This window comes from Corythoichthys intestinalis, chromosome 7 (genome assembly GCF_030265065.1).
Source record: "Corythoichthys intestinalis isolate RoL2023-P3 chromosome 7, ASM3026506v1, whole genome shotgun sequence".
NCBI lineage: Eukaryota > Metazoa > Chordata > Actinopteri > Syngnathiformes > Syngnathidae > Corythoichthys > Corythoichthys intestinalis.
The window spans coordinates 43803560-43944818 of record NC_080401.1 but is presented as its reverse complement, the minus strand read 5'-3'; positions in this window follow the sequence as shown (position 1 = coordinate 43944818).

The following is a 141259-nucleotide window of genomic DNA, read 5'->3' as shown; positions in this document are numbered from 1 at the left end:
TTTTAGCATATTTTGGCTCTGCCGAGAGTACTGACATGTTTTTGGAAGGTGTCCAGGTGTTCCTAGGCCCAAAAGTGTTTTTTGAACGTTTTTGAAATTTTGAAAAAATGCGTAAGCACCCCCCCTTACGAAAAAGTCAAAAATGGACTTTTCTTAAAATTCAACTTTTTTAGCATATTTGGGCTCTGCCGAGAGTCCTGACATGTTTTTGGAAGGTTTCCAGGCGCTCCATGTTCCAAAAAAGTTTTTTGACCGTTTTTGAAATTTTGAAAAAATGCGTAAGCACCCCCCCTTACGAAAAAGTCAAAAATGGACTTTTCTCAAAAGTCAACTTTTTTGGCATATTTGGGCTCTGCCGAGAGTCCTGACATGTTTTTGGAACGTTTCCGGGCACTCTTTATTCCAAAAGTGTTTTTTGACCGTTTTTGAAATTTTGAAAAAATGCGTAAGCACCCCCCCTTACGAAAAAGTCAAAAATTGACTTTTCTCAAAAGTCCACTTTTTTAGCATATTTGGGCTCTGCCGAGAGTCCTGACATGTTTTTGGAACGTTTCCGGGCACTCTTTATTCCAAAAGTGTTTTTTGACCGTTTTTGAAATTTTGAAAAAATGCGTAAGCACCCCCCCTTACGAAAAAGTCAAAAATTGACTTTTCTTAAAAGTCAACTTTTTTAGCATATTTGGGCTCTGCCGAGAGTCCTGACTTGTTTTTGGAACGTTTCCAGGCGCTCCATGTTCCAAAAGTGTTTTTTGACCGTTTTTGAAATTTTGAAAAAATGCGTAAGCACCCCCCCTTACGAAAAAGTCAAAAATGGACTTTTCTCAAAAGTCAACTTTTTTAGCATATTTGGGCTCTTCCGAGAGTCCTGACATGTTTTTGGAACGTTCCCAGGCACTCTTTATTCCAAAAGTGTTTTTTGACCGTTTTTGAAATTTTGAAAAAATGCGTAAGCACCCCCCTTACGAAAAAGTCAAAAATTGAGTTTTCTCAAAAGTCAACTTGTTTAGCATATTTGGGCTCTGCCGAGAGTCCTGACATGTTTTTGGAAGGTTTCCAGGTGTTCCGAGGCCCAAAAGTGTTTTTTGACCGTTTTTGAAATTTTGAAAAAATGCATAAGCATCCCCCCTTACGAAACGTCAAAAATGGACTTTTCTCAAAAGTCAACTTTTTGGGCATGTTTGGGCTCTGCAGAGAGTCCTGACATGTTTTTGGAACGTTTCCAGGCGCTCCTTGTTCCCAAAGTGTTTTTTGACCGTTTTTAAAATTTTGAAAAAATGCGTAAGCACCCCCCCTTACGAAAAAGTCAAAAATTGACTTTTCTTAAAAGTCAACTTTTTTAGCATATTTGGGCTCTGCCGAGAGTCCTGACATGTTTTTGGAAGGTTTCCAGGTGTTCCGAGGCCCAAAAGTGTTTTTTGACCGTTTTTGAAATTTTGAAAAAATGCGTAAGCACCCCCCCCTTACGAAAAAGTCCAAAATTGACTTTTCTCAAAAGTCAACTTTTTTAGCATATTTGGGCTCTTCCGAGAGTCCTGACATGTTTTTGGAACATTTCCAGGCGTTCCTAGTACTAAAAGTGTTTTTTGACCGTTTTTGAAATTTTGAAAAAATGCCTAAGCACCCCCCCCTTACGAAAAAGTCAAAAATTGACTTTTCTTAAAAGTCAACTTTTTTAGCATATTTGGGCTCTGCCGAGAGTCCTGACATGTTTTTGGAACGTTTCCGGGCACTCTTTATTCCAAAAGTGTTTTTTGACCGTTTTTGAAATTTTGAGAAAATGCGTAAGCACCCCCCCTTACGAAAAAGTCAAAAATTGACTTTTCTCAAAAGTCCACTTTTTTAGCATATTTGGGCTCTTCCGAGAGTCCTGACATGTTTTTGGAACGTTTCCAGGCGTTCCTAGGCTCAAAAGTGTTTTTTGACCGTTTTTGAAATTTTGAAAAAATGCGTAAGAACCCCCCCTTACGAAAAAGTCAAAAATGGACTTTTCTCAAAAGTCAACTTTTTTAGCATATTTTGGCTCTGCCGAGAGTACTGACATGTTTTTGGAAGGTTTCCAGGTGTTCCTAGGCCCAAAAGTGTTTTTTGAACGTTTTTGAAATTTTGAAAAAATGCGTAAGCACCCCCCCTTACGAAAAAGTCAAAAATGGACTTTTCTTAAAATTCAACTTTTTTAGCATATTTGGGCTCTGCCGAGAGTCCTGACATGTTTTTGGAAGGTTTCCAGGCGCTCCATGTTCCAAAAAAGTTTTTTGACCGTTTTTGAAATTTTGAAAAAATGCGTAAGCACCCCCCCTTACGAAAAAGTCAAAAATGGACTTTTCTCAAAAGTCAACTTTTTTGGCATATTTGGGCTCTGCCGAGAGTCCTGACATGTTTTTGGAACGTTTCCGGGCACTCTTTATTCCAAAAGTGTTTTTTGAACGTTTTTGAAATTTTGAAAAAATGCGTAAGCACCCCCCCTTACGAAAAAGTCAAAAATGGACTTTTCTCAAAATTCAACTTTTTTAGCATATTTGGGCTCTGCTGAGAGTCCTGACATGTTTTTGGAACGTTTCCAGGTGTTCCGAGGCCCAAAAGTGTTTTTCGACCATTTTTGAAATTTTGAAAAAATGCGTAAGCACCCCCCCTTACGAAAAAGTCAAAAATTGACTTTTCTCAAAAGTCCACTTTTTTAGCATATTTGTACTCTGCCGAGAGTCCTGACATGTTTTTGGAACGTTTCCGGGCACTCTTTATTCCAAAAGTGTTTTTTGACCGTTTTTGAAATTTTGAAAAAATGCGTAAGCACCCCCCCTTACGAAAAAGTCAAAAATTGACTTTTCTCAAAAGTCCACTTTTTTAGCATATTTGTACTCTGCCGAGAGTCCTGACATGTTTTTGGAACGTTTCCGGGCACTCTTTATTCCAAAAGTGTTTTTTGACCGTTTTTGAAATTTTGAAAAAATGCGTAAGCACCCCCCCTTACGAAAAAGTCAAAAATTGACTTTTCTCAAAAGTCCACTTTTTTAGCATATTTGTACTCTGCCGAGAGTCCTGACATGTTTTTGGAACGTTTCCGGGCACTCTTTATTCCAAAAGTGTTTTTTGACCGTTTTTGAAATTTTGAAAAAATGCGTAAGCACCCCCCCTTACGAAAAAGTCAAAAATGGACTTTTCACAAAAGTCAACTTTTTTGGCATATTTGGGCTCTGCCAAGAGTCCTGACATGTTTTTGGAACGTTTCCAGACGCACCATGTTCCAAAAGTGTTTTTTGACCGTTTTTGAAATTTTGAAAAAATGCGTAAGCACCCCCCCTTACCAAAAAGTCAAAAATTGACTTTTCTAAAAAGTCAACTTTTTTAGCATATTTGGGCTCTGCCGAGAGTCCTGACATGTTTTTGGAAGGTTTCCAGGTGTTCCTAGGCCCAAAAGTGTTTTTTGACCGTTTTTGAAATTTTGAAAAAATGCGTAAGCACCCCCCCTTACGAAAAAGTCAAAAATTGACTTTTCTCAAAAGTCCACTTTTTTAGCATATTTGTACTCTGCCGAGAGTCCTGACATGTTTTTGGAACGTTTCCGGGCACTCTTTATTCCAAAAGTGTTTTTTGACCGTTTTTGAAATTTTGAAAAAATGCGTAAGCACCCCCCCTTACGAAAAAGTCAAAAATTGACTTTTCTCAAAAGTCCACTTTTTTAGCATATTTGTACTCTGCCGAGAGTCCTGACATGTTTTTGGAACGTTTCCGGGCACTCTTTATTCCAAAAGTGTTTTTTGACCGTTTTTGAAATTTTGAAAAAATGCGTAAGCACCCCCCCTTACGAAAAAGTCAAAAATGGACTTTTCACAAAAGTCAACTTTTTTGGCATATTTGGGCTCTGCCAAGAGTCCTGACATGTTTTTGGAACGTTTCCAGACGCACCATGTTCCAAAAGTGTTTTTTGACCGTTTTTGAAATTTTGAAAAAATGCGTAAGCACCCCCCCTTACCAAAAAGTCAAAAATTGACTTTTCTCAAAAGTCAACTTTTTTAGCATATTTGGGCTCTGCCGAGAGTCCTGACATGTTTTTGGAACGTTTCCAGGCGTTCCTAGGCTCAAAAGTGTTTTTTGACCGTTTTTGAAATTTTGAAAAAATGCGTAAGAACCCCCCCTTACGAAAAAGTCAAAAATGGACTTTTCTCAAAAGTCAACTTTTTTAGCATATTTTGGCTCTGCCGAGAGTACTGACATGTTTTTGGAAGGTTTCCAGGTGTTCCTAGGCCCAAAAGTGTTTTTTGAACGTTTTTGAAATTTTGAAAAAATGCGTAAGCACCCCCCCTTACGAAAAAGTCAAAAATGGACTTTTCTTAAAATTCAACTTTTTTAGCATATTTGGGCTCTGCCGAGAGTCCTGACATGTTTTTGGAAGGTTTCCAGGCGCTCCATGTTCCAAAAAAGTTTTTTGACCGTTTTTGAAATTTTGAAAAAATGCGTAAGCACCCCCCCTTACGAAAAAGTCAAAAATGGACTTTTCTCAAAAGTCAACTTTTTTGGCATATTTGGGCTCTGCCGAGAGTCCTGACATGTTTTTGGAACGTTTCCGGGCACTCTTTATTCCAAAAGTGTTTTTTGAACGTTTTTGAAATTTTGAAAAAATGCGTAAGCACCCCCCCTTACGAAAAAGTCAAAAATGGACTTTTCTCAAAATTCAACTTTTTTAGCATATTTGGGCTCTGCTGAGAGTCCTGACATGTTTTTGGAACGTTTCCAGGTGTTCCGAGGCCCAAAAGTGTTTTTCGACCATTTTTGAAATTTTGAAAAAATGCGTAAGCACCCCCCCTTACGAAAAAGTCAAAAATTGACTTTTCTCAAAAGTCCACTTTTTTAGCATATTTGTACTCTGCCGAGAGTCCTGACATGTTTTTGGAACGTTTCCGGGCACTCTTTATTCCAAAAGTGTTTTTTGACCGTTTTTGAAATTTTGAAAAAATGCGTAAGCACCCCCCCTTACGAAAAAGTCAAAAATTGACTTTTCTCAAAAGTCCACTTTTTTAGCATATTTGTACTCTGCCGAGAGTCCTGACATGTTTTTGGAACGTTTCCGGGCACTCTTTATTCCAAAAGTGTTTTTTGACCGTTTTTGAAATTTTGAAAAAATGCGTAAGCACCCCCCCTTACGAAAAAGTCAAAAATTGACTTTTCTCAAAAGTCCACTTTTTTAGCATATTTGTACTCTGCCGAGAGTCCTGACATGTTTTTGGAACGTTTCCGGGCACTCTTTATTCCAAAAGTGTTTTTTGACCGTTTTTGAAATTTTGAAAAAATGCGTAAGCACCCCCCCTTACGAAAAAGTCAAAAATTGACTTTTCTTAAAAGTCAACTTTTTTAGCATATTTGGGCTCTGCCGAGAGTCCTGACTTGTTTTTGGAACGTTTCCAGGCGCTCCATGTTCCAAAAGTGTTTTTTGACCGTTTTTGAAATTTTGAAAAAATGCGTAAGCACCCCCCCTTACGAAAAAGTCAAAAATAGACTTTTCTCAAAAGTCCACTTTTTTAGCATATTTGGGCTCTTCCGAGAGTCCTGACATGTTTTTGGAACGTTTCCAGGCGTTCCTAGGTTCAAAAGTGTTTTTTGACCGTTTTTGAAATTTTGAAAAAATGCGTAAGCACCCCCCCTTACGAAAAAGTCAAAAATGGACTTTTCTCAAAAGTCAACTTTTTTGGCATATTTGGGCTCTGCCGAGAGTCCTGACATGTTTTTGGAACGTTCCCAGGCACTCTTTATTCCAAAAGTGTTTTTTGACCGTTTTTGAAATTTTGAAAAAATGCGTAAGCACCCCCCTTACAAAAAGTCAAAAATTGAGTTTTCTCAAAAGTCAACTTGTTTAGCATATTTGGGCTCTGCCGAGAGTCCTGACATGTTTTTGGAACGTTTCCAGGCACTCCATGTTCCAAAAGTGTTTTTCGACCATTTTTGAAATTTTGAAAAAATGCCTAAGCCTATGCCTTACGAAAAAGTCAAAAATGGACTTTTCTCAAAAGTCAACTTTTTTGGCATATTTGGGCTCTGCTGAGAGTCTTGACATGTTTTTGGAACGTTTCCAGGCGTTCCTAGAACCAAAAGTGTTTTTTGACCGTTTTTGAAATTTTGAAAAAATGCGTAAGCACCCCCTCCCTTACGAAAAAGTCAAAAATGGACTTTTCTCAAAAGTCAACTTTTTTAGCATATTTGGGCTCTGCTGAGAGTCCTGACATGTCTTTGGAAGGTTTCCAGGTGTTCCGAGGCCCAAAAGTGTTTTTCGACCATTTTTGAAATTTTGAAAAAATGCCTAAGCACCCCCCCTTACGAAAAAGTCAAAAATGGACTTTTCTCAAAAGTCAACTTTTTTAGCATATTTGGGCTCTGCCGAGAGTCCTGACATGTTTTTGGAAGGTTTCCAGGTGTTCCGAGGCCCAAAAGTGTTTTTTGACCGTTTTTGAAATTTTAAAAAAATGCGTAAGCATCCCCCCCTTACGAAAAGTCAAAAATGGACTTTTCTGAAAAGTCAACTTTTTGGGCATGTTTGGGCTCTGCAGAGAGTCCTGACATGTTTTTGAAACGTTTCCAGGCGCTCCTTGTTCCCAAAGTGTTTTTTGACCGTTTTTAAAATTTTGAAAAAATGCGTAAGCACCCCCCCTTACGAAAAAGTCAAAAATTGACTTTTCTTAAAAGTCAACTTTTTTAGCATATTTGGGCTCTGCCGAGAGTCCTGACATGTTTTTGGAAGGTTTCCAGGTGTTCCGAGGCCCAAAAGTGTTTTTTGACCGTTTTTGAAATTTTGAAAAAATGCGTAAGCACCCCCCCCTTACGAAAAAGTCCAAAATTGACTTTTCTCAAAAGTCAACTTTTTTAGCATATTTGGGCTCTTCCGAGAGTCCTGACATGTTTTTGGAACATTTCCAGGCGTTCCTAGTACTAAAAGTGTTTTTTGACCGTTTTTGAAATTTTGAAAAAATGCCTAAGCACCCCCCCCTTACGAAAAAGTCAAAAATTGACTTTTCTTAAAAGTCAACTTTTTTAGCATATTTGGGCTCTGCCGAGAGTCCTGACATGTTTTTGGAACGTTTCCGGGCACTCTTTATTCCAAAAGTGTTTTTTGAACGTTTTTGAAATTTTGAGAAAATGCGTAAGCACCCCCCCTTACGAAAAAGTCAAAAATGGACTTTTCTCAAAAGTCAACTTTTTTGGCATATTTGGGCTCTGCTGAGAGTCTTGACATGTTTTTGGAACGTTTCCAGGCGTTCCTAGAACCAAAAGTGTTTTTTGACCGTTTTTGAAATTTTGAAAAAATGCGTAAGCACCCCCTCCCTTACGAAAAAGTCAAAAATGGACTTTTCTCAAAAGTCAACTTTTTTAGCATATTTGGGCTCTGCTGAGAGTCCTGACATGTCTTTGGAAGGTTTCCAGGTGTTCCGAGGCCCAAAAGTGTTTTTCGACCATTTTTGAAATTTTGAAAAAATGCCTAAGCACCCCCCCTTACGAAAAAGTCAAAAATGGACTTTTCTCAAAAGTCAACTTTTTTAGCATATTTGGGCTCTGCCGAGAGTCCTGACATGTTTTTGGAAGGTTTCCAGGTGTTCCGAGGCCCAAAAGTGTTTTTTGACCGTTTTTGAAATTTTAAAAAAATGCGTAAGCATCCCCCCCTTACGAAAAGTCAAAAATGGACTTTTCTGAAAAGTCAACTTTTTGGGCATGTTTGGGCTCTGCAGAGAGTCCTGACATGTTTTTGAAACGTTTCCAGGCGCTCCTTGTTCCCAAAGTGTTTTTTGACCGTTTTTAAAATTTTGAAAAAATGCGTAAGCACCCCCCCTTACGAAAAAGTCAAAAATTGACTTTTCTTAAAAGTCAACTTTTTTAGCATATTTGGGCTCTGCCGAGAGTCCTGACATGTTTTTGGAAGGTTTCCAGGTGTTCCGAGGCCCAAAAGTGTTTTTTGACCGTTTTTGAAATTTTGAAAAAATGCGTAAGCACCCCCCCCTTACGAAAAAGTCCAAAATTGACTTTTCTCAAAAGTCAACTTTTTTAGCATATTTGGGCTCTTCCGAGAGTCCTGACATGTTTTTGGAACATTTCCAGGCGTTCCTAGTACTAAAAGTGTTTTTTGACCGTTTTTGAAATTTTGAAAAAATGCCTAAGCACCCCCCCCTTACGAAAAAGTCAAAAATTGACTTTTCTTAAAAGTCAACTTTTTTAGCATATTTGGGCTCTGCCGAGAGTCCTGACATGTTTTTGGAACGTTTCCGGGCACTCTTTATTCCAAAAGTGTTTTTTGAACGTTTTTGAAATTTTGAGAAAATGCGTAAGCACCCCCCCTTACGAAAAAGTCAAAAATTGACTTTTCTCAAAAGTCCACTTTTTTAGCATATTTGGGCTCTTCCGAGAGTCCTGACATGTTTTTGGAACGTTTCCAGGCGTTCCTAGGCTCAAAAGTGTTTTTTGACCGTTTTTGAAATTTTGAAAAAATGCGTAAGAACCCCCCCTTACGAAAAAGTCAAAAATGGACTTTTCTCAAAAGTCAACTTTTTTAGCATATTTTGGCTCTGCCGAGAGTACTGACATGTTTTTGGAAGGTTTCCAGGTGTTCCTAGGCCCAAAAGTGTTTTTTGAACGTTTTTGAAATTTTGAAAAAATGCGTAAGCACCCCCCCTTACGAAAAAGTCAAAAATGGACTTTTCTTAAAATTCAACTTTTTTAGCATATTTGGGCTCTGCCGAGAGTCCTGACATGTTTTTGGAAGGTTTCCAGGCGCTCCATGTTCCAAAAAAGTTTTTTGACCGTTTTTGAAATTTTGAAAAAATGCGTAAGCACCCCCCCTTACGAAAAAGTCAAAAATGGACTTTTCTCAAAAGTCAACTTTTTTGGCATATTTGGGCTCTGCCGAGAGTCCTGACATGTTTTTGGAACGTTTCCGGGCACTCTTTATTCCAAAAGTGTTTTTTGAACGTTTTTGAAATTTTGAAAAAATGCGTAAGCACCCCCCCTTACGAAAAAGTCAAAAATGGACTTTTCTCAAAATTCAACTTTTTTAGCATATTTGGGCTCTGCTGAGAGTCCTGACATGTTTTTGGAACGTTTCCAGGTGTTCCGAGGCCCAAAAGTGTTTTTCGACCATTTTTGAAATTTTGAAAAAATGCGTAAGCACCCCCCCTTACGAAAAAGTCAAAAATTGACTTTTCTCAAAAGTCCACTTTTTTAGCATATTTGTACTCTGCCGAGAGTCCTGACATGTTTTTGGAACGTTTCCGGGCACTCTTTATTCCAAAAGTGTTTTTTGACCGTTTTTGAAATTTTGAAAAAATGCGTAAGCACCCCCCCTTACGAAAAAGTCAAAAATTGACTTTTCTCAAAAGTCCACTTTTTTAGCATATTTGTACTCTGCCGAGAGTCCTGACATGTTTTTGGAACGTTTCCGGGCACTCTTTATTCCAAAAGTGTTTTTTGACCGTTTTTGAAATTTTGAAAAAATGCGTAAGCACCCCCCCCTTACGAAAAAGTCAAAAATGGACTTTTCACAAAAGTCAACTTTTTTGGCATATTTGGGCTCTGCCAAGAGTCCTGACATGTTTTTGGAACGTTTCCAGACGCACCATGTTCCAAAAGTGTTTTTTGACCGTTTTTGAAATTTTGAAAAAATGCGTAAGCACCCCCCCTTACCAAAAAGTCAAAAATTGACTTTTCTAAAAAGTCAACTTTTTTAGCATATTTGGGCTCTGCCGAGAGTCCTGACATGTTTTTGGAAGGTTTCCAGGTGTTCCTAGGCCCAAAAGTGTTTTTTGACCGTTTTTGAAATTTTGAAAAAATGCGTAAGCACCCCCCCTTACGAAAAAGTCAAAAATTGACTTTTCTCAAAAGTCCACTTTTTTAGCATATTTGTACTCTGCCGAGAGTCCTGACATGTTTTTGGAACGTTTCCGGGCACTCTTTATTCCAAAAGTGTTTTTTGACCGTTTTTGAAATTTTGAAAAAATGCGTAAGCACCCCCCCTTACGAAAAAGTCAAAAATTGACTTTTCTCAAAAGTCCACTTTTTTAGCATATTTGTACTCTGCCGAGAGTCCTGACATGTTTTTGGAACGTTTCCGGGCACTCTTTATTCCAAAAGTGTTTTTTGACCGTTTTTGAAATTTTGAAAAAATGCGTAAGCACCCCCCCTTACGAAAAAGTCAAAAATTGACTTTTCTCAAAAGTCCACTTTTTTAGCATATTTGTACTCTGCCGAGAGTCCTGACATGTTTTTGGAACGTTTCCGGGCACTCTTTATTCCAAAAGTGTTTTTTGACCGTTTTTGAAATTTTGAAAAAATGCGTAAGCACCCCCCCTTACGAAAAAGTCAAAAATGGACTTTTCACAAAAGTCAACTTTTTTGGCATATTTGGGCTCTGCCAAGAGTCCTGACATGTTTTTGGAACGTTTCCAGACGCACCATGTTCCAAAAGTGTTTTTTGACCGTTTTTGAAATTTTGAAAAAATGCGTAAGCACCCCCCCTTACCAAAAAGTCAAAAATTGACTTTTCTCAAAAGTCAACTTTTTTAGCATATTTGGGCTCTGCCGAGAGTCCTGACATGTTTTTGGAAGGTTTCCAGGTGTTCCTAGGCCCAAAAGTGTTTTTTGACCGTTTTTGAAATTTTGAAAAAATGCGTAAGCACCCCCCCTTACGAAAAAGTCAAAAATTGACTTTTCTCAAAAGTCCACTTTTTTAGCATATTTGGGCTCTTCCGAGAGTCCTGACATGTTTTTGGAACGTTTCCAGGCGTTCCTAGGCTCAAAAGTGTTTTTTGACCGTTTTTGAAATTTTGAAAAAATGCGTAAGAACCCCCCCTTACGAAAAAGTCAAAAATGGACTTTTCTCAAAAGTCAACTTTTTTGGCATATTTGGGCTCTGCCGAGAGTCCTGACATGTTTTTGGAACGTTTCCGGGCACTCTTTATTCCAAAAGTGTTTTTTGAACGTTTTTGAAATTTTGAAAAAATGCGTAAGCACGCCCCCTTACGAAAAAGTCAAAAATTGACTTTTCTCAAAAGTCCACTTTTTTGCATATTTGGGCTCTGCTGAGAGTCTTGACATGTTTTTGGAACGTTTCCAGGCGTTCCTTGTTCCAAAAGTGTTTTTTGACCGTTTTTGAAATTTTGAAAAAATGCGTAAGCACCCCCCCTTACGAAAAAGTCAAAAATTGACTTTTCTCAAAAGTCAACTTTTTTAGCATATTTGGGCTCTGCCGAGAGTCCTGACATGTTTTTGGAAGGTTTCCAGGTGTTCCTAGGCCCAAAAGTGTTTTTTGACCGTTTTTGAAATTTTGAAAAAATGCGTAAGCACCCCCCCTTACGAAAAAGTCAAAAATTGACTTTTCTCAAAAGTCCACTTTTTTAGCATATTTGGGCTCTGCCGAGAGTCCTGACATGTTTTTGGAACGTTTCCAGGTGTTCCGAGGCCCAAAAGTGTTTTTCGACCATTTTTGAAATTTTGAAAAAACGCCTTAGCACCCCCCCTTACGAAAAAGTCAAAAATGGACTTTTCTTAAAATTCAACTTTTTTAGCATATTTGGGCTCTGCCGAGAGTCCTGACATGTTTTTGGAAGGTTTCCAGGCGCTCCATGTTCCAAAAGTGTTTTTTGACCGTTTTTGAAATTTTGAAAAAATGCGTAAGCACCCCCCCTTACGAAAAAGTCAAAAATTGACTTTTCTCAAAAGTCCACTTTTTTAGCATATTTGTACTCTGCCGAGAGTCCTGACATGTTTTTGGAACGTTTCCGGGCACTCTTTATTCCAAAAGTGTTTTTTGACCGTTTTTGAAATTTTGAAAAAATGCGTAAGCACCCCCCCTTACGAAAAAGTCAAAAATTGACTTTTCTCAAAAGTCAACTTTCTTAGCATATTTGGGCTCTGCCGAGAGTCCTGACATGTTTTTGGAAGGTTTCCAGGTGTTCCTAGGCCCAAAAGTGTTTTTTGACCGTTTTTGAAATTTTGAAAAAATGCGTAAGCACCCCCCCTTACGAAAAAGTCAAAAATTGACTTTTCTCAAAAGTCCACTTTTTTAGCATATTTGGGCTCTTCCGAGAGTCCTGACATGTTTTTGGAACGTTTCCAGGCGTTCCTAGGCTCAAAAGTGTTTTTTGACCGTTTTTGAAATTTTGAAAAAATGCGTAAGCACCCCCCCTTACGAAAAAGTCAAAAATGGACTTTTCTCAAAAGTCAACTTTTTTGGCATATTTGGGCTCTGCCGAGAGTCCTGATATGTTTTTGGAACGTTTCCGGGCACTCTTTATTCCAAAAGTGTTTTTTGAACGTTTTTGAAATTTTGAGAAAATGCGTAAGCACCCCCCCTTACGAAAAAGTCAAAAATTGACTTTTCTCAAAATTCAACTTTTTTAGCATATTTGGGCTCTGCTGAGAGTCCTGACATGTTTTTGGAACGTTTCCAGGTGTTCCGAGGCCCAAAAGTGTTTTTCGACCATTTTTGAAATTTTGAAAAAACGCCTAAGCACCCCCCCTTACGAAAAAGTCAAAAATGGACTTTTCTCAAAAGTCAACTTTTTTAGCATATTTGGGCTCTGCCGAGAGTCCTGACATGTTTTTGGAAGGTTTCCAGGTGTTCCTAGGCCCAAAAGTGTTTTTTGACCGTTTTTGAAATTTTGAAAAAATGCGTAAGAACCCCCCCTTACGAAAAAGTCAAAAATGGACTTTTCTCAAAAGTCCACTTTTTTAGCATATTTGTACTCTGCCGAGAGTCCTGACATGTTTTTGGAACGTTTCCGGGCACTCTTTATTCCAAAAGTGTTTTTTGACCGTTTTTGAAATTTTGAAAAAATGCGTAAGCACCCCCCCTTACGAAAAAGTCAAAAATGGACTTTTCACAAAAGTCAACTTTTTTGGCATATTTGGGCTCTGCCAAGAGTCCTGACATGTTTTTGGAACGTTTCCAGACGCACCATGTTCCAAAAGTGTTTTTTGACCGTTTTTGAAATTTTGAAAAAATGCGTAAGCACCCCCCCTTACCAAAAAGTCAAAAATTGACTTTTCTCAAAAGTCAACTTTTTTAGCATATTTGGGCTCTGCCGAGAGTCCTGACATGTTTTTGGAAGGTTTCCAGATGTTCCTAGGCCCAAAAGTGTTTTTTGACCGTTTTTGAAATTTTGAAAAAATGCGTAAGCACCCCCCCTTACGAAAAAGTCAAAAATTGACTTTTCTCAAAAGTCCACTTTTTTAGCATATTTGGGCTCTTCCGAGAGTCCTGACATGTTTTTGGAACGTTTCCAGGCGTTCCTAGGCTCAAAAGTGTTTTTTGACCGTTTTTGAAATTTTGAAAAAATGCGTAAGCACCCCCCCTTACGAAAAAGTCAAAAATGGACTTTTCTCAAAAGTCAACTTTTTTGGCATATTTGGGCTCTGCCGAGAGTCCTGATATGTTTTTGGAACGTTTCCGGGCACTCTTTATTCCAAAAGTGTTTTTTGAACGTTTTTGAAATTTTGAGAAAATGCGTAAGCACGCCCCCTTACGAAAAAGTCAAAAATTGACTTTTCTCAAAAGTCCACTTTTTTAGCATATTTGTACTCTGCCGAGAGTCCTGACATGTTTTTGGAACGTTTCCGGGCACTCTTTATTCCAAAAGTGTTTTTTGACCGTTTTTGAAATTTTGAAAAAATGCGTAAGCACCCCCCCTTACGAAAAAGTCAAAAATTGACTTTTCTCAAAAGTCCACTTTTTTAGCATATTTGTACTCTGCCGAGAGTCCTGACATGTTTTTGGAACGTTTCCGGGCACTCTTTATTCCAAAAGTGTTTTTTGACCGTTTTTGAAATTTTGAAAAAATGCGTAAGCACCCCCCCTTACGAAAAAGTAAAAAATTGACTTTTCTCAAAAGTCCACTTTTTTAGCATATTTGTACTCTGCCGAGAGTCCTGACATGTTTTTGGAACGTTTCCGGGCACTCTTTATTCCAAAAGTGTTTTTTGACCGTTTTTGAAATTTTGAAAAAATGCGTAAGCACCCCCCCTTACGAAAAAGTCAAAAATTGACTTTTCTCAAAAGTCAACTTTTTTAGCATATTTGGGCTCTGCCGAGAGTCCTGACATGTTTTTGGAAGGTTTCCAGGTGTTCCTAGGCCCAAAAGTGTTTTTTGACCGTTTTTGAAATTTTGAAAAAATGCGTGAGCACCCCCCCTTACGAAAAAGTCAAAAATGGACTTTTCACAAAAGTCAACTTTTTTGGCATATTTGGGCTCTGCCAAGAGTCCTGACATGTTTTTGGAACGTTTCCAGACGCACCATGTTCCAAAAGTGTTTTTTGACCGTTTTTGAAATTTTGAAAAAATGCGTAAGCACCCCCCCTTACCAAAAAGTCAAAAATTGACTTTTCTCAAAAGTCCACTTTTTTAGCATATTTGGGCTCTTCCGAGAGTCCTGACATGTTTTTGGAACGTTTCCAGGCGTTCCTAGGCTCAAAAGTGTTTTTTGACCGTTTTTGAAATTTTGAAAAAATGCGTAAGCACCCCCCCTTACGAAAAAGTCAAAAATGGACTTTTCTCTAAAGTCAACTTTTTTGGCATATTTGGGCTCTGCCGAGAGTCCTGACATGTTTTTGGAACGTTTCCGGGCACTCTTTATTCCAAAAGTGTTTTTTGAACGTTTTTGAAATTTTGAAAAAATGCGTAAGCACCCCCCCTTACGAAAAAGTCAAAAATTGACTTTTCTCAAAAGTCCACTTTTTTGCATATTTGGGCTCTGCTGAGAGTCCTGACATGTTTTTGGAACGTTTCCAGGCGTTCCTCGGCTCAAAAGTGTTTTTTGACCGTTTTTGAAATTTTGAAAAAATGCGTAAGCACCCCCCCTTACCAAAAAGTCAAAAATTGACTTTTCTCAAAAGTCAACTTTTTTAGCATATTTGGGCTCTGCCGAGAGTCCTGACATGTTTTTGGAAGGTTTCCAGGTGTTCCTAGGCCCAAAAGTGTTTTTTGACCGTTTTTGAAATTTTGAAAAAATGCGTAAGCACCCCCCCTTACGAAAAAGTCAAAAATTGACTTTTCTCAAAAGTCCACTTTTTTAGCATATTTGGGCTCTTCCGAGAGTCCTGACATGTTTTTGGAACGTTTCCAGGCGTTCCTAGGCTCAAAAGTGTTTTTTGACCGTTTTTGAAATTTTGAAAAAATGCGTAAGCACCCCCCCTTACGAAAAAGTCAAAAATGGACTTTTCTCAAAAGTCAACTTTTTTGGCATATTTGGGCTCTGCCGAGAGTCCTGATATGTTTTTGGAACGTTTCCGGGCACTCTTTATTCCAAAAGTGTTTTTTGAACGTTTTTGAAATTTTGAGAAAATGCGTAAGCACGCCCCCTTACGAAAAAGTCAAAAATTGACTTTTCTCAAAAGTCCACTTTTTTAGCATATTTGTACTCTGCCGAGAGTCCTGACATGTTTTTGGAACGTTTCCGGGCACTCTTTATTCCAAAAGTGTTTTTTGACCGTTTTTGAAATTTTGAAAAAATGCGTAAGCACCCCCCCTTACGAAAAAGTCAAAAATTGACTTTTCTCAAAAGTCCACTTTTTTAGCATATTTGTACTCTGCCGAGAGTCCTGACATGTTTTTGGAACGTTTCCGGGCACTCTTTATTCCAAAAGTGTTTTTTGACCGTTTTTGAAATTTTGAAAAAATGCGTAAGCACCCCCCCTTACGAAAAAGTCAAAAATTGACTTTTCTCAAAAGTCCACTTTTTTAGCATATTTGTACTCTGCCGAGAGTCCTGACATGTTTTTGGAACGTTTCCGGGCACTCTTTATTCCAAAAGTGTTTTTTGACCGTTTTTGAAATTTTGAAAAAATGCGTAAGCACCCCCCTTACGAAAAAGTCAAAAATTGACTTTTCTCAAAAGTCAACTTTTTTAGCATATTTGGGCTCTGCCGAGAGTCCTGACATGTTTTTGGAAGGTTTCCAGGTGTTCCTAGGCCCAAAAGTGTTTTTTGACCGTTTTTGAAATTTTGAAAAAATGCGTGAGCACCCCCCCTTACGAAAAAGTCAAAAATGGACTTTTCACAAAAGTCAACTTTTTTGGCATATTTGGGCTCTGCCAAGAGTCCTGACATGTTTTTGGAACGTTTCCAGACGCACCATGTTCCAAAAGTGTTTTTTGACCGTTTTTGAAATTTTGAAAAAATGCGTAAGCACCCCCCCTTACCAAAAAGTCAAAAATTGACTTTTCTCAAAAGTCCACTTTTTTAGCATATTTGGGCTCTTCCGAGAGTCCTGACATGTTTTTGGAACGTTTCCAGGCGTTCCTAGGCTCAAAAGTGTTTTTTGACCGTTTTTGAAATTTTGAAAAAATGCGTAAGCACCCCCCCTTACGAAAAAGTCAAAAATGGACTTTTCTCAAAAGTCAACTTTTTTGGCATATTTGGGCTCTGCCGAGAGTCCTGACATGTTTTTGGAATGTTTCCGGGCACTCTTTATTCCAAAAGTGTTTTTTGAACGTTTTTGAAATTTTGAAAAAATGCGTAAGCACCCCCCCTTACGAAAAAGTCAAAAATTGACTTTTCTCAAAAGTCCACTTTTTTGCATATTTGGGCTCTGCTGAGAGTCCTGACATGTTTTTGGAACGTTTCCAGGCGTTCCTCGGCTCAAAAGTGTTTTTTGACCGTTTTTGAAATTTTGAAAAAATGCGTAAGCACCCCCCCTTACGAAAAAGTCAAAAATGGACTTTTCTCAAAAGTCAACTTTTTTGGCATATTTGGGCTCTGCCGAGAGTCCTGACATGTTTTTGGAACGTTTCCGGGCACTCTTTATTCCAAAAGTGTTTTTTGAACGTTTTTGAAATTTTGAAAAAATGCGTAAGCACCCCCCCTTACGAAAAAGTCAAAAATGGACTTTTCTCAAAATTCAACTTTTTTAGCATATTTGGGCTCTGCTGAGAGTCCTGACATGTTTTTGGAACGTTTCCAGGTGTTCCGAGGCCCAAAAGTGTTTTTCGACCATTTTTGAAATTTTGAAAAAATGCGTAAGCACCCCCCCTTACGAAAAAGTCAAAAATTGACTTTTCTCAAAAGTCCACTTTTTTAGCATATTTGTACTCTGCCGAGAGTCCTGACATGTTTTTGGAACGTTTCCGGGCACTCTTTATTCCAAAAGTGTTTTTTGAACGTTTTTGAAATTTTGAAAAAATGCGTAAGCACCCCCCCTTACGAAAAAGTCAAAAATGGACTTTTCTCAAAATTCAACTTTTTTAGCATATTTGGGCTCTGCTGAGAGTCCTGACATGTTTTTGGAACGTTTCCAGGTGTTCCGAGGCCCAAAAGTGTTTTTCGACCATTTTTGAAATTTTGAAAAAATGCGTAAGCACCCCCCCTTACGAAAAAGTCAAAAATTGACTTTTCTCAAAAGTCCACTTTTTTAGCATATTTGTACTCTGCCGAGAGTCCTGACATGTTTTTGGAACGTTTCCGGGCACTCTTTATTCCAAAAGTGTTTTTTGACCGTTTTTGAAATTTTGAAAAAATGCGTAAGCACCCCCCCTTACGAAAAAGTCAAAAATTGACTTTTCTCAAAAGTCCACTTTTTTAGCATATTTGTACTCTGCCGAAAGTCCTGACATGTTTTTGGAACGTTTCCGGGCACTCTTTATTACAAAAGTGTTTTTTGACCGTTTTTGAAATTTTGAAAAAATGCGTAAGCACCCCCCCTTACGAAAAAGTCAAAAATTGACATTTCTCAAAAGTCAACTTTTTTAGCATATTTGGGCTCTGCCGAGAGTCCTGACATGTTTTTGGAAGGTTTCCAGGTGTTCCTAGGCCCAAAAGTGTTTTTTGACCGTTTTTGAAATTTTGAAAAAATGCGTGAGCACCCCCCCTTACGAAAAAGTCAAAAATGGACTTTTCACAAAAGTCCACTTTTTTGGCATATTTGGGCTCTGCCAAGAGTCCTGACATGTTTTTGGAACGTTTCCAGACGCACCATGTTCCAAAAGTGTTTTTTGACCGTTTTTGAAATTTTGAAAAAATGCGTAAGCACCCCCCCTTACGAAAAAGTCAAAAATTGACTTTTCTCAAAAGTCCACTTTTTTGCATATTTGGGCTCTGCTGAGAGTCCTGACATGTTTTTGGAACGTTTCCGGGCACTCTTTATTCCAAAAGTGTTTTTTGACCGTTTTTGAAATTTTGAAAAAATGCGTAAGAACCCCCTTACGAAAAAGTCAAAAATTGACTTTTCTCAAAAGTCCACTTTTTTAGCATATTTGTACTCTGCCGAAAGTCCTGACATGTTTTTGGAACGTTTCCGGGCATTCTTTATTCCAAAAGTGTTTTTTGACCGTTTTTGAAATTTTGAAAAAATGCGTAAGCACCCCCCCTTACGAAAAAGTCAAAAATTGACTTTTCTCAAAAGTCAACTTTTTTAGCATATTTGGGCTCTTCCGAGAGTCCTGACATGTTTTTGGAACGTTTCCAGGCGTTCCTAGGCTCAAAAGTGTTTTTTGACCGTTTTTGAAATTTTGAAAAAATGCGTAAGCACCCCCCCTTACGAAAAAGTCAAAAATGGACTTTTCTCAAAAGTCAACTTTTTTGGCATATTTGGGCTCTGCCGAGAGTCCTGACATGTTTCTGGAACGTTTCCGGGCACTCTTTATTCCAAAAGTGTTTTTTGAACGTTTTTGAAATTTTGAAAAAATGCGTAAGCACCCCCCCTTACGAAAAAGTCAAAAATTGACTTTTCTCAAAAGTCCACTTTTTTGCATATTTGGGCTCTGCTGAGAGTCCTGACATGTTTTTGGAACGTTTCCGGGCACTCTTTATTCCAAAAGTGTTTTTTGACCGTTTTTGAAATTTTGAAAAAATGCGTAAGCACCCCCCCTTACGAAAAAGTCAAAAATGGACTTTTCTCAAAAGTCAACTTTTTTGGCATATTTGGGCTCTGCCGAGAGTCCTGACATGTTTTTGGAACGTTTCCGGGCACTCTTTATTCCAAAAGTGTTTTTTGAACGTTTTTGAAATTTTGAAAAAATGTGTAAGCACCCCCCCTTACGAAAAAGTCAAAAATGGACTTTTCTCAAAATTCAACTTTTTTAGCATATTTGGGCTCTGCTGAGAGTCCTGACATGTTTTTGGAACGTTTCCAGGTGTTCCGAGGCCCAAAAGTGTTTTTCGACCATTTTTGAAATTTTGAAAAAATGCGTAAGCACCCCCCCTTACGAAAAAGTCAAAAATTGACTTTTCTCAAAAGTCCACTTTTTTAGCATATTTGTACTCTGCCGAGAGTCCTGACATGTTTTTGGAACGTTTCCGGGCACTCTTTATTCCAAAAGTGTTTTTTGAACGTTTTTGAAATTTTGAAAAAATGCGTAAGCACCCCCCCTTACGAAAAAGTCAAAAATGGACTTTTCTCAAAATTCAACTTTTTTAGCATATTTGGGCTCTGCTGAGAGTCCTGACATGTTTTTGGAACGTTTCCAGGTGTTCCGAGGCCCAAAAGTGTTTTTCGACCATTTTTGAAATTTTGAAAAAATGCGTAAGCACCCCCCCTTACGAAAAAGTCAAAAATTGACTTTTCTCAAAAGTCCACTTTTTTAGCATATTTGTACTCTGCCGAGAGTCCTGACATGTTTTTGGAACGTTTCCGGGCACTCTTTATTCCAAAAGTGTTTTTTGACCGTTTTTGAAATTTTGAAAAAATGCGTAAGCACCCCCCCTTACGAAAAAGTCAAAAATTGACTTTTCTCAAAAGTCCACTTTTTTAGCATATTTGTACTCTGCCGAAAGTCCTGACATGTTTTTGGAACGTTTCCGGGCACTCTTTATTACAAAAGTGTTTTTTGACCGTTTTTGAAATTTTGAAAAAATGCGTAAGCACCCCCCCTTACGAAAAAGTCAAAAATTGACTTTTCTCAAAAGTCAACTTTTTTAGCATATTTGGGCTCTGCCGAGAGTCCTGACATGTTTTTGGAAGGTTTCCAGGTGTTCCTAGGCCCAAAAGTGTTTTTTGACCGTTTTTGAAATTTTGAAAAAATGCGTGAGCACCCCCCCTTACGAAAAAGTCAAAAATGGACTTTTCACAAAAGTCCACTTTTTTGGCATATTTGGGCTCTGCCAAGAGTCCTGACATGTTTTTGGAACGTTTCCAGACGCACCATGTTCCAAAAGTGTTTTTTGACCGTTTTTGAAATTTTGAAAAAATGCGTAAGCACCCCCCCTTACGAAAAAGTCAAAAATTGACTTTTCTCAAAAGTCCACTTTTTTGCATATTTGGGCTCTGCTGAGAGTCCTGACATGTTTTTGGAACGTTTCCGGGCACTCTTTATTCCAAAAGTGTTTTTTGACCGTTTTTGAAATTTTGAAAAAATGCGTAAGAACCCCCTTACGAAAAAGTCAAAAATTGACTTTTCTCAAAAGTCCACTTTTTTAGCATATTTGTACTCTGCCGAAAGTCCTGACATGTTTTTGGAACGTTTCCGGGCACTCTTTATTCCAAAAGTGTTTTTTGACCGTTTTTGAAATTTTGAAAAAATGCGTAAGCACCCCCCCTTACGAAAAAGTCAAAAATTGACTTTTCTCAAAAGTCAACTTTTTTAGCATATTTGGGCTCTTCCGAGAGTCCTGACATGTTTTTGGAACGTTTCCAGGCGTTCCTAGGCTCAAAAGTGTTTTTTGACCGTTTTTGAAATTTTGAAAAAATGCGTAAGCACCCCCCCTTACGAAAAAGTCAAAAATGGACTTTTCTCAAAAGTCAAATTTTTTGGCATATTTGGGCTCTGCCGAGAGTCCTGACATGTTTCTGGAACGTTTCCGGGCACTCTTTATTCCAAAAGTGTTTTTTGAACGTTTTTGAAATTTTGAAAAAATGCGTAAGCACCCCCCCTTACGAAAAAGTCAAAAATTGACTTTTCTCAAAAGTCCACTTTTTTGCATATTTGGGCTCTGCTGAGAGTCCTGACATGTTTTTGGAACGTTTCCGGGCACTCTTTATTCCAAAAGTGTTTTTTGACCGTTTTTGAAATTTTGAAAAAATGCGTAAGCACCCCCCCTTACGAAAAAGTCAAAAATTGACTTTTCTCAAAAGTCAACTTTTTTAGCATATTTGGGCTCTTCCGAGAGTCCTGACATGTTTTTGGAACGTTTCCAGGCGTTCCTAGGCTCAAAAGTGTTTTTTGACCGTTTTTGAAATTTTGAAAAAATGCGTAAGCACCCCCCCTTACGAAAAAGTCAAAAATGGACTTTTCTCAAAAGTCAAAATTTTTGGCATATTTGGGCTCTGCCGAGAGTCCTGACATGTTTCTGGAACGTTTCCGGGCACTCTTTATTCCAAAAGTGTTTTTTGAACGTTTTTGAAATTTTGAAAAAATGCGTAAGCACCCCCCCTTACGAAAAAGTCAAAAATTGACTTTTCTCAAAAGTCCACTTTTTTGCATATTTGGGCTCTGCTGAGAGTCCTGACATGTTTTTGGAACGTTTCCGGGCACTCTTTATTCCAAAAGTGTTTTTTGACCGTTTTTGAAATTTTGAAAAAATGCGTAAGCACCCCCCCTTACGAAAAAGTCAAAAATGGACTTTTCTCAAAAGTCAACTTTTTTGGCATATTTGGGCTCTGCCGAGAGTCCTGACATGTTTTTGGAACGTTTCCGGGCACTCTTTATTCCAAAAGTGTTTTTTGAACGTTTTTGAAATTTTGAAAAAATGCGTAAGCACCCCCCCTTACGAAAAAGTCAAAAATGGACTTTTCTCAAAATTCAACTTTTTTAGCATATTTGGGCTCTGCTGAGAGTCCTGACATGTTTTTGGAACGTTTCCAGGTGTTCCGAGGCCCAAAAGTGTTTTTCGACCATTTTTGAAATTTTGAAAAAATGCGTAAGCACCCCCCCTTACGAAAAAGTCAAAAATTGACTTTTCTCAAAAGTCCACTTTTTTAGCATATTTGTACTCTGCCGAGAGTCCTGACATGTTTTTGGAACGTTTCCGGGCACTCTTTATTCCAAAAGTGTTTTTTGAACGTTTTTGAAATTTTGAAAAAATGCGTAAGCACCCCCCCTTACGAAAAAGTCAAAAATGGACTTTTCTCAAAATTCAACTTTTTTAGCATATTTGGGCTCTGCTGAGAGTCCTGACATGTTTTTGGAACGTTTCCAGGTGTTCCGAGGCCCAAAAGTGTTTTTCGACCATTTTTGAAATTTTGAAAAAATGCGTAAGCACCCCCCCTTACGAAAAAGTCAAAAATGGACTTTTCTCAAAAGTCCACTTTTTTAGCATATTTGTACTCTGCCGAGAGTCCTGACATGTTTTTGGAACGTTTCCGGGCACTCTTTATTCCAAAAGTGTTTTTTGACCGTTTTTGAAATTTTGAAAAAATGCGTAAGCACCCCCCCTTACGAAAAAGTCAAAAATTGACTTTTCTCAAAAGTCCACTTTTTTAGCATATTTGTACTCTGCCGAAAGTCCTGACATGTTTTTGGAACGTTTCCGGGCACTCTTTATTACAAAAGTGTTTTTTGACCGTTTTTGAAATTTTGAAAAAATGCGTAAGCACCCCCCCTTACGAAAAAGTCAAAAATTGACTTTTCTCAAAAGTCAACTTTTTTAGCATATTTGGGCTCTGCCGAGAGTCCTGACATGTTTTTGGAAGGTTTCCAGGTGTTCCTAGGCCCAAAAGTGTTTTTTGACCGTTTTTGAAATTTTGAAAAAATGCGTGAGCACCCCCCCTTACGAAAAAGTCAAAAATGGACTTTTCACAAAAGTCCACTTTTTTGGCATATTTGGGCTCTGCCAAGAGTCCTGACATGTTTTTGGAACGTTTCCAGACGCACCATGTTCCAAAAGTGTTTTTTGACCGTTTTTGAAATTTTGAAAAAATGCGTAAGCACCCCCCCTTACGAAAAAGTCAAAAATTGACTTTTCTCAAAAGTCCACTTTTTTGCATATTTGGGCTCTGCTGAGAGTCCTGACATGTTTTTGGAACGTTTCCGGGCACTCTTTATTCCAAAAGTGTTTTTTGACCGTTTTTGAAATTTTGAAAAAATGCGTAAGAACCCCCTTACGAAAAAGTCAAAAATTGACTTTTCTCAAAAGTCCACTTTTTTAGCATATTTGTACTCTGCCGAAAGTCCTGACATGTTTTTGGAACGTTTCCGGGCACTCTTTATTCCAAAAGTGTTTTTTGACCGTTTTTGAAATTTTGAAAAAATGCGTAAGCACCCCCCCTTACGAAAAAGTCAAAAATTGACTTTTCTCAAAAGTCAACTTTTTTAGCATATTTGGGCTCTTCCGAGAGTCCTGACATGTTTTTGGAACGTTTCCAGGCGTTCCTAGGCTCAAAAGTGTTTTTTGACCGTTTTTGAAATTTTGAAAAAATGCGTAAGCACCCCCCCTTACGAAAAAGTCAAAAATGGACTTTTCTCAAAAGTCAAATTTTTTGGCATATTTGGGCTCTGCCGAGAGTCCTGACATGTTTCTGGAACGTTTCCGGGCACTCTTTATTCCAAAAGTGTTTTTTGAACGTTTTTGAAATTTTGAAAAAATGCGTAAGCACCCCCCCTTACGAAAAAGTCAAAAATTGACTTTTCTCAAAAGTCCACTTTTTTGCATATTTGGGCTCTGCTGAGAGTCCTGACATGTTTTTGGAACGTTTCCGGGCACTCTTTATTCCAAAAGTGTTTTTTGACCGTTTTTGAAATTTTGAAAAAATGCGTAAGCACCCCCCCTTACGAAAAAGTCAAAAATTGACTTTTCTCAAAAGTCAACTTTTTTAGCATATTTGGGCTCTTCCGAGAGTCCTGACATGTTTTTGGAACGTTTCCAGGCGTTCCTAGGCTCAAAAGTGTTTTTTGACCGTTTTTGAAATTTTGAAAAAATGCGTAAGCACCCCCCCTTACGAAAAAGTCAAAAATGGACTTTTCTCAAAAGTCAAATTTTTTGGCATATTTGGGCTCTGCCGAGAGTCCTGACATGTTTCTGGAACGTTTCCGGGCACTCTTTATTCCAAAAGTGTTTTTTGAACGTTTTTGAAATTTTGAAAAAATGCGTAAGCACCCCCCCTTACGAAAAAGTCAAAAATTGACTTTTCTCAAAAGTCCACTTTTTTGCATATTTGGGCTCTGCTGAGAGTCCTGACATGTTTTTGGAACGTTTCCGGGCACTCTTTATTCCAAAAGTGTTTTTTGACCGTTTTTGAAATTTTGAAAAAATGCGTAAGCACCCCCCCTTACGAAAAAGTCAAAAATGGACTTTTCTCAAAAGTCAACTTTTTTGGCATATTTGGGCTCTGCCGAGAGTCCTGACATGTTTTTGGAACGTTTCCGGGCACTCTTTATTCCAAAAGTGTTTTTTGAACGTTTTTGAAATTTTGAAAAAATGCGTAAGCACCCCCCCTTACGAAAAAGTCAAAAATGGACTTTTCTCAAAATTCAACTTTTTTAGCATATTTGGGCTCTGCTGAGAGTCCTGACATGTTTTTGGAACGTTTCCAGGTGTTCCGAGGCCCAAAAGTGTTTTTCGACCATTTTTGAAATTTTGAAAAAATGCGTAAGCACCCCCCCTTACGAAAAAGTCAAAAATTGACTTTTCTCAAAAGTCCACTTTTTTAGCATATTTGTACTCTGCCGAGAGTCCTGACATGTTTTTGGAACGTTTCCGGGCACTCTTTATTCCAAAAGTGTTTTTTGAACGTTTTTGAAATTTTGAAAAAATGCGTAAGCACCCCCCCTTACGAAAAAGTCAAAAATGGACTTTTCTCAAAATTCAACTTTTTTAGCATATTTGGGCTCTGCTGAGAGTCCTGACATGTTTTTGGAACGTTTCCAGGTGTTCCGAGGCCCAAAAGTGTTTTTCGACCATTTTTGAAATTTTGAAAAAATGCGTAAGCACCCCCCCTTACGAAAAAGTCAAAAATTGACTTTTCTCAAAAGTCAACTTTTTTAGCATATTTGGGCTCTTCCGAGAGTCCTGACATGTTTTTGGAACGTTTCCAGGCGTTCCTAGGCTCAAAAGTGTTTTTTGACCGTTTTTGAAATTTTGAAAAAATGCGTAAGCACCCCCCCTTACGAAAAAGTCAAAAATGGACTTTTCTCAAAAGTCAAATTTTTTGGCATATTTGGGCTCTGCCGAGAGTCCTGACATGTTTCTGGAACGTTTCCGGGCACTCTTTATTCCAAAAGTGTTTTTTGAACGTTTTTGAAATTTTGAAAAAATGCGTAAGCACCCCCCCTTACGAAAAAGTCAAAAATTGACTTTTCTCAAAAGTCCACTTTTTTGCATATTTGGGCTCTGCTGAGAGTCCTGACATGTTTTTGGAACGTTTCCGGGCACTCTTTATTCCAAAAGTGTTTTTTGACCGTTTTTGAAATTTTGAAAAAATGCGTAAGCACCCCCCCTTACGAAAAAGTCAAAAATGGACTTTTCTCAAAAGTCAACTTTTTTGGCATATTTGGGCTCTGCCGAGAGTCCTGACATGTTTTTGGAACGTTTCCGGGCACTCTTTATTCCAAAAGTGTTTTTTGAACGTTTTTGAAATTTTGAAGAAATGCGTAAGCACCCCCCCTTACGAAAAAGTCAAAAATGGACTTTTCTCAAAATTCAACTTTTTTAGCATATTTGGGCTCTGCTGAGAGTCCTGACATGTTTTTGGAACGTTTCCAGGTGTTCCGAGGCCCAAAAGTGTTTTTCGACCATTTTTGAAATTTTGAAAAAATGCGTAAGCACCCCCCCTTACGAAAAAGTCAAAAATTGACTTTTCTCAAAAGTCCACTTTTTTAGCATATTTGTACTCTGCCGAGAGTCCTGACATGTTTTTGGAACGTTTCCGGGCACTCTTTATTCCAAAAGTGTTTTTTGAACGTTTTTGAAATTTTGAAAAAATGCGTAAGCACCCCCCCTTACGAAAAAGTCAAAAATGGACTTTTCTCAAAATTCAACTTTTTTAGCATATTTGGGCTCTGCTGAGAGTCCTGACATGTTTTTGGAACGTTTCCAGGTGTTCCGAGGCCCAAAAGTGTTTTTCGACCATTTTTGAAATTTTGAAAAAATGCGTAAGCACCCCCCCTTACGAAAAAGTCAAAAATTGACTTTTCTCAAAAGTCCACTTTTTTAGCATATTTGTACTCTGCCGAGAGTCCTGACATGTTTTTGGAACGTTTCCGGGCACTCTTTATTCCAAAAGTGTTTTTTGACCGTTTTTGAAATTTTGAAAAAATGCGTAAGCACCCCCCCTTACGAAAAAGTCAAAAATTGACTTTTCTCAAAAGTCCACTTTTTTAGCATATTTGTACTCTGCCGAAAGTCCTGACATGTTTTTGGAACGTTTCCGGGCACTCTTTATTACAAAAGTGTTTTTTGACCGTTTTTGAAATTTTGAAAAAATGCGTAAGCACCCCCCCTTACGAAAAAGTCAAAAATTGACTTTTCTCAAAAGTCAACTTTTTTAGCATATTTGGGCTCTGCCGAGAGTCCTGACATGTTTTTGGAAGGTTTCCAGGTGTTCCTAGGCCCAAAAGTGTTTTTTGACCGTTTTTGAAATTTTGAAAAAATGCGTGAGCACCCCCCCTTACGAAAAAGTCAAAAATGGACTTTTCACAAAAGTCCACTTTTTTGGCATATTTGGGCTCTGCCAAGAGTCCTGACATGTTTTTGGAACGTTTCCAGACGCACCATGTTCCAAAAGTGTTTTTTGACCGTTTTTGAAATTTTGAAAAAATGCGTAAGCACCCCCCCTTACGAAAAAGTCAAAAATTGACTTTTCTCAAAAGTCCACTTTTTTGCATATTTGGGCTCTGCTGAGAGTCCTGACATGTTTTTGGAACGTTTCCGGGCACTCTTTATTCCAAAAGTGTTTTTTGACCGTTTTTGAAATTTTGAAAAAATGCGTAAGAACCCCCTTACGAAAAAGTCAAAAATTGACTTTTCTCAAAAGTCCACTTTTTTAGCATATTTGTACTCTGCCGAAAGTCCTGACATGTTTTTGGAACGTTTCCGGGCACTCTTTATTCCAAAAGTGTTTTTTGACCGTTTTTGAAATTTTGAAAAAATGCGTAAGCACCCCCCCTTACGAAAAAGTCAAAAATTGACTTTTCTCAAAAGTCAACTTTTTTAGCATATTTGGGCTCTTCCGAGAGTCCTGACATGTTTTTGGAACGTTTCCAGGCGTTCCTAGGCTCAAAAGTGTTTTTTGACCGTTTTTTAAATTTTGAAAAAATGCGTAAGCACCCCCCCTTACGAAAAAGTCAAAAATGGACTTTTCTCAAAAGTCAAATTTTTTGGCATATTTGGGCTCTGCCGAGAGTCCTGACATGTTTCTGGAACGTTTCCGGGCACTCTTTATTCCAAAAGTGTTTTTTGAACGTTTTTGAAATTTTGAAAAAATGCGTAAGCACCCCCCCTTACGAAAAAGTCAAAAATTGACTTTTCTCAAAAGTCCACTTTTTTGCATATTTGGGCTCTGCTGAGAGTCCTGACATGTTTTTGGAACGTTTCCGGGCACTCTTTATTCCAAAAGTGTTTTTTGACCGTTTTTGAAATTTTGAAAAAATGCGTAAGCACCCCCCCTTACGAAAAAGTCAAAAATGGACTTTTCTCAAAAGTCAACTTTTTTGGCATATTTGGGCTCTGCCGAGAGTCCTGACATGTTTTTGGAACGTTTCCGGGCACTCTTTATTCCAAAAGTGTTTTTTGAACGTTTTTGAAATTTTGAAAAAATGCGTAAGCACCCCCCCTTACGAAAAAGTCAAAAATGGACTTTTCTCAAAATTCAACTTTTTTAGCATATTTGGGCTCTGCTGAGAGTCCTGACATGTTTTTGGAACGTTTCCAGGTGTTCCGAGGCCCAAAAGTGTTTTTCGACCATTTTTGAAATTTTGAAAAAATGCGTAAGCACCCCCCCTTACGAAAAAGTCAAAAATTGACTTTTCTCAAAAGTCCACTTTTTTAGCATATTTGTACTCTGCCGAGAGTCCTGACATGTTTTTGGAACGTTTCCGGGCACTCTTTATTCCAAAAGTGTTTTTTGACCGTTTTTGAAATTTTGAAAAAATGCGTAAGCACCCCCCCTTACGAAAAAGTCAAAAATGGACTTTTCTCAAAAGTCAAATTTTTTGGCATATTTGGGCTCTGCCGAGAGTCCTGACATGTTTCTGGAACGTTTCCGGGCACTCTTTATTCCAAAAGTGTTTTTTGAACGTTTTTGAAATTTTGAAAAAATGCGTAAGCACCCCCCCTTACGAAAAAGTCAAAAATTGACTTTTCTCAAAAGTCCACTTTTTTGCATATTTGGGCTCTGCTGAGAGTCCTGACATGTTTTTGGAACGTTTCCGGGCACTCTTTATTCCAAAAGTGTTTTTTGACCGTTTTTGAAATTTTGAAAAAATGCGTAAGCACCCCCCCTTACGAAAAAGTCAAAAATTGACTTTTCTCAAAAGTCAACTTTTTTAGCATATTTGGGCTCTTCCGAGAGTCCTGACATGTTTTTGGAACGTTTCCAGGCGTTCCTAGGCTCAAAAGTGTTTTTTGACCGTTTTTGAAATTTTGAAAAAATGCGTAAGCACCCCCCCTTACGAAAAAGTCAAAAATGGACTTTTCTCAAAAGTCAAATTTTTTGGCATATTTGGGCTCTGCCGAGAGTCCTGACATGTTTCTGGAACGTTTCCGGGCACTCTTTATTCCAAAAGTGTTTTTTGAACGTTTTTGAAATTTTGAAAAAATGCGTAAGCACCCCCCCTTACGAAAAAGTCAAAAATTGACTTTTCTCAAAAGTCCACTTTTTTGCATATTTGGGCTCTGCTGAGAGTCCTGACATGTTTTTGGAACGTTTCCGGGCACTCTTTATTCCAAAAGTGTTTTTTGACCGTTTTTGAAATTTTGAAAAAATGCGTAAGCACCCCCCCTTACGAAAAAGTCAAAAATGGACTTTTCTCAAAAGTCAACTTTTTTGGCATATTTGGGCTCTGCCGAGAGTCCTGACATGTTTTTGGAACGTTTCCGGGCACTCTTTATTCCAAAAGTGTTTTTTGAACGTTTTTGAAATTTTGAAAAAATGCGTAAGCACCCCCCCTTACGAAAAAGTCAAAAATGGACTTTTCTCAAAATTCAACTTTTTTAGCATATTTGGGCTCTGCTGAGAGTCCTGACATGTTTTTGGAACGTTTCCAGGTGTTCCGAGGCCCAAAAGTGTTTTTCGACCATTTTTGAAATTTTGAAAAAATGCGTAAGCACCCCCCCTTACGAAAAAGTCAAAAATTGACTTTTCTCAAAAGTCCACTTTTTTAGCATATTTGTACTCTGCCGAGAGTCCTGACATGTTTTTGGAACGTTTCCGGGCACTCTTTATTCCAAAAGTGTTTTTTGAACGTTTTTGAAATTTTGAAAAAATGCGTAAGCACCCCCCCTTACGAAAAAGTCAAAAATGGACTTTTCTCAAAATTCAACTTTTTTAGCATATTTGGGCTCTGCTGAGAGTCCTGACATGTTTTTGGAACGTTTCCAGGTGTTCCGAGGCCCAAAAGTGTTTTTCGACCATTTTTGAAATTTTGAAAAAATGCGTAAGCACCCCCCCTTACGAAAAAGTCAAAAATGGACTTTTCTCAAAAGTCCACTTTTTTAGCATATTTGTACTCTGCCGAGAGTCCTGACATGTTTTTGGAACGTTTCCGGGCACTCTTTATTCCAAAAGTGTTTTTTGACCGTTTTTGAAATTTTGAAAAAATGCGTAAGCACCCCCCCTTACGAAAAAGTCAAAAATTGACTTTTCTCAAAAGTCCACTTTTTTAGCATATTTGTACTCTGCCGAAAGTCCTGACATGTTTTTGGAACGTTTCCGGGCACTCTTTATTACAAAAGTGTTTTTTGACCGTTTTTGAAATTTTGAAAAAATGCGTAAGCACCCCCCCTTACGAAAAAGTCAAAAATTGACTTTTCTCAAAAGTCAACTTTTTTAGCATATTTGGGCTCTGCCGAGAGTCCTGACATGTTTTTGGAAGGTTTCCAGGTGTTCCTAGGCCCAAAAGTGTTTTTTGACCGTTTTTGAAATTTTGAAAAAATGCGTGAGCACCCCCCCTTACGAAAAAGTCAAAAATGGACTTTTCACAAAAGTCCACTTTTTTGGCATATTTGGGCTCTGCCAAGAGTCCTGACATGTTTTTGGAACGTTTCCAGACGCACCATGTTCCAAAAGTGTTTTTTGACCGTTTTTGAAATTTTGAAAAAATGCGTAAGCACCCCCCCTTACGAAAAAGTCAAAAATTGACTTTTCTCAAAAGTCCACTTTTTTGCATATTTGGGCTCTGCTGAGAGTCCTGACATGTTTTTGGAACGTTTCCGGGCACTCTTTATTCCAAAAGTGTTTTTTGACCGTTTTTGAAATTTTGAAAAAATGCGTAAGAACCCCCTTACGAAAAAGTCAAAAATTGACTTTTCTCAAAAGTCCACTTTTTTAGCATATTTGTACTCTGCCGAAAGTCCTGACATGTTTTTGGAACGTTTCCGGGCACTCTTTATTCCAAAAGTGTTTTTTGACCGTTTTTGAAATTTTGAAAAAATGCGTAAGCACCCCCCCTTACGAAAAAGTCAAAAATTGACTTTTCTCAAAAGTCAACTTTTTTAGCATATTTGGGCTCTTCCGAGAGTCCTGACATGTTTTTGGAACGTTTCCAGGCGTTCCTAGGCTCAAAAGTGTTTTTTGACCGTTTTTGAAATTTTGAAAAAATGCGTAAGCACCCCCCCTTACGAAAAAGTCAAAAATGGACTTTTCTCAAAAGTCAAATTTTTTGGCATATTTGGGCTCTGCCGAGAGTCCTGACATGTTTCTGGAACGTTTCCGGGCACTCTTTATTCCAAAAGTGTTTTTTGAACGTTTTTGAAATTTTGAAAAAATGCGTAAGCACCCCCCCTTACGAAAAAGTCAAAAATTGACTTTTCTCAAAAGTCCACTTTTTTGCATATTTGGGCTCTGCTGAGAGTCCTGACATGTTTTTGGAACGTTTCCGGGCACTCTTTATTCCAAAAGTGTTTTTTGACCGTTTTTGAAATTTTGAAAAAATGCGTAAGCACCCCCCCTTACGAAAAAGTCAAAAATTGACTTTTCTCAAAAGTCAACTTTTTTAGCATATTTGGGCTCTTCCGAGAGTCCTGACATGTTTTTGGAACGTTTCCAGGCGTTCCTAGGCTCAAAAGTGTTTTTTGACCGTTTTTGAAATTTTGAAAAAATGCGTAAGCACCCCCCCTTACGAAAAAGTCAAAAATGGACTTTTCTCAAAAGTCAAATTTTTTGGCATATTTGGGCTCTGCCGAGAGTCCTGACATGTTTCTGGAACGTTTCCGGGCACTCTTTATTCCAAAAGTGTTTTTTGAACGTTTTTGAAATTTTGAAAAAATGCGTAAGCACCCCCCCTTACGAAAAAGTCAAAAATTGACTTTTCTCAAAAGTCCACTTTTTTGCATATTTGGGCTCTGCTGAGAGTCCTGACATGTTTTTGGAACGTTTCCGGGCACTCTTTATTCCAAAAGTGTTTTTTGACCGTTTTTGAAATTTTGAAAAAATGCGTAAGCACCCCCCCTTACGAAAAAGTCAAAAATGGACTTTTCTCAAAAGTCAACTTTTTTGGCATATTTGGGCTCTGCCGAGAGTCCTGACATGTTTTTGGAACGTTTCCGGGCACTCTTTATTCCAAAAGTGTTTTTTGAACGTTTTTGAAATTTTGAAAAAATGCGTAAGCACCCCCCCTTACGAAAAAGTCAAAAATGGACTTTTCTCAAAATTCAACTTTTTTAGCATATTTGGGCTCTGCTGAGAGTCCTGACATGTTTTTGGAACGTTTCCAGGTGTTCCGAGGCCCAAAAGTGTTTTTCGACCATTTTTGAAATTTTGAAAAAATGCGTAAGCACCCCCCCTTACGAAAAAGTCAAAAATTGACTTTTCTCAAAAGTCCACTTTTTTAGCATATTTGTACTCTGCCGAGAGTCCTGACATGTTTTTGGAACGTTTCCGGGCACTCTTTATTCCAAAAGTGTTTTTTGAACGTTTTTGAAATTTTGAAAAAATGCGTAAGCACCCCCCCTTACGAAAAAGTCAAAAATGGACTTTTCTCAAAATTCAACTTTTTTAGCATATTTGGGCTCTGCTGAGAGTCCTGACATGTTTTTGGAACGTTTCCAGGTGTTCCGAGGCCCAAAAGTGTTTTTCGACCATTTTTGAAATTTTGAAAAAATGCGTAAGCACCCCCCCTTACGAAAAAGTCAAAAATTGACTTTTCTCAAAAGTCCACTTTTTTAGCATATTTGTACTCTGCCGAGAGTCCTGACATGTTTTTGGAACGTTTCCGGGCACTCTTTATTCCAAAAGTGTTTTTTGACCGTTTTTGAAATTTTGAAAAAATGCGTAAGCACCCCCCCTTACGAAAAAGTCAAAAATTGACTTTTCTCAAAAGTCCACTTTTTTAGCATATTTGTACTCTGCCGAAAGTCCTGACATGTTTTTGGAACGTTTCCGGGCACTCTTTATTACAAAAGTGTTTTTTGACCGTTTTTGAAATTTTGAAAAAATGCGTAAGCACCCCCCCTTACGAAAAAGTCAAAAATTGACTTTTCTCAAAAGTCAACTTTTTTAGCATATTTGGGCTCTGCCGAGAGTCCTGACATGTTTTTGGAAGGTTTCCAGGTGTTCCTAGGCCCAAAAGTGTTTTTTGACCGTTTTTGAAATTTTGAAAAAATGCGTGAGCACCCCCCCTTACGAAAAAGTCAAAAATGGACTTTTCACAAAAGTCCACTTTTTTGGCATATTTGGGCTCTGCCAAGAGTCCTGACATGTTTTTGGAACGTTTCCAGACGCACCATGTTCCAAAAGTGTTTTTTGACCGTTTTTGAAATTTTGAAAAAATGCGTAAGCACCCCCCCTTACGAAAAAGTCAAAAATTGACTTTTCTCAAAAGTCCACTTTTTTGCATATTTGGGCTCTGCTGAGAGTCCTGACATGTTTTTGGAACGTTTCCGGGCACTCTTTATTCCAAAAGTGTTTTTTGACCGTTTTTGAAATTTTGAAAAAATGCGTAAGAACCCCCTTACGAAAAAGTCAAAAATTGACTTTTCTCAAAAGTCCACTTTTTTAGCATATTTGTACTCTGCCGAAAGTCCTGACATGTTTTTGGAACGTTTCCGGGCACTCTTTATTCCAAAAGTGTTTTTTGACCGTTTTTGAAATTTTGAAAAAATGCGTAAGCACCCCCCCTTACGAAAAAGTCAAAAATTGACTTTTCTCAAAAGTCAACTTTTTTAGCATATTTGGGCTCTTCCGAGAGTCCTGACATGTTTTTGGAACGTTTCCAGGCGTTCCTAGGCTCAAAAGTGTTTTTTGACCGTTTTTTAAATTTTGAAAAAATGCGTAAGCACCCCCCCTTACGAAAAAGTCAAAAATGGACTTTTCTCAAAAGTCAAATTTTTTGGCATATTTGGGCTCTGCCGAGAGTCCTGACATGTTTCTGGAACGTTTCCGGGCACTCTTTATTCCAAAAGTGTTTTTTGAACGTTTTTGAAATTTTGAAAAAATGCGTAAGCACCCCCCCTTACGAAAAAGTCAAAAATTGACTTTTCTCAAAAGTCCACTTTTTTGCATATTTGGGCTCTGCTGAGAGTCCTGACATGTTTTTGGAACGTTTCCGGGCACTCTTTATTCCAAAAGTGTTTTTTGACCGTTTTTGAAATTTTGAAAAAATGCGTAAGCACCCCCCCTTACGAAAAAGTCAAAAATGGACTTTTCTCAAAAGTCAACTTTTTTGGCATATTTGGGCTCTGCCGAGAGTCCTGACATGTTTTTGGAACGTTTCCGGGCACTCTTTATTCCAAAAGTGTTTTTTGAACGTTTTTGAAATTTTGAAAAAATGCGTAAGCACCCCCCCTTACGAAAAAGTCAAAAATGGACTTTTCTCAAAATTCAACTTTTTTAGCATATTTGGGCTCTGCTGAGAGTCCTGACATGTTTTTGGAACGTTTCCAGGTGTTCCGAGGCCCAAAAGTGTTTTTCGACCATTTTTGAAATTTTGAAAAAATGCGTAAGCACCCCCCCTTACGAAAAAGTCAAAAATTGACTTTTCTCAAAAGTCCACTTTTTTAGCATATTTGTACTCTGCCGAGAGTCCTGACATGTTTTTGGAACGTTTCCGGGCACTCTTTATTCCAAAAGTGTTTTTTGAACGTTTTTGAAATTTTGAAAAAATGCGTAAGCACCCCCCCTTACGAAAAAGTCAAAAATGGACTTTTCTCAAAATTCAACTTTTTTAGCATATTTGGGCTCTGCTGAGAGTCCTGACATGTTTTTGGAACGTTTCCAGGTGTTCCGAGGCCCAAAAGTGTTTTTCGACCATTTTTGAAATTTTGAAAAAATGCGTAAGCACCCCCCCTTACGAAAAAGTCAAAAATTGACTTTTCTCAAAAGTCCACTTTTTTAGCATATTTGTACTCTGCCGAGAGTCCTGACATGTTTTTGGAACGTTTCCGGGCACTCTTTATTCCAAAAGTGTTTTTTGACCGTTTTTGAAATTTTGAAAAAATGCGTAAGCACCCCCCCTTACGAAAAAGTCAAAAATTGACTTTTCTCAAAAGTCCACTTTTTTAGCATATTTGTACTCTGCCGAAAGTCCTGACATGTTTTTGGAACGTTTCCGGGCACTCTTTATTACAAAAGTGTTTTTTGACCGTTTTTGAAATTTTGAAAAAATGCGTAAGCACCCCCCCTTACGAAAAAGTCAAAAATTGACTTTTCTCAAAAGTCAACTTTTTTAGCATATTTGGGCTCTGCCGAGAGTCCTGACATGTTTTTGGAAGGTTTCCAGGTGTTCCTAGGCCCAAAAGTGTTTTTTGACCGTTTTTGAAATTTTGAAAAAATGCGTGAGCACCCCCCCTTACGAAAAAGTCAAAAATGGACTTTTCACAAAAGTCCACTTTTTTGGCATATTTGGGCTCTGCCAAGAGTCCTGACATGTTTTTGGAACGTTTCCAGACGCACCATGTTCCAAAAGTGTTTTTTGACCGTTTTTGAAATTTTGAAAAAATGCGTAAGCACCCCCCCTCACGAAAAAGTCAAAAATTGACTTTTCTCAAAAGTCCACTTTTTTAGCATATTTGTACTCTGCCGAGAGTCCTGACATGTTTTTGGAACGTTTCCTGGCACTCTTTATTCCAAAAGTGTTTTTTGACCGTTTTTGAAATTTTGAAAAAATGCGTAAGCACCCCCCCTTACGAAAAAGTCAAAAATTGACTTTTCTCAAAAGTCCACTTTTTTAGCATATTTGTACTCTGCCGAAAGTCCTGACATGTTTTTGGAACGTTTCCGGGCACTCTTTATTCCAAAAGTGTTTTTTGACCGTTTTTGAAATTTTGAAAAAATGCGTAAGCACCCCCCCTTACGAAAAAGTCAAAAATTGACTTTTCTCAAAAGTCAACTTTTTTAGCATATTTGGGCTCTTCCGAGAGTCCTGACATGTTTTTGGAACGTTTCCAGGCGTTCCTAGGCTCAAAAGTGTTTTTTGACCGTTTTTGAAATTTTGAAAAAATGCGTAAGCACCCCCCCTTACGAAAAAGTCAAAAATGGACTTTTCTCAAAAGTCAACTTTTTTGGCATATTTGGGCTCTGCCGAGAGTCCTGACATGTTTCTGGAACGTTTCCGGGCACTCTTTATTCCAAAAGTGTTTTTTGAACGTTTTTGAAATTTTGAAAAAATGCGTAAGCACCCCCCCTTACGAAAAAGTCAAAAATTGACTTTTCTCAAAAGTCCACTTTTTTGCATATTTGGGCTCTGCTGAGAGTCCTGACATGTTTTTGGAACGTTTCCGGGCACTCTTTATTCCAAAAGTGTTTTTTGACCGTTTTTGAAATTTTGAAAAAATGCGTAAGCACCCCCCCTTACGAAAAAGTCAAAAATGGACTTTTCTCAAAAGTCAACTTTTTTGGCATATTTGGGCTCTGCCGAGAGTCCTGACATGTTTTTGGAACGTTTCCGGGCACTCTTTATTCCAAAAGTGTTTTTTGAACGTTTTTGAAATTTTGAAAAAATGCGTAAGCACCCCCCCTTACGAAAAAGTCAAAAATGGACTTTTCTCAAAATTCAACTTTTTTAGCATATTTGGGCTCTGCTGAGAGTCCTGACATGTTTTTGGAACGTTTCCAGGTGTTCCGAGGCCCAAAAGTGTTTTTCGACCATTTTTGAAATTTTGAAAAAATGCGTAAGCACCCCCCCTTACGAAAAAGTCAAAAATTGACTTTTCTCAAAAGTCCACTTTTTTAGCATATTTGTACTCTGCCGAGAGTCCTGACATGTTTTTGGAACGTTTCCGGGCACTCTTTATTCCAAAAGTGTTTTTTGAACGTTTTTGAAATTTTGAAAAAATGCGTAAGCACCCCCCCTTACGAAAAAGTCAAAAATGGACTTTTCTCAAAATTCAACTTTTTTAGCATATTTGGGCTCTGCTGAGAGTCCTGACATGTTTTTGGAACGTTTCCAGGTGTTCCGAGGCCCAAAAGTGTTTTTCGACCATTTTTGAAATTTTGAAAAAATGCGTAAGCACCCCCCCTTACGAAAAAGTCAAAAATTGACTTTTCTCAAAAGTCCACTTTTTTAGCATATTTGTACTCTGCCGAGAGTCCTGACATGTTTTTGGAACGTTTCCGGGCACTCTTTATTCCAAAAGTGTTTTTTGACCGTTTTTGAAATTTTGAAAAAATGCGTAAGCACCCCCCCTTACGAAAAAGTCAAAAATTGACTTTTCTCAAAAGTCCACTTTTTTAGCATATTTGTACTCTGCCGAGAGTCCTGACATGTTTTTGGAACGTTTCCGGGCACTCTTTATTCCAAAAGTGTTTTTTGAACGTTTTTGAAATTTTGAAAAAATGCGTAAGCACCCCCCCTTACGAAAAAGTCAAAAATGGACTTTTCTCAAAATTCAACTTTTTTAGCATATTTGGGCTCTGCTGAGAGTCCTGACATGTTTTTGGAACGTTTCCAGGTGTTCCGAGGCCCAAAAGTGTTTTTCGACCGTTTTTGAAATTTTGAAAAAATGCGTAAGCACCCCCCCTTACGAAAAAGTCAAAAATGGACTTTTCTCAAAAGTCCACTTTTTTAGCATATTTGTACTCTGCCGAGAGTCCTGACATGTTTTTGGAACGTTTCCGGGCACTCTTTATTCCAAAAGTGTTTTTTGACCGTTTTTGAAATTTTGAAAAAATGCGTAAGCACCCCCCCTTACGAAAAAGTCAAAAATTGACTTTTCTCAAAAGTCCACTTTTTTAGCATATTTGTACTCTGCCGAAAGTCCTGACATGTTTTTGGAACGTTTCCGGGCACTCTTTATTACAAAAGTGTTTTTTGACCGTTTTTGAAATTTTGAAAAAATGCGTAAGCACCCCCCCTTACGAAAAAGTCAAAAATTGACTTTTCTCAAAAGTCAACTTTTTTAGCATATTTGGGCTCTGCCGAGAGTCCTGACATGTTTTTGGAAGGTTTCCAGGTGTTCCTAGGCCCAAAAGTGTTTTTTGACCGTTTTTGAAATTTTGAAAAAATGCGTGAGCACCCCCCCTTACGAAAAAGTCAAAAATGGACTTTTCACAAAAGTCCACTTTTTTGGCATATTTGGGCTCTGCCAAGAGTCCTGACATGTTTTTGGAACGTTTCCAGACGCACCATGTTCCAAAAGTGTTTTTTGACCGTTTTTGAAATTTTGAAAAAATGCGTAAGCACCCCCCCTTACGAAAAAGTCAAAAATTGACTTTTCTCAAAAGTCCACTTTTTTGCATATTTGGGCTCTGCTGAGAGTCCTGACATGTTTTTGGAACGTTTCCGGGCACTCTTTATTCCAAAAGTGTTTTTTGACCGTTTTTGAAATTTTGAAAAAATGCGTAAGAACCCCCTTACGAAAAAGTCAAAAATTGACTTTTCTCAAAAGTCCACTTTTTTAGCATATTTGTACTCTGCCGAAAGTCCTGACATGTTTTTGGAACGTTTCCGGGCACTCTTTATTCCAAAAGTGTTTTTTGACCGTTTTTGAAATTTTGAAAAAATGCGTAAGCACCCCCCCTTACGAAAAAGTCAAAAATTGACTTTTCTCAAAAGTCAACTTTTTTAGCATATTTGGGCTCTTCCGAGAGTCCTGACATGTTTTTGGAACGTTTCCAGGCGTTCCTAGGCTCAAAAGTGTTTTTTGACCGTTTTTGAAATTTTGAAAAAATGCGTAAGCACCCCCCCTTACGAAAAAGTCAAAAATGGACTTTTCTCAAAAGTCAAATTTTTTGGCATATTTGGGCTCTGCCGAGAGTCCTGACATGTTTCTGGAACGTTTCCGGGCACTCTTTATTCCAAAAGTGTTTTTTGAACGTTTTTGAAATTTTGAAAAAATGCGTAAGCACCCCCCCTTACGAAAAAGTCAAAAATTGACTTTTCTCAAAAGTCCACTTTTTTGCATATTTGGGCTCTGCTGAGAGTCCTGACATGTTTTTGGAACGTTTCCGGGCACTCTTTATTCCAAAAGTGTTTTTTGACCGTTTTTGAAATTTTGAAAAAATGCGTAAGCACCCCCCCTTACGAAAAAGTCAAAAATTGACTTTTCTCAAAAGTCAACTTTTTTAGCATATTTGGGCTCTTCCGAGAGTCCTGACATGTTTTTGGAACGTTTCCAGGCGTTCCTAGGCTCAAAAGTGTTTTTTGACCGTTTTTGAAATTTTGAAAAAATGCGTAAGCACCCCCCCTTACGAAAAAGTCAAAAATGGACTTTTCTCAAAAGTCAAATTTTTTGGCATATTTGGGCTCTGCCGAGAGTCCTGACATGTTTCTGGAACGTTTCCGGGCACTCTTTATTCCAAAAGTGTTTTTTGAACGTTTTTGAAATTTTGAAAAAATGCGTAAGCACCCCCCCTTACGAAAAAGTCAAAAATTGACTTTTCTCAAAAGTCCACTTTTTTGCATATTTGGGCTCTGCTGAGAGTCCTGACATGTTTTTGGAACGTTTCCGGGCACTCTTTATTCCAAAAGTGTTTTTTGACCGTTTTTGAAATTTTGAAAAAATGCGTAAGCACCCCCCCTTACGAAAAAGTCAAAAATGGACTTTTCTCAAAAGTCAACTTTTTTGGCATATTTGGGCTCTGCCGAGAGTCCTGACATGTTTTTGGAACGTTTCCGGGCACTCTTTATTCCAAAAGTGTTTTTTGAACGTTTTTGAAATTTTGAAAAAATGCGTAAGCACCCCCCCTTACGAAAAAGTCAAAAATGGACTTTTCTCAAAATTCAACTTTTTTAGCATATTTGGGCTCTGCTGAGAGTCCTGACATGTTTTTGGAACGTTTCCAGGTGTTCCGAGGCCCAAAAGTGTTTTTCGACCATTTTTGAAATTTTGAAAAAATGCGTAAGCACCCCCCCTTACGAAAAAGTCAAAAATTGACTTTTCTCAAAAGTCCACTTTTTTAGCATATTTGTACTCTGCCGAGAGTCCTGACATGTTTTTGGAACGTTTCCGGGCACTCTTTATTCCAAAAGTGTTTTTTGAACGTTTTTGAAATTTTGAAAAAATGCGTAAGCACCCCCCCTTACGAAAAAGTCAAAAATGGACTTTTCTCAAAATTCAACTTTTTTAGCATATTTGGGCTCTGCTGAGAGTCCTGACATGTTTTTGGAACGTTTCCAGGTGTTCCGAGGCCCAAAAGTGTTTTTCGACCATTTTTGAAATTTTGAAAAAATGCGTAAGCACCCCCCCTTACGAAAAAGTCAAAAATTGACTTTTCTCAAAAGTCCACTTTTTTAGCATATTTGTACTCTGCCGAGAGTCCTGACATGTTTTTGGAACGTTTCCGGGCACTCTTTATTCCAAAAGTGTTTTTTGACCGTTTTTGAAATTTTGAAAAAATGCGTAAGCACCCCCCCTTACGAAAAAGTCAAAAATTGACTTTTCTCAAAAGTCCACTTTTTTAGCATATTTGTACTCTGCCGAAAGTCCTGACATGTTTTTGGAACGTTTCCGGGCACTCTTTATTACAAAAGTGTTTTTTGACCGTTTTTGAAATTTTGAAAAAATGCGTAAGCACCCCCCCTTACGAAAAAGTCAAAAATTGACTTTTCTCAAAAGTCAACTTTTTTAGCATATTTGGGCTCTGCCGAGAGTCCTGACATGTTTTTGGAAGGTTTCCAGGTGTTCCTAGGCCCAAAAGTGTTTTTTGACCGTTTTTGAAATTTTGAAAAAATGCGTGAGCACCCCCCCTTACGAAAAAGTCAAAAATGGACTTTTCACAAAAGTCCACTTTTTTGGCATATTTGGGCTCTGCCAAGAGTCCTGACATGTTTTTGGAACGTTTCCAGACGCACCATGTTCCAAAAGTGTTTTTTGACCGTTTTTGAAATTTTGAAAAAATGCGTAAGCACCCCCCCTTACGAAAAAGTCAAAAATTGACTTTTCTCAAAAGTCCACTTTTTTGCATATTTGGGCTCTGCTGAGAGTCCTGACATGTTTTTGGAACGTTTCCGGGCACTCTTTATTCCAAAAGTGTTTTTTGACCGTTTTTGAAATTTTGAAAAAATGCGTAAGAACCCCCTTACGAAAAAGTCAAAAATTGACTTTTCTCAAAAGTCCACTTTTTTAGCATATTTGTACTCTGCCGAAAGTCCTGACATGTTTTTGGAACGTTTCCGGGCACTCTTTATTCCAAAAGTGTTTTTTGACCGTTTTTGAAATTTTGAAAAAATGCGTAAGCACCCCCCCTTACGAAAAAGTCAAAAATTGACTTTTCTCAAAAGTCAACTTTTTTAGCATATTTGGGCTCTTCCGAGAGTCCTGACATGTTTTTGGAACGTTTCCAGGCGTTCCTAGGCTCAAAAGTGTTTTTTGACCGTTTTTGAAATTTTGAAAAAATGCGTAAGCACCCCCCCTTACGAAAAAGTCAAAAATGGACTTTTCTCAAAAGTCAAATTTTTTGGCATATTTGGGCTCTGCCGAGAGTCCTGACATGTTTCTGGAACGTTTCCGGGCACTCTTTATTCCAAAAGTGTTTTTTGAACGTTTTTGAAATTTTGAAAAAATGCGTAAGCACCCCCCCTTACGAAAAAGTCAAAAATTGACTTTTCTCAAAAGTCCACTTTTTTGCATATTTGGGCTCTGCTGAGAGTCCTGACATGTTTTTGGAACGTTTCCGGGCACTCTTTATTCCAAAAGTGTTTTTTGACCGTTTTTGAAATTTTGAAAAAATGCGTAAGCACCCCCCCTTACGAAAAAGTCAAAAATTGACTTTTCTCAAAAGTCAACTTTTTTAGCATATTTGGGCTCTTCCGAGAGTCCTGACATGTTTTTGGAACGTTTCCAGGCGTTCCTAGGCTCAAAAGTGTTTTTTGACCGTTTTTGAAATTTTGAAAAAATGCGTAAGCACCCCCCCTTACGAAAAAGTCAAAAATGGACTTTTCTCAAAAGTCAAATTTTTTGGCATATTTGGGCTCTGCCGAGAGTCCTGACATGTTTCTGGAACGTTTCCGGGCACTCTTTATTCCAAAAGTGTTTTTTGAACGTTTTTGAAATTTTGAAAAAATGCGTAAGCACCCCCCCTTACGAAAAAGTCAAAAATTGACTTTTCTCAAAAGTCCACTTTTTTGCATATTTGGGCTCTGCTGAGAGTCCTGACATGTTTTTGGAACGTTTCCGGGCACTCTTTATTCCAAAAGTGTTTTTTGACCGTTTTTGAAATTTTGAAAAAATGCGTAAGCACCCCCCCTTACGAAAAAGTCAAAAATGGACTTTTCTCAAAAGTCAACTTTTTTGGCATATTTGGGCTCTGCCGAGAGTCCTGACATGTTTTTGGAACGTTTCCGGGCACTCTTTATTCCAAAAGTGTTTTTTGAACGTTTTTGAAATTTTGAAAAAATGCGTAAGCACCCCCCCTTACGAAAAAGTCAAAAATGGACTTTTCTCAAAATTCAACTTTTTTAGCATATTTGGGCTCTGCTGAGAGTCCTGACATGTTTTTGGAACGTTTCCAGGTGTTCCGAGGCCCAAAAGTGTTTTTCGACCATTTTTGAAATTTTGAAAAAATGCGTAAGCACCCCCCCTTACGAAAAAGTCAAAAATTGACTTTTCTCAAAAGTCCACTTTTTTAGCATATTTGTACTCTGCCGAGAGTCCTGACATGTTTTTGGAACGTTTCCGGGCACTCTTTATTCCAAAAGTGTTTTTTGAACGTTTTTGAAATTTTGAAAAAATGCGTAAGCACCCCCCCTTACGAAAAAGTCAAAAATGGACTTTTCTCAAAATTCAACTTTTTTAGCATATTTGGGCTCTGCTGAGAGTCCTGACATGTTTTTGGAACGTTTCCAGGTGTTCCGAGGCCCAAAAGTGTTTTTCGACCATTTTTGAAATTTTGAAAAAATGCGTAAGCACCCCCCCTTACGAAAAAGTCAAAAATTGACTTTTCTCAAAAGTCCACTTTTTTAGCATATTTGTACTCTGCCGAGAGTCCTGACATGTTTTTGGAACGTTTCCGGGCACTCTTTATTCCAAAAGTGTTTTTTGACCGTTTTTGAAATTTTGAAAAAATGCGTAAGCACCCCCCCTTACGAAAAAGTCAAAAATTGACTTTTCTCAAAAGTCCACTTTTTTAGCATATTTGTACTCTGCCGAAAGTCCTGACATGTTTTTGGAACGTTTCCGGGCACTCTTTATTACAAAAGTGTTTTTTGACCGTTTTTGAAATTTTGAAAAAATGCGTAAGCACCCCCCCTTACGAAAAAGTCAAAAATTGACTTTTCTCAAAAGTCAACTTTTTTAGCATATTTGGGCTCTGCCGAGAGTCCTGACATGTTTTTGGAAGGTTTCCAGGTGTTCCTAGGCCCAAAAGTGTTTTTTGACCGTTTTTGAAATTTTGAAAAAATGCGTGAGCACCCCCCCTTACGAAAAAGTCAAAAATGGACTTTTCACAAAAGTCCACTTTTTTGGCATATTTGGGCTCTGCCAAGAGTCCTGACATGTTTTTGGAACGTTTCCAGACGCACCATGTTCCAAAAGTGTTTTTTGACCGTTTTTGAAATTTTGAAAAAATGCGTAAGCACCCCCCCTTACGAAAAAGTCAAAAATTGACTTTTCTCAAAAGTCCACTTTTTTGCATATTTGGGCTCTGCTGAGAGTCCTGACATGTTTTTGGAACGTTTCCGGGCACTCTTTATTCCAAAAGTGTTTTTTGACCGTTTTTGAAATTTTGAAAAAATGCGTAAGAACCCCCTTACGAAAAAGTCAAAAATTGACTTTTCTCAAAAGTCCACTTTTTTAGCATATTTGTACTCTGCCGAAAGTCCTGACATGTTTTTGGAACGTTTCCGGGCACTCTTTATTCCAAAAGTGTTTTTTGACCGTTTTTGAAATTTTGAAAAAATGCGTAAGCACCCCCCCTTACGAAAAAGTCAAAAATTGACTTTTCTCAAAAGTCAACTTTTTTAGCATATTTGGGCTCTTCCGAGAGTCCTGACATGTTTTTGGAACGTTTCCAGGCGTTCCTAGGCTCAAAAGTGTTTTTTGACCGTTTTTTAAATTTTGAAAAAATGCGTAAGCACCCCCCCTTACGAAAAAGTCAAAAATGGACTTTTCTCAAAAGTCAAATTTTTTGGCATATTTGGGCTCTGCCGAGAGTCCTGACATGTTTCTGGAACGTTTCCGGGCACTCTTTATTCCAAAAGTGTTTTTTGAACGTTTTTGAAATTTTGAAAAAATGCGTAAGCACCCCCCCTTACGAAAAAGTCAAAAATTGACTTTTCTCAAAAGTCCACTTTTTTGCATATTTGGGCTCTGCTGAGAGTCCTGACATGTTTTTGGAACGTTTCCGGGCACTCTTTATTCCAAAAGTGTTTTTTGACCGTTTTTGAAATTTTGAAAAAATGCGTAAGCACCCCCCCTTACGAAAAAGTCAAAAATGGACTTTTCTCAAAAGTCAACTTTTTTGGCATATTTGGGCTCTGCCGAGAGTCCTGACATGTTTTTGGAACGTTTCCGGGCACTCTTTATTCCAAAAGTGTTTTTTGAACGTTTTTGAAATTTTGAAAAAATGCGTAAGCACCCCCCCTTACGAAAAAGTCAAAAATGGACTTTTCTCAAAATTCAACTTTTTTAGCATATTTGGGCTCTGCTGAGAGTCCTGACATGTTTTTGGAACGTTTCCAGGTGTTCCGAGGCCCAAAAGTGTTTTTCGACCATTTTTGAAATTTTGAAAAAATGCGTAAGCACCCCCCCTTACGAAAAAGTCAAAAATTGACTTTTCTCAAAAGTCCACTTTTTTAGCATATTTGTACTCTGCCGAGAGTCCTGACATGTTTTTGGAACGTTTCCGGGCACTCTTTATTCCAAAAGTGTTTTTTGAACGTTTTTGAAATTTTGAAAAAATGCGTAAGCACCCCCCCTTACGAAAAAGTCAAAAATGGACTTTTCTCAAAATTCAACTTTTTTAGCATATTTGGGCTCTGCTGAGAGTCCTGACATGTTTTTGGAACGTTTCCAGGTGTTCCGAGGCCCAAAAGTGTTTTTCGACCATTTTTGAAATTTTGAAAAAATGCGTAAGCACCCCCCCTTACGAAAAAGTCAAAAATTGACTTTTCTCAAAAGTCCACTTTTTTAGCATATTTGTACTCTGCCGAGAGTCCTGACATGTTTTTGGAACGTTTCCGGGCACTCTTTATTCCAAAAGTGTTTTTTGACCGTTTTTGAAATTTTGAAAAAATGCGTAAGCACCCCCCCTTACGAAAAAGTCAAAAATTGACTTTTCTCAAAAGTCCACTTTTTTAGCATATTTGTACTCTGCCGAAAGTCCTGACATGTTTTTGGAACGTTTCCGGGCACTCTTTATTACAAAAGTGTTTTTTGACCGTTTTTGAAATTTTGAAAAAATGCGTAAGCACCCCCCCTTACGAAAAAGTCAAAAATTGACTTTTCTCAAAAGTCAACTTTTTTAGCATATTTGGGCTCTGCCGAGAGTCCTGACATGTTTTTGGAAGGTTTCCAGGTGTTCCTAGGCCCAAAAGTGTTTTTTGACCGTTTTTGAAATTTTGAAAAAATGCGTGAGCACCCCCCCTTACGAAAAAGTCAAAAATGGACTTTTCACAAAAGTCCACTTTTTTGGCATATTTGGGCTCTGCCAAGAGTCCTGACATGTTTTTGGAACGTTTCCAGACGCACCATGTTCCAAAAGTGTTTTTTGACCGTTTTTGAAATTTTGAAAAAATGCGTAAGCACCCCCCCTCACGAAAAAGTCAAAAATTGACTTTTCTCAAAAGTCCACTTTTTTAGCATATTTGTACTCTGCCGAGAGTCCTGACATGTTTTTGGAACGTTTCCTGGCACTCTTTATTCCAAAAGTGTTTTTTGACCGTTTTTGAAATTTTGAAAAAATGCGTAAGCACCCCCCCTTACGAAAAAGTCAAAAATTGACTTTTCTCAAAAGTCCACTTTTTTAGCATATTTGTACTCTGCCGAAAGTCCTGACATGTTTTTGGAACGTTTCCGGGCACTCTTTATTCCAAAAGTGTTTTTTGACCGTTTTTGAAATTTTGAAAAAATGCGTAAGCACCCCCCCTTACGAAAAAGTCAAAAATTGACTTTTCTCAAAAGTCAACTTTTTTAGCATATTTGGGCTCTTCCGAGAGTCCTGACATGTTTTTGGAACGTTTCCAGGCGTTCCTAGGCTCAAAAGTGTTTTTTGACCGTTTTTGAAATTTTGAAAAAATGCGTAAGCACCCCCCCTTACGAAAAAGTCAAAAATGGACTTTTCTCAAAAGTCAACTTTTTTGGCATATTTGGGCTCTGCCGAGAGTCCTGACATGTTTCTGGAACGTTTCCGGGCACTCTTTATTCCAAAAGTGTTTTTTGAACGTTTTTGAAATTTTGAAAAAATGCGTAAGCACCCCCCCTTACGAAAAAGTCAAAAATTGACTTTTCTCAAAAGTCCACTTTTTTGCATATTTGGGCTCTGCTGAGAGTCCTGACATGTTTTTGGAACGTTTCCGGGCACTCTTTATTCCAAAAGTGTTTTTTGACCGTTTTTGAAATTTTGAAAAAATGCGTAAGCACCCCCCCTTACGAAAAAGTCAAAAATGGACTTTTCTCAAAAGTCAACTTTTTTGGCATATTTGGGCTCTGCCGAGAGTCCTGACATGTTTTTGGAACGTTTCCGGGCACTCTTTATTCCAAAAGTGTTTTTTGAACGTTTTTGAAATTTTGAAAAAATGCGTAAGCACCCCCCCTTACGAAAAAGTCAAAAATGGACTTTTCTCAAAATTCAACTTTTTTAGCATATTTGGGCTCTGCTGAGAGTCCTGACATGTTTTTGGAACGTTTCCAGGTGTTCCGAGGCCCAAAAGTGTTTTTCGACCATTTTTGAAATTTTGAAAAAATGCGTAAGCACCCCCCCTTACGAAAAAGTCAAAAATTGACTTTTCTCAAAAGTCCACTTTTTTAGCATATTTGTACTCTGCCGAGAGTCCTGACATGTTTTTGGAACGTTTCCGGGCACTCTTTATTCCAAAAGTGTTTTTTGAACGTTTTTGAAATTTTGAAAAAATGCGTAAGCACCCCCCCTTACGAAAAAGTCAAAAATGGACTTTTCTCAAAATTCAACTTTTTTAGCATATTTGGGCTCTGCTGAGAGTCCTGACATGTTTTTGGAACGTTTCCAGGTGTTCCGAGGCCCAAAAGTGTTTTTCGACCATTTTTGAAATTTTGAAAAAATGCGTAAGCACCCCCCCTTACGAAAAAGTCAAAAATTGACTTTTCTCAAAAGTCCACTTTTTTAGCATATTTGTACTCTGCCGAGAGTCCTGACATGTTTTTGGAACGTTTCCGGGCACTCTTTATTCCAAAAGTGTTTTTTGACCGTTTTTGAAATTTTGAAAAAATGCGTAAGCACCCCCCCTTACGAAAAAGTCAAAAATTGACTTTTCTCAAAAGTCCACTTTTTTAGCATATTTGTACTCTGCCGAAAGTCCTGACATGTTTTTGGAACGTTTCCGGGCACTCTTTATTACAAAAGTGTTTTTTGACCGTTTTTGAAATTTTGAAAAAATGCGTAAGCACCCCCCCTTACGAAAAAGTCAAAAATTGACTTTTCTCAAAAGTCAACTTTTTTAGCATATTTGGGCTCTGCCGAGAGTCCTGACATGTTTTTGGAAGGTTTCCAGGTGTTCCTAGGCCCAAAAGTGTTTTTTGACCGTTTTTGAAATTTTGAAAAAATGCGTGAGCACCCCCCCTTACGAAAAAGTCAAAAATGGACTTTTCACAAAAGTCCACTTTTTTGGCATATTTGGGCTCTGCCAAGAGTCCTGACATGTTTTTGGAACGTTTCCAGACGCACCATGTTCCAAAAGTGTTTTTTGACCGTTTTTGAAATTTTGAAAAAATGCGTAAGCACCCCCCCTCACGAAAAAGTCAAAAATTGACTTTTCTCAAAAGTCCACTTTTTTAGCATATTTGTACTCTGCCGAGAGTCCTGACATGTTTTTGGAACGTTTCCTGGCACTCTTTATTCCAAAAGTGTTTTTTGACCGTTTTTGAAATTTTGAAAAAATGCGTAAGCACCCCCCCTTACGAAAAAGTCAAAAATTGACTTTTCTCAAAAGTCCACTTTTTTAGCATATTTGTACTCTGCCGAAAGTCCTGACATGTTTTTGGAACGTTTCCGGGCACTCTTTATTCCAAAAGTGTTTTTTGACCGTTTTTGAAATTTTGAAAAAATGCGTAAGCACCCCCCCTTACGAAAAAGTCAAAAATTGACTTTTCTCAAAAGTCAACTTTTTTAGCATATTTGGGCTCTTCCGAGAGTCCTGACATGTTTTTGGAACGTTTCCAGGCGTTCCTAGGCTCAAAAGTGTTTTTTGACCGTTTTTGAAATTTTGAAAAAATGCGTAAGCACCCCCCCTTACGAAAAAGTCAAAAATGGACTTTTCTCAAAAGTCAACTTTTTTGGCATATTTGGGCTCTGCCGAGAGTCCTGACATGTTTTTGGAACGTTTCCGGGCACTCTTTATTCCAAAAGTGTTTTTTGAACGTTTTTGAAATTTTGAAAAAATGCGTAAGCACCCCCCCCTTACGAAAAAGTCAAAAATTGACTTTTCTCAAAAGTCCACTTTTTTGCATATTTGGGCTCTGCTGAGAGTCCTGACATGTTTTTGGAACGTTTCCAGGCGTTCCTAGGCTCAAAAGTGTTTTTTGACCGTTTTTGAAATTTTGAAAAAATGCGTAAGCACCCCCCCTTACGAAAAAGTCAAAAATGGACTTTTCTCAAAAGTCAACTTTTTTGGCATATTTGGGCTCTGCCGAGAGTCCTGACATGTTTTTGGAAGGTTTCCGGGCACTCTTTATTCCAAAAGTGTTTTTTGAACGTTTTTGAAATTTTGAAAAAATGCGTAAGCACCCCCCCTTACGAAAAAGTCAAAAATTGACTTTTCTCAAAAGTCCACTTTTTTGCATATTTGGGCTCTGCTGAGAGTCCTGACATGTTTTTGGAACGTTTCCGGGCACTCTTTATTCCAAAAGTGTTTTTTGACCGTTTTTGAAATTTTGAAAAAATGCGTAAGCACCCCCCCTTACGAAAAAGTCAAAAATGGACTTTTCTCAAAAGTCAACTTTTTTGGCATTATTGGGCTCTGCCGAGAGTCCTGACATGTTTTTGGAACGTTTCCGGGCACTCTTTATTCCAAAAGTGTTTTTTGAACGTTTTTGAAATTTTGAAAAAATGCGTAAGCACCCCCCCTTACGAAAAAGTCAAAAATGGACTTTTCTCAAAATTCAACTTTTTTAGCATATTTGGGCTCTGCTGAGAGTCCTGACATGTTTTTGGAACGTTTCCAGGTGTTCCGAGGCCCAAAAGTGTTTTTCGACCATTTTTGAAATTTTGAAAAAATGCGTAAGCACCCCCCCTTACGAAAAAGTCAAAAATTGACTTTTCTCAAAAGTCCACTTTTTTAGCATATTTGTACTCTGCCGAGAGTCCTGACATGTTTTTGGAACGTTTCCGGGCACTCTTTATTCCAAAAGTGTTTTTTGACCGTTTTTGAAATTTTGAAAAAATGCGTAAGCACCCCCCCTTACGAAAAAGTCAAAAATTGACTTTTCTCAAAAGTCCACTTTTTTAGCATATTTGTACTCTGCCGAGAGTCCTGACATGTTTTTGGAACGTTTCCGGGCACTCTTTATTCCAAAAGTGTTTTTTGACCGTTTTTGAAATTTTGAAAAAATGCGTAAGCACCCCCCCTTACGAAAAAGTCAAAAATTGACTTTTCTCAAAAGTCAACTTTTTTAGCATATTTGGGCTCTGCCGAGAGTCCTGACATGTTTTTGGAAGGTTTCCAGGTGTTCCTAGGCCCAAAAGTGTTTTTTGACCGTTTTTGAAATTTTGAAAAAATGCGTGAGCACCCCCCCTTACGAAAAAGTCAAAAATGGACTTTTCACAAAAGTCAACTTTTTTGGCATATTTGGGCTCTGCCAAGAGTCCTGACATGTTTTTGGAACGTTTCCAGATGCACCATGTTCCAAAAGTGTTTTTTGACCGTTTTTGAAATTTTGAAAAAATGCGTAAGCACCCCCCCTTACCAAAAAGTCAAAAATTGACTTTTCTCAAAAGTCCACTTTTTTAGCATATTTGGGCTCTTCCGAGAGTCCTGACATGTTTTTGGAACGTTTCCAGGCGTTCCTAGGCTCAAAAGTGTTTTTTGACCGTTTTTGAAATTTTGAAAAAATGCGTAAGCACCCCCCCTTACGAAAAAGTCAAAAATGGACTTTTCTCAAAAGTCAACTTTTTTGGCATATTTGGGCTCTGCCGAGAGTCCTGACATGTTTTTGGAACGTTTCCGGGCACTCTTTATTCCAAAAGTGTTTTTTGACCGTTTTTGAAATTTTGAAAAAATGCGTAAGCACCCCCCCTTACGAAAAAGTCAAAAATGGACTTTTCACAAAAGTCAACTTTTTTGGCATATTTGGGCTCTGCCAAGAGTCCTGACATGTTTTTGGAACGTTTCCAGACGCACCATGTTCCAAAAGTGTTTTTTGACCGTTTTTGAAATTTTGAAAAAATGCGTAAGCACCCCCCCTTACCAAAAAGTCAAAAATTGACTTTTCTAAAAAGTCAACTTTTTTAGCATATTTGGGCTCTGCCGAGAGTCCTGACATGTTTTTGGAAGGTTTCCAGGTGTTCCTAGGCCCAAAAGTGTTTTTTGACCGTTTTTGAAATTTTGAAAAAATGCGTAAGCACCCCCCCTTACGAAAAAGTCAAAAATTGACTTTTCTCAAAAGTCCACTTTTTTAGCATATTTGTACTCTGCCGAGAGTCCTGACATGTTTTTGGAACGTTTCCGGGCACTCTTTATTCCAAAAGTGTTTTTTGACCGTTTTTGAAATTTTGAAAAAATGCGTAAGCACCCCCCCTTACGAAAAAGTCAAAAATTGACTTTTCTCAAAAGTCCACTTTTTTAGCATATTTGTACTCTGCCGAGAGTCCTGACATGTTTTTGGAACGTTTCCGGGCACTCTTTATTCCAAAAGTGTTTTTTGACCGTTTTTGAAATTTTGAAAAAATGCGTAAGCACCCCCCCTTACCAAAAAGTCAAAAATTGACTTTTCTCAAAAGTCAACTTTTTTAGCATATTTGGGCTCTGCCGAGAGTCCTGACATGTTTTTGGAAGGTTTCCAGGTGTTCCATGTTCCAAAAGTGTTTTTTGACCGTTTTTGAAATTTTGAAAAAATGCGTAAGCACCCCCCCTTACGAAAAAGTCAAAAATTGACTTTTCTCAAAAGTCCACTTTTTTAGCATATTTGTACTCTGCCGAGAGTCCTGACATGTTTTTGGAACGTTTCCGGGCACTCTTTATTCCAAAAGTGTTTTTTGACCGTTTTTGAAATTTTGAAAAAATGCGTAAGCACCCCCCCTTACGAAAAAGTCAAAAATTGACTTTTCTCAAAAGTCAACTTTCTTAGCATATTTGGGCTCTGCCGAGAGTCCTGACATGTTTTTGGAAGGTTTCCAGGTGTTCCTAGGCCCAAAAGTGTTTTTTGACCGTTTTTGAAATTTTGAAAAAATGCGTAAGCACCCCCCCTTACGAAAAAGTCAAAAATTGACTTTTCTCAAAAGTCCACTTTTTTAGCATATTTGGGCTCTTCCGAGAGTCCTGACATGTTTTTGGAACGTTTCCAGGCGTTCCTAGGCCCAAAAGTGTTTTTTGACCGTTTTTGAAATTTTGAAAAAATGCGTAAGCACCCCCCCTTACGAAAAAGTCAAAAATGGACTTTTCTCAAAAGTCCACTTTTTTAGCATATTTGTACTCTGCCGAGAGTCCTGACATGTTTTTGGAACGTTTCCAGACGCACCATGTTCCAAAAGTGTTTTTTGACCGTTTTTGAAATTTTGAAAAAATGCGTAAGCACCCCCCCTTACCAAAAAGTCAAAAATTGACTTTTCTCAAAAGTCAACTTTTTTAGCATATTTGGGCTCTGCCGAGAGTCCTGACATGTTTTTGGAAGGTTTCCAGGTGTTCCTAGGCCCAAAAGTGTTTTTTGACCGTTTTTGAAATTTTGAAAAAATGCGTAAGCACCCCCCCTTACGAAAAAGTCAAAAATTGACTTTTCTCAAAAGTCCACTTTTTTAGCATATTTGGGCTCTTCCGAGAGTCCTGACATGTTTTTGGAACGTTTCCAGGCGTTCCTAGGCTCAAAAGTGTTTTTTGACCGTTTTTGAAATTTTGAAAAAATGCGTAAGCACCCCCCCTTACGAAAAAGTCAAAAATGGACTTTTCTCAAAAGTCAACTTTTTTGGCATATTTGGGCTCTGCCGAGAGTCCTGATATGTTTTTGGAACGTTTCCGGGCACTCTTTATTCCAAAAGTGTTTTTTGAACGTTTTTGAAATTTTGAGAAAATGCGTAAGCACCCCCCCTTACGAAAAAGTCAAAAATGGACTTTTCTCAAAATTCAACTTTTTTAGCATATTTGGGCTCTGCTGAGAGTCCTGACATGTTTTTGGAACGTTTCCAGGTGTTCCGAGGCCCAAAAGTGTTTTTCGACCATTTTTGAAATTTTGAAAAAACGCCTAAGCACCCCCCCTTACGAAAAAGTCAAAAATTGACTTTTCTCAAAAGTCAACTTTTTTAGCATATTTGGGCTCTGCCGAGAGTCCTGACATGTTTTTGGAAGGTTTCCAGGTGTTCCTAGGCCCAAAAGTGTTTTTTGAACGTTTTTGAAATTTTGAAAAAATGCGTAAGCACCCCCCCTTACGAAAAAGTCAAAAATGGACTTTTCTTAAAATTCAACTTTTTTAGCATATTTGGGCTCTGCCGAGAGTCCTGACATGTTTTTGGAAGGTTTCCAGGCGCTCCATGTTCCAAAAGTGTTTTTTGACCGTTTTTGAAATTTTGAAAAAATGCGTAAGCACCCCCCCTTACGAAAAAGTCAAAAATGGACTTTTCTCAAAAGTCAACTTTTTTGGCATATTTGGGCTCTGCCGAGAGTCCTGACATGTTTTTGGAACGTTTCCGGGCACTCTTTATTCCAAAAGTGTTTTTTGACCGTTTTTGAAATTTTGAAAAAATGCGTAAGCACCCCCCCTTACGAAAAAGTCAAAAATGGACTTTTCTCAAAATTCAACTTTTTTAGCATATTTGGGCTCTGCTGAGAGTCCTGACATCTTTTTGGAACGTTTCCAGGTGTTCCGAGGCCCAAAAGTGTTTTTCGACCATTTTTGAAATTTTGAAAAAATGCGTAAGCACCCCCCCTTACCAAAAAGTCAAAAATTGACTTTTCTCAAAAGTCAACTTTTTTAGCATATTTGGGCTCTGCCGAGAGTCCTGACATGTTTTTGGAAGGTATCCAGGTGTTCCTAGGCCCAAAAGTGTTTTTTGACCGTTTTTGAAATTTTGAAAAAATGCGTGAGCACCCCCCCTTACGAAAAAGTCAAAAATGGACTTTTCACAAAAGTCAACTTTTTTGGCATATTTGGGCTCTGCCAAGAGTCCTGACATGTTTTTGGAACGTTTCCAGACGCACCATGTTCCAAAAGTGTTTTTTGACCGTTTTTGAAATTTTGAAAAAATGCGTAAGCACCCCCCCTTACCAAAAAGTCAAAAATTGACTTTTCTCAAAAGTCCACTTTTTTAGCATATTTGGGCTCTTCCGAGAGTCCTGACATGTTTTTGGAACGTTTCCAGGCGTTCCTAGGCTCAAAAGTGTTTTTTGACCGTTTTTGAAATTTTGAAAAAATGCGTAAGCACCCCCCCTTACGAAAAAGTCAAAAATGGACTTTTCTCAAAAGTCAACTTTTTTGGCATATTTGGGCTCTGCCGAGAGTCCTGACATGTTTTTGGAACGTTTCCGGGCACTCTTTATTCCAAAAGTGTTTTTTGTACGTTTTTGAAATTTTGAAAAAATGCGTAAGCATCCCCCCTTACGAAAAAGTCAAAAATTGACTTTTCTCAAAAGTCCACTTTTTTGCATATTTGGGCTCTGCTGAGAGTCCTGACATGTTTTTGGAACGTTTCCAGGCGTTCCTAGGCTCAAAAGTGTTTTTTGACCGTTTTTGAAATTTTGAAAAAATGCGTAAGCACCCCCCCTTACGAAAAAGTCAAAAATGGACTTTTCTCAAAAGTCAACTTTTTTGGCATATTTGGGCTCTGCCGAGAGTCCTGACATGTTTTTGGAAGGTTTCCGGGCACTCTTTATTCCAAAAGTGTTTTTTGAACGTTTTTGAAATTTTGAAAAAATGCGTAAGCACCCCCCCTTACGAAAAAGTCAAAAATTGACTTTTCTCAAAAGTCCACTTTTTTGCATATTTGGGCTCTGCTGAGAGTCCTGACATGTTTTTGGAACGTTTCCGGGCACTCTTTATTCCAAAAGTGTTTTTTGACCGTTTTTGAAATTTTGAAAAAATGCGTAAGCACCCCCCCTTACGAAAAAGTCAAAAATGGACTTTTCTCAAAAGTCAACTTTTTTGGCATATTTGGGCTCTGCCGAGAGTCCTGACATGTTTTTGGAACGTTTCCGGGCACTCTTTATTCCAAAAGTGTTTTTTGAACGTTTTTGAAATTTTGAAAAAATGCGTAAGCACCCCCCCTTACGAAAAAGTCAAAAATGGACTTTTCTCAAAATTCAACTTTTTTAGCATATTTGGGCTCTGCTGAGAGTCCTGACATGTTTTTGGAACGTTTCCAGGTGTTCCGAGGCCCAAAAGTGTTTTTCGACCATTTTTGAAATTTTGAAAAAATGCGTAAGCACCCCCCCTTACGAAAAAGTCAAAAATTGACTTTTCTCAAAAGTCCACTTTTTTAGCATATTTGTACTCTGCCGAGAGTCCTGACATGTTTTTGGAACGTTTCCGGGCACTCTTTATTCCAAAAGTGTTTTTTGACCGTTTTTGAAACTTTGAAAAAATGCGTAAGCACCCCCCCTTACGAAAAAGTCAAAAATTGACTTTTCTCAAAAGTCCACTTTTTTAGCATATTTGTACTCTGCCGAGAGTCCTGACATGTTTTTGGAACGTTTCCGGGCACTCTTTATTCCAAAAGTGTTTTTTGACCGTTTTTGAAATTTTTAAAAAATGCGTAAGCACCCCCCCTTACGAAAAAGTCAAAAATTGACTTTTCTCAAAAGTCAACTTTTTTAGCATATTTGGGCTCTGCCGAGAGTCCTGACATGTTTTTGGAAGGTTTCCAGGTGTCCCTAGGCCCAAAAGTGTTTTTTGACCGTTTTTGAAATTTTGAAAAAATGCGTGAGCACCCCCCCTTACGAAAAAGTCAAAAATGGACTTTTCACAAAAGTCAACTTTTTTGGCATATTTGGGCTCTGCCAAGAGTCCTGACATGTTTTTGGAACGTTTCCAGACGCACCATGTTCCAAAAGTGTTTTTTGACCGTTTTTGAAATTTTGAAAAAATGCGTAAGCACCCCCCCTTACCAAAAAGTCAAAAATTGACTTTTCTCAAAAGTCCACTTTTTTAGCATATTTGGGCTCTTCCGAGAGTCCTGACATGTTTTTGGAACGTTTCCAGGCGTTCCTAGGCTCAAAAGTGTTTTTTGACCGTTTTTGAAATTTTGAAAAAATGCGTAAGCACCCCCCCTTACGAAAAAGTCAAAAATGGACTTTTCTCAAAAGTCAACTTTTTTGGCATATTTGGGCTCTGCCGAGAGTCCTGACATGTTTTTGGAACGTTTCCGGGCACTCTTTATTCCAAAAGTGTTTTTTGAACGTTTTTGAAATTTTGAAAAAATGCGTAAGCACCCCCCCTTACGAAAAAGTCAAAAATTGACTTTTCTCAAAAGTCCACTTTTTTGCATATTTGGGCTCTGCTGAGAGTCCTGACATGTTTTTGGAACGTTTCCAGGCGTTCCTAGGCTCAAAAGTGTTTTTTGACCGTTTTTGAAATTTTGAAAAAATGCGTAAGCACCCCCCCTTACGAAAAAGTCAAAAATGGACTTTTCTCAAAAGTCAACTTTTTTGGCATATTTGGGCTCTGCCGAGAGTCCTGACATGTTTTTGGAAGGTTTCCGGGCACTCTTTATTCCAAAAGTGTTTTTTGAACGTTTTTGAAATTTTGAAAAAATGCGTAAGCACCCCCCCTTACGAAAAAGTCAAAAATTGACTTTTCTCAAAAGTCCACTTTTTTGCATATTTGGGCTCTGCTGAGAGTCCTGACATGTTTTTGGAACGTTTCCGGGCACTCTTTATTCCAAAAGTGTTTTTTGACCGTTTTTGAAATTTTGAAAAAATGCGTAAGCACCCCCCCTTACGAAAAAGTCAAAAATGGACTTTTCTCAAAAGTCAACTTTTTTGGCATATTTGGGCTCTGCCGAGAGTCCTGACATGTTTTTGGAACGTTTCCGGGCACTCTTTATTCCAAAAGTGTTTTTTGAACGTTTTTGAAATTTTGAAAAAATGCGTAAGCACCCCCCCTTACGAAAAAGTCAAAAATGGACTTTTCTCAAAATTCAACTTTTTTAGCATATTTGGGCTCTGCTGAGAGTCCTGACATGTTTTTGGAACGTTTCCAGGTGTTCCGAGGCCCAAAAGTGTTTTTCGACCATTTTTGAAATTTTGAAAAAATGCGTAAGCACCCCCCCTTACGAAAAAGTCAAAAATTGACTTTTCTCAAAAGTCCACTTTTTTAGCATATTTGTACTCTGCCGAGAGTCCTGACATGTTTTTGGAACGTTTCCGGGCACTCTTTATTCCAAAAGTGTTTTTTGACCGTTTTTGAAATTTTGAAAAAATGCGTAAGCACCCCCCCTTACGAAAAAGTCAAAAATTGACTTTTCTCAAAAGTCCACTTTTTTAGCATATTTGTACTCTGCCGAAAGTCCTGACATGTTTTTGGAACGTTTCCGGGCACTCTTTATTCCAAAAGTGTTTTTTGACCGTTTTTGAAATTTTGAAAAAATGCGTAAGCACCCCCCCTTACGAAAAAGTCAAAAATTGACTTTTCTCAAAAGTCAACTTTTTTAGCATATTTGGGCTCTTCCGAGAGTCCTGACATGTTTTTGGAACGTTTCCAGGCGTTCCTAGGCTCAAAAGTGTTTTTTGACCGTTTTTGAAATTTTGAAAAAATGCGTAAGCATCCCCCCTTACGAAAAAGTCAAAAATGGACTTTTCTCAAAAGTCAACTTTTTTGGCATATTTGGGCTCTGCCGAGAATCCTGACATGTTTTTGGAAGGTTTCCAGGTGTTCCTAGGCCCAAAAGTGTTTTTTGAACGTTTTTGAAATTTTGCAAAAATGCGTAAGCACCCCCCCTTACGAAAAAGTCAAAAATGGACTTTTCTTAAAATTCAACTTTTTTAGCATATTCGGGCTCTGCCGAGAGTCCTGACATGTTTTTGGAAGGTTTTCAGGCGCTCCATGTTCCAAAAGTGTTTTTTGACCGTTTTTGAAATTTTGAAAAAATGCGTAAGCACCCCCCCCTTACGAAAAAGTCAAAAATTGACTTTTCTCAAAAGTCCACTTTTTTAGCATATTTGTACTCTGCCGAGAGTCCTGACATGTTTTTGGAACGTTTCCGGGCACTCTTTATTCCAAAAGTGTTTTTTGACCGTTTTTGAAATTTTGAAAAAATGCGTAAGCACCCCCCCTTACCAAAAAGTCAAAAATTGACTTTTCTCAAAAGTCAACTTTTTTAGCATATTTGGGCTCTGCCGAGAGTCCTGACATGTTTTTGGAAGGTTTCCAGGTGTTCCTAGGCCCAAAAGTGTTTTTTGACCGTTTTTGAAATTTTGAAAAAATGCGTAAGCACCCCCCCTTACGAAAAAGTCAAAAATGGACTTTTCTCAAAAGTCCACTTTTTTAGCATATTTGGGCTCTTCCGAGAGTCCTGACATGTTTTTGGGACGTTTCCAGGCGTTCCTAGGCTCAAAAGTGTTTTTTGACCGTTTTTGAAATTTTGAAAAAATGCGTAAGCACCCCCCCTTACGAAAAAGTCAAAAATGGACTTTTCTCAAAAGTCAACTTTTTTGGCATATTTGGGCTCTGCCGAGAGTCCTGACATGTTTTTGGAACGTTTCCAGGTGTTCCGAGGCCCAAAAGTGTTTTTCGACCATTTTTGAAATTTTGAAAAAACGCCTAAGCACCCCCCCTTACGAAAAAGTCAAAAATTGACTTTTCTCAAAAGTCAACTTTTTTAGCATATTTTGGCTCTGCCGAGAGTCCTGACATGTTTTTGGAAGGTTTCCAGGTGTTCCTAGGCCCAAAAGTGTTTTTTGACCGTTTTTGAAATTTTGAAAAAATGCGTAAGCACCCCCCCTTACGAAAAAGTCAAAAATGGACTTTTCTCAAAAGTCCACTTTTTTAGCATATTTTGGCTCTGCCGAGAGTCCTGACATGTTTTTGGAAGGTTTCCAGGTGTTCCTAGGCCCAAAAGTGTTTTTTGAACGTTTTTGAAATTTTGAAAAAAATGCGTAAGCACCCCCCCTTACGAAAAAGTCAAAAATGGACTTTTCTTAAAATTCAACTTTTTTAGCATATTTGGGCTCTGCCGAGAGTCCTGACATGTTTTTGGAAGGTTTCCAGGCGCTCCATGTTCCAAAAGTGTTTTTTGACCGTTTTTGAAATTTTGAAAAAATGCGTAAGCACCCCCCCTTACGAAAAAGTCAAAAATTGACTTTTCTCAAAAGTCCACTTTTTTAGCATATTTGTACTCTGCCGAGAGTCCTGACATGTTTTTGGAACGTTTCCGGGCACTCTTTATTCCAAAAGTGTTTTTTGACCGTTTTTGAAATTTTGAAAAAATGCGTAAGCACCCCCCCTTACGAAAAAGTCAAAAATTGACTTTTCACAAAAGTCAACTTTTTTGGCATATTTGGGCTCTGCCAAGAGTCCTGACATGTTTTTGGAACGTTTCCAGACGCACCATGTTCCAAAAGTGTTTTTTGACCATTTTTGAAATTTTGAAAAAATGCGTAAGCACCCCCCCTTACCAAAAAGTCAAAAATTGACTTTTCTCAAAAGTCAACTTTTTTAGCATATTTGGGCTCTGCCGAGAGTCCTGACATGTTTTTGGAACGTTTCCGGGCACTCTTTATTCCAAAAGTGTTTTTTGAACGTTTTTGAAATTTTGAGAAAATGCGTAAGCACCCCCCCTTACGAAAAAGTCAAAAATGGACTTTTCTCAAAATTCAACTTTTTTAGCATATTTGGGCTCTGCTGAGAGTCCTGACATGTTTTTGGAACGTTTCCAGGTGTTCCGAGGCCCAAAAGTGTTTTTCGACCATTTTTGAAATTTTGAAAAAACGCCTAAGCACCCCCCCTTACGAAAAAGTCAAAAATTGACTTTTCTCAAAAGTCAACTTTTTTAGCATATTTGGGCTCTGCCGAGAGTCCTGACATGTTTTTGGAAGGTTTCCAGGTGTTCCTAGGCCCAAAAGTGTTTTTTGACCGTTTTTGAAATTTTGAAAAAATGCGTAAGCACCCCCCCTTACGAAAAAGTCAAAAATGGACTTTTCTCAAAAGTCAACTTTTTTGGCATATTTGGGCTCTGCCGAGAGTCCTGACATGTTTTTGGAACGTTTCCAGGTGTTCCGAGGCCCAAAAGTGTTTTTCGACCATTTTTGAAATTTTGAAAAAACGCCTAAGCACCCCCCCTTACGAAAAAGTCAAAAATTGACTTTTCTCAAAAGTCAACTTTTTTAGCATATTTTGGCTCTGCCGAGAGTCCTGACATGTTTTTGGAAGGTTTCCAGGTGTTCCTAGGCCCAAAAGTGTTTTTTGACCGTTTTTGAAATTTTGAAAAAATGCGTAAGCACCCCCCCTTACGAAAAAGTCAAAAATGGACTTTTCTCAAAAGTCCACTTTTTTAGCATATTTGGGCTCTTCCGAGAGTCCTGACATGTTTTTGGGACGTTTCCAGGCGTTCCTAGGCTCAAAAGTGTTTTTTGACCGTTTTTGAAATTTTGAAAAAATGCGTAAGCACCCCCCCTTACGAAAAAGTCAAAAATGGACTTTTCTCAAAAGTAAACTTTTTTGGCATATTTGGGCTCTGCCGAGAGTCCTGACATGTTTTTGGAACGTTTCCGGGCACTCTTTATTCCAAAAGTGTTTTTTGAACGTTTTTGAAATTTTGAGAAAATGCGTAAGCACCCCCCCTTACGAAAAAGTCAAAAATGGACTTTTCTCAAAATTCAACTTTTTTAGCATATTTGGGCTCTGCTGAGAGTCCTGACATGTTTTTGGAACGTTTCCAGGTGTTCCGAGGCCCAAAAGTGTTTTTCGACCATTTTTGAAATTTTGAAAAAACGCCTAAGCACCCCCCCTTACGAAAAAGTCAAAAATTGACTTTTCTCAAAAGTCAACTTTTATAGCATATTTGGGCTCTGCCGAGAGTCCTGACATGTTTTTGGAAGGTTTCCAGGTGTTCCTAGGCCCAAAAGTGTTTTTTGAACGTTTTTGAAATTTTGAAAAAATGCGTAAGCACCCCCCCTTACCAAAAAGTCAAAAATTGACTTTTCTCAAAAGTCAACTTTTTTAGCATATTTGGGCTCTGCCGAGAGTCCTGACATGTTTTTGGAAGGTTTCCAGGTGTTCCTAGGCCCAAAAGTGTTTTTTGACCGTTTTTGAAATTTTGAGAAAATGCGTAAGCACCCCCCCTTACGAAAAAGTCAAAAATTGACTTTTCTCAAAAGTCCACTTTTTTAGCATATTTGGGCTCTTCCGAGAGTCCTGACATGTTTTTGGAACGTTTCCAGGCACTCCTTGTTCCAAAAGTGTTTTTTGACCGTTTTTGAAATTTTGAAAAAATGCGTAAGCACCCCCCCTTATGAAAAAGTCAAAAATGGACTTTTCTCAAAATTCAACTTTTTTAGCATATTTGGGCTCTGCTGAGAGTCCTGACATGTTTTTGGAAGGTTTCCAGGTGTTCCTAGGCCCAAAAGTGTTTTTTGAACGTTTTTGAAATTTTGAAAAAATGCGTAAGCACCCCCCCTTACGAAAAAGTCAAAAATTGACTTTTCTCAAAAGTCCACTTTTTTAGCATATTTGTACTCTGCCGAGAGTCCTGACATGTTTTTGGAACGTTTCCGGGCACTCTTTATTCCAAAAGTGTTTTTTGACCGTTTTTGAAATTTTGAAAAAATGCGTAAGCACCCCCCCTTACCAAAAAGTCAAAAATTGACTTTTCTCAAAAGTCAACTTTTTTAGCATATTTGGGCTCTGCCGAGAGTCCTGACATGTTTTTGGAAGGTTTCCAGGTGTTCCTAGGCCCAAAAGTGTTTTTTGACCGTTTTTGAAATTTTGAAAAAATGCGTAAGCACCCCCCCTTACGAAAAAGTCAAAAATTGACTTTTCTCAAAAGTCCACTTTTTTAGCATATTTGGGCTCTTCCGAGAGTCCTGACATGTTTTTGGAACGTTTCCAGGCGTTCCTAGGCTCAAAAGTGTTTTTTGACCGTTTTTGAAATTTTGAAAAAATGCATAAGCATCCCCCCTTACGAAAAAGTCAAAAATGGACTTTTCTCAAAAGTCAACTTTTTTGGCATATTTGGGCTCTGCCGAGAATCCTGACATGTTTTTGGAAGGTTTCCAGGCGCTCCATGTTCCAAAAGTGTTTTTTGACCGTTTTTGAAATTTTGAAAAAATGCGTAAGCACCCCCCCTTACGAAAAAGTCAAAAATTGACTTTTCTCAAAAGTCCACTTTTTTAGCATATTTGTACTCTGCCGAGAGTCCTGACATGTTTTTGGAACGTTTCCGGGCACTCTTTATTCCAAAAGTGTTTTTTGACCGATTTTGAAATTTTGAAAAAATGCGTAAGCACCCCCTCTTACCAAAAAGTCAAAAATTGACTTTTCTCAAAAGTCAACTTTTTTAGCATATTTGGGCTCTGCCGAGAGTCCTGACATGTTTTTGGAAGGTTTCCAGGTGTTCCTAGGCCCAAAAGTGTTTTTTGACAGTTTTTGAAATTTTGAAAAAATGCGTAAGCACCCCCCCTTACGAAAAAGTCAAAAATTGACTTTTCTCAAAAGTCCACTTTTTTAGCATATTTGGGCTCTTCCGAGAGTCCTGACATGTTTTTGGAACGTTTCCAGGCGTTCCTAGGCTCAAAAGTGTTTTTTGACCGTTTTTGAAATTTTGAAAAAATGCGTAAGCACCCCCCCCTTACGAAAAAGTCAAAAATGGACTTTTCTCAAAAGTCAACTTTTTTGGCATATTTGGGCTCTGCCGAGAGTCCTGACATGTTTTTGGAACGTTTCCGGGCACTCTTTATTCCAAAAGTGTTTTTTGAACGTTTTTGAAATTTTGAGAAAATGCGTAAGCACCCCCCCTTACGAAAAAGTCAAAAATGGACTTTTCTCAAAATTCAACTTTTTTAGCATATTTGGGCTCTGCTGAGAGTCCTGACATGTTTTTGGAACGTTTCCAGGTGTTCCGAGGCCCAAAAGTGTTTTTCGACCATTTTTGAAATTTTGAAAAAACGCCTAAGCACCCCCCCTTACGAAAAAGTCAAAAATTGACTTTTCTCAAAAGTCAACTTTTTTAGCATATTTGGGCTCTGCCGAGAGTCCTGACATGTTTTTGGAAGGTTTCCAGGTGTTCCTAGGCCCAAAAGTGTTTTTTGACCGTTTTTGAAATTTTGAAAAAATGCGTAAGCACCCCCCCTTACGAAAAAGTCAAAAATTGACTTTTCTCAAAAGTCCACTTTTTTAGCATATTTGGGCTCTTCCGAGAGTCCTGACATGTTTTTGGAACGTTTCCAGGCGTTCTTAGGCTCAAAAGTGTTTTTTGACCGTTTTTGAAATTTTGAAAAAATGCGTAAGCACCCCCCCTTACGAAAAAGTCAAAAATGGACTTTTCTCAAAAGTCAACTTTTTTGGCATATTTGGGCTCTGCCGAGAGTCCTGACATGTTTTTGGAACGTTTCCAGGTGTTCCGAGGCCCAAAAGTGTTTTTCGACCATTTTTGAAATTTTGAAAAAACGCCTAAGCACCCCCCCTTACAAAAAAGTCAAAAATTGACTTTTCTCAAAAGTCAACTTTTTTAGCATATTTTGGCTCTGCCGAGAGTCCTGACATGTTTTTGGAAGGTTTCCAGGTGTTCCTAGGCCCAAAAGTGTTTTTTGAACGTTTTTGAAATTTTGAAAAAATGCGTAAGCACCCCCCCTTACGAAAAAGTCAAAAATTGACTTTTCTCAAAAGTCCACTTTTTTAGCATATTTGTACTCTGCCGAGAGTCCTGACATGTTTTTGGAACGTTTCCGGGCACTCTTTATTCCAAAAGTGTTTTTTGACCGTTTTTGAAATTTTGAAAAAATGCGTAAGCACCCCCCCTTACCAAAAAGTCAAAAATTGACTTTTCTCAAAAGTCAACTTTTTTAGCATATTTGGGCTCTGCCGAGAGTCCTGACATGTTTTTGGAAGGTTTCCAGGTGTTCCTAGGCCCAAAAGTGTTTTTTGACCGTTTTTGAAATTTTGAAAAAATGCGTAAGCACCCCCCCTTACGAAAAAGTCAAAAATTGACTTTTCTCAAAAGTCCACTTTTTTAGCATATTTGGGCTCTTCCGAGAGTCCTGACATGTTTTTGGAACGTTTCCAGGCGTTCCTAGGCTCAAAAGTGTTTTTTGACCGTTTTTGAAATTTTGAAAAAATGCATAAGCATCCCCCCTTACGAAAAAGTCAAAAATGGACTTTTCTCAAAAGTCAACTTTTTTGGCATATTTGGGCTCTGCCGAGAATCCTGACATGTTTTTGGAAGGTTTCCAGGCGCTCCATGTTCCAAAAGTGTTTTTTGACCGTTTTTGAAATTTTGAAAAAATGCGTAAGCACCCCCCCTTACGAAAAAGTCAAAAATTGACTTTTCTCAAAAGTCCACTTTTTTAGCATATTTGTACTCTGCCGAGAGTCCTGACATGTTTTTGGAACGTTTCCGGGCACTCTTTATTCCAAAAGTGTTTTTTGACCGATTTTGAAATTTTGAAAAAATGCGTAAGCACCCCCTCTTACCAAAAAGTCAAAAATTGACTTTTCTCAAAAGTCAACTTTTTTAGCATATTTGGGCTCTGCCGAGAGTCCTGACATGTTTTTGGAAGGTTTCCAGGTGTTCCTAGGCCCAAAAGTGTTTTTTGACAGTTTTTGAAATTTTGAAAAAATGCGTAAGCACCCCCCCTTACGAAAAAGTCAAAAATTGACTTTTCTCAAAAGTCCACTTTTTTAGCATATTTGGGCTCTTCCGAGAGTCCTGACATGTTTTTGGAACGTTTCCAGGCGTTCCTAGGCTCAAAAGTGTTTTTTGACCGTTTTTGAAATTTTGAAAAAATGCGTAAGCACCCCCCCCTTACGAAAAAGTCAAAAATGGACTTTTCTCAAAAGTCAACTTTTTTGGCATATTTGGGCTCTGCCGAGAGTCCTGACATGTTTTTGGAACGTTTCCGGGCACTCTTTATTCCAAAAGTGTTTTTTGAACGTTTTTGAAATTTTGAGAAAATGCGTAAGCACCCCCCCTTACGAAAAAGTCAAAAATGGACTTTTCTCAAAATTCAACTTTTTTAGCATATTTGGGCTCTGCTGAGAGTCCTGACATGTTTTTGGAACGTTTCCAGGTGTTCCGAGGCCCAAAAGTGTTTTTCGACCATTTTTGAAATTTTGAAAAAACGCCTAAGCACCCCCCCTTACGAAAAAGTCAAAAATTGACTTTTCTCAAAAGTCAACTTTTTTAGCATATTTGGGCTCTGCCGAGAGTCCTGACATGTTTTTGGAAGGTTTCCAGGTGTTCCTAGGCCCAAAAGTGTTTTTTGACCGTTTTTGAAATTTTGAAAAAATGCGTAAGCACCCCCCCTTACGAAAAAGTCAAAAATTGACTTTTCTCAAAAGTCCACTTTTTTAGCATATTTGGGCTCTTCCGAGAGTCCTGACATGTTTTTGGAACGTTTCCAGGCGTTCTTAGGCTCAAAAGTGTTTTTTGACCGTTTTTGAAATTTTGAAAAAATGCGTAAGCACCCCCCCTTACGAAAAAGTCAAAAATGGACTTTTCTCAAAAGTCAACTTTTTTGGCATATTTGGGCTCTGCCGAGAGTCCTGACATGTTTTTGGAACGTTTCCAGGTGTTCCGAGGCCCAAAAGTGTTTTTCGACCATTTTTGAAATTTTGAAAAAACGCCTAAGCACCCCCCCTTACAAAAAAGTCAAAAATTGACTTTTCTCAAAAGTCAACTTTTTTAGCATATTTTGGCTCTGCCGAGAGTCCTGACATGTTTTTGGAAGGTTTCCAGGTGTTCCTAGGCCCAAAAGTGTTTTTTGAACGTTTTTGAAATTTTGAAAAAATGCGTAAGCACCCCCCCTTACGAAAAAGTCAAAAATGGACTTTTCTTAAAATTCAACTTTTTTAGCATATTTGGGCTCTGCCGAAAGTCCTGACATGTTTTTGGAAGGTTTCCAGGCGCTCCATGTTCCAAAAGTGTTTTTTGACCGTTTTTGAAATTTTGAAAAAATGCGTAAGCACCCCCCCTTACGAAAAAGTCAAAAATTGACTTTTCTCAAAAGTCCACTTTTTTAGCATATTTGTACTCTGCCGAGAGTCCTGACATGTTTTTGGAACGTTTCCGGGCACTCTTTATTCCAAAAGTGTTTTTTGACCGTTTTTGAAATTTTTAAAAAATGCGTAAGCACCCCCCCTTACGAAAAAGTCAAAAATTGACTTTTCTCAAAAGTCAACTTTTTTAGCATATTTGGGCTCTGCCGAGAGTCCTGACATGTTTTTGGAAGGTTTCCAGGTGTTCCTAGGCCCAAAAGTGTTTTTTGACCGTTTTTGAAATTTTGAAAAAATGCGTAAGCACCCCCCCTTACGAAAAAGTCAAAAATGGACTTTTCTCAAAAGTCCACTTTTTTAGCATATTTGGGCTCTTCCGAGAGTCCTGACATGTTTTTGGAACGTTTCCAGGCGTTCCTAGGCTCAAAAGTGTTTTTTGACCGTTTTTGAAATTTTGAAAAAATGCGTAAGCACCCCCCCTTACGAAAAAGTCAAAAATGGACTTTTCTCAAAAGTCAACTTTTTTGGCATATTTGGGCTCTGCCGAGAGTCCTGACATGTTTTTGGAACGTTTCCAGGTGTTCCGAGGCCCAAAAGTGTTTTTCGACCATTTTTGAAATTTTGAAAAAACGCCTAAGCACCCCCCCTTACGAAAAAGTCAAAAATTGACTTTTCTCAAAAGTCAACTTTTTTAGCATATTTTGGCTCTGCCGAGAGTCCTGACATGTTTTTGGAAGGTTTCCAGGTGTTCCTAGGCCCAAAAGTGTTTTTTGAACGTTTTTGAAATTTTGAAAAAAATGCGTAAGCACCCCCCCTTACGAAAAAGTCAAAAATGGACTTTTCTTAAAATTCAACTTTTTTAGCATATTTGGGCTCTGCCGAGAGTCCTGACATGTTTTTGGAAGGTTTCCAGGCGCTCCATGTTCCAAAAGTGTTTTTTGACCGTTTTTGAAATTTTGAAAAAATGCGTAAGCACCCCCCCTTACGAAAAAGTCAAAAATTGACTTTTCACAAAAGTCAACTTTTTTGGCATATTTGGGCTCTGCCAAGAGTCCTGACATGTTTTTGGAACGTTTCCAGACGCACCATGTTCCAAAAGTGTTTTTTGACCATTTTTGAAATTTTGAAAAAATGCGTAAGCACCCCCCCTTACGAAAAAGTCAAAAATGGACTTTTCTCAAAATTCAACTTTTTTAGCATATTTGGGCTCTGCTGAGAGTCCTGACATGTTTTTGGAACGTTTCCAGGTGTTCCGAGGCCCAAAAGTGTTTTTCGACCATTTTTGAAATTTTGAAAAAACGCCTAAGCACCCCCCCTTACGAAAGAGTCAAAAATTGACTTTTCTCAAAAGTCAACTTTTTTAGCATATTTGGGCTCTGCCGAGAGTCCTGACATGTTTTTGGAAGGTTTCCAGGTGTTCCTAGGCCCAAAAGTGTTTTTTGACCGTTTTTGAAATTTTGAAAAAATGCGTAAGCACCCCCCCTTACGAAAAAGTCAAAAATGGACTTTTCTCAAAAGTCAACTTTTTTGGCATATTTGGGCTCTGCCGAGAGTCCTGACATGTTTTTGGAACGTTTCCAGGTGTTCCGAGGCCCAAAAGTGTTTTTCGACCATTTTTGAAATTTTGAAAAAACGCCTAAGCACCCCCCCTTACGAAAAAGTCAAAAATTGACTTTTCTCAAAAGTCAACTTTTTTAGCATATTTTGGCTCTGCCGAGAGTCCTGACATGTTTTTGGAAGGTTTCCAGGTGTTCCTAGGCCCAAAAGTGTTTTTTGAACGTTTTTGAAATTTTGAAAAAATGCGTAAGCACCCCCCCTTACGAAAAAGTCAAAAATGGACTTTTCTTAAAATTCAACTTTTTTAGCATATTTGGGCTCTGCCGAGAGTCCTGACATGTTTTTGGAAGGTTTCCAGGCGCTCCATGTTCCAAAAGTGTTTTTTGACCGTTTTTGAAATTTTGAAAAAATGCGTAAGCACCCCCCCTTACGAAAAAGTCAAAAATTGACTTTTCTCAAAAGTCCACTTTTTTAGCATATTTGTACTCTGCCGAGAGTCCTGACATGTTTTTGGAACGTTTCCGGGCACTCTTTATTCCAAAAGTGTTTTTTGACCGTTTTTGAAATTTTGAAAAAATGCGTAAGCACCCCCCCTTACGAAAAAGTCAAAAATTGACTTTTCTCAAAAGTCAACTTTCTTAGCATATTTGGGCTCTGCCGAGAGTCCTGACATGTTTTTGGAAGGTTTCCAGGTGTTCCTAGGCCCAAAAGTGTTTTTTGACCGTTTTTGAAATTTTGAAAAAATGCGTAAGCACCCCCCCTTACGAAAAAGTCAAAAATTGACTTTTCTCAAAAGTCCACTTTTTTAGCATATTTGGGCTCTTCCGAGAGTCCTGACATGTTTTTGGGACGTTTCCAGGCGTTCCTAGGCTCAAAAGTGTTTTTTGACCGTTTTTGAAATTTTGAAAAAATGCGTAAGCACCCCCCCTTACGAAAAAGTCAAAAATGGACTTTTCTCAAAAGTCAACTTTTTTGGCATATTTGGGCTCTGCCGAGAGTCCTGACATGTTTTTGGAACGTTTCCGGGCACTCTTTATTCCAAAAGTGTTTTTTGAACGTTTTTGAAATTTTGAGAAAATGCGTAAGCACCCCCCCTTACGAAAAAGTCAAAAATGGACTTTTCTCAAAATTCAACTTTTTTAGCATATTTGGGCTCTGCTGAGAGTCCTGACATGTTTTTGGAACGTTTCCAGGTGTTCCGAGGCCCAAAAGTGTTTTTCGACCATTTTTGAAATTTTGAAAAAACGCCTAAGCACCCCCCCTTACGAAAAAGTCAAAAATTGACTTTTCTCAAAAGTCAACTTTTTTAGCATATTTGGGCTCTGCCGAGAGTCCTGACATGTTTTTGGAAGGTTTCCAGGTGTTCCTAGGCCCAAAAGTGTTTTTTGACCGTTTTTGAAATTTTGAAAAAATGCGTAAGCACCCCCCCTTACGAAAAAGTCAAAAATTGACTTTTCTCAAAAGTCAACTTGTTTAGCATATTTGGGCTCTGCTGAGAGTCCTGACATGTTTTTGGAAGGTTTCCAGGTGTTCCTAGGCCCAAAAGTGTTTTTTGACCGTTTTTGAAATTTTGAAAAAATGCGTAAGCACCCCCCCTTACGAAAAAGTCAAAAATGGACTTTTCTCAAAACTCCACTTTTTTAGCATATTTGGGCTCTTCCGAGAGTCCTGACATGTTTTTGGAACGTTTCCAGGCGTTCCTAGGCTCAAAAGTGTTTTTTGACCGTTTTTGAAATTTTGAAAAAATGCGTAAGCACCCCCCCTTACGAAAAAGTCAAAAATGGACTTTTCTCAAAAGTCCACTTTTTTGGCATATTTGGGCTCTGCCGAGAGTCCTGACATGTTTTTGGAACGTTTCCAGGTGTTCCGAGGCCCAAAAGTGTTTTTCGACCATTTTTGAAATTTTGAAAAAACGCCTAAGCACCCCCCCTTACGAAAAAGTCAAAAATTGACTTTTCTCAAAAGTCAACTTTTTTAGCATATTTTGGCTCTGCCGAGAGTCCTGACATGTTTTTGGAAGGTTTCCAGGTGTTCCTAGGCCCAAAAGTGTTTTTTGAACGTTTTTGAAATTTTGAAAAAAATGCGTAAGCACCCCCCCTTACGAAAAAGTCAAAAATGGACTTTTCTTAAAATTCAACTTTTTTAGCATATTTGGGCTCTGCCGAGAGTCCTGACATGTTTTTGGAAGGTTTCCAGGCGCTCCATGTTCCAAAAGTGTTTTTTGACCGTTTTTGAAATTTTGAAAAAATGCGTAAGCACCCCCCCTTACGAAAAAGTCAAAAATTGACTTTTCACAAAAGTCAACTTTTTTGGCATATTTGGGCTCTGCCAAGAGTCCTGACATGTTTTTGGAACGTTTCCAGACGCACCATGTTCCAAAAGTGTTTTTTGACCATTTTTGAAATTTTGAAAAAATGCGTAAGCACCCCCCCTTACGAAAAAGTCAAAAATGGACTTTTCTCAAAATTCAACTTTTTTAGCATATTTGGGCTCTGCTGAGAGTCCTGACATGTTTTTGGAACGTTTCCAGGTGTTCCGAGGCCCAAAAGTGTTTTTCGACCATTTTTGAAATTTTGAAAAAACGCCTAAGCACCCCCCCTTACGAAAGAGTCAAAAATTGACTTTTCTCAAAAGTCAACTTTTTTAGCATATTTGGGCTCTGCCGAGAGTCCTGACATGTTTTTGGAAGGTTTCCAGGTGTTCCTAGGCCCAAAAGTGTTTTTTGACCGTTTTTGAAATTTTGAAAAAATGCGTAAGCACCCCCCCTTACGAAAAAGTCAAAAATGGACTTTTCTCAAAAGTCAACTTTTTTGGCATATTTGGGCTCTGCCGAGAGTCCTGACATGTTTTTGGAACGTTTCCAGGTGTTCCGAGGCCCAAAAGTGTTTTTCGACCATTTTTGAAATTTTGAAAAAACGCCTAAGCACCCCCCCTTACGAAAAAGTCAAAAATTGACTTTTCTCAAAAGTCAACTTTTTTAGCATATTTTGGCTCTGCCGAGAGTCCTGACATGTTTTTGGAAGGTTTCCAGGTGTTCCTAGGCCCAAAAGTGTTTTTTGAACGTTTTTGAAATTTTGAAAAAATGCGTAAGCACCCCCCCTTACGAAAAAGTCAAAAATGGACTTTTCTTAAAATTCAACTTTTTTAGCATATTTGGGCTCTGCCGAGAGTCCTGACATGTTTTTGGAAGGTTTCCAGGCGCTCCATGTTCCAAAAGTGTTTTTTGACCGTTTTTGAAATTTTGAAAAAATGCGTAAGCACCCCCCCTTACGAAAAAGTCAAAAATTGACTTTTCTCAAAAGTCCACTTTTTTAGCATATTTGTACTCTGCCGAGAGTCCTGACATGTTTTTGGAACGTTTCCGGGCACTCTTTATTCCAAAAGTGTTTTTTGACCGTTTTTGAAATTTTGAAAAAATGCGTAAGCACCCCCCCTTACGAAAAAGTCAAAAATTGACTTTTCTCAAAAGTCAACTTTCTTAGCATATTTGGGCTCTGCCGAGAGTCCTGACATGTTTTTGGAAGGTTTCCAGGTGTTCCTAGGCCCAAAAGTGTTTTTTGACCGTTTTTGAAATTTTGAAAAAATGCGTAAGCACCCCCCCTTACGAAAAAGTCAAAAATTGACTTTTCTCAAAAGTCCACTTTTTTAGCATATTTGGGCTCTTCCGAGAGTCCTGACATGTTTTTGGGACGTTTCCAGGCGTTCCTAGGCTCAAAAGTGTTTTTTGACCGTTTTTGAAATTTTGAAAAAATGCGTAAGCACCCCCCCTTACGAAAAAGTCAAAAATGGACTTTTCTCAAAAGTCAACTTTTTTGGCATATTTGGGCTCTGCCGAGAGTCCTGACATGTTTTTGGAACGTTTCCGGGCACTCTTTATTCCAAAAGTGTTTTTTGAACGTTTTTGAAATTTTGAGAAAATGCGTAAGCACCCCCCCTTACGAAAAAGTCAAAAATGGACTTTTCTCAAAATTCAACTTTTTTAGCATATTTGGGCTCTGCTGAGAGTCCTGACATGTTTTTGGAACGTTTCCAGGTGTTCCGAGGCCCAAAAGTGTTTTTCGACCATTTTTGAAATTTTGAAAAAACGCCTAAGCACCCCCCCTTACGAAAAAGTCAAAAATTGACTTTTCTCAAAAGTCAACTTTTTTAGCATATTTGGGCTCTGCCGAGAGTCCTGACATGTTTTTGGAAGGTTTCCAGGTGTTCCTAGGCCCAAAAGTGTTTTTTGACCGTTTTTGAAATTTTGAAAAAATGCGTAAGCACCCCCCCTTACGAAAAAGTCAAAAATTGACTTTTCTCAAAAGTCAACTTGTTTAGCATATTTGGGCTCTGCTGAGAGTCCTGACATGTTTTTGGAAGGTTTCCAGGTGTTCCTAGGCCCAAAAGTGTTTTTTGACCGTTTTTGAAATTTTGAAAAAATGCGTAAGCACCCCCCCTTACGAAAAAGTCAAAAATGGACTTTTCTCAAAACTCCACTTTTTTAGCATATTTGGGCTCTTCCGAGAGTCCTGACATGTTTTTGGAACGTTTCCAGGCGTTCCTAGGCTCAAAAGTGTTTTTTGACCGTTTTTGAAATTTTGAAAAAATGCGTAAGCATCCCCCCTTACGAAAAAGTCAAAAATGGACTTTTCTCAAAAGTCAACTTTTTTGGCATATTTGGGCTCTGCCGAGAATCCTGACATGTTTTTGGAAGGTTTCCAGGTGTTCCTAGGCCCAAAAGTGTTTTTTGAACGTTTTTGAAATTTTGCAAAAATGCGTAAGCACCCCCCCTTACGAAAAAGTCAAAAATGGACTTTTCTTAAAATTCAACTTTTTTAGCATATTTGGGCTCTGCCGAGAGTCCTGACATGTTTTTGGAAGGTTTCCAGGCGCTCCATGTTCCAAAAGTGTTTTTTGACCGTTTTTGAAATTTTGAAAAAATGCGTAAGCACCCCCCCTTACGAAAAAGTCAAAAATTGACTTTTCTCAAAAGTCCACTTTTTTAGCATATTTGTACTCTGCCGAGAGTCCTGACATGTTTTTGGAACGTTTCCGGGCACTCTTTATTCCAAAAGTGTTTTTTGACCGTTTTTGAAATTTTGAAAAAATGCGTAAGCACCCCCCCTTACCAAAAAGTCAAAAATTGACTTTTCTCAAAAGTCAACTTTTTTAGCATATTTGGGCTCTGCCGAGAGTCCTGACATGTTTTTGGAAGGTTTCCAGGTGTTCCTAGTCCCAAAAGTGTTTTTTGACCGTTTTTGAAATTTTGAAAAAATGCGTAAGCACCCCCCCTTACGAAAAAGTCAAAAATTGACTTTTCTCAAAAGTCCACTTTTTTAGCATATTTGGGCTCTTCCGAGAGTCCTGACATGTTTTTGGAACGTTTCCAGGCGTTCCTAGGCTCAAAAGTGTTTTTTGACCGTTTTTGAAATTTTGAAAAAATGCGTAAGCACCCCCCCTTACGAAAAAGTCAAAAATGGACTTTTCTCAAAAGTCAACTTTTTTGGCATATTTGGGCTCTGCCGAGAGTCCTGACATGTTTTTGGAACGTTTCCAGGTGTTCCGAGGCCCAAAAGTGTTTTTCGACCATTTTTGAAATTTTGAAAAAACGCCTAAGCACCCCCCCTTACGAAAAAATCAAAAATGGACTTTTCTCAAAAGTCAACTTTTTTAGCATATTTTGGCTCTGCCGAGAGTCCTGACATGTTTTTGGAAGGTTTCCAGGTGTTCCTAGGCCCAAAAGTGTTTTTTGAACGTTTTTGAAATTTTGAAAAAATGCGTAAGCACCCCCCCTTACGAAAAAGTCAAAAATGGACTTTTCTTAAAATTCAACTTTTTTAGCATATTTGGGCTCTGCCGAGAGTCCTGACATGTTTTTGGAAGGTTTCCAGGCGCTCCATGTTCCAAAAGTGTTTTTTGACCGTTTTTGAAATTTTGAAAAAATGCGTAAGCACCCCCCCTTACGAAAAAGTCAAAAATTGACTTTTCTCAAAAGTCAACTTTCTTAGCATATTTGGGCTCTGCCGAGAGTCCTGACATGTTTTTGGAAGGTTTCCAGGTGTTCCTAGGGCCCAAAAGTGTTTTTTGACCGTTTTTGAAATTTTGAAAAAATGCGTAAGCACCCCCCCTTACGAAAAAGTCAAAAATTGACTTTTGTCAAAAGTCCACTTTTTTAGCATATTTGTACTCTGCCGAGAGTCCTGACATGTTTTTGGAACGTTTCCGGGCACTCTTTATTCCAAAAGTGTTTTTTGACCGTTTTTGAAATTTTGAAAAAATGCGTAAGCACCCCCCCTTACGAAAAAGTCAAAAATTGACTTTTCTCAAAAGTCAACTTTTTTAGCATATTTGGGCTCTGCCGAGAGTCCTGACATGTTTTTGGAAGGTTTCCAGGTGTTCCTAGGCCCAAAAGTGTTTTTTGACCGTTTTTGAAATTTTGAAAAAATGCGTAAGCACCCCCCCTTACGAAAAAGTCAAAAATGGACTTTTCTCAAAAGTCCACTTTTTTAGCATATTTGGGCTCTTCCGAGAGTCCTGACATGTTTTTGGAACGTTTCCAGGCGTTCCTAGGCTCAAAAGTGTTTTTTGACCGTTTTTGAAATTTTGAAAAAATGCGTAAGCACCCCCCCTTACGAAAAAGTCAAAAATGGACTTTTCTCAAAAGTCAACTTTTTTGGCATATTTGGGCTCTGCCGAGAGTCCTGACATGTTTTTGGAACGTTTCCAGGTGTTCCGAGGCCCAAAAGTGTTTTTCGACCATTTTTGAAATTTTGAAAAAACGCCTAAGCACCCCCCCTTACGAAAAAGTCAAAAATGGACTTTTCTTAAAAGTCAACTTTTTTAGCATATTTTGGCTCTGCCGAGAGTCCTGACATGTTTTTGGAAGGTTTCCAGGTGTTCCTAGGCCCAAAAGTGTTTTTTGAACGTTTTTGAAATTTTGAAAAAAATGCGTAAGCACCCCCCCTTACGAAAAAGTCAAAAATGGACTTTTCTTAAAATTCAACTTTTTTAGCATATTTGGGCTCTGCCGAGAGTCCTGACATGTTTTTGGAAGGTTTCCAGGCGCTCCATGTTCCAAAAGTGTTTTTTGACCGTTTTTGAAATTTTGAAAAAATGCGTAAGCACCCCCCCTTACGAAAAAGTCAAAAATTGACTTTTCTCAAAAGTCAACTTTCTTAGCATATTTGGGCTCTGCCGAGAGTCCTGACATGTTTTTGGAAGGTTTCCAGGTGTTCCTAGGGCCCAAAAGTGTTTTTTGACCGTTTTTGAAATTTTGAAAAAATGCGTAAGCACCCCCCCTTACGAAAAAGTCAAAAATTGACTTTTGTCAAAAGTCCACTTTTTTAGCATATTTGTACTCTGCCGAGAGTCCTGACATGTTTTTGGAACGTTTCCGGGCACTCTTTATTCCAAAAGTGTTTTTTGACCGTTTTTGAAATTTTGAAAAAATGCGTAAGCACCCCCCCTTACGAAAAAGTCAAAAATTGACTTTTCTCAAAAGTCAACTTTTTTAGCATATTTGGGCTCTGCCGAGAGTCCTGACATGTTTTTGGAAGGTTTCCAGGTGTTCCTAGGCCCAAAAGTGTTTTTTGACCGTTTTTGAAATTTTGAAAAAATGCGTAAGCACCCCCCCTTACGAAAAAGTCAAAAATGGACTTTTCTCAAAAGTCCACTTTTTTAGCATATTTGGGCTCTTCCGAGAGTCCTGACATGTTTTTGGAACGTTTCCAGGCGTTCCTAGGCTCAAAAGTGTTTTTTGACCGTTTTTGAAATTTTGAAAAAATGCGTAAGCACCCCCCCTTACGAAAAAGTCAAAAATGGACTTTTCTCAAAAGTAAACTTTTTTGGCATATTTGGGCTCTGCCGAGAGTCCTGACATGTTTTTGGAACGTTTCCAGGTGTTCCGAGGCCCAAAAGTGTTTTTCGACCATTTTTGAAATTTTGAAAAAACGCCTAAGCACCCCCCCTTACGAAAAAGTCAAAAATGGACTTTTCTTAAAAGTCAACTTTTTTAGCATATTTTGGCTCTGCCGAGAGTCCTGACATGTTTTTGGAAGGTTTCCAGGTGTTCCTAGGCCCAAAAGTGTTTTTTGAACGTTTTTGAAATTTTGAAAAAAATGCGTAAGCACCCCCCCTTACGAAAAAGTCAAAAATGGACTTTTCTTAAAATTCAACTTTTTTAGCATATTTGGGCTCTGCCGAGAGTCCTGACATGTTTTTTGAACGTTTCCAGGTGTTCCGAGGCCCAAAAGTGTTTTTCGACCATTTTTGAAATTTTGAAAAAACGCCTAAGCACCCCCCCTTACGAAAAAGTCAAAAATGGACTTTTCTCAAAAGTAAACTTTTTTGGCATATTTGGGCTCTGCCAAGAGTCCTGACATGTTTTTGGAACGTTTCCAGACGCACCATGTTCCAAAAGTGTTTTTTGACCGTTTTTGAAATTTTGAAAAAATGCGTAAGCACCCCCCCTTACCAAAAAGTCAAAAATTGACTTTTCTCAAAACTCCACTTTTTTAGCATATTTGGGCTCTTCCGAGAGTCCTGACATGTTTTTGGAACGTTTCCAGGCGTTCCTAGGCTCAAAAGTGTTTTTTGACCGTTTTTGAAATTTTGAAAAAATGCGTAAGCATCCCCCCTTACGAAAAAGTCAAAAATGGACTTTTCTCAAAAGTCAACTTTTTTGGCATATTTGGGCTCTGCCGAGAATCCTGACATGTTTTTGGAAGGTTTCCAGGTGTTCCTAGGCCCAAAAGTGTTTTTTGAACGTTTTTGAAATTTTGAAAAAATGCGTAAGCACCCCCCCTTACGAAAAAGTCAAAAATGGACTTTTCTTAAAATTCAACTTTTTTAGCATATTTGGGCTCTGCCGAGAGTCCTGACATGTTTTTGGAAGGTTTCCAGGCGCTCCATGTTCCAAAAGTGTTTTTTGACCGTTTTTGAAATTTTGAAAAAATGCGTAAGCACCCCCCCTTACGAAAAAGTCAAAAATTGACTTTTCTCAAAAGTCCACTTTTTTAGCATATTTGTACTCTGCCGAGAGTCCTGACATGTTTTTGGAACGTTTCCGGGCACTCTTTATTCCAAAAGTGTTTTTTGACCGTTTTTGAAATTTTGAAAAAATGCGTAAGCACCCCCCCTTACCAAAAAGTCAAAAATTGACTTTTCTCAAAAGTCAACTTTTTTAGCATATTTGGGCTCTGCCGAGAGTCCTGACATGTTTTTGGAAGGTTTCCAGGTGTTCCTAGGCCCAAAAGTGTTTTTTGACCGTTTTTGAAATTTTGAAAAAATGCGTAAGCACCCCCCCTTACGAAAAAGTCAAAAATTGACTTTTCTCAAAAGTCCACTTTTTTAGCATATTTGGGCTCTTCCGAGAGTCCTGACATGTTTTTGGAAGGTTTCCAGGCGCTCCATGTTCCAAAAGTGTTTTTTGACCGTTTTTGAAATTTTGAAAAAATGCGTAAGCACCCCCCCTTACGAAAAAGTCAAAAATTGACTTTTCTCAAAAGTCCACTTTTTTAGCATATTTGTACTCTGCCGAGAGTCCTGACATGTTTTTGGAACGTTTCCGGGCACTCTTTATTCCAAAAGTGTTTTTTGACCGTTTTTGAAATTTTGAAAAAATGCGTAAGCACCCCCCCTTACGAAAAAGTCAAAAATGGACTTTTCTCAAAAGTCCACTTTTTTAGCATATTTGGGCTCTTCCGAGAGTCCTGACATGTTTTTGGAACGTTTCCAGGCGTTCCTAGGCTCAAAAGTGTTTTTTGACCGTTTTTGAAATTTTGAAAAAATGCGTAAGCACCCCCCCTTACGAAAAAGTCAAAAATGGACTTTTCTCAAAAGTCAACTTTTTTGGCATATTTGGGCTCTGCCGAGAGTCCTGACATGTTTTTTGAACGTTTCCAGGTGTTCCGAGGCCCAAAAGTGTTTTTCGACCATTTTTGAAATTTTGAAAAAACGCCTAAGCACCCCCCCTTACGAAAAAGTCAAAAATTGACTTTTCTCAAAAGTCAACTTTTTTAGCATATTTTGGCTCTGCCGAGAGTCCTGACATGTTTTTGGAAGGTTTCCAGGTGTTCCTAGGCCCAAAAGTGTTTTTTGAACGTTTTTGAAATTTTGAAAAAAATGCGTAAGCACCCCCCCTTACGAAAAAGTCAAAAATGGACTTTTCTTAAAATTCAACTTTTTTAGCATATTTGGGCTCTGCCGAGAGTCCTGACATGTTTTTGGAACGTTTCCAGGTGTTCCGAGGCCCAAAAGTGTTTTTCGACCATTTTTGAAATTTTGAAAAAACGCCTAAGCACCCCCCCTTACGAAAAAGTCAAAAATTGACTTTTCTCAAAAGTCAACTTTTTTAGCATATTTTGGCTCTGCCGAGAGTCCTGACATGTTTTTGGAAGGTTTCCAGGTGTTCCTAGGCCCAAAAGTGTTTTTTGAACGTTTTTGAAATTTTGAAAAAAATGCGTAAGCACCCCCCCTTACGAAAAAGTCAAAAATTGACTTTTCTCAAAAGTCAACTTTCTTAGCATATTTGGGCTCTGCCGAGAGTCCTGACATGTTTTTGGAAGGTTTCCAGGTGTTCCTAGGCCCAAAAGTGTTTTTTGACCGTTTTTGAAATTTTGAAAAAATGCGTAAGCACCCCCCCTTACGAAAAAGTCAAAAATTGACTTTTCTCAAAAGTCCACTTTTTTAGCATATTTGGGCTCTTCCGAGAGTCCTGACATGTTTTTGGAACGTTTCCAGGCGTTCCTAGGCTCAAAAGTGTTTTTTGACCGTTTTTGAAATTTTGAAAAAATGCGTAAGCACCCCCCCTTACGAAAAAGTCAAAAATGGACTTTTCTCAAAAGTCAACTTTTTTGGCATATTTGGGCTCTGCCGAGAGTCCTGACATGTTTTTGGAACGTTTCCGGGCACTCTTTATTCCAAAAGTGTTTTTTGAACGTTTTTGAAATTTTGAGAAAATGCGTAAGCACCCCCCCTTACGAAAAAGTCAAAAATGGACTTTTCTCAAAATTCAACTTTTTTAGCATATTTGGGCTCTGCTGAGAGTCCTGACATGTTTTTGGAACGTTTCCAGGTGTTCCGAGGCCCAAAAGTGTTTTTCGACCATTTTTGAAATTTTGAAAAAACGCCTAAGCACCCCCCCTTACGAAAAAGTCAAAAATTGACTTTTCTCAAAAGTCAACTTTTTTAGCATATTTGGGCTCTGCCGAGAGTCCTGACATGTTTTTGGAAGGTTTCCAGGTGTTCCTAGGCCCAAAAGTGTTTTTTTGACCGTTTTTGAAATTTTGAAAAAATGCGTGAGCACCCCCCCTTACGAAAAAGTCAAAAATGGACTTTTCTCAAAAGTCAACTTTTTTACCATATTTTGGCTCTGCCGAGAGTCCTGACATGTTTTTGGAAGGTTTCCAGGCGCTCCATGTTCCAAAAGTGTTTTTTGACCGTTTTTGAAATTTTGAAAAAATGCGTAAGCACCCCCCCTTACGAAAAAGTCAAAAATTGACTTTTCTCAAAAATCCACTTTTTTAGCATATTTGTACTCTGCCGAGAGTCCTGACATGTTTTTGGAACGTTTCCGGGCACTCTTTATTCCAAAAGTGTTTTTTGACCGTTTTTGAAATTTTGAAAAAATGCGTAAGCACCCCCCTTACGAAAAAGTCAAAAATTGACTTTTCTCAAAAGTCAACTTTCTTAGCATATTTGGGCTCTGCCGAGAGTCCTGACATATTTTTGGAAGGTTTCCAGGTGTTCCTAGGCCCAAAAGTGTTTTTTGACCGTTTTTGAAATTTTGAAAAAATGCGTAAGCACCCCCCCTTACGAAAAAGTCAAAAATTGACTTTTCTCAAAAGTCCACTTTTTTAGCATATTTGTACTCTGCCGAGAGTCCTGACATGTTTTTGGAACGTTTCCGGGCACTCTTTATTCCAAAAGTGTTTTTTGACCGTTTTTGAAATTTTGAAAAAATGCGTAAGCACCCCCCCTTACGAAAAAGTCAAAAATGGACTTTTCTCAAAAGTCCACTTTTTTAGCATATTTGGGCTCTTCCGAGAGTCCTGACATGTTTTTGGAACGTTTCCAGGCGTTCCTAGGCTCAAAAGTGTTTTTTGACCGTTTTTGAAATTTTGAAAAAATGCGTAAGCACCCCCCCTTACGAAAAAGTCAAAAATGGACTTTTCTCAAAAGTCAACTTTTTTGGCATATTTGGGCTCTGCCGAGAGTCCTGACATGTTTTTGGAACGTTTCCAGGTGTTCCGAGGCCCAAAAGTGTTTTTCGACCATTTTTGAAATTTTGAAAAAACGCCTAAGCACCCCCCCTTACGAAAAAGTCAAAAATTGACTTTTCTCAAAAGTCAACTTTTTTAGCATATTTTGGCTCTGCCGAGAGTCCTGACATGTTTTTGGAAGGTTTCCAGGTGTTCCTAGGCCCAAAAGTGTTTTTTGAACGTTTTTGAAATTTTGAAAAAAATGCGTAAGCACCCCCCCTTACGAAAAAGTCAAAAATGGACTTTTCTTAAAATTCAACTTTTTTAGCATATTTGGGCTCTGCCGAGAGTCCTGACATGTTTTTGGAACGTTTCCAGGTGTTCCGAGGCCCAAAAGTGTTTTTCGACCATTTTTGAAATTTTGAAAAAACGCCTAAGCACCCCCCCTTACGAAAAAGTCAAAAATTGACTTTTCTCAAAAGTCAACTTTTTTAGCATATTTTGGCTCTGCCGAGAGTCCTGACATGTTTTTGGAAGGTTTCCAGGTGTTCCTAGGCCCAAAAGTTTTTTTTGAACGTTTTTGAAATTTTGAAAAAAATGCGTAAGCACCCCCCCTTACGAAAAAGTCAAAAATGGACTTTTCTTAAAATTCAACTTTTTTAGCATATTTGGGCTCTGCCGAGAGTCCTGACATGTTTTTGGAAGGTTTCCAGGCGCTCCATGTTCCAAAAGTGTTTTTTGACCGTTTTTGAAATTTTGAAAAAATGCGTAAGCACCCCCCCTTACGAAAAAGTCAAAAATTGACTTTTCTCAAAAGTCCACTTTTTTAGCATATTTGTACTCTGCCGAGAGTCCTGACATGTTTTTGGAACGTTTCCGGGCACTCTTTATTCCAAAAGTGTTTTTTGACCGTTTTTGAAATTTTGAAAAAATGCGTAAGCACCCCCCCTTACGAAAAAGTCAAAAATTGACTTTTCACAAAAGTCAACTTTTTTGGCATATTTGGGCTCTGCCAAGAGTCCTGACATGTTTTTGGAACGTTTCCAGACGCACCATGTTCCAAAAGTGTTTTTTGACCGTTTTTGAAATTTTGAAAAAATGCGTAAGCACCCCCCCTTACCAAAAAGTCAAAAATTGACTTTTCTCAAAAGTCAACTTGTTTAGCATATTTGGGCTCTGCTGAGAGTCCTGACATGTTTTTGGAAGGTTTCCAGGTGTTCCTAGGCCCAAAAGTGTTTTTTGACCGTTTTTGAAATTTTGAAAAAATGCGTAAGCACCCCCCCCTTACGAAAAAGTCAAAAATGGACTTTTCTCAAAAGTCCACTTTTTTAGCATATTTGGGCTCTTCCGAGAGTCCTGACATGTTTTTGGAACGTTTCCAGGCGTTCCTAGGCTCAAAAGTGTTTTTTGACCGTTTTTGAAATTTTGAAAAAATGCGTAAGCATCCCCCCTTACGAAAAAGTCAAAAATGGACTTTTCTCAAAAGTCAACTTTTTTGGCATATTTGGGCTCTGCCGAGAATCCTGACATGTTTTTGGAAGGTTTCCAGGTGTTCCTAGGCCCAAAAGTGTTTTTTGACCGTTTTTGAAATTTTGAAAAAATGCGTAAGCACCCCCCCTTACGAAAAAATCAAAAATTGACTTTTCTCAAAAGTCCACTTTTTTAGCATATTTGTACTCTGCCGAGAGTCCTGACATGTTTTTGGAACGTTTCCGGGCACTCTTTATTCCAAAAGTGTTTTTTGACCGTTTTTGAAATTTTGAAAAAATGCGTAAGCACCCCCCCTTACCAAAAAGTCAAAAATTGACTTTTCTCAAAAGTCAACTTTTTTAGCATATTTGGGCTCTGCCGAGAGTCCTGACATGTTTTTGGAAGGTTTCCAGGTGTTCCTAGGCCCAAAAGTGTTTTTTGACCGTTTTTGAAATTTTGAAAAAATGCGTAAGCACCCCCCCTTACGAAAAAGTCAAAAATTGACTTTTCTCAAAAGTCCACTTTTTTAGCATATTTGGGCTCTTCCGAGAGTCCTGACATGTTTTTGGAACGTTTCCAGGCGTTCCTAGGCTCAAAAGTGTTTTTTGACCGTTTTTGAAATTTTGAAAAAATGCGTAAGCACCCCCCCTTACGAAAAAGTCAAAAATGGACTTTTCTCAAAAGTCAACTTTTTTGGCATATTTGGGCTCTGCCGAGAGTCCTGACATGTTTTTGGAACGTTTCCAGGTGTTCCGAGGCCCAAAAGTGTTTTTCGACCATTTTTGAAATTTTGAAAAAACGCCTAAGCACCCCCCCTTACGAAAAAGTCAAAAATTGACTTTTCTCAAAAGTCAACTTTTTTAGCATATTTTGGCTCTGCCGAGAGTCCTGACATGTTTTTGGAAGGTTTCCAGGTGTTCCTAGGCCCAAAAGTGTTTTTTGAACGTTTTTGAAATTTTGAAAAAATGCGTAAGCACCCCCCCTTACGAAAAAGTCAAAAATGGACTTTTCTTAAAATTCAACTTTTTTAGCATATTTGGGCTCTGCCGAGAGTCCTGACATGTTTTTGGAAGGTTTCCAGGCGCTCCATGTTCCAAAAGTGTTTTTTGACCGTTTTTGAAATTTTGAAAAAATGCGTAAGCACCCCCCCTTACGAAAAAGTCAAAAATTGACTTTTCTCAAAAGTCAACTTTCTTAGCATATTTGGGCTCTGCCGAGAGTCCTGACATGTTTTTGGAAGGTTTCCAGGTGTTCCTAGGCCCAAAAGTGTTTTTTGACCGTTTTTGAAATTTTGAAAAAATGCGTAAGCACCCCCCCTTACGAAAAAGTCAAAAATTGACTTTTCTCAAAAGTCCACTTTTTTAGCATATTTGTACTCTGCCGAGAGTCCTGACATGTTTTTGGAACGTTTCCGGGCACTCTTTATTCCAAAAGTGTTTTTTGACCGTTTTTAAATTTTGAAAAAATGCGTAAGCACCCCCCCTTACGAAAAAGTCAAAAATTGACTTTTCTCAAAAGTCAACTTTTTTAGCATATTTGGGCTCTGCCGAGAGTCCTGACATGTTTTTGGAAGGTTTCCAGGTGTTCCTAGGCCCAAAAGTGTTTTTTGACCGTTTTTGAAATTTTGAAAAAATGCGTAAGCACCCCCCTTACGAAAAAGTCAAAAATGGACTTTTCTCAAAAGTCCACTTTTTTAGCATATTTGGGCTCTTCCGAGAGTCCTGACATGTTTTTGGAAGGTTTCCAGGTGTTCCTAGGCCCAAAAGTGTTTTTTGACCGTTTTTGAAATTTTGAAAAAATGCGTAAGCACCCCCCCTTACGAAAAAGTCAAAAATTGACTTTTCTCAAAAGTCCACTTTTTTAGCATATTTGGGCTCTTCCGAGAGTCCTGACATGTTTTTGGAACGTTTCCAGGCGTTCCTAGGCTCAAAAGTGTTTTTTGACCGTTTTTGAAATTTTGAAAAAATGCGTAAGCACCCCCCCTTACGAAAAAGTCAAAAATGGACTTTTCTCAAAAGTCAACTTTTTTGGCATATTTGGGCTCTGCCGAGAGTCCTGACATGTTTTTGGAACGTTTCCAGGTGTTCCGAGGCCCAAAAGTGTTTTTCGACCATTTTTGAAATTTTGAAAAAACGCCTAAGCACCCCCCCTTACGAAAAAGTCAAAAATTGACTTTTCTCAAAAGTCAACTTTTTTAGCATATTTTGGCTCTGCCGAGAGTCCTGACATGTTTTTGGAAGGTTTCCAGGTGTTCCTAGGCCCAAAAGTGTTTTTTGAACGTTTTTGAAATTTTGAAAAAATGCGTAAGCACCCCCCCTTACGAAAAAGTCAAAAATGGACTTTTCTTAAAATTCAACTTTTTTAGCATATTTGGGCTCTGCCGAGAGTCCTGACATGTTTTTGGAAGGTTTCCAGGCGCTCCATGTTCCAAAAGTGTTTTTTGACCGTTTTTGAAATTTTGAAAAAATGCGTAAGCACCCCCCCTTACGAAAAAGTCAAAAATTGACTTTTCTCAAAAGTCAACTTTCTTAGCATATTTGGGCTCTGCCGAGAGTCCTGACATGTTTTTGGAAGGTTTCCAGGTGTTCCTAGGCCCAAAAGTGTTTTTTGACCGTTTTTGAAATTTTGAAAAAATGCGTAAGCACCCCCCCTTACGAAAAAGTCAAAAATTGACTTTTCTCAAAAGTCCACTTTTTTAGCATATTTGTACTCTGCCGAGAGTCCTGACATGTTTTTGGAACGTTTCCGGGCACTCTTTATTCCAAAAGTGTTTTTTGACCGTTTTTAAATTTTGAAAAAATGCGTAAGCACCCCCCCTTACGAAAAAGTCAAAAATTGACTTTTCTCAAAAGTCAACTTTTTTAGCATATTTGGGCTCTGCCGAGAGTCCTGACATGTTTTTGGAAGGTTTCCAGGTGTTCCTAGGCCCAAAAGTGTTTTTTGACCGTTTTTGAAATTTTGAAAAAATGCGTAAGCACCCCCCTTACGAAAAAGTCAAAAATGGACTTTTCTCAAAAGTCCACTTTTTTAGCATATTTGGGCTCTTCCGAGAGTCCTGACATGTTTTTGGAACGTTTCCAGGCGTTCCTAGGCTCAAAAGTGTTTTTTGACCGTTTTTGAAATTTTGAAAAAATGCGTAAGCACCCCCCCTTACGAAAAAGTCAAAAATGGACTTTTCTCAAAAGTAAACTTTTTTGGCATATTTGGGCTCTGCCGAGAGTCCTGACATGTTTTTGGAACGTTTCCAGGTGTTCCGAGGCCCAAAAGTGTTTTTCGACCATTTTTGAAATTTTGAAAAAACGCCTAAGCACCCCCCCTTACGAAAAAGTCAAAAATGGACTTTTCTCAAAAGTCAACTTTTTTAGCATATTTTGGCTCTGCCGAGAGTCCTGACATGTTTTTGGAAGGTTTCCAGGTGTTCCTAGGCCCAAAAGTGTTTTTTGAACGTTTTTGAAATTTTGAAAAAAATGCGTAAGCACCCCCCCTTACGAAAAAGTCAAAAATGGACTTTTCTTAAAATTCAACTTTTTTAGCATATTTGGGCTCTGCCGAGAGTCCTGACATGTTTTTGGAACGTTTCCAGGTGTTCCGAGGCCCAAAAGTGTTTTTCGACCATTTTTGAAATTTTGAAAAAACGCCTAAGCACCCCCCCTTACGAAAAAGTCAAAAATTGACTTTTCTCAAAAGTCAACTTTTTTAGCATATTTTGGCTCTGCCGAGAGTCCTGACATGTTTTTGGAAGGTTTCCAGGTGTTCCTAGGCCCAAAAGTGTTTTTTGAACGTTTTTGAAATTTTGAAAAAAATGCGTAAGCACCCACCCTTACGAAAAAGTCAAAAATGGACTTTTCTTAAAATTCAACTTTTTTAGCATATTTGGGCTCTGCCGAGAGTCCTGACATGTTTTTGGAAGGTTTCCAGGCGCTCCATGTTCCAAAAGTGTTTTTTGACCGTTTTTGAAATTTTGAAAAAATGCGTAAGCACCCCCCCTTACGAAAAAGTCAAAAATTGACTTTTCTCAAAAGTCCACTTTTTTAGCATATTTGTACTCTGCCGAGAGTCCTGACATGTTTTTGGAACGTTTCCGGGCACTCTTTATTCCAAAAGTGTTTTTTGACCGTTTTTGAAATTTTGAAAAAATGCGTAAGCACCCCCCCTTACGAAAAAGTCAAAAATTGACTTTTCACAAAAGTCAGCTTTTTTGGCATATTTGGGCTCTGCCAAGAGTCCTGACATGTTTTTGGAACGTTTCCAGACGCACCATGTTCCAAAAGTGTTTTTTGACCGTTTTTGAAATTTTGAAAAAATGCGTAAGCACCCCCCCCCTTACCAAAAAGTCAAAAATTGACTTTTCTCAAAAGTCAACTTGTTTAGCATATTTGGGCTCTGCTGAGAGTCCTGACATGTTTTTGGAAGGTTTCCAGGTGTTCCTAGGCCCAAAAGTGTTTTTTGACCGTTTTTGAAATTTTGAAAAAATGCGTAAGCACCCCCCCTTACGAAAAAGTCAAAAATGGACTTTTCTCAAAAGTCCACTTTTTTAGCATATTTGGGCTCTTCCGAGAGTCCTGACATGTTTTTGGAACGTTTCCAGGCGTTCCTAGGCTCAAAAGTGTTTTTTGACCGTTTTTGAAATTTTGAAAAAATGCGTAAGCATCCCCCCTTACGAAAAAGTCAAAAATGGACTTTTCTCAAAAGTCAACTTTTTTGGCATATTTGGGCTCTGCCGAGAATCCTGACATGTTTTTGGAAGGTTTCCAGGTGTTCCTAGGCCCAAAAGTGTTTTTTGACCGTTTTTGAAATTTTGAAAAAATGCGTAAGCACCCCCCCTTACGAAAAAGTCAAAAATTGACTTTTCTCAAAAGTCCACTTTTTTAGCATATTTGTACTCTGCCGAGAGTCCTGACATGTTTTTGGAACGTTTCCGGGCACTCTTTATTCCAAAAGTGTTTTTTGACCGTTTTTAAATTTTGAAAAAATGCGTAAGCACCCCCCCTTACGAAAAAGTCAAAAATTGACTTTTCTCAAAAGTCAACTTTTTTAGCATATTTGGGCTCTGCCGAGAGTCCTGACATGTTTTTGGAAGGTTTCCAGGTGTTCCTAGGCCCAAAAGTGTTTTTTGACCGTTTTTGAAATTTTGAAAAAATGCGTAAGCACCCCCCCTTACGAAAAAGTCAAAAATGGACTTTTCTCAAAAGTCCACTTTTTTAGCATATTTGGGCTCTTCCGAGAGTCCTGACATGTTTTTGGAACGTTTCCAGGCGTTCCTAGGCTCAAAAGTGTTTTTTGACCGTTTTTGAAATTTTGAAAAAATGCGTAAGCACCCCCCCTTACGAAAAAGTCAAAAATGGACTTTTCTCAAAAGTAAACTTTTTTGGCATATTTGGGCTCTGCCGAGAGTCCTGACATGTTTTTGGAACGTTTCCAGGTGTTCCGAGGCCCAAAAGTGTTTTTCGACCATTTTTGAAATTTTGAAAAAACGCCTAAGCACCCCCCCTTACGAAAAAGTCAAAAATGGACTTTTCTCAAAAGTCAACTTTTTTAGCATATTTTGGCTCTGCCGAGAGTCCTGACATGTTTTTGGAAGGTTTCCAGGTGTTCCTAGGCCCAAAAGTGTTTTTTGAACGTTTTTGAAATTTTGAAAAAAATGCGTAAGCACCCCCCCTTACGAAAAAGTCAAAAATGGACTTTTCTTAAAATTCAACTTTTTTAGCATATTTGGGCTCTGCCGAGAGTCCTGACATGTTTTTGGAACGTTTCCAGGTGTTCCGAGGCCCAAAAGTGTTTTTCGACCATTTTTGAAATTTTGAAAAAACGCCTAAGCACCCCCCCTTACGAAAAAGTCAAAAATTGACTTTTCTCAAAAGTCAACTTTTTTAGCATATTTTGGCTCTGCCGAGAGTCCTGACATGTTTTTGGAAGGTTTCCAGGTGTTCCTAGGCCCAAAAGTGTTTTTTGAACGTTTTTGAAATTTTGAAAAAAATGCGTAAGCACCCCCCCTTACGAAAAAGTCAAAAATGGACTTTTCTTAAAATTCAACTTTTTTAGCATATTTGGGCTCTGCCGAGAGTCCTGACATGTTTTTGGAAGGTTTCCAGGCGCTCCATGTTCCAAAAGTGTTTTTTGACCGTTTTTGAAATTTTGAAAAAATGCGTAAGCACCCCCCCTTACGAAAAAGTCAAAAATTGACTTTTCTCAAAAGTCCACTTTTTTAGCATATTTGTACTCTGCCGAGAGTCCTGACATGTTTTTGGAACGTTTCCGGGCACTCTTTATTCCAAAAGTGTTTTTTGACCGTTTTTGAAATTTTGAAAAAATGCGTAAGCACCCCCCCTTACGAAAAAGTCAAAAATTGACTTTTCACAAAAGTCAACTTTTTTGGCATATTTGGGCTCTGCCAAGAGTCCTGACATGTTTTTGGAACGTTTCCAGACGCACCATGTTCCAAAAGTGTTTTTTGACCGTTTTTGAAATTTTGAAAAAATGCGTAAGCACCCCCCCTTACCAAAAAGTCAAAAATTGACTTTTCTCAAAAGTCAACTTGTTTAGCATATTTGGGCTCTGCTGAGAGTCCTGACATGTTTTTGGAAGGTTTCCAGGTGTTCCTAGGCCCAAAAGTGTTTTTTGACCGTTTTTGAAATTTTGAAAAAATGCGTAAGCACCCCCCCTTACGAAAAAGTCAAAAATGGACTTTTCTCAAAAGTCCACTTTTTTAGCATATTTGGGCTCTTCCGAGAGTCCTGACATGTTTTTGGAACGTTTCCAGGCGTTCCTAGGCTCAAAAGTGTTTTTTGACCGTTTTTGAAATTTTGAAAAAATGCGTAAGCATCCCCCCTTACGAAAAAGTCAAAAATGGACTTTTCTCAAAAGTCAACTTTTTTGGCATATTTGGGCTCTGCCGAGAATCCTGACATGTTTTTGGAAGGTTTCCAGGTGTTCCTAGGCCCAAAAGTGTTTTTTGACCGTTTTTGAAATTTTGAAAAAATGCGTAAGCACCCCCCCTTACGAAAAAGTCAAAAATTGACTTTTCTCAAAAGTCCACTTTTTTAGCATATTTGTACTCTGCCGAGAGTCCTGACATGTTTTTGGAACGTTTCCGGGCACTCTTTATTCCAAAAGTGTTTTTTGACCGTTTTTGAAATTTTGAAAAAATGCGTAAGCACCCCCCCTTACCAAAAAGTCAAAAATTGACTTTTCTCAAAAGTCAACTTTTTTAGCATATTTGGGCTCTGCCGAGAGTCCTGACATGTTTTTGGAAGGTTTCCAGGTGTTCCTAGGCCCAAAAGTGTTTTTTGACCGTTTTTGAAATTTTGAAAAAATGCGTAAGCACCCCCCCTTACGAAAAAGTCAAAAATTGACTTTTCTCAAAAGTCCACTTTTTTAGCATATTTGGGCTCTTCCGAGAGTCCTGACATGTTTTTGGAACGTTTCCAGGCGTTCCTAGGCTCAAAAGTGTTTTTTGACCGTTTTTGAAATTTTGAAAAAATGCGTAAGCACCCCCCCTTACGAAAAAGTCAAAAATGGACTTTTCTCAAAAGTCAACTTTTTTGGCATATTTGGGCTCTGCCGAGAGTCCTGACATGTTTTTGGAACGTTTCCAGGTGTTCCGAGGCCCAAAAGTGTTTTTCGACCATTTTTGAAATTTTGAAAAAACGCCTAAGCACCCCCCCTTACGAAAAAGTCAAAAATTGACTTTTCTCAAAAGTCAACTTTTTTAGCATATTTTGGCTCTGCCGAGAGTCCTGACATGTTTTTGGAAGGTTTCCAGGTGTTCCTAGGCCCAAAAGTGTTTTTTGAACGTTTTTGAAATTTTGAAAAAATGCGTAAGCACCCCCCCTTACGAAAAAGTCAAAAATGGACTTTTCTTAAAATTCAACTTTTTTAGCATATTTGGGCTCTGCCGAGAGTCCTGACATGTTTTTGGAAGGTTTCCAGGCGCTCCATGTTCCAAAAGTGTTTTTTGACCGTTTTTGAAATTTTGAAAAAATGCGTAAGCACCCCCCCTTACGAAAAAGTCAAAAATTGACTTTTCTCAAAAGTCAACTTTCTTAGCATATTTGGGCTCTGCCGAGAGTCCTGACATGTTTTTGGAAGGTTTCCAGGTGTTCCTAGGCCCAAAAGTGTTTTTTGACCGTTTTTGAAATTTTGAAAAAATGCGTAAGCACCCCCCCTTACGAAAAAGTCAAAAATTGACTTTTCTCAAAAGTCCACTTTTTTAGCATATTTGTACTCTGCCGAGAGTCCTGACATGTTTTTGGAACGTTTCCGGGCACTCTTTATTCCAAAAGTGTTTTTTGACCGTTTTTAAATTTTGAAAAAATGCGTAAGCACCCCCCCTTACGAAAAAGTCAAAAATGGACTTTTCTCAAAAGTCCACTTTTTTAGCATATTTGGGCTCTGCCGAGAGTCCTGACATGTTTTTGGAAGGTTTCCAGGTGTTCCTAGGCCCAAAAGTGTTTTTTGACCGTTTTTGAAATTTTGAAAAAATGCGTAAGCACCCCCCCTTACGAAAAAGTCAAAAATGGACTTTTCTCAAAAGTAAACTTTTTTGGCATATTTGGGCTCTGCCGAGAGTCCTGACATGTTTTTGGAACGTTTCCAGGTGTTCCGAGGCCCAAAAGTGTTTTTCGACCATTTTTGAAATTTTGAAAAAACGCCTAAGCACCCCCCCTTACGAAAAAGTCAAAAATGGACTTTTCTCAAAAGTCAACTTTTTTAGCATATTTTGGCTCTGCCGAGAGTCCTGACATGTTTTTGGAAGGTTTCCAGGTGTTCCTAGGCCCAAAAGTGTTTTTTGAACGTTTTTGAAATTTTGAAAAAACGCCTAAGCACCCCCCCTTACGAAAAAGTCAAAAATTGACTTTTCTCAAAAGTCAACTTTTTTAGCATATTTTGGCTCTGCCGAGAGTCCTGACATGTTTTTGGAAGGTTTCCAGGTGTTCCTAGGCCCAAAAGTGTTTTTTGAACGTTTTTGAAATTTTGAAAAAAATGCGTAAGCACCCCCCCTTACGAAAAAGTCAAAAATGGACTTTTCTTAAAATTCAACTTTTTTAGCATATTTGGGCTCTGCCGAGAGTCCTGACATGTTTTTGGAAGGTTTCCAGGCGCTCCATGTTCCAAAAGTGTTTTTTGACCGTTTTTGAAATTTTGAAAAAATGCGTAAGCACCCCCCCTTACGAAAAAGTCAAAAATTGACTTTTCTCAAAAGTCCACTTTTTTAGCATATTTGTACTCTGCCGAGAGTCCTGACATGTTTTTGGAACGTTTCCGGGCACTCTTTATTCCAAAAGTGTTTTTTGACCGTTTTTGAAATTTTGAAAAAATGCGTAAGCACCCCCCCTTACGAAAAAGTCAAAAATTGACTTTTCACAAAAGTCAACTTTTTTGGCATATTTGGGCTCTGCCAAGAGTCCTGACATGTTTTTGGAACGTTTCCAGACGCACCATGTTCCAAAAGTGTTTTTTGACCGTTTTTGAAATTTTGAAAAAATGCGTAAGCACCCCCCCTTACCAAAAAGTCAAAAATTGACTTTTCTCAAAAGTCAACTTGTTTAGCATATTTGGGCTCTGCTGAGAGTCCTGACATGTTTTTGGAAGGTTTCCAGGTGTTCCTAGGCCCAAAAGTGTTTTTTGACCGTTTTTGAAATTTTGAAAAAATGCGTAAGCACCCCCCCTTACGAAAAAGTCAAAAATGGACTTTTCTCAAAAGTCCACTTTTTTAGCATATTTGGGCTCTTCCGAGAGTCCTGACATGTTTTTGGAACGTTTCCAGGCGTTCCTAGGCTCAAAAGTGTTTTTTGACCGTTTTTGAAATTTTGAAAAAATGCGTAAGCATCCCCCCTTACGAAAAAGTCAAAAATGGACTTTTCTCAAAAGTCAACTTTTTTGGCATATTTGGGCTCTGCCGAGAATCCTGACATGTTTTTGGAAGGTTTCCAGGTGTTCCTAGGCCCAAAAGTGTTTTTTGACCGTTTTTGAAATTTTGAAAAAATGCGTAAGCACCCCCCCTTACGAAAAAGTCAAAAATTGACTTTTCTCAAAAGTCCACTTTTTTAGCATATTTGTACTCTGCCGAGAGTCCTGACATGTTTTTGGAACGTTTCCGGGCACTCTTTATTCCAAAAGTGTTTTTTGACCGTTTTTGAAATTTTGAAAAAATGCGTAAGCACCCCCCCTTACCAAAAAGTCAAAAATTGACTTTTCTCAAAAGTCAACTTTTTTAGCATATTTGGGCTCTGCCGAGAGTCCTGACATGTTTTTGGAAGGTTTCCAGGTGTTCCTAGGCCCAAAAGTTTTTTTTGACCGTTTTTGAAATTTTGAAAAAATGCGTAAGCACCCCCCCTTACGAAAAAGTCAAAAATTGACTTTTCTCAAAAGTCCACTTTTTTAGCATATTTGGGCTCTTCCGAGAGTCCTGACATGTTTTTGGAACGTTTCCAGGCGTTCCTAGGCTCAAAAGTGTTTTTTGACCGTTTTTGAAATTTTGAAAAAATGCGTAAGCACCCCCCCTTACGAAAAAGTCAAAAATGGACTTTTCTCAAAAGTCAACTTTTTTGGCATATTTGGGCTCTGCCGAGAGTCCTGACATGTTTTTGGAACGTTTCCAGGTGTTCCGAGGCCCAAAAGTGTTTTTCGACCATTTTTGAAATTTTGAAAAAACGCCTAAGCACCCCCCCTTACGAAAAAGTCAAAAATTGACTTTTCTCAAAAGTCAACTTTTTTAGCATATTTTGGCTCTGCCGAGAGTCCTGACATGTTTTTGGAAGGTTTCCAGGTGTTCCTAGGCCCAAAAGTGTTTTTTGAACGTTTTTGAAATTTTGAAAAAATGCGTAAGCACCCCCCCTTACGAAAAAGTCAAAAATGGACTTTTCTTAAAATTCAACTTTTTTAGCATATTTGGGCTCTGCCGAGAGTCCTGACATGTTTTTGGAAGGTTTCCAGGCGCTCCATGTTCCAAAAGTGTTTTTTGACCGTTTTTGAAATTTTGAAAAAATGCGTAAGCACCCCCCCTTACGAAAAAGTCAAAAATTGACTTTTCTCAAAAGTCAACTTTCTTAGCATATTTGGGCTCTGCCGAGAGTCCTGACATGTTTTTGGAAGGTTTCCAGGTGTTCCTAGGCCCAAAAGTGTTTTTTGAACGTTTTTGAAATTTTGAAAAAATGCGTAAGCACCCCCCCTTACGAAAAAGTCAAAAATGGACTTTTCTTAAAATTCAACTTTTTTAGCATATTTGGGCTCTGCCGAGAGTCCTGACATGTTTTTGGAAGGTTTCCAGGCGCTCCATGTTCCAAAAGTGTTTTTTGACCGTTTTTGAAATTTTGAAAAAATGCGTAAGCACCCCCCCTTACGAAAAAGTCAAAAATTGACTTTTCTCAAAAGTCAACTTTCTTAGCATATTTGGGCTCTGCCGAGAGTCCTGACATGTTTTTGGAAGGTTTCCAGGTGTTCCTAGGCCCAAAAGTGTTTTTTGACCGTTTTTGAAATTTTGAAAAAATGCGTAAGCACCCCCCCTTACGAAAAAGTCAAAAATTGACTTTTCTCAAAAGTCCACTTTTTTAGCATATTTGTACTCTGCCGAGAGTCCTGACATGTTTTTGGAACGTTTCCGGGCACTCTTTATTCCAAAAGTGTTTTTTGACCGTTTTTAAATTTTGAAAAAATGCGTAAGCACCCCCCCTTACGAAAAAGTCAAAAATTGACTTTTCTCAAAAGTCAACTTTTTTAGCATATTTGGGCTCTGCCGAGAGTCCTGACATGTTTTTGGAAGGTTTCCAGGTGTTCCTAGGCCCAAAAGTGTTTTTTGACCGTTTTTGAAATTTTGAAAAAATGCGTAAGCACCCCCCCTTACGAAAAAGTCAAAAATGTACTTTTCTCAAAAGTCCACTTTTTTAGCATATTTGGGCTCTTCCGAGAGTCCTGACATGTTTTTGGAACGTTTCCAGGCGTTCCTAGGCTCAAAAGTGTTTTTTGACCGTTTTTGAAATTTTGAAAAAATGCGTAAGCACCCCCCCTTACGAAAAAGTCAAAAATGGACTTTTCTCAAAAGTAAACTTTTTTGGCATATTTGGGCTCTGCCGAGAGTCCTGACATGTTTTTGGAACGTTTCCAGGTGTTCCGAGGCCCAAAAGTGTTTTTCGACCATTTTTGAAATTTTGAAAAAACGCCTAAGCACCCCCCCTTACGAAAAAGTCAAAAATGGACTTTTCTCAAAAGTCAACTTTTTTAGCATATTTTGGCTCTGCCGAGAGTCCTGACATGTTTTTGGAAGGTTTCCAGGTGTTCCTAGGCCCAAAAGTGTTTTTTGAACGTTTTTGAAATTTTGAAAAAAATGCGTAAGCACCCCCCCTTACGAAAAAGTCAAAAATGGACTTTTCTTAAAATTCAACTTTTTTAGCATATTTGGGCTCTGCCGAGAGTCCTGACATGTTTTTGGAACGTTTCCAGGTGTTCCGAGGCCCAAAAGTGTTTTTCGACCATTTTTGAAATTTTGAAAAAACGCCTAAGCACCCCCCCTTACGAAAAAGTCAAAAATTGACTTTTCTCAAAAGTCAACTTTTTTAGCATATTTTGGCTCTGCCGAGAGTCCTGACATGTTTTTGGAAGGTTTCCAGGTGTTCCTAGGCCCAAAAGTGTTTTTTGAACGTTTTTGAAATTTTGAAAAAAATGCGTAAGCACCCCCCCTTACGAAAAAGTCAAAAATGGACTTTTCTTAAAATTCAACTTTTTTAGCATATTTGGGCTCTGCCGAGAGTCCTGACATGTTTTTGGAAGGTTTCCAGGCGCTCCATGTTCCAAAAGTGTTTTTTGACCGTTTTTGAAATTTTGAAAAAATGCGTAAGCACCCCCCTTACGAAAAAGTCAAAAATTGACTTTTCTCAAAAGTCCACTTTTTTAGCATATTTGTACTCTGCCGAGAGTCCTGACATGTTTTTGGAACGTTTCCGGGCACTCTTTATTCCAAAAGTGTTTTTTGACCGTTTTTGAAATTTTGAAAAAATGCGTAAGCACCCCCCCTTACGAAAAAGTCAAAAATTGACTTTTCACAAAAGTCAACTTTTTTGGCATATTTGGGCTCTGCCAAGAGTCCTGACATGTTTTTGGAACGTTTCCAGACGCACCATGTTCCAAAAGTGTTTTTTGACCGTTTTTGAAATTTTGAAAAAATGCGTAAGCACCCCCCCTTACCAAAAAGTCAAAAATTGACTTTTCTCAAAAGTCAACTTGTTTAGCATATTTGGGCTCTGCTGAGAGTCCTGACATGTTTTTGGAAGGTTTCCAGGTGTTCCTAGGCCCAAAAGTGTTTTTTGACCGTTTTTGAAATTTTGAAAAAATGCGTAAGCACCCCCCCTTACGAAAAAGTCAAAAATGGACTTTTCTCAAAAGTCCACTTTTTTAGCATATTTGGGCTCTTCCGAGAGTCCTGACATGTTTTTGGAACGTTTCCAGGCGTTCCTAGGCTCAAAAGTGTTTTTTGACCGTTTTTGAAATTTTGAAAAAATGCGTAAGCATCCCCCCTTACGAAAAAGTCAAAAATGGACTTTTCTCAAAAGTCAACTTTTTTGGCATATTTGGGCTCTGCCGAGAATCCTGACATGTTTTTGGAAGGTTTCCAGGTGTTCCTAGGCCCAAAAGTGTTTTTTGACCGTTTTTGAAATTTTGAAAAAATGCGTAAGCACCCCCCCTTACGAAAAAGTCAAAAATTGACTTTTCTCAAAAGTCCACTTTTTTAGCATATTTGTACTCTGCCGAGAGTCCTGACATGTTTTTGGAACGTTTCCGGGCACTCTTTATTCCAAAAGTGTTTTTTGACCGTTTTTGAAATTTTGAAAAAATGCGTAAGCACCCCCCCTTACCAAAAAGTCAAAAATTGACTTTTCTCAAAAGTCAACTTTTTTAGCATATTTGGGCTCTGCCGAGAGTCCTGACATGTTTTTGGAAGGTTTCCAGGTGTTCCTAGGCCCAAAAGTTTTTTTTGACCGTTTTTGAAATTTTGAAAAAATGCGTAAGCACCCCCCCTTACGAAAAAGTCAAAAATTGACTTTTCTCAAAAGTCCACTTTTTTAGCATATTTGGGCTCTTCCGAGAGTCCTGACATGTTTTTGGAACGTTTCCAGGCGTTCCTAGGCTCAAAAGTGTTTTTTGACCGTTTTTGAAATTTTGAAAAAATGCGTAAGCACCCCCCCTTACGAAAAAGTCAAAAATGGACTTTTCTCAAAAGTCAACTTTTTTGGCATATTTGGGCTCTGCCGAGAGTCCTGACATGTTTTTGGAACGTTTCCAGGTGTTCCGAGGCCCAAAAGTGTTTTTCGACCATTTTTGAAATTTTGAAAAAACGCCTAAGCACCCCCCCTTACGAAAAAGTCAAAAATTGACTTTTCTCAAAAGTCAACTTTTTTAGCATATTTTGGCTCTGCCGAGAGTCCTGACATGTTTTTGGAAGGTTTCCAGGTGTTCCTAGGGCCAAAAGTGTTTTTTGAACGTTTTTGAAATTTTGAAAAAATGCGTAAGCACCCCCCCTTACGAAAAAGTCAAAAATGGACTTTTCTTAAAATTCAACTTTTTTAGCATATTTTGGCTCTGCCGAGAGTCCTGACATGTTTTTGGAAGGTTTCCAGGTGTTCCTAGGCCCAAAAGTGTTTTTTGAACGTTTTTGAAATTTTGAAAAAATGCGTAAGCACCCCCCCTTACGAAAAAGTCAAAAATGGACTTTTCTTAAAATTCAACTTTTTTAGCATATTTGGGCTCTGCCGAGAGTCCTGACATGTTTTTGGAAGGTTTCCAGGCGCTCCATGTTCCAAAAGTGTTTTTTGACCGTTTTTGAAATTTTGAAAAAATGCGTAAGCACCCCCCCTTACGAAAAAGTCAAAAATTGACTTTTCTCAAAAGTCAACTTTCTTAGCATATTTGGGCTCTGCCGAGAGTCCTGACATGTTTTTGGAAGGTTTCCAGGTGTTCCTAGGCCCAAAAGTGTTTTTTGACCGTTTTTGAAATTTTGAAAAAATGCGTAAGCACCCCCCCTTACGAAAAAGTCAAAAATTGACTTTTCTCAAAAGTCCACTTTTTTAGCATATTTGTACTCTGCCGAGAGTCCTGACATGTTTTTGGAACGTTTCCGGGCACTCTTTATTCCAAAAGTGTTTTTTGACCGTTTTTAAATTTTGAAAAAATGCGTAAGCACCCCCCCTTACGAAAAAGTCAAAAATTGACTTTTCTCAAAAGTCAACTTTTTTAGCATATTTGGGCTCTGCCGAGAGTCCTGACATGTTTTTGGAAGGTTTCCAGGTGTTCCTAGGCCCAAAAGTGTTTTTTGACCGTTTTTGAAATTTTGAAAAAATGCGTAAGCACCCCCCCTTACGAAAAAGTCAAAAATGGACTTTTCTCAAAAGTCCACTTTTTTAGCATATTTGGGCTCTTCCGAGAGTCCTGACATGTTTTTGGAACGTTTCCAGGCGTTCCTAGGCTCAAAAGTGTTTTTTGACCGTTTTTGAAATTTTGAAAAAATGCGTAAGCACCCCCCCTTACGAAAAAGTCAAAAATGGACTTTTCTCAAAAGTAAACTTTTTTGGCATATTTGGGCTCTGCCGAAAGTCCTGACATGTTTTTGGAACGTTTCCAGGTGTTCCGAGGCCCAAAAGTGTTTTTCGACCATTTTTGAAATTTTGAAAAAACGCCTAAGCACCCCCCCTTACGAAAAAGTCAAAAATGGACTTTTCTCAAAAGTCAACTTTTTTAGCATATTTTGGCTCTGCCGAGAGTCCTGACATGTTTTTGGAAGGTTTCCAGGTGTTCCTAGGCCCAAAAGTGTTTTTTGAACGTTTTTGAAATTTTGAAAAAAATGCGTAAGCACCCCCCCTTACGAAAAAGTCAAAAATGGACTTTTCTTACAATTCAACTTTTTTAGCATATTTGGGCTCTGCCGAGAGTCCTGACATGTTTTTGGAACGTTTCCAGGTGTTCCGAGGCCCAAAAGTGTTTTTCGACCATTTTTGAAATTTTGAAAAAACGCCTAAGCACCCCCCCTTACGAAAAAGTCAAAAATTGACTTTTCTCAAAAGTCAACTTTTTTAGCATATTTTGGCTCTGCCGAGAGTCCTGACATGTTTTTGGAAGGTTTCCAGGTGTTCCTAGGCCCAAAAGTGTTTTTTGAACGTTTTTGAAATTTTGAAAAAAATGCGTAAGCACCCCCCCTTACGAAAAAGTCAAAAATGGACTTTTCTTAAAATTCAACTTTTTTAGCATATTTGGGCTCTGCCGAGAGTCCTGACATGTTTTTGGAAGGTTTCCAGGCGCTCCATGTTCCAAAAGTGTTTTTTGACCGTTTTTGAAATTTTGAAAAAATGCGTAAGCACCCCCCCTTACGAAATAGTCAAAAATTGACTTTTCTCAAAAGTCCACTTTTTTAGCATATTTGTACTCTGCCGAGAGTCCTGACATGTTTTTGGAACGTTTCCGGGCACTCTTTATTCCAAAAGTGTTTTTTGACCGTTTTTGAAATTTTGAAAAAATGCGTAAGCACCCCCCCTTACGAAAAAGTCAAAAATTGACTTTTCACAAAAGTCAACTTTTTTGGCATATTTGGGCTCTGCCAAGAGTCCTGACATGTTTTTGGAACGTTTCCAGACGCACCATGTTCCAAAAGTGTTTTTTGACCGTTTTTGAAATTTTTCAAAAAATGCGTAAGCACCCCCCCCCTTACGAAAAAGTCAAAAATGGACTTTTCTCAAAACTCCACTTTTTTAGCATATTTGGGCTCTTCCGAGAGTCCTGACATGTTTTTGGAACGTTTCCAGGCGTTCCTAGGCTCAAAAGTGTTTTTTGACCGTTTTTGAAATTTTGAAAAAATGCGTAAGCATCCCCCCTTACGAAAAAGTCAAAAATTGACTTTTCTCAAAAGTCAACTTTTTTGGCATATTTGGGCTCTGCCGAGAATCCTGACATGTTTTTGGAACGTTTCCAGGCGTTCCTAGGCTCAAAAGTGTTTTTTGACCGTTTTTGAAATTTTGAAAAAATGCGTAAGCACCCCCCCTTACGAAAAAGTCAAAAATGGACTTTTCTCAAAAGTCAACTTTTTTGGCATATTTGGGCTCTGCCGAGAGTCCTGACATGTTTTTGGAACGTTTCCGGGCACTCTTTATTCCAAAAGTGTTTTTTGAACGTTTTTGAAATTTTGAGAAAATGCGTAAGCACCCCCCCCTTACGAAAAAGTCAAAAATGGACTTTTCTCAAAATTCAACTTTTTTAGCATATTTGGGCTCTGCTGAGAGTCCTGACATGTTTTTGGAACGTTTCCAGGTGTTCCGAGGCCCAAAAGTGTTTTTCGACCATTTTTGAAATTTTGAAAAAACGCCTAAGCACCCCCCCTTACGAAAAAGTCAAAAATTGACTTTTCTCAAAAGTCAATTTTTTTAGCATATTTTGTCTCTGCCGAGAGTCCTGACATGTTTTTGGAAGGTTTCCAGGTGTTCCTAGGCCCAAAAGTGTTTTTTGACCGTTTTTGAAATTTTGAAAAAATGCGTAAGCACCCCCCCTTACGAAAAAGTCAAAAATTGACTTTTCTCAAAAGTAAACTTTTTTAGCATATTTGGGCTCTTCCGAGAGTCCTGACATGTTTTTGGAACGTTTCCAGGCGTTCCTAGGCTCAAAAGTGTTTTTTGACCGTTTTTGAAATTTTGAAAAAATGCGTAAGCACCCCCCCTTACGAAAAAGTCAAAAATGGACTTTTCTCAAAAGTAAACATTTTTTTTGCATATTTGGGCTCTGCCGAGAGTCCTGACATGTTTTTGGAACGTTTCCAGGTGTTCCGAGGCCCAAAAGTGTTTTTAGACCATTTTTGAAATTTTGAAAAAACGCCTAAGCACCCCCCCTTACGAAAAAGTAAAAAATTGACTTTTCTCAAAAGTCAACTTTTTTAGCATATTTTGGCTCTGCCGAGAGTCCTGACATGTTTTTGGAAGGTTTCCAGGTGTTCCTAGGCCCAAAAGTGTTTTTTGAACGTTTTTGAAATTTTGAAAAAATGCGTAAGCACCCCCCCTTACGAAAAAGTCAAAAATGGACTTTTCTTAAAATTCAACTTTTTTAGCATATTTGGGCTCTGCCGAGAGTCCTGACATGTTTTTGGAAGGTTTCCAGGCGCTCCATGTTCCAAAAGTGTTTTTTGACCGTTTTTGAAATTTTGAAAAAATGCGTAAGCACCCCCCCTTACGAAAAAGTCAAAAATTGACTTTTCTCAAAAGTCCACTTTTTTAGCATATTTGTACTCTGCCGAGAGTCCTGACATGTTTTTGGAACGTTTCCGGGCACTCTTTATTCCAAAAGTTTTTTTTGACCGTTTTTGAAATTTTGAAAAAATGCGTAAGCACCCCCCCTTACCAAAAAGTCAAAAATTGACTTTTCTCAAAAGTCAACTTTTTTAGCATATTTGGGCTCTGCCGAGAGTCCTGACATGTTTTTGGAAGGTTTCCAGGTGTTCCTAGGCCCAAAAGTGTTTTTTGACCGTTTTTGAAATTTTGAAAAAATGCGTAAGCACCCCCCCTTACGAAAAAGTCAAAAATGGACTTTTCTCAAAAGTCCACTTTTTTAGCATATTTGGGCTCTTCCGAGAGTCCTGACATGTTTTTGGAACGTTTCCAGGCGTTCCTAGGCTCAAAAGTGTTTTTTGACCGTTTTTGAAATTTTGAAAAAATGCGTAAGCACCCCCCCTTACGAAAAAGTCAAAAATGGACTTTTCTCAAAAGTCAACTTTTTTGGCATATTTGGGCTCTGCCGAGAGTCCTGACATGTTTTTGGAACGTTTCCGGGCACTCTTTATTCCAAAAGTGTTTTTTGACCGTTTTTGAAATTTTGAAAAAATGCGTAAGCACCCCCCCTTACGAAAAAGTCAAAAATTGACTTTTCTCAAAAGTCAACTTTTTTAGCATATTTGGGCTCTGCCGAGAGTCCTGACATGTTTTTGGAAGGTTTCCAGGTGTTCCTAGGCCCAAAAGTGTTTTTTGACCGTTTTTGAAATTTTGAAAAAATGCGTAAGCACCCCCCCTTACGAAAAAGTCAAAAATGGACTTTTCTCAAAAGTCCACTTTTTTAGCATATTTGGGCTCTTCCGAGAGTCCTGACATGTTTTTGGAACGTTTCCAGGCGTTCCTAGGCTCAAAAGTGTTTTTTGACCGTTTTTGAAATTTTGAAAAAATGCGTAAGCACCCCCCCTTACGAAAAAGTCAAAAATGGACTTTTCTCAAAAGTAAACTTTTTTGGCATATTTGGGCTCTGCCGAGAGTCCTGACATGTTTTTGGAACGTTTCCAGGTGTTCCGAGGCCCAAAAGTGTTTTTCGACCATTTTTGAAATTTTGAAAAAACGCCTAAGCACCCCCCCTTACGAAAAAGTCAAAAATGGACTTTTCTCAAAAGTCAACTTTTTTAGCATATTTTGGCTCTGCCGAGAGTCCTGACATGTTTTTGGAAGGTTTCCAGGTGTTCCTAGGCCCAAAAGTGTTTTTTGAACGTTTTTGAAATTTTGAAAAAAATGCGTAAGCACCCCCCCTTACGAAAAAGTCAAAAATGGACTTTTCTTAAAATTCAACTTTTTTAGCATATTTGGGCTCTGCCGAGAGTCCTGACATGTTTTTGGAACGTTTCCAGGTGTTCCGAGGCCCAAAAGTGTTTTTCGACCATTTTTGAAATTTTGAAAAAACTTCTAAGCACCCCCCCTTACGAAAAAGTCAAAAATTGACTTTTCTTAAAATTCAAATTTTTTAGCATATTTGGGCTCTTCCGAGAGTCCTGACATGTTTTTGGAACGTTTCCAGGCACTCCTTGTTCCAAAAGTGTTTTTTGACCGTTTTTGAAATTTTGAAAAAATGCGTAAGCACCCCCCCTTACCAAAAAGTCAAAAATTGACTTTTCTCAAAAGTCAACTTTTTTAGCATATTTGGGCTCTGCCGAGAGTCCTGACATGTTTTTGGAACGTTTCCAGGCGTTCCTAGGCTCAAAAGTGTTTTTTGACCGTTTTTGAAATTTTGAAAAAATGCGTAAGCACCCCCCCTTACGAAAAAGTCAAAAATGGACTTTTCTCAAAAGTCAACTTTTTTGGCATATTTGGGCTCTGCCGAGAGTCCTGACATGTTTTTGGAACGTTTCCAGGTGTTCCGAGGCCCAAAAGTGTTTTTCGACCATTTTTGAAATTTTGAAAAAACGCCTAAGCACCCCCCCTTAAGAAAAAGTCAAAAATTGACTTTTCTCAAAAGTCAACTTTTTTAGCATATTTTGGCTCTGCCGAGAGTCCTGACATGTTTTTGGAAGGTTTCCAGGTGTTCCTAGGCCCAAAAGTGTTTTTTGAACGTTTTTGAAATTTTGAAAAAATGCGTAAGCACCCCCCCTTACGAAAAAGTCAAAAATGGACTTTTCTTAAAATTCAACTTTTTTAGCATATTTGGGCTCTGCCGAGAGTCCTGACATGTTTTTGGAAGGTTTCCAGGCGCTCCATGTTCCAAAAGTGTTTTTTGACCGTTTTTGAAATTTTGAAAAAATGCGTAAGCACCCCCCCTTACGAAAAAGTCAAAAATTGACTTTTCTCAAAAGTCAACTTTCTTAGCATATTTGGGCTCTGCCGAGAGTCCTGACATGTTTTTGGAAGGTTTCCAGGTGTTCCTAGGCCCAAAAGTGTTTTTTGACCGTTTTTGAAATTTTGAAAAAATGCGTAAGCACCCCCCCTTACGAAAAAGTCAAAAATTGACTTTTCTCAAAAGTCCACTTTTTTAGCATATTTGTACTCTGCCGAGAGTCCTGACATGTTTTTGGAACGTTTCCGGGCACTCTTTATTCCAAAAGTGTTTTTTGACCGTTTTTAAATTTTGAAAAAATGCGTAAGCACCCCCCCTTACGAAAAAGTCAAAAATTGACTTTTCTCAAAAGTCAACTTTTTTAGCATATTTGGGCTCTGCCGAGAGTCCTGACATGTTTTTGGAAGGTTTCCAGGTGTTCCTAGGCCCAAAAGTGTTTTTTGACCGTTTTTGAAATTTTGAAAAAATGCGTAAGCACCCCCCCTTACGAAAAAGTCAAAAATGGACTTTTCTCAAAAGTCCACTTTTTTAGCATATTTGGGCTCTTCCGAGAGTCCTGACATGTTTTTGGAACGTTTCCAGGCGTTCCTAGGCTCAAAAGTGTTTTTTGACCGTTTTTGAAATTTTGAAAAAATGCGTAAGCACCCCCCCTTACGAAAAAGTCAAAAATGGACTTTTCTCAAAAGTCAACTTTTTTGGCATATTTGGGCTCTGCCGAGAGTCCTGACATGTTTTTGGAACGTTTCCAGGTGTTCCGAGGCCCAAAAGTGTTTTTCGACCATTTTTGAAATTTTGAAAAAACGCCTAAGCACCCCCCCTTACGAAAAAGTCAAAAATGGACTTTTCTCAAAAGTCAACTTTTTTAGCATATTTTGGCTCTGCCGAGAGTCCTGACATGTTTTTGGAAGGTTTCCAGGTGTTCCTAGGCCCAAAAGTGTTTTTTGAACGTTTTTGAAATTTTGAAAAAAATGCGTAAGCACCCCCCCTTACGAAAAAGTCAAAAATGGACTTTTCTCAAAAGTCAACTTTTTTAGCATATTTTGGCTCTGCCGAGAGTCCTGACATGTTTTTGGAAGGTTTCCAGGTGTTCCTAGGCCCAAAAGTGTTTTTTGAACGTTTTTGAAATTTTGAAAAAAATGCGTAAGCACCCCCCCTTACGAAAAAGTCAAAAATGGACTTTTCTTAAAATTCAACTTTTTTAGCATATTTGGACTCTGCCGAGAGTCCTGACATGTTTTTGGAAGGTTTCCAGGCGCTCCATGTTCCAAAAGTGTTTTTTGACCGTTTTTGAAATTTTGAAAAAATGCGTAAGCACCCCCCCTTACGAAATAGTCAAAAATTGACTTTTCTCAAAAGTCCACTTTTTTAGCATATTTGTACTCTGCCGAGAGTCCTGACATGTTTTTGGAACGTTTCCGGGCACTCTTTATTCCAAAAGTGTTTTTTGACCGTTTTTGAAATTTTGAAAAAATGCGTAAGCACCCCCCCTTACGAAAAAGTCAAAAATTGACTTTTCACAAAAGTCAACTTTTTTGGCATATTTGGGCTCTGCCAAGAGTCCTGACATGTTTTTGGAACGTTTCCAGACGCACCATGTTCCAAAAGTGTTTTTTGACCGTTTTTGAAATTTTGAAAAAATGCGTAAGCACCCCCCCTTACGAAAAAGTCAAAAATGAACTTTTCTTAAAATTCAACTTTTTTAGCGTATTTGGGCTCTGCCGAGAGTCCTGACATGTTTTTGGAAGGTTTCCAGGTGTTCCTAGGCCCAAAAGTGTTTTTTGAACGTTTTTGAAATTTTGAAAAAAATGCGTAAGCACCCCCCCTTACGAAAAAGTCAAAAATGGACTTTTCTTAAAATTCAACTTTTTTAGCATATTTGGGCTCTGCCGAGAGTCCTGACATGTTTTTGGAAGGTTTCCAGGCGCTCCATGTTCCAAAAGTGTTTTTTGACCGTTTTTGAAATTTTGAAAAAATGCGTAAGCACCCCCCCTTACGAAATAGTCAAAAATTGACTTTTCTCAAAAGTCCACTTTTTTAGCATATTTGTACTCTGCCGAGAGTCCTGACATGTTTTTGGAACGTTTCCGGGCACTCTTTATTCCAAAAGTGTTTTTTGACCGTTTTTGAAATTTTGAAAAAATGCGTAAGCACCCCCCCTTACGAAAAAGTCAAAAATTGACTTTTCACAAAAGTCAACTTTTTTGGCATATTTGGGCTCTGCCAAGAGTCCTGACATGTTTTTGGAACGTTTCCAGACGCACCATGTTCCAAAAGTGTTTTTTGACCGTTTTTGAAATTTTGAAAAAATGCGTAAGCACCCCCCCCTTACGAAAAAGTCAAAAATGGACTTTTCTCAAAACTCCACTTTTTTAGCATATTTGGGCTCTTCCGAGAGTCCTGACATGTTTTTGGAACGTTTCCAGGCGTTCCTAGGCTCAAAAGTGTTTTTTGACCGTTTTTGAAATTTTGAAAAAATGCGTAAGCATCCCCCCTTACGAAAAAGTCAAAAATGGACTTTTCTCAAAAGTCAACTTTTTTGGCATATTTGGGCTCTGCCGAGAATCCTGACATGTTTTTGGAAGGTTTCCAGGTGTTCCTAGGCCCAAAAGTGTTTTTTGAACGTTTTTGAAATTTTGAAAAAATGCGTAAGCACCCCCCCTTACGAAAAAGTCAAAAATGGACTTTTCTTAAAATTCAACTTTTTTAGCATATTTGGGCTCTGCCGAGAGTCCTGACATGTTTTTGGAAGGTTTCCAGGCGCTCCATGTTCCAAAAGTGTTTTTTGACCGTTTTTGAAATTTTGAAAAAATGCGTAAGCACCCCCCCTTACGAAAAAGTCAAAAATGGACTTTTCTCAAAAGTCAACTTTTTTAGCATATTTGTACTCTGCCGAGAGTCCTGACATGTTTTTGGAACGTTTCCGGGCACTCTTTATTCCAAAAGTGTTTTTTGACCGTTTTTGAAATTTTGAAAAAATGCGTAAGCACCCCCCCTTACGAAAAAGTCAAAAATTGACTTTTCTCAAAAGTCCACTTTTTTAGCATATTTGTACTCTGCCGAGAGTCCTGACATGTTTTTGGAACGTTTCCGGGCACTCTTTATTCCAAAAGTGTTTTTTGACCGTTTTTGAAATTTTGAAAAAATGCGTAAGCACCCCCCCTTACGAAAAAGTCAAAAATGGACTTTTCTCAAAAGTCAACTTTTTTGGCATATTTGGGCTCTGCCGAGAGTCCTGACATGTTTTTGGAACGTTTCCGGGCACTCTTTATTCCAAAAGTGTTTTTTGAACGTTTTTGAAATTTTGAGAAAATGCGTAAGCACCCCCCCTTACGAAAAAGTCAAAAATGGACTTTTCTCAAAATTCAACTTTTTTAGCATATTTGGGCTCTGCTGAGAGTCCTGACATGTTTTTGGAACGTTTCCAGGTGTTCCGAGGCCCAAAAGTATTTTTCGACCATTTTTGAAATTTTGAAAAAACGCATAAGCACCCCCCCTTACGAAAAAGTCAAAAATGGACTTTTCTCAAAAGTCAATTTTTTTAGCATATTTTGTCTCTGCCGAGAGTCCTGACATGTTTTTGGAAGGTTTCCAGGTGTTCCTAGGCCCAAAAGTGTTTTTTGACCGTTTTTGAAATTTTGAAAAAATGCGTAAGCACCCCCCCTTACGAAAAAGTCAAAAATTGACTTTTCTCAAAAGTCCACTTTTTTAGCATATTTGGGCTCTTCCGAGAGTCCTGACATGTTTTTGGAACGTTTCCAGGCGTTCCTAGGCTCAAAAGTGTTTTTTGACCGTTTTTGAAATTTTGAAAAAATGCGTAAGCACCCCCCCTTACGAAAAAGTCAAAAATGGACTTTTCTCAAAAGTCAACTTTTTTGGCATATTTGGGCTCTGCCGAGAGTCCTGACATGTTTTTGGAACGTTTCCAGGTGTTCCGAGGCCCAAAAGTGTTTTTAGACCATTTTTGAAATTTTGAAAAAACGCCTAAGCACCCCCCCTTACGAAAAAGTCAAAAATTGACTTTTCTCAAAAGTCAACTTTTTTAGCATATTTTGGCTCTGCCGAGAGTCCTGACATGTTTTTGGAAGGTTTCCAGGTGTTCCTAGGCCCAAAAGTGTTTTTTGAACGTTTTTGAAATTTTGAAAAAATGCGTAAGCACCCCCCCTTACGAAAAAGTCAAAAATGGACTTTTCTTAAAATTCAACTTTTTTAGCATATTTCGGCTCTGCCGAGAGTCCTGACATGTTTTTGGAAGGTTTCCAGGCGCTCCATGTTCCAAAAGTGTTTTTTGACCGTTTTTGAAATTTTGAAAAAATGCGTAAGCACCCCCCCTTACGAAAAAGTCAAAAATTGACTTTTCTCAAAAGTCCACTTTTTTAGCATATTTGTACTCTGCCGAGAGTCCTGACATGTTTTTGGAACGTTTCCGGGCACTCTTTATTCCAAAAGTTTTTTTTGACCGTTTTTGAAATTTTGAAAAAATGCGTAAGCACCCCCCCTTACCAAAAAGTCAAAAATTGACTTTTCTCAAAAGTCAACTTTTTTAGCATATTTGGGCTCTGCCGAGAGTCCTGACATGTTTTTGGAAGGTTTCCAGGTGTTCCTAGGCCCAAAAGTGTTTTTTGACCGTTTTTGAAATTTTGAAAAAATGCGTAAGCACCCCCCCTTACGAAAAAGTCAAAAATTGACTTTTCTCAAAAGTCCACTTTTTTAGCATATTTGGGCTCTTCCGAGAGTCCTGACATGTTTTTGGAACGTTTCCAGGCGTTCCTAGGCTCAAAAGTGTTTTTTGACCGTTTTTGAAATTTTGAAAAAATGCGTAAGCACCCCCCCTTACGAAAAAGTCAAAAATGGACTTTTCTCAAAAGTCAACTTTTTTGGCATATTTGGGCTCTGCCGAGAGTCCTGACATGTTTTTGGAACGTTTCCAGGTGTTCCGAGGCCCAAAAGTGTTTTTAGACCATTTTTGAAATTTTGAAAAAACGCCTAAGCACCCCCCCTTACGAAAAAGTCAAAAATTGACTTTTCTCAAAAGTCAACTTTTTTAGCATATTTTGGCTCTGCCGAGAGTCCTGACATGTTTTTGGAAGGTTTCCAGGTGTTCCTAGGCCCAAAAGTGTTTTTTGAACGTTTTTGAAATTTTGAAAAAATGCGTAAGCACCCCCCCTTACGAAAAAGTCAAAAATGGACTTTTCTTAAAATTCAACTTTTTTAGCATATTTGGGCTCTGCCGAGAGTCCTGACATGTTTTTGGAAGGTTTCCAGGCGCTCCATGTTCCAAAAGTGTTTTTTGACCGTTTTTGAAATTTTGAAAAAATGCGTAAGCACCCCCCCTTACGAAAAAGTCAAAAATTGACTTTTCTCAAAAGTCCACTTTTTTAGCATATTTGTACTCTGCCGAGAGTCCTGACATGTTTTTGGAACGTTTCCGGGCACTCTTTATTCCAAAAGTTTTTTTTGACCGTTTTTGAAATTTTGAAAAAATGCGTAAGCACCCCCCCTTACCAAAAAGTCAAAAATTGACTTTTCTCAAAAGTCAACTTTTTTAGCATATTTGGGCTCTGCCGAGAGTCCTGACATGTTTTTGGAAGGTTTCCAGGTGTTCCTAGGCCCAAAAGTGTTTTTTGACCGTTTTTGAAATTTTGAAAAAATGCGTAAGCACCCCCCCTTACGAAAAAGTCAAAAATTGACTTTTCTCAAAAGTCCACTTTTTTAGCATATTTGGGCTCTTCCGAGAGTCCTGACATGTTTTTGGAACGTTTCCAGGCGTTCCTAGGCTCAAAAGTGTTTTTTGACCGTTTTTGAAATTTTGAAAAAATGCGTAAGCACCCCCCCTTACGAAAAAGTCAAAAATGGACTTTTCTCAAAAGTCAACTTTTTTGGCATATTTGGGCTCTGCCGAGAGTCCTGACATGTTTTTGGAACGTTTCCGGGCACTCTTTATTCCAAAAGTGTTTTTTGACCGTTTTTGAAATTTTGAAAAAATGCGTAAGCACCCCCCCTTACGAAAAAGTCAAAAATTGACTTTTCTCAAAAGTCAACTTTTTTAGCATATTTGGGCTCTGCCGAGAGTCCTGACATGTTTTTGGAAGGTTTCCAGGTGTTCCTAGGCCCAAAAGTGTTTTTTGACCGTTTTTGAAATTTTGAAAAAATGCGTAAGCACCCCCCCTTACGAAAAAGTCAAAAATTGACTTTTCTCAAAAGTCCACTTTTTTAGCATATTTGGGCTCTTCCGAGAGTCCTGACATGTTTTTGGAACGTTTCCAGGCGTTCCTAGGCTCAAAAGTGTTTTTTGACCGTTTTTGAAATTTTGAAAAAATGCGTAAGCACCCCCCCTTACGAAAAAGTCAAAAATGGACTTTTCTCAAAAGTAAACTTTTTTGGCATATTTGGGCTCTGCCGAGAGTCCTGACATGTTTTTGGAACGTTTCCAGGTGTTCCGAGGCCCAAAAGTGTTTTTCGACCATTTTTGAAATTTTGAAAAAACGCCTAAGCACCCCCCCTTACGAAAAAGTCAAAAATGGACTTTTCTCAAAAGTCAACTTTTTTAGCATATTTTGGCTCTGCCGAGAGTCCTGACATGTTTTTGGAAGGTTTCCAGGTGTTCCTAGGCCCAAAAGTGTTTTTTGAACGTTTTTGAAATTTTGAAAAAAATGCGTAAGCACCCCCCCTTACGAAAAAGTCAAAAATGGACTTTTCTTAAAATTCAACTTTTTTAGCATATTTGGGCTCTGCCGAGAGTCCTGACATGTTTTTGGAACGTTTCCAGGTGTTCCGAGGCCCAAAAGTGTTTTTCGACCATTTTTGAAATTTTGAAAAAACGCCTAAGCACCCCCCCTTACGAAAAAGTCAAAAATTGACTTTTCTCAAAAGTCAACTTTTTTAGCATATTTTGGCTCTGCCGAGAGTCCTGACATGTTTTTGGAAGGTTTCCAGGTGTTCCTAGGCCCAAAAGTGTTTTTTGAACGTTTTTGAAATTTTGAAAAAAATGCGTAAGCACCCCCCCTTACGAAAAAGTCAAAAATGGACTTTTCTTAAAATTCAACTTTTTTAGCATATTTGGGCTCTGCCGAGAGTCCTGACATGTTTTTGGAAGGTTTCCAGGCGCTCCATGTTCCAAAAGTGTTTTTTGACCGTTTTTGAAATTTTGAAAAAATGCGTAAGCACCCCCCCTTACGAAAAAGTCAAAAATTGACTTTTCTCAAAAGTCCACTTTTTTAGCATATTTGTACTCTGCCGAGAGTCCTGACATGTTTTTGGAACGTTTCCGGGCACTCTTTATTCCAAAAGTGTTTTTTGACCGTTTTTGAAATTTTGAAAAAATGCGTAAGCACCCCCCCTTACGAAAAAGTCAAAAATTGACTTTTCACAAAAGTCAACTTTTTTGGCATATTTGGGCTCTGCCAAGAGTCCTGACATGTTTTTGGAACGTTTCCAGACGCACCATGTTCCAAAAGTGTTTTTTGACCGTTTTTGAAATTTTGAAAAAATGCGTAAGCACCCCCCCTTACCAAAAAGTCAAAAATTGACTTTTCTCAAAAGTCAACTTGTTTAGCATATTTGGGCTCTGCTGAGAGTCCTGACATGTTTTTGGAAGGTTTCCAGGTGTTCCTAGGCCCAAAAGTGTTTTTTGACCGTTTTTGAAATTTTGAAAAAATGCGTAAGCACCCCCCCCTTACGAAAAAGTCAAAAATGGACTTTTCTCAAAACTCCACTTTTTTAGCATATTTGGGCTCTTCCGAGAGTCCTGACATGTTTTTGGAACGTTTCCAGGCGTTCCTAGGCTCAAAAGTGTTTTTTGACCGTTTTTGAAATTTTGAAAAAATGCGTAAGCATCCCCCCTTACGAAAAAGTCAAAAATGGACTTTTCTCAAAAGTCAACTTTTTTGGCATATTTTGGCTCTGCCGAGAATCCTGACATGTTTTTGGAAGGTTTCCAGGTGTTCCTAGGCCCAAAAGTGTTTTTTGAACGTTTTTGAAATTTTGAAAAAATGCGTAAGCACCCCCCCTTACGAAAAAGTCAAAAATGGACTTTTCTTAAAATTCAACTTTTTTAGCATATTTGGGCTCTGCCGAGAGTCCTGACATGTTTTTGGAAGGTTTCCAGGCGCTCCATGTTCCAAAAGTGTTTTTTGACCGTTTTTGAAATTTTGAAAAAATGCGTAAGCACCCCCCCTTACGAAAAAGTCAAAAATTGACTTTTCTCAAAAGTCCACTTTTTTAGCATATTTGTACTCTGCCGAGAGTCCTGACATGTTTTTGGAACGTTTCCGGGCACTCTTTATTCCAAAAGTGTTTTTTGACCGTTTTTGAAATTTTGAAAAAATGCGTAAGCACCCCCCCTTACCAAAAAGTCAAAAATTGACTTTTCTCAAAAGTCAACTTTTTTAGCATATTTTGGCTCTGCCGAGAGTCCTGACATGTTTTTGGAAGGTTTCCAGGTGTTCCTAGGCCCAAAAGTGTTTTTTGACCGTTTTTGAAATTTTGAAAAAATGCGTAAGCACCCCCCCTTACGAAAAAGTCAAAAATTGACTTTTCTCAAAAGTCCACTTTTTTAGCATATTTGGGCTCTTCCGAGAGTCCTGACATGTTTTTGGAACGTTTCCAGGCGTTCCTAGGCTCAAAAGTGTTTTTTGACCGTTTTTGAAATTTTGAAAAAATGCGTAAGCACCCCCCCTTACGAAAAAGTCAAAAATGGACTTTTCTCAAAAGTCAACTTTTTTGGCATATTTGGGCTCTGCCGAGAGTCCTGACATGTTTTTGGAACGTTTCCGGGCACTCTTTATTCCAAAAGTGTTTTTTGAACGTTTTTGAAATTTTGAGAAAATGCGTAAGCACCCCCCCTTACGAAAAAGTCAAAAATGGACTTTTCTCAAAATTCAACTTTTTTAGCATATTTGGGCTCTGCTGAGAGTCCTGACATGTTTTTGGAACGTTTCCAGGTGTTCCGAGGCCCAAAAGTGTTTTTCGACCATTTTTGAAATTTTGAAAAAACGCCTAAGCACCCCCCCTTACGAAAAAGTCAAAAATTGACTTTTCTCAAAAGTCAACTTTTTTAGCATATTTGGGCTCTGCCGAGAGTCCTGACATGTTTTTGGAAGGTTTCCAGGTGTTCCTAGGCCCAAAAGTGTTTTTTGACCGTTTTTGAAATTTTGAAAAAATGCGTAAGCACCCCCCCTTACGAAAAAGTCAAAAATGGACTTTTCTCAAAAGTCAACTTTTTTGGCATATTTGGGCTCTGCCGAGAGTCCTGACATGTTTTTGGAACGTTTCCAGGTGTTCCGAGGCCCAAAAGTGTTTTTCGACCATTTTTGAAATTTTGAAAAAACGCCTAAGCACCCCCCCTTACGAAAAAGTCAAAAATTGACTTTTCTCAAAAGTCAACTTTTTTAGCATATTTTGGCTCTGCCGAGAGTCCTGACATGTTTTTGGAAGGTTTCCAGGTGTTCCTAGGCCCAAAAGTGTTTTTTGAACGTTTTTGAAATTTTGAAAAAATGCGTAAGCACCCCCCCTTACGAAAAAGTCAAAAATGGACTTTTCTTAAAATTCAACTTTTTTAGCATATTTGGGCTCTGCCGAGAGTCCTGACATGTTTTTGGAAGGTTTCCAGGCGCTCCATGTTCCAAAAGTGTTTTTTGACCGTTTTTGAAATTTTGAAAAAATGCGTAAGCACCCCCCCTTACGAAAAAGTCAAAAATTGACTTTTCTCAAAAGTCCACTTTTTTAGCATATTTGTACTCTGCCGAGAGTCCTGAGATGTTTTTGGAACGTTTCCGGGACCTCTTTATTCCAAAAGTGTTTTTTGACCGTTTTTGAAATTTTGAAAAAATGCGTAAGCACCCCCCCTTACGAAAAAGTCAAAAATTGACTTTTCTCAAAAGTCAACTTTCTTAGCATATTTGGGCTCTGCCGAGAGTCCTGACATGTTTTTGGAAGGTTTCCAGGTGTTCCTAGGCCCAAAAGTGTTTTTTGACCGTTTTTGAAATTTTGAAAAAATGCGTAAGCACCCCCCCTTACGAAAAAGTCAAAAATTGACTTTTCTCAAAAGTCCACTTTTTTAGCATATTTGGGCTCTTCCGAGAGTCCTGACATGTTTTTGGAACGTTTCCAGGCGTTCCTAGGCTCAAAAGTGTTTTTTGACCGTTTTTGAAATTTTGAAAAAATGCGTAAGCACCCCCCCTTACGAAAAAGTCAAAAATTGACTTTTCTCAAAAGTCCACTTTTTTAGCATATTTGTACTCTGCCGAGAGTCCTGACATGTTTTTGGAACGTTTCCGGGCACTCTTTATTCCAAAAGTGTTTTTTGACCGTTTTTGAAATTTTGAAAAAATGCGTAAGCACCCCCCCTTACCAAAAAGTCAAAAATTGACTTTTCTCAAAAGTCAACTTTTTTAGCATATTTGGGCTCTGCCGAGAGTCCTGACATGTTTTTGGAAGGTTTCCAGGTGTTCCTAGGCCCAAAAGTGTTTTTTGACCGTTTTTGAAATTTTGAAAAAATGCGTAAGCACCCCCCCTTACGAAAAAGTCAAAAATTGACTTTTCTCAAAAGTCCACTTTTTTAGCATATTTGGGCTCTTCCGAGAGTCCTGACATGTTTTTGGAACGTTTCCAGGCGTTCCTAGGCTCAAAAGTGTTTTTTGACCGTTTTTGAAATTTTGAAAAAATGCGTAAGCACCCCCCCTTACGAAAAAGTCAAAAATGGACTTTTCTCAAAAGTCAACTTTTTTGGCATATTTGCGCTCTGCCGAGAGTCCTGACATGTTTTTGGAACGTTTCCGGGCACTCTTTATTCCAAAAGTGTTTTTTGAACGTTTTTGAAATTTTGAGAAAATGCGTAAGCACCCCCCCTTACGAAAAAGTCAAAAATGGACTTTTCTCAAAATTCAACTTTTTTAGCATATTTGGGCTCTGCTGAGAGTCCTGACATGTTTTTGGAACGTTTCCAGGTGTTCCGAGGCCCAAAAGTGTTTTTCGACCATTTTTGAAATTTTGAAAAAACGCCTAAGCACCCCCCCTTACGAAAAAGTCAAAAATTGACTTTTCTCAAAAGTCAACTTTTTTAGCATATTTTGGCTCTGCCGAGAGTCCTGACATGTTTTTGGAAGGTTTCCAGGTGTTCCTAGGCCCAAAAGTGTTTTTTGAACGTTTTTGAAATTTTGAAAAAATGCGTAAGCACCCCCCCCTTACGAAAAAGTCAAAAATGGACTTTTCTTAAAATTCAACTTTTTTAGCATATTTGGGCTCTGCCGAGAGTCCTGACATGTTTTTGGAAGGTTTCCAGGCGCTCCATGTTCCAAAAGTGTTTTTTGACCGTTTTTGAAATTTTGAAAAAATGCGTAAGCACCCCCCCTTACGAAAAAGTCAAAAATTGACTTTTCTCAAAAGTCCACTTTTTTAGCATATTTGTACTCTGCCGAGAGTCCTGACATGTTTTTGGAACGTTTCCGGGCACTCTTTATTCCAAAAGTGTTTTTTGACCGTTTTTGAAATTTTGAAAAAATGCGTAAGCACCCCCCCTTATGAAAAAGTCAAAAATTGACTTTTCTCAAAAGTCCACTTTTTTAGCATATTTGGGCTCTTCCGAGAGTCCTGACATGTTTTTGGAACGTTTCCAGGCGTTCCTAGGCTCAAAAGTGTTTTTTGACCGTTTTTGAAATTTTGAAAAAATGCGTAAGCACCCCCCCTTACGAAAAAGTCAAAAATGGACTTTTCTCAAAAGTCAACTTTTTTGGCATATTTGGGCTCTGCCGAGAGTCCTGACATGTTTTTGGAACGTTTCCGGGCACTCTTTATTCCAAAAGTGTTTTTTGAACGTTTTTGAAATTTTGAGAAAATGCGTAAGCACCCCCCCTTACGAAAAAGTCAAAAATGGACTTTTCTCAAAATTCAACTTTTTTAGCATATTTGGGCTCTGCTGAGAGTCCTGACATGTTTTTGGAACGTTTCCAGGTGTTCCGAGGCCCAAAAGTGTTTTTCGACCATTTTTGAAATTTTGAAAAAACGCCTAAGCACCCCCCCTTACGAAAAAGTCAAAAATTGACTTTTCTCAAAAGTCAATTTTTTTAGCATATTTTGTCTCTGCCGAGAGTCCTGACATGTTTTTGGAAGGTTTCCAGGTGTTCCTAGGCCCAAAAGTGTTTTTTGACCGTTTTTGAAATTTTGAAAAAATGCGTAAGCACCCCCCCTTACGAAAAAGTCAAAAATTGACTTTTCTCAAAAGTCCACTTTTTTAGCATATTTGGGCTCTTCCGAGAGTCCTGACATGTTTTTGGAACGTTTCCAGGCGTTCCTAGGCTCAAAAGTGTTTTTTGACCGTTTTTGAAATTTTGAAAAAATGCGTAAGCACCCCCCCTTACGAAAAAGTCAAAAATGGACTTTTCTCAAAAGTCAACTTTTTTGGCATATTTGGGCTCTGCCGAGAGTCCTGACATGTTTTTGGAACGTTTCCAGGTGTTCCGAGGCCCAAAAGTGTTTTTAGACCATTTTTGAAATTTTGAAAAAACGCCTAAGCACCCCCCCTTACGAAAAAGTCAAAAATTGACTTTTCTCAAAAGTCCACTTTTTTAGCATATTTTGGCTCTGCCGAGAGTCCTGACATGTTTTTGGAAGGTTTCCAGGTGTTCCTAGGCCCAAAAGTGTTTTTTGAACGTTTTTGAAATTTTGAAAAAATGCGTAAGCACCCCCCCTTACGAAAAAGTCAAAAATGGACTTTTCTTAAAATTCAACTTTTTTAGCATATTTGGGCTCTGCCGAGAGTCCTGACATGTTTTTGGAAGGTTTCCAGGCGCTCCATGTTCCAAAAGTGTTTTTTGACCGTTTTTGAAATTTTGAAAAAATGCGTAAGCACCCCCCCTTACGAAAAAGTCAAAAATTGACTTTTCTCAAAAGTCCACTTTTTTAGCATATTTGTACTCTGCCGAGAGTCCTGACATGTTTTTGGAACGTTTCCGGGCACTCTTTATTCCAAAAGTGTTTTTTGACCGTTTTTGAAATTTTGAAAAAATGCGTAAGCACCCCCCCTTACGAAAAAGTCAAAAATTGACTTTTCACAAAAGTCAACTTTTTTGGCATATTTGGGCTCTGCCAAGAGTCCTGACATGTTTTTGGAACGTTTCCAGACGCACCATGTTCCAAAAGTGTTTTTTGACCGTTTTTGAAATTTTGAAAAAATGCGTAAGCACCCCCCCTTACCAAAAAGTCAAAAATTGACTTTTCTCAAAAGTCAACTTGTTTAGCATATTTGGGCTCTGCTGAGAGTCCTGACATGTTTTTGGAAGGTTTCCAGGTGTTCCTAGGCCCAAAAGTGTTTTTTGACCGTTTTTGAAATTTTGAAAAAATGCGTAAGCACCCCCCCTTACGAAAAAGTCAAAAATGGACTTTTCTCAAAAGTCCACTTTTTTAGCATATTTGGGCTCTTCCGAGAGTCCTGACATGTTTTTGGAACGTTTCCAGGCGTTCCTAGGCTCAAAAGTGTTTTTTGACCGTTTTTGAAATTTTGAAAAAATGCGTAAGCATCCCCCCTTACGAAAAAGTCAAAAATGGACTTTTCTCAAAAGTCAACTTTTTTGGCATATTTGGGCTCTGCCGAGAATCCTGACATGTTTTTGGAAGGTTTCCAGGTGTTCCTAGGCCCAAAAGTGTTTTTTGACCGTTTTTGAAATTTTGAAAAAATGCGTAAGCACCCCCCCTTACGAAAAAGTCAAAAATTGACTTTTCTCAAAAGTCCACTTTTTTAGCATATTTGTACTCTGCCGAGAGTCCTGACATGTTTTTGGAACGTTTCCGGGCACTCTTTATTCCAAAAGTGTTTTTTGACCGTTTTTGAAATTTTGAAAAAATGCGTAAGCACCCCCCCTTACCAAAAAGTCAAAAATTGACTTTTCTCAAAAGTCAACTTTTTTAGCATATTTGGGCTCTGCCGAGAGTCCTGACATGTTTTTGGAAGGTTTCCAGGTGTTCCTAGGCCCAAAAGTGTTTTTTGACCGTTTTTGAAATTTTGAAAAAATGCGTAAGCACCCCCCCTTACGAAAAAGTCAAAAATTGACTTTTCTCAAAAGTCCACTTTTTTAGCATATTTGGGCTCTTCCGAGAGTCCTGACATGTTTTTGGAACGTTTCCAGGCGTTCCTAGGCTCAAAAGTGTTTTTTGACCGTTTTTGAAATTTTGAAAAAATGCGTAAGCACCCCCCCTTACGAAAAAGTCAAAAATGGACTTTTCTCAAAAGTCAACTTTTTTGGCATATTTGGGCTCTGCCGAGAGTCCTGACATGTTTTTGGAACGTTTCCGGGCACTCTTTATTCCAAAAGTGTTTTTTGAACGTTTTTGAAATTTTGAGAAAATGCGTAAGCACCCCCCCTTACGAAAAAGTCAAAAATGGACTTTTCTCAAAAGTCAACTTTTTTAGCATATTTGGGCTCTGCCGAGAGTCCTGACATGTTTTTGGAAGGTTTCCAGGTGTTCCTAGGCCCAAAAGTGTTTTTTGACCGTTTTTGAAATTTTGAAAAAATGCGTAAGCACCCCCCCTTACGAAAAAGTCAAAAATGGACTTTTCTCAAAAGTCAACTTTTTTGGCATATTTGGGCTCTGCCGAGAGTCCTGACATGTTTTTGGAACGTTTCCAGGTGTTCCGAGGCCCAAAAGTGTTTTTCGACCATTTTTGAAATTTTGAAAAAACGCCTAAGCACCCCCCTTACGAAAAAGTCAAAAATTGACTTTTCTCAAAAGTCAACTTTTTTAGCATATTTTGGCTCTGCCGAGAGTCCTGACATGTTTTTGGAAGGTTTCCAGGTGTTCCTAGGCCCAAAAGTGTTTTTTGACCGTTTTTGAAATTTTGAAAAAATGCGTAAGCACCCCCCCTTACGAAAAAGTCAAAAATTGACTTTTCTCAAAAGTCCACTTTTTTAGCATATTTGTACTCTGCCGAGAGTCCTGACATGTTTTTGGAACGTTTCCGGGCACTCTTTATTCCAAAAGTGTTTTTTGACCGTTTTTGAAATTTTGAAAAAATGCGTAAGCACCCCCCCTTACGAAAAAGTCAAAAATTGACTTTTCTCAAAAGTCAACTTTCTTAGCATATTTGGGCTCTGCCGAGAGTCCTGACATGTTTTTGGAAGGTTTCCAGGTGTTCCTAGGCCCAAAAGTGTTTTTTGACCGTTTTTGAAATTTTGAAAAAATGCGTAAGCACCCCCCCTTACGAAAAAGTCAAAAATGGACTTTTCTCAAAAGTCCACTTTTTTAGCATATTTGGGCTCTTCCGAGAGTCCTGACATGTTTTTGGAACGTTTCCAGGCGTTCCTAGGCTCAAAAGTGTTTTTTGACCGTTTTTGAAATTTTGAAAAAATGCGTAAGCACCCCCCCTTACGAAAAAGTCAAAAATGGGCTTTTCTTAAAATTCAACTTTTTTAGCATATTTGGGCTCTGCCGAGAGTCCTGACATGTTTTTGGAAGGTTTCCAGGTGTTCCTAGGCCCAAAAGTGTTTTTCGACCATTTTTGAAATTTTGAAAAAACGCCTAAGCACCCCCCCTTACGAAAAAGTCAAAAATTGACTTTTCTCAAAAGTCCACTTTTTTAGCATATTTGTACTCTGCCGAGAGTCCTGACATGTTTTTGGAACGTTTCCGGGCACTCTTTATTCCAAAAGTGTTTTTTGACCGTTTTTGAAATTTTGAAAAAATGCGTAAGCACCCCCCCTTACCAAAAAGTCAAAAATTGACTTTTCTCAAAAGTCAACTTTTTTAGCATATTTGGGCTCTGCCGAGAGTCCTGACATGTTTTTGGAAGGTTTCCAGGTGTTCCTAGGCCCAAAAGTGTTTTTTGACCGTTTTTGAAATTTTGAAAAAATGCGTAAGCACCCCCCTTACGAAAAAGTCAAAAATTGACTTTTCTCAAAAGTCCACTTTTTTAGCATATTTGGGCTCTTCCGAGAGTCCTGACATGTTTTTGGAACGTTTCCAGGCGTTCCTAGGCTCAAAAGTGTTTTTTGACCGTTTTTGAAATTTTGAAAAAATGCGTAAGCACCCCCCCCTTACGAAAAAGTCAAAAATGGACTTTTCTTAAAATTCAACTTTTTTAGCATATTTGGGCTCTGCCGAGAGTCCTGACATGTTTTTGGAAGGTTTCCAGGCGCTCCATGTTCCAAAAGTGTTTTTTGACCGTTTTTGAAATTTTGAAAAAATGCGTAAGCACCCCCCTTACGAAAAAGTCAAAAATTGACTTTTCTCAAAAGTCCACTTTTTTAGCATATTTGGGCTCTGCCGAGAGTCCTGACATGTTTTTGGAACGTTTCCGGGCACTCTTTATTCCAAAAGTGTTTTTTGAACGTTTTTGAAATTTTGAGAAAATGCGTAAGCACCCCCCCTTACGAAAAAGTCAAAAATGGACTTTTCTCAAAAGTCAACTTTTTTAGCATATTTGGGCTCTGCCGAGAGTCCTGACATGTTTTTGGAAGGTTTCCAGGTGTTCCTAGGCCCAAAAGTGTTTTTTGACCGTTTTTGAAATTTTGAAAAAATGCGTAAGCACCCCCCCTTACGAAAAAGTCAAAAATGGACTTTTCTCAAAAGTCAACTTTTTTGGCATATTTGGGCTCTGCCGAGAGTCCTGACATGTTTTTGGAACGTTTCCAGGTGTTCCGAGGCCCAAAAGTGTTTTTCGACCATTTTTGAAATTGTGAAAAAACGCCTAAGCACCCCCCTTACGAAAAAGTCAAAAATTGACTTTTCTCAAAAGTCAACTTTTTTAGCATATTTTGGCTCTGCCGAGAGTCCTGACATGTTTTTGGAAGGTTTCCAGGTGTTCCTAGGCCCAAAAGTGTTTTTTGACCGTTTTTGAAATTTTGAAAAAATGCGTAAGCACCCCCCCTTACGAAAAAGTCAAAAATTGACTTTTCTCAAAAGTCCACTTTTTTAGCATATTTGTACTCTGCCGAGAGTCCTGACATGTTTTTGGAACGTTTCCGGGCACTCTTTATTCCAAAAGTGTTTTTTGACCGTTTTTGAAATTTTGAAAAAATGCGTAAGCACCCCCCCTTACGAAAAAGTCAAAAATTGACTTTTCTCAAAAGTCAACTTTCTTAGCATATTTGGGCTCTGCCGAGAGTCCTGACATGTTTTTGGAAGGTTTCCAGGTGTTCCTAGGCCCAAAAGTGTTTTTTGACCGTTTTTGAAATTTTGAAAAAATGCGTAAGCACCCCCCCTTACGAAAAAGTCAAAAATGGACTTTTCTCAAAAGTCCACTTTTTTAGCATATTTGGGCTCTTCCGAGAGTCCTGACATGTTTTTGGAACGTTTCCAGGCGTTCCTAGGCTCAAAAGTGTTTTTTGACCGTTTTTGAAATTTTGAAAAAATGCGTAAGCACCCCCCCTTACGAAAAAGTCAAAAATGGGCTTTTCTTAAAATTCAACTTTTTTAGCATATTTGGGCTCTGCCGAGAGTCCTGACATGTTTTTGGAAGGTTTCCAGGTGTTCCTAGGCCCAAAAGTGTTTTTCGACCATTTTTGAAATTTTGAAAAAACGCCTAAGCACCCCCCCTTACGAAAAAGTCAAAAATTGACTTTTCTCAAAAGTCCACTTTTTTAGCATATTTGTACTCTGCCGAGAGTCCTGACATGTTTTTGGAACGTTTCCGGGCACTCTTTATTCCAAAAGTGTTTTTTGACCGTTTTTGAAATTTTGAAAAAATGCGTAAGCACCCCCCCTTACCAAAAAGTCAAAAATTGACTTTTCTCAAAAGTCAACTTTTTTAGCATATTTGGGCTCTGCCGAGAGTCCTGACATGTTTTTGGAAGGTTTCCAGGTGTTCCTAGGCCCAAAAGTGTTTTTTGACCGTTTTTGAAATTTTGAAAAAATGCGTAAGCACCCCCCTTACGAAAAAGTCAAAAATTGACTTTTCTCAAAAGTCCACTTTTTTAGCATATTTGGGCTCTTCCGAGAGTCCTGACATGTTTTTGGAACGTTTCCAGGCGTTCCTAGGCTCAAAAGTGTTTTTTGACCGTTTTTGAAATTTTGAAAAAATGCGTAAGCACCCCCCCCTTACGAAAAAGTCAAAAATGGACTTTTCTTAAAATTCAACTTTTTTAGCATATTTGGGCTCTGCCGAGAGTCCTGACATGTTTTTGGAAGGTTTCCAGGCGCTCCATGTTCCAAAAGTGTTTTTTGACCGTTTTTGAAATTTTGAAAAAATGCGTAAGCACCCCCCCTTACGAAAAAGTCAAAAATTGACTTTTCTCAAAAGTCCACTTTTTTAGCATATTTGTACTCTGCCGAGAGTCCTGACATGTTTTTGGAACGTTTCCGGGCACTCTTTATTCCAAAAGTGTTTTTTGACCGTTTTTGAAATTTTGAAAAAATGCGTAAGCACCCCCCCTTACGAAAAAGTCAAAAATTGACTTTTCTCAAAAGTCCACTTTTTTAGCATATTTGGGCTCTTCCGAGAGTCCTGACATGTTTTTGGAACGTTTCCAGGCGTTCCTAGGCTCAAAAGTGTTTTTTGACCGTTTTTGAAATTTTGAAAAAATGCGTAAGCACCCCCCCTTACGAAAAAGTCAAAAATGGACTTTTCTCAAAAGTCAACTTTTTTGGCATATTTGGGCTCTGCCGAGAGTCCTGACATGTTTTTGGAACGTTTCCGGGCACTCTTTATTCCAAAAGTGTTTTTTGAACGTTTTTGAAATTTTGAGAAAATGCGTAAGCACCCCCCCTTACGAAAAAGTCAAAAATGGACTTTTCTCAAAATTCAACTTTTTTAGCATATTTGGGCTCTGCTGAGAGTCCTGACATGTTTTTGGAACGTTTCCAGGTGTTCCGAGGCCCAAAAGTGTTTTTCGACCATTTTTGAAATTTTGAAAAAACGCCTAAGCACCCCCCCTTACGAAAAAGTCAAAAATTGACTTTTCTCAAAAGTCAATTTTTTTAGCATATTTTGTCTCTGCCGAGAGTCCTGACATGTTTTTGGAAGGTTTCCAGGTGTTCCTAGGCCCAAAAGTGTTTTTTGACCGTTTTTGAAATTTTGAAAAAATGCGTAAGCACCCCCCCTTACGAAAAACTCAAAAATTGAATTTTCTCAAAAGTCCACTTTTTTAGCATATTTGGGCTCTTCCGAGAGTCCTGACATGTTTTTGGAACGTTTCCAGGCGTTCCTAGGCTCAAAAGTGTTTTTTGACCGTTTTTGAAATTTTGAAAAAATGCGTAAGCACCCCCCCTTACGAAAAAGTCAAAAATGGACTTTTCTCAAAAGTCAACTTTTTTGGCATATTTGGGCTCTGCCGAGAGTCCTGACATGTTTTTGGAACGTTTCCAGGTGTTCCGAGGCCCAAAAGTGTTTTTAGACCATTTTTGAAATTTTGAAAAAACGCCTAAGCACCCCCCCTTACGAAAAAGTCAAAAATTGACTTTTCTCAAAAGTCAACTTTTTTAGCATATTTTGGCTCTGCCGAGAGTCCTGACATGTTTTTGGAAGGTTTCCAGGTGTTCCTAGGCCCAAAAGTGTTTTTTGAACGTTTTTGAAATTTTGAAAAAATGCGTAAGCACCCCCCCTTACGAAAAAGTCAAAAATGGACTTTTCTTAAAATTCAACTTTTTTAGCATATTTGGGCTCTGCCGAGAGTCCTGACATGTTTTTGGAAGGTTTCCAGGCGCTCCATGTTCCAAAAGTGTTTTTTGACCGTTTTTGAAATTTTGAAAAAATGCGTAAGCACCCCCCCTTACGAAAAAGTCAAAAATTGACTTTTCTCAAAAGTCCACTTTTTTAGCATATTTGTACTCTGCCGAGAGTCCTGACATGTTTTTGGAACGTTTCCGGGCACTCTTTATTCCAAAAGTTTTTTTTGACCGTTTTTGAAATTTTGAAAAAATGCGTAAGCACCCCCCCTTACCAAAAAGTCAAAAATTGACTTTTCTCAAAAGTCAACTTTTTTAGCATATTTGGGCTCTGCCGAGAGTCCTGACATGTTTTTGGAAGGTTTCCAGGTGTTCCTAGGCCCAAAAGTGTTTTTTGACCGTTTTTGAAATTTTGAAAAAATGCGTAAGCACCCCCCCTTACGAAAAAGTCAAAAATTGACTTTTCTCAAAAGTCCACTTTTTTAGCATATTTGGGCTCTTCCGAGAGTCCTGACATGTTTTTGGAACGTTTCCAGGCGTTCCTAGGCTCAAAAGTGTTTTTTGACCGTTTTTGAAATTTTGAAAAAATGCGTAAGCACCCCCCCTTACGAAAAAGTCAAAAATGGACTTTTCTCAAAAGTCAACTTTTTTGGCATATTTGGGCTCTGCCGAGAGTCCTGACATGTTTTTGGAACGTTTCCGGGCACTCTTTATTCCAAAAGTGTTTTTTGAACGTTTTTGAAATTTTGAGAAAATGCGTAAGCACCCCCCCTTACGAAAAAGTCAAAAATGGACTTTTCTCAAAATTCAACTTTTTTAGCATATTTGGGCTCTGCTGAGAGTCCTGACATGTTTTTGGAACGTTTCCAGGTGTTCCGAGGCCCAAAAGTGTTTTTCGACCATTTTTGAAATTTTGAAAAAACGCCTAAGCACCCCCCCTTACGAAAAAGTCAAAAATTGACTTTTCTCAAAAGTCAACTTTTTTAGCATATTTTGGCTCTCCCGAGAGTCCTGACATGTTTTTGGAAGGTTTCCAGGTGTTCCTAGGCCCAAAAGTGTTTTTTGAACGTTTTTGAAATTTTGAAAAAATGCGTAAGCACCCCCCCCTTACGAAAAAGTCAAAAATGGACTTTTCTTAAAATTCAACTTTTTTAGCATATTTGGGCTCTGCCGAGAGTCCTGACATGTTTTTGGAAGGTTTCCAGGCGCTCCATGTTCCAAAAGTGTTTTTTGACCGTTTTTGAAATTTTGAAAAAATGCGTAAGCACCCCCCCTTACGAAAAAGTCAAAAATTGACTTTTCTCAAAAGTCCACTTTTTTAGCATATTTGTACTCTGCCGAGAGTCCTGACATGTTTTTGGAACGTTTCCGGGCACTCTTTATTCCAAAAGTGTTTTTTGACCGTTTTTGAAATTTTGAAAAAATGCGTAAGCACCCCCCCTTACGAAAAAGTCAAAAATTGACTTTTCTCAAAAGTCCACTTTTTTAGCATATTTGGGCTCTTCCGAGAGTCCTGACATGTTTTTGGAACGTTTCCAGGCGTTCCTAGGCTCAAAAGTGTTTTTTGACCGTTTTTGAAATTTTGAAAAAATGCGTAAGCACCCCCCCTTACGAAAAAGTCAAAAATGGACTTTTCTCAAAAGTCAACTTTTTTGGCATATTTGGGCTCTGCCGAGAGTCCTGACATGTTTTTGGAACGTTTCCGGGCACTCTTTATTCCAAAAGTGTTTTTTGAACGTTTTTGAAATTTTGAGAAAATGCGTAAGCACCCCCCCTTACGAAAAAGTCAAAAATGGACTTTTCTCAAAATTCAACTTTTTTAGCATATTTGGGCTCTGCTGAGAGTCCTGACATGTTTTTGGAACGTTTCCAGGTGTTCCGAGGCCCAAAAGTGTTTTTCGACCATTTTTGAAATTTTGAAAAAACGCCTAAGCACCCCCCCTTACGAAAAAGTCAAAAATTGACTTTTCTCAAAAGTCAATTTTTTTAGCATATTTTGTCTCTGCCGAGAGTCCTGACATGTTTTTGGAAGGTTTCCAGGTGTTCCTAGGCCCAAAAGTGTTTTTTGACCGTTTTTGAAATTTTGAAAAAATGCGTAAGCACCCCCCCTTACGAAAAACTCAAAAATTGAATTTTCTCAAAAGTCCACTTTTTTAGCATATTTGGGCTCTTCCGAGAGTCCTGACATGTTTTTGGAACGTTTCCAGGCGTTCCTAGGCTCAAAAGTGTTTTTTGACCGTTTTTGAAATTTTGAAAAAATGCGTAAGCACCCCCCCTTACGAAAAAGTCAAAAATGGACTTTTCTCAAAAGTCAACTTTTTTGGCATATTTGGGCTCTGCCGAGAGTCCTGACATGTTTTTGGAACGTTTCCAGGTGTTCCGAGGCCCAAAAGTGTTTTTAGACCATTTTTGAAATTTTGAAAAAACGCCTAAGCACCCCCCCTTACGAAAAAGTCAAAAATTGACTTTTCTCAAAAGTCAACTTTTTTAGCATATTTTGGCTCTGCCGAGAGTCCTGACATGTTTTTGGAAGGTTTCCAGGTGTTCCTAGGCCCAAAAGTGTTTTTTGAACGTTTTTGAAATTTTGAAAAAATGCGTAAGCACCCCCCCTTACGAAAAAGTCAAAAATGGACTTTTCTTAAAATTCAACTTTTTTAGCATATTTGGGCTCTGCCGAGAGTCCTGACATGTTTTTGGAAGGTTTCCAGGCGCTCCATGTTCCAAAAGTGTTTTTTGACCGTTTTTGAAATTTTGAAAAAATGCGTAAGCACCCCCCCTTACGAAAAAGTCAAAAATTGACTTTTCTCAAAAGTCCACTTTTTTAGCATATTTGTACTCTGCCGAGAGTCCTGACATGTTTTTGGAACGTTTCCGGGCACTCTTTATTCCAAAAGTTTTTTTTGACCGTTTTTGAAATTTTGAAAAAATGCGTAAGCACCCCCCCTTACCAAAAAGTCAAAAATTGACTTTTCTCAAAAGTCAACTTTTTTAGCATATTTGGGCTCTGCCGAGAGTCCTGACATGTTTTTGGAAGGTTTCCAGGTGTTCCTAGGCCCAAAAGTGTTTTTTGACCGTTTTTGAAATTTTGAAAAAATGCGTAAGCACCCCCCCTTACGAAAAAGTCAAAAATTGACTTTTCTCAAAAGTCCACTTTTTTAGCATATTTGGGCTCTTCCGAGAGTCCTGACATGTTTTTGGAACGTTTCCAGGCGTTCCTAGGCTCAAAAGTGTTTTTTGACCGTTTTTGAAATTTTGAAAAAATGCGTAAGCACCCCCCCTTACGAAAAAGTCAAAAATGGACTTTTCTCAAAAGTCAACTTTTTTGGCATATTTGGGCTCTGCCGAGAGTCCTGACATGTTTTTGGAACGTTTCCGGGCACTCTTTATTCCAAAAGTGTTTTTTGAACGTTTTTGAAATTTTGAGAAAATGCGTAAGCACCCCCCCTTACGAAAAAGTCAAAAATGGACTTTTCTCAAAATTCAACTTTTTTAGCATATTTGGGCTCTGCTGAGAGTCCTGACATGTTTTTGGAACGTTTCCAGGTGTTCCGAGAACCAAAATTGTTTTTCGACCATTTTTGAAATTTTGAAAAAACGCCTAAGCACCCCCCCTTACGAAAAAGTCAAAAATTGACTTTTCTCAAAAGTCAACTTTTTTAGCATATTTTGGCTCTCCCGAGAGTCCTGACATGTTTTTGGAAGGTTTCCAGGTGTTCCTAGGCCCAAAAGTGTTTTTTGAACGTTTTTGAAATTTTGAAAAAATGCGTAAGCACCCCCCCCTTACGAAAAAGTCAAAAATGGACTTTTCTTAAAATTAAACTTTTTTAGCATATTTGGGCTCTGCCGAGAGTCCTGACATGTTTTTGGAAGGTTTCCAGGCGCTCCATGTTCCAAAAGTGTTTTTTGACCGTTTTTGAAATTTTGAAAAAATGCGTAAGCACCCCCCCTTACGAAAAAGTCAAAAATTGACTTTTCTCAAAAGTCCACTTTTTTAGCATATTTGTACTCTGCCGAGAGTCCTGACATGTTTTTGGAACGTTTCCGGGCACTCTTTATTCCAAAAGTGTTTTTTGACCGTTTTTGAAATTTTGAAAAAATGCGTAAGCACCCCCCCTTACGAAAAAGTCAAAAATTGACTTTTCTCAAAAGTCCACTTTTTTAGCATATTTGGGCTCTTCCGAGAGTCCTGACATGTTTTTGGAACGTTTCCAGGCGTTCCTAGGCTCAAAAGTGTTTTTTGACCGTTTTTGAAATTTTGAAAAAATGCGTAAGCACCCCCCCTTACGAAAAAGTCAAAAATGGACTTTTCTCAAAAGTCAACTTTTTTGGCATATTTGGGCTCTGCCGAGAGTCCTGACATGTTTTTGGAACGTTTCCGGGCACTCTTTATTCCAAAAGTGTTTTTTGAACGTTTTTGAAATTTTGAGAAAATGCGTAAGCACCCCCCCTTACGAAAAAGTCAAAAATGGACTTTTCTCAAAATTCAACTTTTTTAGCATATTTGGGCTCTGCTGAGAGTCCTGACATGTTTTTGGAACGTTTCCAGGTGTTCCGAGGCCCAAAAGTGTTTTTCGACCATTTTTGAAATTTTGAAAAAACGCCTAAGCACCCCCCCTTACGAAAAAGTCAAAAATTGACTTTTCTCAAAAGTCAATTTTTTTAGCATATTTTGTCTCTGCCGAGAGTCCTGACATGTTTTTGGAAGGTTTCCAGGTGTTCCTAGGCCCAAAAGTGTTTTTTGACCGTTTTTGAAATTTTGAAAAAATGCGTAAGCACCCCCCCTTACGAAAAAGTCAAAAATTGACTTTTCTCAAAAGTCCACTTTTTTAGCATATTTGGGCTCTTCCGAGAGTCCTGACATGTTTTTGGAACGTTTCCAGGCGTTCCTAGGCTCAAAAGTGTTTTTTGACCGTTTTTGAAATTTTGAAAAAATGCGTAAGCACCCCCCCTTACGAAAAAGTCAAAAATGGACTTTTCTCAAAAGTCAACTTTTTTGGCATATTTGGGCTCTGCCGAGAGTCCTGACATGTTTTTGGAACGTTTCCAGGTGTTTCGAGGCCCAAAAGTGTTTTTAGACCATTTTTGAAATTTTGAAAAAACGCCTAAGCACCCCCCCTTACGAAAAAGTCAAAAATTGACTTTTCTCAAAAGTCAACTTTTTTAGCATATTTGTACTCTGCCGAGAGTCCTGACATGTTTTTGGAAGGTTTCCAGGTGTTCCTAGGCCCAAAAGTGTTTTTTGAAAGTTTTTGAAATTTTGAAAAAATGCGTAAGCACCCCCCCTTACGAAAAAGTCAAAAATGGACTTTTCTTAAAATTCAACTTTTTTAGCATATTTGGGCTCTGCCGAGAGTCCTGACATGTTTTTGGAAGGTTTCCAGGCGCTCCATGTTCCAAAAGTGTTTTTTGACCGTTTTTGAAATTTTGAAAAAATGCGTAAGCACCCCCCCTTACGAAAAAGTCAAAAATTGACTTTTCTCAAAAGTCCACTTTTTTAGCATATTTGTACTCTGCCGAGAGTCCTGACATGTTTTTGGAACGTTTCCGGGCACTCTTTATTCCAAAAGTTTTTTTTGACCGTTTTTGAAATTTTGAAAAAATGCGTAAGCACCCCCCCTTACGAAAAAGTCAAAAATGGACTTTTCACAAAAGTCAACTTTTTTGGCATATTTGGGCTCTGCCAAGAGTCCTGACATGTTTTTGGAACGTTTCCAGACGCACCATGTTCCAAAAGTGTTTTTTGACCGTTTTTGAAATTTTGAAAAAATGCGTAAGCACCCCCCTTTATGAAAAAGTAAAAAATAGACTTTTCTTAAAATTCAACTTTTTTAGCATATTTGGGCTCTGCCGAGAGTCCTAACATGTTTTTGGAATGTTTCCAGACGCACCATGTTCCAAAAGTGTTTTTTGACCGTTTTTGAAATTTTGAAAAAATGCGTAAGCACCCCCCTTTATGAAAAAGTAAAAAATAGACTTTTCTTAAAATTCAACTTTTTTAGCATATTTGGGCTCTGCCGAGAGTCCTGACATGTTTTTGGAAGGTTTCCAGGTGTTCCTAGGCCCAAAAGTGTTTTTTGACCGTTTTTGAAATTTTGAAAAAATGCGTAAGCACCCCCCCTTACGAAAAAGTCAAAAATTGACTTTTCTCAAAAGTCCACTTTTTTAGCATATTTGGGCTCTTCCGAGAGTCCTGACATGTTTTTGGAACGTTTCCAGGCGTTCCTAGGCTCAAAAGTGTTTTTTGACCGTTTTTGAAATTTTGAAAAAATGCGTAAGCATCCCCCCTTACGAAAAAGTCAAAAATGGACTTTTCTCAAAAGTCAACTTTTTTGGCATATTTGGGCTCTGCCGAGAATCCTGACATGTTTTTGGAACGTTTCCAGGCACTCCTTGTTCCAAAAGTGTTTTTTGACCGTTTTTGAAATTTTGAAAAAATGCGTAAGCACCCCCCCTTATGAAAAAGTCAAAAATGGACTTTTCTCAAAAGTCCACTTTTTTAGCATATTTGTACTCTGCCGAGAGTCCTGACATGTTTTTGGAACGTTTCCGGGCACTCTTTATTCCAAAAGTGTTTTTTGACCGTTTTTGAAATTTTGAAAAAATGCGTAAGCACCCCCCCTTACCAAAAAGTCAAAAATTGACTTTTCTCAAAAGTCAACTTTTTTAGCATATTTGGGCTCTGCCGAGAGTCCTGACATGTTTTTGGAAGGTTTCCAGGTGTTCCTAGGCCCAAAAGTGTTTTTTGACTGTTTTTGAAATTTTGAAAAAATGTGTAAGCACCCCCCCTTACGAAAAAGTCAAAAATTGACTTTTCTCAAAAGTCCACTTTTTTAGCATATTTGGGCTCTTCCGAGAGTCCTGACATGTTTTTGGAACGTTTCCAGGCGTTCCTAGGCTCAAAAGTGTTTTTTGACCGTTATTGAAATTTTGAAAAAATGCGTAAGCACCCCCCCTTACGAAAAAGTCAAAAATGGACTTTTCTCAAAAGTCAACTTTTTTGGCATATTTGGGCTCTGCCGAGAGTCCTGACGTTTCCGGGCACTCTTTATTCCAAAAGTGTTTTTGAAACGTTTTTGAAATTTTGAGAAAATGCGTAAGCACCCCCCCTTACAAAAAAGTCAAAAATGGACTTTTCTCAAAATTCAACTTTTTTAGCATATTTGGGCTCTGCTGAGAGTCCTGACATGTTTTTGGAACGTTTCCAGGTGTTCCGAGGCCCAAAAGTGTTTTTCGACCATTTTTGAAATTTTGAAAAAACGCCTAAGCACCCCCCCTTACGAAAAAGTCAAAAATTGACTTTTCTCAAAAGTCAACTTTTTTAGCATATTTGGGCTCTGCCGAGAGTCCTGACATGTTTTTGGAAGGTTTCCAGGTGTTCCTAGGCCCAAAAGTTTTTTTTGACCGTTTTTGAAATTTTGAAAAAATGCGTAAGCACCCCCCCTTACGAAAAAGTCAAAAATGGACTTTTCTCAAAAGTCCACTTTTTTAGCATATTTGGGCTCTTCCGAGAGTCCTGACATGTTTTTGGAACGTTTCCAGGCGTTCCTAGGCTCAAAAGTGTTTTTTGACCGTTTTTGAAATTTTGAAAAAATGCGTAAGCACCCCCCCTTACGAAAAAGTCAAAAATGGACTTTTCTCAAAAGTCAACTTTTTTGGCATATTTGGGCTCTGCCGAGAGTCCTGACATGTTTTTGGAACGTTTCCAGGTGTTCCGAGGCCCAAAAGTGTTTTTCGACCATTTTTGAAATTTTGAAAAAACGCCTAAGCACCCCCCCTTACGAAAAAGTCAAAAATTGACTTTTCTCAAAAGTCAACTTTTTTAGCATATTTTGGCTCTGCCGAGAGTCCTGACATGTTTTTGGAAGGTTTCCAGGTATTCCTAGGCCCAAAAGTGTTTTTTGAACGTTTTTGAAATTTTGAAAAAATGCGTAAGCACCCCCCCTTACGAAAAAGTCAAAAATGGACTTTTCTCAAAAGTCCATTTTTTTAGCATATTTGGGCTCTTCCGAGAGTCCTGACATGTTTTTGGAACGTTTCCAGGCGTTCCTAGTCTCAAAAGTGTTTTTTGACCGTTTTTGAAATTTTGAAAAAATGCGTAAGCACCCCCCCTTACGAAAAAGTCAAAAATGGACTTTTCTCAAAAGTCAACTTTTTTGGCATATTTGGGCTCTGCCGAGAGTCCTGACATGTTTTTGGAACGTTTCCAGGTGTTCCGAGGCCCAAAAGTGTTTTTCGACCATTTTTGAAATTTTGAAAAAACGCCTAAGCACCCCCCCTTACGAAAAAGTCAAAAATTGACTTTTCTCAAAAGTCAACTTTTTTAGCATATTTTGGCTCTGCCGAGAGTCCTGACATGTTTTTGGAAGGTTTCCAGGTGTTCCTAGGCCCAAAAGTGTTTTTTGAACGTTTTTGAAATTTTGAAAAAATGCGTAAGCACCCCCCCTTACGAAAAAGTCAAAAATGGACTTTTCTTAAAATTCAACTTTTTTAGCATATTTGGGCTCTGCCGAGAGTCCTGACATGTTTTTGGAAGGTTTCCAGGCGCTCCATGTTCCAAAAGTGTTTTTTGACCGTTTTTGAAATTTTGAAAAAATGCGTAAGCACCCCCCCTTACGAAAAAGTCAAAAATGGACTTTTCTCAAAAGTCCACTTTTTTAGCATATTTGTACTCTGCCGAGAGTCCTGACATGTTTTTGGAACGTTTCCGGGCACTCTTTATTCCAAAAGTTTTTTTTGACCGTTTTTGAAATTTTGAAAAAATGCGTAAGCACCCCCCCTTACGAAAAAGTCAAAAATGGACTTTTCACAAAAGTCAACTTTTTTGGCATATTTGGGCTCTGCCAAGAGTCCTGACATGTTTTTGGAACGTTTCCAGACGCACCATGTTCCAAAAGTGTTTTTTGACCGTTTTTGAAATTTTGAAAAAATGCGTAAGCACCCCCCCTTATGAAAAAGTCAAAAATGGACTTTTCTTAAAATTCAACTTTTTTAGCATATTTGGGCTCTGCCGAGAGTCCTAACATGTTTTTGGAACGTTTCCAGGCGCACCATGTTCCAAAAGTGTTTTTTGACCGTTTTTGAAATTTTGAAAAAATGCGTAAGCACCCCCTCTTACGAAAAATTCAAAAATTGACTTTTCTCAAAAGTCAACTTTTTTAGCATATTTTGGCTCTGCCGAGAGTCCTGACATGTTTTTGGAAGGTTTCCAGGTGTTCCTAGGCCCAAAAGTGTTTTTTGAACGTTTTTGAAAGTTTGAAAAAATGCGTAAGCACCCCCCCTTACGAAAAAGTCAAAAATTGACTTTTCTCAAAAGTCAACTTTTTTAGCATATTTTGGCTCTGCCGAGAGTCCTGACATGTTTTTGGAAGGTTTCCAGGTATTCCTAGGCCCAAAAGTGTTTTTTGAACGTTTTTGAAATTTTGAAAAAATGCGTAAGCACCCCCCCTTACGAAAAAGTCAAAAATGGACTTTTCTCAAAAGTCCATTTTTTTAGCATATTTGTGCTCTTCCGAGAGTCCTGACATGTTTTTGGAACGTTTCCAGGCGTTCCTAGGCTCAAAAGTGTTTTTTGACCGTTTTTGAAATTTTGAAAAAATGCGTAAGCACCCCCCCTTACGAAAAAGTCAAAAATGGACTTTTCTCAAAAGTCAACTTTTTTGGCATATTTGGGCTCTGCCGAGAGTCCTGACATGTTTTTGGAAAGTTTCCAGGTGTTCCGAGGCCCAAAAGTGTTTTTCGACCATTTTTGAAATTTTGAAAAAACGCCTAAGCACCCCCCCTTACGAAAAAGTCAAACATTGACTTTTCTCAAAAGTCAACTTTTTTAGCATATTTTGGCTCTGCCGAGAGTCCTGACATGTTTTTGGAAGGTTTCCAGGTGTTCCTAGGCCCAAAAGTGTTTTTTGAACGTTTTTGAAATTTTGAAAAAATGCGTAAGCACCCCCCCTTACGAAAAAGTCAAAAATGGACTTTTCTTAAAATTCAACTTTTTTAGCATATTTGGGCTCTGCCGAGAGTCCTGACATGTTTTTGGAAGGTTTCCAGGCGCTCCATGTTCCAAAAGTGTTTTTTGACCGTTTTTGAAATTTTGAAAAAATGCGTAAGCACCCCCCCTTACGAAAAAGTCAAAAATGGACTTTTCTCAAAAGTCCACTTTTTTAGCATATTTGTACTCTGCCGAGAGTCCTGACATGTTTTTGGAACGTTTCCGGGCACTCTTTATTCCAAAAGTTTTTTTTGACCGTTTTTGAAATTTTGAAAAAATGCGTAAGCACCCCCCCTTACGAAAAAGTCAAAAATGGACTTTTCACAAAAGTCAACTTTTTTGGCATATTTGGGCTCTGCCAAGAGTCCTGACATGTTTTTGGAACGTTTCCAGACGCACCATGTTCCAAAAGTGTTTTTTGACCGTTTTTGAAATTTTGAAAAAATGCGTAAGCACCCCCCCTTATGAAAAAGTCAAAAATGGACTTTTCTTAAAATTCAACTTTTTTAGCATATTTGGGCTCTGCCGAGAGTCCTAACATGTTTTTGGAACGTTTCCAGGCGCACCATGTTCCAAAAGTGTTTTTTGACCGTTTTTGAAATTTTGAAAAAATGCGTAAGCACCCCCTCTTACGAAAAATTCAAAAATTGACTTTTCTCAAAAGTCAACTTTTTTAGCATATTTTGGCTCTGCCGAGAGTCCTGACATGTTTTTGGAAGGTTTCCAGGTGTTCCTAGGCCCAAAAGTGTTTTTTGAACGTTTTTGAAATTTTGAAAAAATGCGTAAGCACCCCCCCTTATGAAAAAGTCAAAAATGGACTTTTCTCAAAATTCAACTTTTTTAGCATATTTGGGCTCTGCTGAGAGTCCTGACATGTTTTTGGAAGGTTTCCAGGTGTTCCTAGGCCCAAAAGTGTTTTTTGAACTTTTTTGAAATTTTGAAAAAATGCGTAAGCACCCCCCCTTACGAAAAAGTCAAAAATGGACTTTTCTCAAAAGTCCATTTTTTTAGCATATTTGTGCTCTTCCGAGAGTCCTGACATGTTTTTGGAACGTTTCCAGGCGTTCCTAGGCTCAAAAGTGTTTTTTGACCGTTTTTGAAATTTTGAAAAAATGCGTAAGCACCCCCCCTTACGAAAAAGTCAAAAATGGACTTTTCTCAAAAGTCAACTTTTTTGGCATATTTGGGCTCTGCCGAGAGTCCTGACATGTTTTTGGAAAGTTTCCAGGTGTTCCGAGGCCCAAAAGTGTTTTTCGACCATTTTTGAAATTTTGAAAAAACGCCTAAGCACCCCCCCTTACGAAAAAGTCAAACATTGACTTTTCTCAAAAGTCAACTTTTTTAGCATATTTTGGCTCTGCCGAGAGTCCTGACATGTTTTTGGAAGGTTTCCAGGTGTTCCTAGGCCCAAAAGTGTTTTTTGAACGTTTTTGAAATTTTGAAAAAATGCGTAAGCACCCCCCCTTACGAAAAAGTCAAAAATGGACTTTTCTTAAAATTCAACTTTTTTAGCATATTTGGGCTCTGCCGAGAGTCCTGACATGTTTTTGGAAGGTTTCCAGGCGCTCCATGTTCCAAAAGTGTTTTTTGACCGTTTTTGAAATTTTGAAAAAATGCGTAAGCACCCCCCCTTACGAAAAAGTCAAAAATGGACTTTTCTCAAAAGTCCACTTTTTTAGCATATTTGTACTCTGCCGAGAGTCCTGACATGTTTTTGGAACGTTTCCGGGCACTCTTTATTCCAAAAGTTTTTTTTGACCGTTTTTGAAATTTTGAAAAAATGCGTAAGCACCCCCCCTTACGAAAAAGTCAAAAATGGACTTTTCACAAAAGTCAACTTTTTTGGCATATTTGGGCTCTGCCAAGAGTCCTGACATGTTTTTGGAACGTTTCCAGACGCACCATGTTCCAAAAGTGTTTTTTGACCGTTTTTGAAATTTTGAAAAAATGCGTAAGCACCCCCCCTTATGAAAAAGTCAAAAATGGACTTTTCTTAAAATTCAACTTTTTTAGCATATTTGGGCTCTGCCGAGAGTCCTAACATGTTTTTGGAACGTTTCCAGGCGCACCATGTTCCAAAAGTGTTTTTTGACCGTTTTTGAAATTTTGAAAAAATGCGTAAGCACCCCCTCTTACGAAAAATTCAAAAATTGACTTTTCTCAAAAGTCAACTTTTTTAGCATATTTTGGCTCTGCCGAGAGTCCTGACATGTTTTTGGAAGGTTTCCAGGTGTTCCTAGGCCCAAAAGTGTTTTTTGAACGTTTTTGAAATTTTGAAAAAATGCGTAAGCACCCCCCCTTATGAAAAAGTCAAAAATGGACTTTTCTCAAAATTCAACTTTTTTAGCATATTTGGGCTCTGCTGAGAGTCCTGACATGTTTTTGGAAGGTTTCCAGGTGTTCCTAGGCCCAAAAGTGTTTTTTGAACTTTTTTGAAATTTTGAAAAAATGCGTAAGCACCCCCCCTTACGAAAAAGTCAAAAATGGACTTTTCTCAAAAGTCCATTTTTTTAGCATATTTGTGCTCTTCCGAGAGTCCTGACATGTTTTTGGAACGTTTCCAGGCGTTCCTAGGCTCAAAAGTGTTTTTTGACCGTTTTTGAAATTTTGAAAAAATGCGTAAGCACCCCCCCTTACGAAAAAGTCAAAAATGGACTTTTCTCAAAAGTCAACTTTTTTGGCATATTTGGGCTCTGCCGAGAGTCCTGACATGTTTTTGGAAAGTTTCCAGGTGTTCCGAGGCCCAAAAGTGTTTTTCGACCATTTTTGAAATTTTGAAAAAACGCCTAAGCACCCCCCCTTACGAAAAAGTCAAACATTGACTTTTCTCAAAAGTCAACTTTTTTAGCATATTTTGGCTCTGCCGAGAGTCCTGACATGTTTTTGGAAGGTTTCCAGGTGTTCCTAGGCCCAAAAGTGTTTTTTGAACGTTTTTGAAATTTTGAAAAAATGCGTAAGCACCCCCCCTTACGAAAAAGTCAAAAATGGACTTTTCTTAAAATTCAACTTTTTTAGCATATTTGGGCTCTGCCGAGAGTCCTGACATGTTTTTGGAAGGTTTCCAGGCGCTCCATGTTCCAAAAGTGTTTTTTGACCGTTTTTGAAATTTTGAAAAAATGCGTAAGCACCCCCCCTTACGAAAAAGTCAAAAATGGACTTTTCTCAAAAGTCCACTTTTTTAGCATATTTGTACTCTGCCGAGAGTCCTGACATGTTTTTGGAACGTTTCCGGGCACTCTTTATTCCAAAAGTTTTTTTTGACCGTTTTTGAAATTTTGAAAAAATGCGTAAGCACCCCCCCTTACGAAAAAGTCAAAAATGGACTTTTCACAAAAGTCAACTTTTTTGGCATATTTGGGCTCTGCCAAGAGTCCTGACATGTTTTTGGAACGTTTCCAGACGCACCATGTTCCAAAAGTGTTTTTTGACCGTTTTTGAAATTTTGAAAAAATGCGTAAGCACCCCCCCTTATGAAAAAGTCAAAAATGGACTTTTCTTAAAATTCAACTTTTTTAGCATATTTGGGCTCTGCCGAGAGTCCTAACATGTTTTTGGAACGTTTCCAGGCGCACCATGTTCCAAAAGTGTTTTTTGACCGTTTTTGAAATTTTGAAAAAATGCGTAAGCACCCCCTCTTACGAAAAATTCAAAAATTGACTTTTCTCAAAAGTCAACTTTTTTAGCATATTTTGGCTCTGCCGAGAGTCCTGACATGTTTTTGGAAGGTTTCCAGGTGTTCCTAGGCCCAAAAGTGTTTTTTGAACGTTTTTGAAATTTTGAAAAAATGCGTAAGCACCCCCCCTTATGAAAAAGTCAAAAATGGACTTTTCTCAAAATTCAACTTTTTTAGCATATTTGGGCTCTGCTGAGAGTCCTGACATGTTTTTGGAAGGTTTCCAGGTGTTCCTAGGCCCAAAAGTGTTTTTTGAACTTTTTTGAAATTTTGAAAAAATGCGTAAGCACCCCCCCTTACGAAAAAGTCAAAAATGGACTTTTCTTAAAATTCAACTTTTTTAGCATATTTGGGCTCTGCCGAGAGTCCTGACATGTTTTTGGAAGGTTTCCAGGCGCTCCATGTTCCAAAAGTGTTTTTTGACCGTTTTTGAAATTTTGAAAAAATGCGTAAGCACCCCCCCTTACGAAAAAGTCAAAAATTGACTTTTCTCAAAAGTCCACTTTTTTAGCATATTTGTACTCTGCCGAGAGTCCTGACATGTTTTTGGAACGTTTCCGGGCACTCTTTATTCCAAAAGTGTTTTTGACCGTTTTTGAAATTTTGAAAAAATGCGTAAGCACCCCCCCTTACCAAAAAGTCAAAAATTGACTTTTCTCAAAAGTCAACTTTTTTAGCATATTTGGGCTCTGCCGAGAGTCCTGACATGTTTTTGGAAGGTTTCCAGGTGTTCCTAGGCCCAAAAGTGTTTTTTGACCGTTTTTGAAATTTTGAAAAAATGCGTAAGCACCCCCCCTTACGAAAAAGTCAAAAATTGACTTTTCTCAAAAGTCAACTTTTTTGGCATATTTGGGCTCTGCCGAGAGTCCTGATGTTTCCGGGCACTCTTTATTCCAAAAGTGTTTTTTGAACGTTTTTGAAATTTTGAGAAAATGCGTAAGCACCCCCCCTTACGAAAAAGTCAAAAATGGACTTTTCTCAAAATTCAACTTTTTTAGCATATTTGGGCTCTGCTGAGAGTCCTGACATGTTTTTGGAACGTTTCCAGGTGTTCCGAGGCTCAAAAGTGTTTTTTGACCGTTTTTGAAATTTTGAAAAAATGCGTAAGCACCCCCCCTTACGAAAAAGTCAAAAATGGACTTTTCTCAAAAGTCAACTTTTTTGGCATATTTGGGCTCTGCCGAGAGTCCTGACATGTTTTTGGAACGTTTCCAGGTGTTCCTAGGCCCAAAAGTGTTTTTTGACCGTTTTTGAAATTTTGAAAAAATGCGTAAGCACCCCCCCTTACGAAAAAGTCAAAAATGGACTTTTCTCAAAAGTCCACTTTTTTAGCATATTTGGGCTCTTCCGAGAGTCCTGACATGTTTTTGGAACGTTTCCAGGTGTTCCTAGGCCCAAAAGTGTTTTTTGAACTTTTTTGAAATTTTGAAAAAATGCGTAAGCACCCCCCCTTACGAAAAAGTCAAAAATGGACTTTTCTTAAAATTCAACTTTTTTAGCATATTTGGGCTCTGCCGAGAGTCCTGACATGTTTTTGGAAGGTTTCCAGGCGCTCCATGTTCCAAAAGTGTTTTTTGACCGTTTTTGAAATTTTGAAAAAATGCGTAAGCACCCCCCCTTACGAAAAAGTCAAAAATTGACTTTTCTCAAAAGTCCACTTTTTTAGCATATTTGTACTCTGCCGAGAGTCCTGACATGTTTTTGGAACGTTTCCGGGCACTCTTTATTCCAAAAGTGTTTTTGACCGTTTTTGAAATTTTGAAAAAATGCGTAAGCACCCCCCCTTACCAAAAAGTCAAAAATTGACTTTTCTCAAAAGTCAACTTTTTTAGCATATTTGGGCTCTGCCGAGAGTCCTGACATGTTTTTGGAAGGTTTCCAGGTGTTCCTAGGCCCAAAAGTGTTTTTTGACCGTTTTTGAAATTTTGAAAAAATGCGTAAGCACCCCCCCTTACGAAAAAGTCAAAAATTGACTTTTCTCAAAAGTCAACTTTTTTGGCATATTTGGGCTCTGCCGAGAGTCCTGACGTTTCCGGGCACTCTTTATTCCAAAAGTGTTTTTTGAACGTTTTTGAAATTTTGAGAAAATGCGTAAGCACCCCCCCTTACGAAAAAGTCAAAAATGGACTTTTCTCAAAATTCAACTTTTTTAGCATATTTGGGCTCTGCTGAGAGTCCTGACATGTTTTTGGAACGTTTCCAGGTGTTCCGAGGCCCAAAAGTGTTTTTCGACCATTTTTGAAATTTTTTAAAAACGCCTAAGCACCCCCCCTTACGAAAAAGTCAAAAATTGACTTTTCTCAAAAGTCAACTTTTTTAGCATATTTGGGCTCTGCCGAGAGTCCTGACATGTTTTTGGAAGGTTTCCAGGTGTTCCTAGGCCCAAAAGTGTTTTTTGACCGTTTTTGAAATTTTGAAAAAATGCGTAAGCACCCCCCCTTACGAAAAAGTCAAAAATGTTCTTTTCTCAAAAGTCCACTTTTTTAGCATATTTGGGCTCTTCCGAGAGTCCTGACATGTTTTTGGAACGTTTCCAGGCGTTCCTAGGCTCAAAAGTGTTTTTTGACCGTTTTTGAAATTTTGAAAAAATGCGTAAGCACCCCCCCTTACGAAAAAGTCAAAAATGGACTTTTCTCAAAAGTCAACTTTTTTGGCATATTTGGGCTCTGCCGAGAGTCCTGACATGTTTTTGGAACGTTTCCAGGTGTTCCGAGGGCCAAAAGTGTTTTTCGACCATTTTTGAAATTTTGAAAAAACGCCTAAGCACCCCCCCTTACGAAAAAGTCAAAAATTGACTTTTCTCAAAAGTCAACTTTTTTAGCATATTTTGGCTCCGCCGAGAGTCCTGACATGTTTTTGGAAGGTTTCCAGGTATTCCTAGGCCCAAAAGTGTTTTTTGAACGTTTTTGAAATTTTGAAAAAATGCGTAAGCACCCCCCCTTACGAAAAAGTCAAAAATGGACTTTTCTTAAAATTCAACTTTTTTAGCATATTTGGGCTCTGCCGAGAGTCCTGACATGTTTTTGGAAGGTTTCCAGGCGCTCCATGTTCCAAAAGTGTTTTTTGACCGTTTTTGAAATTTTGAAAAAATGCGTAAGCACCCCCCCTTACGAAAAAGTCAAAAATTGACTTTTCTCAAAAGTCCACTTTTTTAGCATATTTGTACTCTGCCGAGAGTCCTGACATGTTTTTGGAACGTTTCCGGGCACTCTTTATTCCAAAAGTGTTTTTTGACCGTTTTTGAAATTTTGAAAAAATGCGTAAGCACCCCCCCTTACGAAAAAGTCAAAAATTGACTTTTCTCAAAAGTCAACTTTCTTAGCATATTTGGGCTCTGCCGAGAGTCCTGACATGTTTTTGGAAGGTTTCCAGGTGTTCCTAGGCCCAAAAGTGTTTTTTGACCGTTTTTGAAATTTTGAAAAAATGCGTAAGCACCCCCCCTTACGAAAAAGTCAAAAATGGACTTTTCTCAAAAGTCAACTTTTTTGGCATATTTGGGCTCTGCCGAGAGTCCTGACATGTTTTTGGAACGTTTCCAGGTGTTCCGAGGCCCAAAAGTGTTTTTCGACCATTTTTGAAATTTTGAAAAAACGCCTAAGCACCCCCCCTTACGAAAAAGTCAAAAATTGACTTTTCTCAAAAGTCAACTTTTTTAGCATATTTTGGCTCTGCCGAGAGTCCTGACATGTTTTTGGAAGGTTTCCAGGTGTTCCTAGGCCCAAAAGTGTTTTTTGAACGTTTTTGAAATTTTGAAAAAATGCGTAAGCACCCCCCCTTACGAAAAAGTCAAAAATGGACTTTTCTTAAAATTCAACTTTTTTAGCATATTTGGGCTCTGCCGAGAGTCCTGACATGTTTTTGGAAGGTTTCCAGGCGCTCCATGTTCCAAAAGTGTTTTTTGACCGTTTTTGAAATTTTGAAAAAATGCGTAAGCACCCCCCCTTACGAAAAAGTCAAAAATTGACTTTTCTCAAAAGTCCACTTTTTTAGCATATTTGTACTCTGCCGAGAGTCCTGACATGTTTTTGGATTGTTTCCAGGTGTTCCGAGGCCCAAAAGTGTTTTTCGACCATTTTTGAAATTTTGAAAAAACGCCTAAGCACCCCCCCTTACGAAAAAGTCAAAAATGGACTTTTCTCAAAAGTCCACTTTTTTAGCATATTTGGGCTCTGCCGAGAGTCCTAACATGTTTTTGGAACGTTTCCAGGCGCACCATGTTCCAAAAGTGTTTTTTTAACGTTTTTGAAATTTTGAAAAAATGCGTAAGCACCCCCTCTTACGAAAAATTCAAAAATTGACTTTTCTCAAAAGTCAACTTTTTTAGCATATTTTGGCTCTGCCGAGAGTCCTGACATGTTTTTGGAAGGTTTCCAGGTGTTCCTAGGCCCAAAAGTGTTTTTTGAACGTTTTTGAAAGTTTGAAAAAATGCGTAAGCACCCCCCCTTACGAAAAAGTCAAAAATGTACTTTTCTTAAAATTCAACTTTTTTAGCATATTTGGGCTCTGCCGAGAGTCCTGACATGTTTTTGGAACGTTTCCGGGCACTCTTTATTCCAAAAGTGTTTTTGACCGTTTTTGAAATTTTGAAAAAATGCGTAAGCACCCCCCCTTACCAAAAAGTCAAAAATTGACTTTTCTCAAAAGTCCACTTTTTTAGCATATTTGTACTCTGCCGAGAGTCCTGACATGTTTTTGGAACGTTTCCGGGCACTCTTTATTCCAAAAGTGTTTTTTGACCGTTTTTGAAATTTTGAAAAAATGCGTAAGCACCCCCCCTTACGAAAAAGTCAAAAATTGACTTTTCTCAAAAGTCCACTTTTTTAGCATATTTGTACTCTGCCGAGAGTCCTGACATGTTTTTGGAACGTTTCCGGGCACTCTTTATTCCAAAAGTGTTTTTTGACCGTTTTTGAAATTTTGAAAAAATGCGTAAGCACCCCCCCTTACGAAAAAGTCAAAAATGGATTTTTCACAAAAGTCAACTTTTTTGGCATATTTGGGCTCTGCCAAAAGTCCTGACATGTTTTTGGATTGTTTCCAGGTGTTCCGAGGCCCAAAAGTGTTTTTCGACCATTTTTGAAATTTTGAAAAAACGCCTAAGCACCCCCCCTTACGAAAAAGTCAAAAATGGACTTTTCTCAAAAGTCCACTTTTTTAGCATATTTGGGCTCTTCCGAGAGTCCTGACATGTTTTTGGAACGTTTCCAGGCGTTCCTAGGCTCAAAAGTGTTTTTTGACCGTTTTTGAAATTTTGAAAAAATGCGTAAGCACCCCCCCTTATGAAAAAGTCATAAATGGACTTTTCTCAAAAGTCAACTTTTTTTGCATATTTGGGCTCTGCCGAGAGTCCTGACATGTTTTTGGAACGTTTCCGGGCACTCTTTATTCCAAAAGTGTTTTTTGAACGTTTTTGAAATTTTGAGAAAATGCGTAAGCACCCCCCCTTACGAAAAAGTCAAAAATGGACTTTTCTCAAAATTCAACTTTTTTAGCATATTTGGGCTCTGCTGAGAGTCCTGACATGTTTTTGGAACGTTTCCAGGTGTTCCGAGGCCCAAAAGTGTTTTTCGACCATTTTTGAAATTTTGAAAAAACGCCTAAGCACCCCCCCTTACGAAAAAGTCAAAAATTGACTTTTCTCAAAAGTCTACTTTTTTAGCATATTTTGGCTCTGCCGAGAGTCCTGACATGTTTTTGGAAGGTTTCTAGGTGTTCCTAGGCCCAAAAGTGTTTTTTGAACGTTTTGAAATTTTGAAAAAATGCGTAAGCACCCCCCCTTACGAAAAAGTCAAAAATGGACTTTTCTTAAAATTCAAATTTTTTAGCATATTTGGGCTCTGCCGAGAGTCCTGACATGTTTTTGGAACGTTTCCGGGCACTCTTTATTCCAAAAGTGTTTTTTGAACGGTTTTGAAATTTTGAAAAAATGCGTAAGCACCCCCCCTTACGAAAAAGTCAAAAATGGACTTTTCTCAAAATTCAACTTTTTTAGCATATTTGGGCTCTGCTGAGAGTCCTGACATGTTTTTGGAACGTTTCCAGGTGTTCCGAGGCCCAAAAGTGTTTTTCGACCATTTTTGAAATTTTGAAAAAATGCGTAAGCACCCCCCCTTACGAAAAAGTCAAAAATTGACTTTTCTCAAAAGTCCACTTTTTTAGCATATTTGTACTCTGCCGAGAGTCCTGACATGTTTTTGGAACGTTTCCGGGTACTCTTTATTCCAAAAGTGTTTTTTGACCGTTTTTGAAATTTTGAAAAAATGCGTAAGCACCCCCCCTTACGAAAAAGTCAAAAATGGACTTTTCACAAAAGTCAACTTTTTTGGCATATTTGGGCTCTGCCAAGAGTCCTGACATGTTTTTGGAACGTTTCCAGGTGTTCCGAGGCCCAAAAGTGTTTTTCGACCATTTTTGAAATTTTGAAAAAACGCCTAAGCACCCCCCCTTACGAAAAAGTCAAAAATTGACTTTTCTCAAAAGTCAACTTTTTTAGCATATTTTGTCTCTGCCGAGAGTCCTGACATGTTTTTGGAAGGTTTCCAGGTGTTCCTAGGCCCAAAAGTGTTTTTTGAACGTTTTTGAAAGTTTGAAAAAATGCGTAAGCACCCCCCCTTACGAAAAAGTCAAAAATGGACTTTTCTTAAAATTCAACTTTTTTAGCATATTTGGGCTCTGCCGAGAGTCCTGACATGTTTTTGGAAGGTTTCCAGGCGCTCCATGTTCCAAAAGTGTTTTTTGACCGTTTTTGAAATTTTGAAAAAATGCGTAAGCACCCCCCCTTACGAAAAAGTCAAAAATTGACTTTTCTCAAAAGTCAACTTTCTTAGCATATTTGGGCTCTGCCGAGAGTCCTGACATGTTTTTGGAAGGTTTCCAGGTGTTCCTAGGCCCAAAAGTGTTTTTTGACCGTTTTTGAAATTTTGAAAAAATGCGTAAGCACCCCCCCTTACGAAAAAGTCAAAAATTGACTTTTCTCAAAAGTCCACTTTTTTAGCATATTTGGGCTCTTCCGAGAGTCCTGACATGTTTTTGGAACGTTTCCAGGCGTTCCTAGGCTCAAAAGTGTTTTTTGACCGTTTTTGAAATTTTGAAAAAATGCGTAAGCACCCCCCCTTACGAAAAAGTCAAAAATGGACTTTTCTCAAAAGTCAACTTTTTTGGCATATTTGGGCTCTGCCGAGAGTCCTGACATGTTTTTGGAACGTTTCCAGGCACTCTTTATTCCAAAAGTGTTTTTTGAACGTTTTTGAAATTTTGAGAAAATGCGTAAGCACCCCCTCTTACGAAAAAGTCAAAAATGGACTTTTCTCAAAATTCAACTTTTTTAGCATATTTGGGCTCTGCTGAGAGTCCTGACATGT